Source organism: Siphateles boraxobius, unplaced genomic scaffold (genome assembly GCF_051911475.1).
Source record: "Siphateles boraxobius isolate OS27281-9 unplaced genomic scaffold, OSU_SipBor_1 204, whole genome shotgun sequence".
Classification (NCBI taxonomy): Eukaryota; Metazoa; Chordata; class Actinopteri; order Cypriniformes; family Leuciscidae; genus Siphateles; species Siphateles boraxobius.
Window position 1 is genome coordinate 3137187 of NW_027508816.1, and position 144179 is coordinate 3281365.

Below are 144179 nucleotides of genomic sequence, written 5' to 3' on the forward strand. Positions count from 1 at the left end.
GGCTTGGAGAGTAGTTGCAGGAGGAGTCTTACAAAGGGTGGGTTAAAGTGTAAGGGAAGATTCAACAGCGTAATTACAAATGTAATTACATTAACTAATTATATGCAGGTATTTTTAAATACAAGTACAATGTAAAAACATGTACACAGCAAGTCCATTGTATCAAATTATTAATTTCAATGTAAGTACATAGTACTTAAAGCCACTTGATATACACTTTTGCTCAAAACATACACCACTTAAATGAGCAGCAGCTGAAAAGACTAATTGTTTAAAAGTAGAAAACATCTTTTTCATTAGAGAAACAATTATGAAGCAAAATGCTGTTTAATTGTCATTTTGCCTGTCATGCTGATGTGTCCTTGAATCATCAATGACTCACAGCACACACTGTATCTTATCCTGACAGATGTAATGATTAACTGTAAACATTGTCAGTAGGCAGAAGATCACAATGTGAAAAACACCTGTCTTACAGTATTTTGAAGAATTTAAGTTGTATTTTTTGCATATACATACCCTAACCCTTGTTTGGTATCAATAGTCTTGTATCAGCTTTGAATTTAGACAGGATTTAGTGTGATGTTTTCGCTGTACAACATAAACCTAATCTAATCTATAAAGTAAGAAGGTACAGATAATTATTAATTTATTTAATTGTGTGTGTTGCAACGTTTGTGGATTAAAAATATCCTACATAGATTACATTTAAAAAAAAAATTTAAATAAATGTTTTGGTTAAAGTTTATTTTGATATTCCCCCTGTAGACATTCTTTTGACTATAAATCATTGTTTTCATGTCAACTAACTCTCATTAGAGTATTAGTAGACTTTTAGGGTTAGGAGAATAAGTTTACCTGTTGTTGCAAAGTTACTTACAGTTAGTAGAAAGCCTGTTGGTGGACCATCAAAAGAAAGTGTTTGCAATGTTTTAAATCAAACACATTGGTAGTAATTTCATGATTATAACTATAATATGTTTGTTACATAAGACTTACCATAAGTAGGCATCTTTTGTTTATCTTTCTTTAATGATTTTATAATGGCAGGAAACCCCACCTACAACAACAAAAGCAAGAGAAAAGAAAACGGAAAATAGCTGTTTCCCATTCTGTGTGTGTGTGTGTGTGTGTGTGCGCGTGTGTGTGTGTGTGTGTATGTGTGTGTGTGTGTGTGTGTGTGTGTGTGTGCGTGTGTGTGCGCGTGTGTGTATGTGTGTCTGTGTGTATGTGTGTGTGTGTGTGTGTGTGTGTATGTGTGCGTGTGTGTATGACTGTGTGTGTGTCTGTTTGTGTGGGTGTGAGCAGGTGAATGAGTGTGTGTTTGTGTGTGTGAACGAGTGAGTGAATGAGTGTGTGTGTGTGTGTGTGTGTGTGTGTGTGTGTGTGTGTGTGTGTGTGAACGAGTGAGTGAATGAGTGTGTGTGTGTGTGTGTGTGTGTGTGTGTGTGTGTGTGTGTGTGTGTGTGTTCCCTCCCCCTCCTCACATATACATAACCATGGTGCATCTGGACTTTAGACTGGTGAGTAATGAAAACTGAATAGTAATCTCTGGGCTGTTTCTTTTTCAACAAGTGGGGAAAGGTTAAATCTGTATGCATTTGTTCTGTCACACAGACAGGACGCTCTGAGACGACACTGTCACTCAGTTAGATGAGCAGATGTGGGTGACATCTCTCAGAAGACCAGAGTTCAGGTTAGGAAGAACAGATCAACTCGAGGTTTATGTGACGTTTCCACAAGAATAATAACTTCAGCGCTGAGAGAGTCAGTGTGTTTAGTGGAAGAAAAGCATCATCTGTGTTTGCTGCTGGTCAGTGTGATGGAAGAAACATGTCTGCTGCTTTAGAGAAATACTGCGGCTCAGTTTTCTGGGTGAGTCTCTAAATCTTCAGATTTCTAAGCTCTGAATAATAATACAGTCAGATTCCACAACACAACAGGCTAAAGTCATGAGAAATTCAGAAAATAAGAGACAAAATTAGTCAAATGATGTTGCTCGGACGCATCAGAATATGACCATGCTTTATGCGTTCTACACAAAATGCAGCCCTAAATGGTACGAATTAAACCTTATTTTGTAAAAGATTATTTTGTAAAAGATTATTTTGTTTTCCATGACAGCTGACATTGGTTCTGAGCAGGATTATTATTGTTAACTAAAACTATTCAAAACATTTCAGTTCATTTATTGAAATAAAGCTGAAATAAAATAAAATATAAACATTATTTGAAAAATGTATATGTTAAACGAAAATTAGAAACGTTGCTTTGGAAATAAACTGAAATAAGTTGAAGTTGAAGCACTGAAATTATTAACTGGAAATAAATAAATAAAAATAAAGTTGAAATAAAATAAAATTAAACCTAAATAGCAATATTAAAAATTACTAATAAATAATATAACTATATATTACTAATACATTGACAAAAGCACATAACAAAATGACTAAACTTTAAACTAGAATTAATGTGAAAATTAGAAAGCTAAAAGCTAATTCTTTAGCCTATTAATAAAATGTAAATAAACACTGGTTCTGATCAGTATGTGGATTTGAGTGGATTTAAGTTATTTCAAGAAAATGTAAAATGAATCCAGTCTTAGGCAAAATTATTGTAAATTAAAGTTGTTTTAATGAAAGGGATTTTATTTTATTTTTAAATACAAATTTAATAGACTAATAGACAGAGTCTATTAGATTCAGTCTATAAATCAGAGTCACAAAAGGTAATTAGGTAAAAAAAAAGGTAAAAGGTAATAGGTAAAAGGTAATTTATGAAAAAAAAAACATTATGTTAGATCATGACATTGCATATGATAGTAATAAAAGCACATGAGTCACACAGTGTTTTCTGAGTGTAACTACAATAACAGATTTAATCATTGACAGTTTCACAGACACAGCAACATCAGGATGATTTCTGCTCTGAGTTAAACAACTGCCATTGTGTCTGATTTCACTTACGTTATGCCTTTCATTCACTCTAACGTGTGTGTGTGTGTGTGTGTGTGTGTGTGTGTGTGTGTGTGTGTGTGTGTGTGTGTGTGTGTGTGTGTGTGTGTGTGTGTGTGTGTGTGTTTGCGTGCGTGCGTGTGTGTGTGCGTGCGTGTGTGTGTGTGTCAGAATGCTTCGTACCTGCAGCGCGCGGACCCGGACCTGCCGGTGTGTGTGGAGAGGACGGTTCTGGTCTGGTTCCCCGTGCTCTTCCTCTGGCTCTGCGCTCCGTGGCACTTCACGAGTTTCTGCAAGAAATCGGCCAAAGCTCCGGCATCAAGACTCTACATCTGCAAACAGGTGAAATCATTCATTTCACAAGTTAACACTTTATTTTACTGTGTCCTTGTTACGTGTTACATTTTGCATAAATTATGAATAATCACACGCAACTAACCCTCAACCAAACCCTATCCTATCCAAACTATATAAGTAGCTTACATCATGTGTAGATGTTTAATATTACTCAGCACTTAAATATGTAATAACACTGTAACAATGACACCTTAAAATACAGTCAGTGTAACCCACAACAACCATCTTTTTAAAACACAGTCAAATAAATGTCAAGTGGAAACTTCTTACTTTAGTTACTCAGTTCTGTAGGAACAATATGGCTGGATTCAATTTCAGAACGAATTTGTTTCAGCGGGAACACTGACAGCCAATCAGAATCCATCCTACTTTAACGAGCTCGAGCATTTAAAGAGACAGCGCGCTTATCATAAATAGAACGATATTGTGTGCTGATGTTTATGTTAGCTAGTTATCATTATAGTTGTTCTTAATGTTAACGGGCGTTTACAGTACGTGTCCACTGGCGGGGAAACCTGTTCGATAATAAGAACGGCAACATCCTAACATCCTATCAGGTGCCAGGACATTACTGTACACATACAAATACAACAAATGTTATTACAAAGGGCATTATGTTATATGTTTAAGTGCATCTTTTCAATACATTATCTTAAATTCTTATCATAATTAAAACTATCTTTTTGACCTTTTAAAATAATAGTCAATCAGTTTATATATCAAACCATAAAAACATTTGACATTCATGGACTATTACTCATTTATACTTATGAGATTTTTATTTTATAAAATTTTTTTGGTTGCCACGATGGAATATCATATCTGTGAGCTTTTGCGCACATTTTCGCATGCAGATCCTAGTTTTTGCGGTCGAATGTTTGGGATTGGCGCCCCTGGATGGCTTGTGTATGAACGCCACGCTGTTCGTCACATTGTTATGTATTTTGGTCCATCAGATTGTGTGTGGGCTGCTGTTCCTGACAGCGGTAGCGGAGTTAGCGCTCACTCTGGGAGAGGATTATGGGCCGTCGAGTGAATCCGCCGCGCAGAAACACCCAGCAGTGTTTTACACCAACCCTGTTCTCTTCGCAGTTTCATGGGTACGTTCATCAATCCTGTGGGCAAGCAAAGACACACAGAGCTGAAGACACTGGATGAATGCTCAGAAGTTGTGTGTGTGTGTGTGTGTGTCTGTGTGTGTGTGTGTGTGTATGCAGATAGTGGTGATGTTGTGCCAGGAGTCAATGCGGCGAAGGGTGAAGTCTGTGGACTCCGGGAGCCTGTTCCTCTTCTGGATCCTTCAGGTGCTGTGTGCAGTTTTCCAGTTCCAGACGTTACTGAGGGAAGCGCTGGCACAGGTACACAAAACACTCACAGAGAACACATCAGTGTAGGCCGCTAACACGACACGAACAGAAAACTCAGTTCATTTACACAACAACAGTGTTCAGTGGCTTGAGAACGTAAACCTTGAAATAGGTTTTAAGGTGCATCATTTTTATAGGGGCATAACAATAAACTGTAAACCCGAATAAGTTGGCAAAACTCAAATAATTTGAGGTTATCAATTACATCAAATATTTTTAAGTGAAGAAATTTAACATTTAAGTAAGCAGAACTTGCAGATTTTTATTTTGTAATCATATGTTTTAATTGCTCTTAACTTAATTGCTCTTATTAGTAAGCTCATTCATACATAATTTAGAATTTTCATGTTATCTCAACTTAAATATTTTTAGTAGTGGAAACGTCTCGGTTACGTATGTAACCCTAGTTCCCTGATAGGGAACGAGACGCTGCGTCAAACGCTGCGGGAACGCCCCTGCGTTGTGCGTCATGAAGCACGTATGGAATCAGCCCAATGGAGAGATGAAACGTCATAGGCGGGTGACGTCATCGACCAGGAAACTATAAAGCACCCCAAAAACACAAGCGCATTAGCTTCTGATAGGCTTGAAGGAAGCGCTAACGGGAGTGCCGGGAGTATGGCGGAGCGACGCAGCGTCTCGTTCCCTATCAGGGAACTAGGGTTACATACGTAACCGAGACGTTCCCTTTCAAGGGAACTTCGAGCTGCGTCAAACGCTGCGGGAACGCGAATACCCACGTCGCCATAGGACCAAATGACCGTCATGTGAGACTAGCGCACAGAGGACGAGAGCACCTGTGCCCCAGGGGTAGAGCTTAAGTCTAGGTCATAGAACTTAATAAAAGTATGCGGTGAAGACCATCCAGCCGCATCACAAACATCACTCAGGGAAACCCCCGACAAAAGAGCTTTAGAAGCAGCCATACTCCTGGTAGAGTGAGCTCGGACAACCAAAGGTGAAGGCTGGCCAGCCGACTCATAAGCAAGTGAGATAGCCTCAACCACCCACTTGCTCATTCTCTGTTTAGACGCCGGACACCCTTTCCTGGGTGGCCCGAAACATACAAAAAGTTGTTCTGATTTCCTCCACAGGGCAGCTCTGTGGACATAAGCGTCTAATGCCCTAACAGGGCAGAGTGAATTAAGTTTCTCCTGGTCCGATGACATAAATGGAGGAGGACAGAAAGCCTGCAGAACCGTAGGTCTAACAATATTAGTAGGAACCTTAGGAACGTAACCTGGTCTAGGATGCAGAAAAGCTTTAACCATGCCAGGTGCAAATTCCAGGCACGAGGGTGAAACCGACAGAGCCTGCAAATCTCCGATTCTTTTTAGTGAAGAGATAGCAAGCAAAAAGATAGTCTTAAAAGTGAGAAACTTCTCGGGAACTTCTTCGATAGGTTCAAAAGGAGCTAGGGAAAGACCTTCTAATACAATGGCCAGATCCCAAGTCGGCACCCTCGTACGAACTGCTGGCCTCAGCCTCAAAGTGCCACGGAGGAAACGAGTTACAAGCGGGTGTCTCCCAAGAGAAACTCCACTGAAAGGGACGTGGTAAGCAGCTAGTGCCGCCACATACACCTTTAGTGTGGAGGGGGATAACCCTGTGGAGAAGCGCTCCTGCAGGAATTCCAGCACTGCACCCACTGGGCAGTTAACTGGGCCCTGCAGGTGTTCTCCACACCAAGAAGTGAAAAGTTTCCACTTCAAGGCATAAAGCTTCCTCGTGGATGGAGCTCTGGAGTTAAGAATGGTCTCAACAACCTCGGTTGAGAGACCGGAGTCTATGAGCTGGGCCCCCTCAGAGGCCAAGCCCACAGTTTCCACAATTCTGGGCAGGGGTGAAGTATCGTGCCCCCCGCCTGGGAGAGTAGATCCCTCCTGACCGGGAGCTCCAAAGGAGAACCGTCCAGGAGAGAAATCAGGTCCGCAAACCATACTCGGGCCGGCCAGAACGGGGCTACTAGTAGTAGACTGACCCCGTCCCGGCGGACCCTCTCCAGAACTCCTGGTAACAGAGCAATCGGGGGAAAGGCGTACAGACGTGACCTCGGCCACGGCTGCACCATAGCATCCAACCCCAGGGGGGCTGGAAGAGTGATGGAGAACCACCGATGACAATTAGTGGTCTCCTTGGAAGCGAATAGGTCCACCTCGGCGCGACCGAAACTCAACCAAAGGAGCTCCACCACCTCGGGGTGGAGTCTCCATTCCCCTGGCCTCGGCCCCTGCCTCGACAGGGAGTCTGCTACCACATTCAAATACCCAGGGAGATACATTGCTCTCAGAGATAGTAGCTTCCCTTGGGACCACAGGAGGATCTGACGGGCCAACTTGTAAAGCCGGCGAGACCGCAGGCCCCCCTGATGATTTACATAAGAGACCACCGACGTGTTGTCTGATTGAACTAACACATGATGGCCTCTCAGGTCTGTTAGGAAGTGTTTCAGAGCCTGAAACACAGCCAACATCTCTAGACAATTTATGTGCCACGAAAGATGATGATCCTGCCACAGACCTTGGGCTGGGCGACCACTCATGACCGCCCCCCACCCTGTGAGGGAAGCATCCGTCGTTAGCGTTATGCGACGACAAAGAGCCCCCAGCACAGGACCTTTGGATAGGAACCAAGTTTCTCTCCACATGACCAGAGCACGAAGGCAGCGCCGCGTGACTTTGAACGTGCGGAGCGGATTTCCCCTCGGGGAGAATCCCTTGGTCCTGAGCCACCACTGTAGCGGTCTCATGTACAACAGGCCGCAAGGTATAACGTTGGACGCTGCTGCCATCAGACCCAACAGTCTCTGAAACTGCTTGACAGTGAGTAGCTGGGCTAGCTTCACTTGTTTCACAGCTGAGAGAATCGAAGCGATGCGGGTCGGAGAGAGTCGCGCCCGCATCGATACCGAATCCCAAACGACACCCAGAAAAGTGGTCTTCTGGGAAGGAGATAATACACTTTTCTTTGCGTTCAGCCTCAACCCCAACTTTCTGATATGAGCGAGGACGACATCTCGATGCCGAACCGCCATCTGCTCGGTCTGAGCTAAAATCCACCAATCGTCGATGTAATTGAGAATACGAATGCCCTGAAGCCTCAGAGGCACTAGTGCTGCATCCATGCATTTCGTGAAAGTGCGGGGAGATAAAGCTAGGCCAAACGGAAGAACCCTGTACTGGTACGCCTCGCCCCCGAAGGCGAACCTCAGGAACTTCCTGTGTTGTGGAAGGATGGACACATGGAAGTATGCGTCCTTCAGATCTATCGTGACAAACCAGTCCTCGGACCTGATTTGAGACACGATCTGCTTGATAGTGAGCATCTTGAATTTTAGCTTCCCTACCGAGCGATTCAATATGCGCAGGTCTAAAATTGGACGCAACCCCCCATCCTTCTTTGGAACGATGAAATATCGGCTGTAATAACCTGACTCCAAACTGGGAGGAGGAACCCGTTCTATAGCCTCTTTTTGAAGGAGCGTTTTCACCTCTTGTTCCAATACCAGAGCCTGCTCGGGGCCCACCACTGTGTGCAGAACCCCTCTGAATTTTGGTGGACGACACCTGAACTGGATAGCATAACCCTTTTCTACTGTCTGCAGGACCCAATGAGATATTTTTGGAAGGCTTTTCCACTCTGCCAGAAATTCTACTAAGGGTACCAGCCTCTCGAGACTGGCCTCTGGTGTAACTTGAGCAGCAGACGCAGCGCCCTGTAACGGCGCACCGGCAGGGAACAACTGGTCTGACCGCTCTGAGACCCTCCTCAGAGGGAGCGAGCGTCCCTCGGGAAAGCGCTCGCTGGGATCGTCTGTGCCCCGGCATAAAGGCGGGGTTGGCAGAACGAGCCCCTGAGGGCACCGAGGAGGAATGGGCACCGTAAAAAGAGGTGAACACCTTTCCGCCTCGGTGGGGACCACCCTCAGCATCCTGAACGGCTTGGCGTCAGGACTTCTTCTTAGCCGAAGCCTTCTTAGCCAATATAACTGTCCTCAGATCAGTTCTACTGGGAGAAGGCTTCGGCTGAGAGTGTCGCGGCTGAGCCCACTGTCCAGCAGGGGGAGCACGAGACGCGACACTCTGCCTCTGCTGCGCTCTATGTGATGAGCTCGAAGACGGCCGGGGCTGCTCCCGCCCAGCAGCCCCAGGGACATGAACTTTAAGGGGAAGAAACTTTTTAAAAGCTGCAGTTTGTTTCTTTTCTTCTTGGAATTTATCGATAACTGAATTCACAGCATCACCAAACAACCCCATGGGAGAAAGAGGAGCATCTAAAAGAAAAGCTTTTTCTCTCTCTTTAATATTAGTCTGATTTAACCACAAATGTCTTTCTGCGGCCACCAGAGCTGCCATAGAACGACCCATTAACTTGGCCGATTCTCTGGTGGCACGCAGGGATAAATCAGCAGCCTGACGCAGTTCGTGAACTACGTCAGTACTGACCTCCTCACTCTCACTCATGTCCCTTAGCAGATCAGCCTGGTATGCCTGCAAGATTGACATAGTATGCAGACATGACGCAGCCTGACCTGCTGCCGAATATGCTTTACCCACCAAAGCCGAAGTGTTTCTTAAAGGCTTGGTGGGTAATGCCGGTGCCTTAAAAGATGATGCTGCTTCGGGGGAGAGATGGCTCGCAAGCGTCTCTTCCACACGAGGCAAAGCACCATAACCATGAGCCTTGGCTCCCATAATATTAGCGTATGTTGAAGTCTGGGGACTAAACACTCTATATGACACCGGTTTTCTCCATGATTTCAACACCTCGGTGTGGAGATCATGGAAAAACGGCAGGCACCGGCGTGGAGGCTGCACACGTGACGGCAAAAATCTCTCATCCAACTTTGATTTAGAAACAGACTCCTGTCTAGTCACTGGCCATTCAATATTAAGTTTTTCAACAGCTCTTGTTAACACCTCCATAAGCTCATCACTCTCAGGAGTGTGGGGTGGCGAATCCTCCACATCTCCCTCAACACTAACAACATCAAGTTCCTCAGAACTGGATAGCTGCAGCATTGGTGCCTCAGCCCGAGCGGAAGAAACCGCAGCGCGTGCTTCCGAACCCGGGACTGAGGCACTGGATCTCACAGGTGAAGGGAGAGATAAGGCAGAGCCCGTCTCAAACCCCGCTGTGAGATCCATCTGCGATCCCCACGATAAGCGCCGCCGCTCTGCCTCGGCAGAAGCGGGACCCGAACCGCGGGGAGCGCGCACCGAACCGCTCTCCTCAAAGAGCGATCGGCGGGAGCGGAGCGTCCTTAACGGCAAACGCTCGCAATGCTCACAGTCTGCTCCCTCGAGAGCAAACTGGGCATGCTGAACTCCCAAACAAACAACACAAAGATCATGTGTATCCCCGCTCGTTAAATAACGCGAGCAGGGAGGAACACACTTTCTAAACTGCTGTTCGTCCGCCATAATCTCTCAATATATATATATATAGGGATAAATTGTTTGTGTGGTGCAGGGTATGTAAGACAGACAATATCACACAGGGACAGATTCACATGTAGCGCGACTGAAAGCACAGAAGCTAATGCGCTTGTGTTTTTGGGGTGCTTTATAGTTTCCTGGTCGATGACGTCACCCGCCTATGACGTTTCATCTCTCCATTGGGCTGATTCCATACGTGCTTCATGACGCACAACGCAGGGGCGTTCCCGCAGCGTTTGACGCAGCTCGAAGTTCCCTTGAAAGGGAACTACCTTTAACCAGCTAATTAAAAAAATGCTACTTTGCTAATTTGAGACATAATGCTTAGATAGCATTAGCATAGCATAGCACTCGATGAATGAGTACATTAATAAAGCATTTAACATACACTGTTCTCAAACCAAGCTCACGCTCCGTCACATGATGGAAACCCCCCAAAAACCCAACATAACAGAAACTCTTCTAAACTAGCGTAACAAAACATTAAACGCTACTAAATCTCCCACCTAACATTAATCTGGCACACAAAAAAACATTATATACGTAACACTTAATTTTAGCATTTACTCTCCCTTTTAAGTGTCATGGCAAAGCATGCTGGGAAATAGAAATCCCAGAACAGTTTCAGTTAAATTTAAGTTTGTCTAAACTAAAAGAAACAAGTTCATAGAACTCAAACCATGAAACAATTCAACTTACTGAAAATGTGTCAGTTTTGTGAACTCAAAAACAAAAGAAAGTTCTAAATACTCACAAAAGTTAATTTGATGGAACTAATTTGTATAATTTAAGTTGGCTCTACTCAAACCAATTAATTATTTTTGAGTGTTAGAGTTTACAGTTCAGTTCCACATATACTTATTATAGTGATTAAAATAACTGTCTAATAACTAGGCACTAAACCCTGAACCATGAGCATCAAATATGATCGCCAGGCTTTTTAGGAAGGTTTATTTGTCCATCTCTCAATCATCATTGTATTGCATTGAATTATGTTTTAACACTACAGAGATTTGATCTTTAAACTAAGCATTTAAATATCATCTTACTAAGACATTATTGGCATGATATTTATATGCATTTTATGCAAGTATCTGCTGTACTGTTATAAAGATGGTAATATTGACAAATGCTGTAAAACATTGTTGCTCATTAAAAGTGCATGGCACAATGTGACTAAAGCATCAACGCATGTCAACAAACTGATCATTACTGTAAAGTCTTCCTGAAATGTTTTTCCTCAGGATGAAGTGCCGGATGTCCCACGGTTTTCCCTGTTCTACATCAGTTATGGACTGCAGCTCATCGCTCTGGTTCTATCAGCCATCGCTGACCTTTCACCTGAAGTTAAAAAACTTTCACAAACGGTACAGAAAGCATGCGAGAAATGACAATTGTGATGTCACTTGTAATAAACGTATATTTCTCTAATGTACTTTCTCTAATTCTTCACAGAATCCCGAAGCAAAAGCAACGTTTCTCAGCAGGATCACCTTTAACTGGTTTAACAGGTGGATCTGACTTTATTGTGTTCCTTATCTTGGTTTTTTACTGATTAGACTGTCTGCCGATGACTTTTTGCAAGTCGCTGTTGTGTCTGTATGATACACAGATTATGTCAAGTCAAGTCAAGTCATCCCCATTTATATAGCGCTTTTAACAATGTAGATTGTTTCAAAGCAGCTTTACAGAGATGAACATAATTTAAGGTAACAGAGATTGGTTTGGTTTTATAGTGGCTCTTGAAAAATGTTTTTTCCAGCTAAAGTTTGTTTTGATTGATTCACTTCCGTCTAAATGATAGTTTGTTATTAAATTAGGGGCCGCTAAGACGACACCGTTCTCTCTAAACAGACTTTAAACGTGAACCTGTGATAGACGCTGATGGCGTTCACATGCGCATTAAGAATTGATTCTATAGTTATGTGCGTTTGAATATATGTGCGCAGGTTTTTAACTCCTTACAAACCATGCCTAAACAAACTACTTGTCTATAAATTTTGATGCAGAATTTTTATTTTACCTTATCACTTCGGGTAGGTACGCGAACCGAAAAATTCCACAACTCTTTATCTGTAGAGTGGTATAGGGATCCTCCATAGGGAGAGGCTAGTTGGCACTTCAGCACTGCATTGTCATCGGGTCCAGGCGAAGGTCCTTCGTCAGATCTGGAAACGGCCTGGATCCGGCAGGCTGCGGGAAAACCTCGGGATAAACAAAGACACTAAAATTAGCGTAGATGCCATTCTTCTTATGATGTAACGAGTACATCAGGATATGAGGGAAGTGTTCCCAGTTCCGGCTGACCTAATCTAAGCAGCCTAATATTGAATTATAGAAGTCTATAGAGTGTTATGTGAATGCTAGGTCAAAGAGATGTGTTTTTAGTCTAGCTTTGAACTGACAGACTGTGTCTGCTTCCCGGACAATGTTAGGAAGATTGTTCCAAAGTTTTGGTGCTAAATAGGAAAAGGATCTACCGCCAGCAGTCGATTTATATATTCTAGGTATTATCAACTGGCCAGAGTTTTGAGATCGCAATAGACGTTAAGAGCTCGCTCAAGTACAGGGGAGCTAAACCATTTAGGGCTTTGTAAGTAATCAGTAATATTTTAAAATTTATACGATGTTTAATAGGGAGCCAATGCACTGTTGACAGAACCGGGCTAATATGGTCATACTTCCTGGTTCTGGTAAGAACTCTAGTGGCTGCGTTTTGAACTAGCTGTAGTTTGTTTATTAAGCGTGCAGGGCAACCACCCAGTAGAGCATTACAATAATCTAGCCTTGATGTCATGAACGCATGAACTAGTTGTTCCGCATTTGTCAATGAGAGCATATGACGTAATTTAGATATATTTTTAAGATGGAAAAATGCGGTTCCCTTTCGTTGTCACTCCGAGTTACGTCGGATGACGACGAATGGGGTTTCGCTTAGAAAGCCTATCAACTTCGAGTATTACAAAACGAGCCAATGGCAAGGAAATGCCATGGGTCTGCGGAATTTGCATGGCGTAACTCCGCCCCACCTCGTGGGTATAAAAGGAGGAAGCCGGCAGCAAGCAGATATGTTTTCGCTTCGGAGCCAACAGCCAAGTGTATTCTTCTCTCCACAAGCCATCTCTGAATTGTCAGCTTTACAAACGAGTACCTCGAGTGTTGGTGTGACGGCGATCTACGGCGAGAGCGTGCTTCCTGCTGATCTGTTGCAGTGGTCTGCCAGTCGGTGCGTTTCTCCCCGGGTGCTTCAACACTTGAGTTTTCTCTCACTAAAAGAGCTTACACGTGGCACGTCTTTTTAATGATGTCTCGCCTGTGTACTTCTGGTTGCGGCAGATTGGTATCGGACTCTGATGGGCACGAGCGTTGCATAGTATGTTTGGGCATTGATCATGCTAGAGCAGCGCTCGTGGATGACTCATGTTCTCTCTGTGGGAACATGACCATCGCGTCATTACGGTCGAGACTCCGTGAACTCGCAAGAGTGAGAGTCCCCTCATCCACCCCCCGTCCTGCGGCTGGTGGCCAGGGTGACCTGAGGGTTACGGTCTGGAACAAGGCGCCGACTATGTGTCCGCGACCCCAGCCCCCCTCTTCAATGACGGTGCCCGCTAGTGAACTGCTGATTCCCGCGGGTCTACCCTCTGGTGGCCCGCGTGCTTCAGTTGAAGCTACAGAGGAAGATGCCATGTCTGTTGCAGCATCACTAGGCGGGTTTGACTCTTCTGGAAGTGAGGGCTCGTCACAGCTGCCACCTTCCGGTGTGCATACGGCTGTGCTCGAGTCTGATCCGGAGATGACGGCCATGCTTTCCCGGGTAGCCGCGAGCATCGGACTTGAGTGGAGGCCTCCACCCTGTCCTGAGCGCTCGCGGCTGGACGATTGGTTTTTGGGTAAGGCCGCCGACCCTCGTCCTCGGCAAACCCCAATACCTTTCTTCCCGGATGTGCATGATGAGATCTCGAAGTCCTGGAAGACCCCCCTGTCTTCTCGGGACCGCTCGCTGGTCTCATCCGCCTTTCCTCCCCTCGATGAGGCAGCTGCCCGTGGGTACACTGGGCTTCCCCCGGTTGAACGCTCTGTTGCCATGCAACTATGTCCTCAGAGTGCTTCTTCTCGGGGCGAGCCTAAGCACCCATCCAAAGCCTGTAAATTTTCGTCGACCCTGGTGGCGAAGTCTTACAGAGCGGCGGGACAGGCGGCTGCTTCACTGCATGCTATGCCAACTCTGCAGGTCTACCAGGCCCAGATGCTCAGAGACATGCACGAGGGTAGGACAAACCCAGGGCTCTTTGATGAGCTGCGCGCCGCGACCGACCTTGCTCTCCGGGCGACGAAGGTTACCGCGCGCTCCCTGGGTTTGGTGATGTCCACAGCTGTGGTCCAGGAGCGACATCTGTGGCTGAACCTGGCTGACATGCGGGACGCTGAGCGGACCCGTCTGCTTAACGCCCCCTTGTCCCAGGCCGGCCTCTTCGGCGGTGCAGTTGAAGACTTTGCCCAACAGTTTTCAACTGCCCAGAAACAGACCGAGGCCATCAGACACATTCTGCCCCGCCGGCCCGCTGCTGCCTCCACCTTGCCGGCCGGGCAGACGCCTCGACCTGTTTCCCGCCGAGGGCGCCCTCCTGCGGCTCCCGCCCATCCCGCCCGGACCACGCAGCAGCCTCCACCCAGGGCCGGTCGCGGAGGAAGCCGTAAGAAGGCGCCACAGCCCTCTCCTGCCCCGCCCCCCGCTAAACGCCGGGCCAAGCGGCGCTCCTGAGACGGGCTGCTCAGGGATGATGGTTGTTTCTCAGGAGGTGGTAGCAGGACCACTCCTTCCCCCGGTGGAGGGCCGGGGGAGAATCTTTTGTTCTCCACTCCCCGCTGCTCACCCACGGGTGGGCAGCACCCTAATGTGGTTAAAGTCAGAAACAATCCCCTCTTCCCTGAGCTCACAGAGTTCTCTGGCGACACAGAGCGCCGCCCACAAGCCGTGCTCTCCTCGCCCCCCTCTGTCCCAGAGCCGGTTGACACGGCGTGCTGTCCACGGACCGCTTCGCCCCTGTCCCCCTCTGTCGCCAGACCCCTGGTAGAGCAGGCCCCCGCGGGACGACCAGCCTGGTCCTCCCCTGGCCCCCTCTGCCAGGGCGCGGTTGCTAACTGTGCCCCCTCTCCGGGCCGCTATGCCGTCCACATCTGGGCCAGTTACTCCGCTTCGCTGCCCCTCCGGGGGGACGCCTTTGGCTCGCATGATCCCGTTGGTTCAGTTCCTGGGAGCCTGGCTAGAGCTTCCCCGTCTGTCCCACTGGATCGCGCGTACCATCAGGCTCGGCTATGCGATTCAGTTCGCACGGTCTCCTCCCCGCTTCAGGGGAGTCCGCTCCACTTTGGTCGGTGGCAATGCCCCTATCATGAGAGCAGAGATTGCCACCCTGCTGGCGAAGGGTGCAATCGAGACTGTCCCTCCAGCCGAGATGAGGTCCGGCTTCTACAGCCCCTACTTCATTGTCCCCAAGAAAACCGGTGGGTTACGGCCAATCCTGGACTTGCTCGTGCTGAACCGCTCCCTTCACAGGATGCCGTTCAAGATGCTCACCGCCAAACGCGTTTTCGAATGCATACGGCCCCAGGATTGGTTTGCAGCGATCGACCTGAAGGACGCCTACTTTCATGTCTCCATTCTTCCTCGACACAGACCGTTCCTCCGGTTTGCTTTCGAGGGGCAGGCATACCAGTACGCGGTTCTCCCTTTCGGGCTAGCCCTGTCTCCTCGCATCTTCACGAAGGTCGTCGAGGCGGCCCTTGTTCCCCTTCGAGAACAAGGGGTTCGCATCCTGAGTTATATCGACGACTGGCTGATCCTAGCTCACTCTCGATATCAGGTTTGCGAACACAGGGACCTAGTGCTTCGGCACCTAGCCCGTCTGGGCCTTCGGGTCAACTGGGAGAAGAGCAAACTTTGCCCCGTGCAGAGGATCTTTTTTCTCGGTATGGACATCGACTCGGTCGCCATGTCCGCGCAGCTTACGAGCGAGCGCGCGCAGTCACTGCTGACTTGCCTAAGACAATTCGAGGGCAAGAGTGCGGTTCCACTGAAACTTTTTCAGAGGCTCCTGGGGCATATGGCATCTGCAGCTGCGGTCACGCCGCTCGGATTGCTTCATATGAGACTGCTTCAGCTTTGGCTTCGCGACCGAGTCCCGAGGTGGGCATGGCAACACGGCACGTTCCGAGTACCAGTTACTCCGACCTGCCGTCAGTTCTTCACCCCGTGTGCGAACCTCGGTTTTCTCAGGGCCGGTGTCCCCCTGGCACGAGCTTCCCGGCATGTTGTTGTCTCAACAGATGCCTCCACCACAGGCTGGGGCGCCATGTGCAATGGACATGCTGCTGCGGGCTCCTGGACAGGACCCCAGCGGCTGTGGCATGTCAATTGCCTCGAGTTGTTGGCAGTACGCCTTGCCCTGCACCGCTTCCGGGCTTTGCTCAGGGGTCAACACGTACTAGTCCGTTCAGACAATACCGCCACTGTAGCGTACATCAACCATCAAGGTGGTGTACGCTCCCGCCGTATGTCACAACTCGCTCGCCACCTCCTCCTATGGAGTCAGAAGCATCTGAGGTCGCTTCGAGTCATCTTCATTCCCGGAGCGCTGAACTGTGCAGCCGACGAGCTCTCACGGCTTCAGCCCCTCCCTGGAGAATGGCGACTCCATCCCCAGTCGGTTCAGCTGATTTGGGACCAGTTCGGGGACGCGCAGATAGATCTGTTTGCCTCTCACGACTCGACCCATTGCGCCCAGTTCTATTCCCTGACCGAGGGCACGCTCGGCACGGATGCTCTGGCGCACAGCTGGCCGCAGGGCCGCAAGTATGCGTTTCCCCCAGTGAGCCTTCTTGCGCACACTTTGCGCAAGGTCAGGGAGGACGAGGAGCAGGTCATTCTGGTTGCCCCTTACTGGCCCAACCGGACCTGGTTCCCCGAACTAGTACTCCTCGCGACAGCACCTCCCTGGCCGATCCCTCTGAGGAAGAACCTTCTTTCTCAGGGACGGGGCACCCTATGGCACCCTCGTCCCGATCTTTGGAACCTCCACGTGTGGCTCCTGGATGGGACGAGGCAGGTTTGAGTACCCTACCACCAGCGGTGGTGGCTACCATCACTTCCGCTAGAGCGTCGTCCACGAGACACGTCTATGCGTTGAAGTGGAACCTCTTCGTCAACTGGTGCTCTTCTCACCGAGAAGACCCCCGGAGATGCTCGATCAGTGTTGTGCTTTCCTTCCTTCAACAGGGGCTGGAGCGAAGGCTGTCTCCCTCCACCCTGAAGGTCTATGTTGCCGCCATTGCCGCACATCATGACCTCATCGAAGGTAAGTCGGTGGGGAAGCACGACCTGGTCATCAGGTTCCTGAGAGGAGCGAGGAGACTAAATCCTCCTCGTCCTCCTCTCGTTCCCTCTTGGGACCTCTCAGTGGTTCTAACTGCCCTGAAGAGTGCTCCCTTTGAGCCCCTGCAATCAGTCGAGCTTAAGTTCCTGTCTATGAAGACAGCGCTCCTGGTTGCACTGGCCTCCATCAAGAGGGTTGGGGACCTGCACGCATTCTCCGTTGACGAAGCGTGCCTGGAATTTGGGCCGGCTTCCTCTAACGTGATCCTGAGACCCCGGCCTGGATACGTGCCCAAGGTTCCTACCACTCCCTTTCGGGACCAGGTGGTGAACCTGCAAGCGCTGCCCTCGGAGGAGGCAGACCCAGCCTTGGCACTGCTCTGTCCAGTACGCGCGCTCCGCGCCTATGTAGACAGAACGCAGTGTTTCAGGACCTCAGACCAGCTCTTTGTCTGTTATGGTGGGAAGCTGAAGGGAAAGGCTCTCTCCAAGCAAAGGTTGTCTCACTGGATAGTGGACACCATTGCTTTGGCTTACCAGCAGCAAGGTCGACCGTGCCCCCTTGGTGTGACTGCCCACTCCACCCGGAGTGTGGCGTCCTCTTGGGCTCTAGCGCATGGCGCCTCGCTAACAGACATCTGCAGAGCTGCAGGCTGGGCGACACCTAACACATTCGCCAGATTCTATAATCTCCGAGTGGAGCCTGTGTCCTCTCGTGTACTCGCTTCAACCAGCTAGTACCGGACCCGCTCAGGTGTCTTCGCTTGCTCGCCATTCCACTCCACGGACTGGATACGTGCGATATTTTCCTCAGGTGAGCTTCTCCGAAAGCCCTGAGCTCCTCCAGCACTCCTGACGTCGGCGCCAGTGTCTATTGCCTGCGCGTCGGCTAGGTGCCTCCCGTGTGCATGGTCCCTCCTCTGAGCGACCCCCACATGTGTATTTCCACTGTAAGCCTCTCTGAGCGTGTGTCTTTCCCTTGGCAAGCCACCTTGCCACCCCTGGGGTTGAAATATTCCACCTGCGGCTGGATACCCCAGTGTTTTCCATATGCTTCCTTCGGGTCATATGTGTATTCTCTAAGTCCCCCCCCCCTCCGGGCTGGCATTAATTGCATACTTCCCCTAAGCTTGGGATATGCTTCCCAGTGTACCTTGGTATTCCTGTGATAAATGGAGTCCTTTGTCCAGGCTGACAGGGATCTCGATTTACGCAGGGCACTGGAAGACAGCTGAGAAGGTGGCGTGATTAGACTGGTAACCCCATTCGTCGTCATCCGACGTAACTCGGAGTGACAACGAAAGGGAACGTCTACGGTTACGTATGTAACCCTCGTTCCCTGAGTAGGGAACGGAGACGTTACGTCTGCCTGCCACTTTCCGCTGTACCGCGGGGATCGCCTGAGCTCAGTCTTGGCTCCTCAGCGAAGAAACATATCTGCTTGCTGCCGGCTTCCTCCTTTTATACCCACGAGGTGGGGCGGAGTTACGCCATGCAAATTCCGCAGACCCATGGCATTTCCTTGCCATTGGCTCGTTTTGTAATACTCGAAGTTGATAGGCTTTCTAAGCGAAACCCCATTCGTCGTCATCCGACGTAACGTCTCCGTTCCCTACTCAGGGAACGAGGGTTACATACGTAACCGTAGACGTTTTACAGACACTAGACACGTGACTTTCAAATGAAAGATTGGTATCAAAGAGCACACCAAGGTTCCTAACTGACGACGAAGACTTAACAGAGCAGCCAATTTGTTTTGTTTTTTTTATTTACAAATTTTTCACAATTTTATTTACTAGTGAGTGCAGGACACTATAGTTAATTTATGCAAGTGAGGAGAGCAAGGTGTGTGAATACATTTTGGTTTGACTGTATGTGTGTGTGTGTGGGTTTTTCCTCAGCATGGTCATCAAAGGTTATAAGAGGCCTCTGGTTCAGGAGGACATGTGGGATCTGAACGAGGAAGAGTCCACTCACTCCATCTGTCAGCAGTTTGAGGACGTTATGACGAAAGAGCTGAGAAAGGCTCGCAGCGTCTTACAGAAGAAACGAAACAAACGACCGGCTCGTGATGATGCTCAGAACGGCTTGGCCAAAGGAGTCAGTCACGATGTTCTAGTTATGGTGAGTTTTACAAAAAATTGTGTTCACTGCTAATTTTTAGCGTTGGTTCACACTGCACAGACTGAAAAAAACTTCAAACTTTAGACCAACTTAAAACTTTTTAAACTTTTTAATTGTATGGTTTGGGTTCAAACCTTTAATTCTGATGAAATATCTACTAATATAGATATACAAATATAAACAAATGCAGCTACAATAATATCATTTTAAATTTGGAGAAAATATTTAGTTTAATTCATATAAATAAAGACACATTTTCAAAAGACCTAAATGTTTGTTGTGATATCTTTTTAAAATATGCGTCATATTTTCCGTTAAGTACAAACAACAAAAGAAATATGTAGAAAATCCACAATAATTTCAGCAGAAAGTAAAACTGTGAAAAATACTATTTAATCGAAATTGGGTCTCATTTTTTTCTTTCTGTCATAGTAATTAATTGTTTGATTGTTTAGTGTTTTATGATTACCTGTTTTGTATTGAGATTCTTTGTTGTGTTGATTGTGGTTTACACACTGTTTTGTTCACCTTCATTCACTTTCTAGCTTTGTATTTCATTGCTTTTGTTTGATTTAATGAATGTACGCTGCAATTCGATGGGCTAATCCATCATAACTGTACCATAATCTGTCAAAACAAAGATAATCTAAAGACTAAGTGACAAACTCACAATATTTCTTATTAGGAGGAGACGGGAAAAAAGAAAGACAAAAAGAAAGCGAAGAAGGATTCTGAATCCGACTATCCTCAGTCCTGGCTGATTCCCACCATCGTTAAATCCTTCAAAGGTGTTCTTCTAGAGTCAGCGTTCTTCAAACTCATACAAGATCTGCTGGCGTTTGCTAGTCCACAACTTCTCAAGTGCGTGCTCTGAATTTCTCAATCTTTTCTTGTACCATAAGACTTTATACTTGGACTTTATGGTCTGCAAACATGAAAAGTTCTCTCAAAGTTACGGACAAGTGTTCTTCCAGTAACATTAAGAGAACCTTCCTTTAATTTTTCTGGCCTTTAATAATGTTCTCGAAACGTTTGCACAAAACATTATTTATACATCGTTCAAACATTGTGTTTTTTCTTTCTGACAAGTTTAATTGGGCGTTCGTCTAAAATTTTTAAAAATGTAACTGCTTGTTTCAGAAAGTTCAGAGAACATTTAAAAGTAACATTCCAATAATGTTTGAAGAATGATTCAATGAAATGTTCCTTAACACTCGCCTAAGCAAGACAAACATTTAAAAAACTGGAATTTTTAATGATCAGAGAACAAACTTTTTATAACATAATGGGAACATGACCAAATGTCTTAGAACATATTTTTGTTAACTGGGCAGTTTTTACTAGTTATTAATTCTTTCTGAATCTGGTGGAGAAATATGATGTGTTTTGTCACAGGTTAATGATAGCCTTCGTTCAGGACAAATCGAGTCACGCGTGGAGCGGATACCTGTACGCAGTGCTGCTTCTGCTGGTGGCGTTCTTACAGTCCGTTATTCTGCAACAGTATTTCCAGCGATGTTTTGTCCTGGGCATGAAAGTACGCACAGCCATCATGGCCGCCGTTTATAAGAAGGTACACTGTTAGATCTCTGTTTCGCACCAGTTTATAATCTTCTTTGCAATATTCTGTGTTTGTGGTTTTAGATGTCTGCTGTCATTTTAAAGTGCCCCTATTGTGCTTTTTCTGATATTCTCTTTCATGTAGTGTTAATATAGCAGTTTTTGAGTGTAAAATATCTGCAAAGTGTCAAAGTTAAAAGTGCAGATAAATTGAGTTTTTGTCTCTTAAAAGAAAAAAGTGATTCTGAACTGAAACAAATTGTCAGTAATTCAGTCTCACTTCCGTAATATACCAATGTAGGTTTGTAACTAATTTGCATAATGCCAGCCTCTGGTCCTGATTGGCTGAACAGCATCTCTTAGCTCCGCCCCCAAACAATGTTGTTTGTCTGAGACTAGAAGAGTTCGGTTTGTCTTGTTCGTGTCGAGAAGACGCTGTTTTCCACTTTGATGAGATTGATCCGGTAAAACCCACGGATTGATCTGTGATCAAGAGCTGAGATTCAGATATGATAATGAGCGTTTGCTTTCTGACCAATCACAGCAGACTGAGTCATCTGACCAATCACAGCAGAGCTGCTCTCAGAAAGGTGGGGCTTAGAGAGACTGAATCTTCGAACAAACTGTTTCAGACACTGAGAGAAAAGAGCCGATGCAAAATGGACATTATAAGAAAATTCAAGTGTTTTTGACATTAGATGAATGTAAACTTGTTGTAGGAGACTTTGAAACAACATTAGAATAGCATACAAGGGGCATTTAAGATCCAAGATGGCGCCGCAGACGGCTGCCTCGGTGTGGAGCTCTCCAGCTATTGTGTTGTTTTTGTTCGTTTGTTCTGCGTTTAGTCATTCTTTTCCTATCAGTTTCACCAAAGACGAACTACTGGACATTAGGAAACACACACCAGAGACCTTTACTACAGTTTTTGATTATTCGGACGTTTTGCTGGACATTCTCGTCGGAGGTGCAGCGTTGTTGTTCAAACGCGCGTTCAGACGCAAACGCGGGAAGCGAGCCGGCGCGCTGGTTAAACTCCGCGAGCGCGGCCTGCGCACTGCACTCCCCAGTATTCATCTCGCGAATCTCCGATCCCTTCCTAACAAAACGGATGAACTTCTTCTCCTCACCCACACTAACAAGGATTTTTTAAACTCTGCTGCTTTGTGCTTCACTGAAACCTGGCTGAGTGAAGCCATACCGGACAACGCAATACATCTGCCGGGCTTCCAGCTGTTCCGAGCGGATCGCATCGCGGAGCTAACGGGGAAAACGAGAGGTGGTGGATTGTGTTTCTACATTAACGAAAGTTGGTGTTCAGATGTAACAACACTGAAGAAGATGTGCTCTCCTAATTTAGAGGCACATTTCATAAACTGTAAACCCTTCTACTCGCCTCGGGAATTTTCCTCTTTCATTCTCGTGAATGTTTACATCCCTCCAGACGCGTGCGTGAGCGCGGCGCTACAACAGCTGGCTGAACAAATATCTGAAACGGAACAAAGGTACCCAGACTCTCTTTTAATCATTCTTGGGGATTTTAACAAAGCAAATCTTTCCCGTGAACTACCAAAATACAGACAGCACGTTACATGTCCCACCAGAGACAGTAATATACTGGACCACTGTTACACCACAATAAGAAATGCGTATCACTCCGTCCCACGGGCAGCTTTGGGGCTCTCTGATCACTGTTTGGTTCATCTCATACCGACCTAAAGGCAGAAACTGAAATCAGCTAAACCTGGAATACGGACTGTAAAAAGATGGACTAATGAAGCAGAGCAGAATCTACAGGCCTGCTTTGATTGCACTGATTGGACTGTTTTTGAAGCTGCTACCAATGATCTGGATGAGCTCACAGATACTGTAACATCATATATAAGTTTCTGTGAGAATACATGCATTCCTACCAGGACATTCTTATCATTCACTAATGATAAACCATGGTTTACTGGGAAACTCAAACACCTTCGTCATGCCAAAGAGGATGCTTACAGAAGTGGGGATAAAATCTTGTATAACCAGGCCAGAAACAGATTGACAAAGGAGATCAGAGTTGCTAAAAGGAACTACTCTGATAAACTGAAAAACCAGTTTTCATCCAACGACCCATCATCAGTCTGGAATGGCCTGAGGAACATCACCAACTACAAGTCACCATCCCCTCGATCTGTGGACAATCAACACCTGGCTGACGATTTAAATTCATTTTACTGCCGGTTTGAAAAGCCCTCATTAACACCACACACCCGGTCTGATCTGCACTTCACACTTTCACCATCACCTCCTGCACTCCAATTATCACTCCCCCCTCCTGCCATCCAACCTGAGCTTAAGGTCTGTGTGGAGGACGTGAGCCGAGTCTTCAAAAAACAGAAGACTAGGAAAGCCTCAGGCCCAGACGGCATCTCATCTGCTTGTTTAAAAGCCTGCGCTGACCAACTGGCCCCGGTCTTCACGCAGATCTTCAACAGATCATTGGAGCAGTGTGAAGTTCCCTGCTGCTTCAAACGCTCCACTATCATTCCTGTCCCCAAAAAACCCAAAATCACTGGACTTAATGACTACAGACCTGTCGCTCTCACGTCTGTGGTCATGAAGTCGTTTGAAAGACTGGTGCTGGCCCACCTGAAGGACCTCACTGGACCCTTGCTGGATCCCTTTCAGTTTGCTTACAGAGCAAATAGGTCTGTGGATGATGCAGTCAACATGGGACTGCATTATATCCTGCAACATCTCGACAGACCAGGGACTTATGCAAGGATCCTCTTTGTGGACTTCAGTTCGGCCTTCAATACCATCATGCCTGGTCTTCTCACAGCCAAACTGACCCAGCTCTCCATACCATCCTCGATCTGTCAGTGGATCACCAGCTTCCTGACGGACCGGCAGCAGCGAGTGAGACTGGGGAAACACACATCCAAGACACTCACAATCAGCACCGGAGCCCCCCAAGGGTGCGTTCTCTCCCCACTGCTCTTCTCCCTGTACACTAATGACTGCACTTCTAAAGACCCCACTGTCAAGCTCTTGAAATTTGCAGACGACACCACTGTCATCGGTCTCATCCAAAACGGTGACGAGTCTGCTTACAGACTGGAGGTTGAACAGCTGGCTGCCTGGTGCAGTTATAACAACCTTGAGCTGAACACGCTCAAAACAGTGGAGATGATCGTGGACTTCAGGAGGAACAGCCCAGCACTCCCCCCACTCACCATCATGAACAGCACTGTGGAAGCAGTGGAGTCATTCAGGTTCCTGGGCACTATCATCTCTCAGGACCTGAATTGGGACAATCACATTGACTCCACTGTGAAAAAGGCCCAGCAGAGACTGTACTTCCTTCGCCAGCTGAGGAACTTCAACCTGCCACAGGATCTGCTGATTCAGTTCTACTCAGCCGTCATTGAGTCTGTCTTGTGCGCTTCCATCACTGTCTGGTTTGGTTCAGCTACCAAATCAGACATCAGGAGACTACAACGGACAGTCCGGACTGCGGAGAGGATCATTGGTGCCCCCCTGCCAAACCTCCAGGACCTGTACTCTTCCAGAGTGAGGAAAAAATCATCACAGATTCCACTCACCCTGGACACCTCCTGTTTGAACTGTTACCGTCAAGACGGAGACTCAGATCACTGGCCACAAGAACATCTCGGCACAGGAACAGTTTCTTCCCACAGGCCATTTCCCTCCTGAACAGTTAACACTCCTCCCAAGGCATATGCCTGTAAGTGCAATACTCCCACTGTTTAGTGCAATATCCTACAACTCAGGTGATACTTATATGTAGATTTATTTATTTATAATATTCAAAACACTGTAAATAGGTTCATAATCTGTAAATCTGAAAATGTCTATTCTGACTAAACCAAACTGTGATAGTTTTATTCTCATATATTTATATTTATATTTTTATTTTTTTTATTCTTATAATTTGTAGTATTATGTTTCATGTTTCATGTTGTATTTGTATTTGTATAGTCCACTGGAAGCCTCAGTACCAAAACAAATTCCTTGTGTGTGCAAGCACACTTGGCAATAAAGCTCTTTCTGATTCTGATTCTGATTCTGATTCTGATTCATTTTAGCAGTCTAATCATTTAGTTGCATCATAACCAGTGGATGATTTTGTGATTTCTTCCAGGCATTAGTTGTGTCTAATGACTCTAGGAAAGAGTCGACCGCTGGAGAGATCGTGAACCTGATGTCAGCGGATGCTCAAAGGTTCAACGACGTCACCAACTTTATTCATTTGCTATGGTCGTGTCCACTGCAGATCGCTCTGTCTATAGCGTTCCTCTGGATCGAGCTGGGCCCGTCGGTGTTAGCGGGCCTGTTGGTGATGGTGCTGATGGTTCCCATTAACGGCTGGCTGGCCACCAAATCCAGGGCCTTCCAGGTGATCACGCTTCATAAACCATCACTCTTATGTTATGAAAGACAAAAGAAAACACAGTAACACTTTCTATAAAGCCCATGCTTATAATGAATTATAGCTCCATTTATAGTTATTTCTAAGTAAGTATTACTATATTATAAATATATTTATAAAGACTCAATAAGACCTATACTGCATTATAAGAACAGTTATAGTTACATTTATATTATTTTTTATAATTACTTCTATCTCATGCATTTGCTTTTTCAATGCACATGCTCATAATCCATTATACACTGATTTATAAGTATTAATTAGTCAGTCGTACGGTTCCATGAATGTATTGTAAAGATGCAGCCTGCATTGCTATAATGTTATTATATTATAGTTACAGTGACATTTATAGAAAGTGTTCCATAATTTTCCACTAAGCGCAACATGCTTCTTTTCAGGTGGAAAACATGAAATTTAAAGACTCGCGCATGAAAATTGTGAATGACATATTGAATGGAATCAAAGTAAGTGGTTTCCTACACTCCTCTATCATACAGGACAAATGAAAATGTCTTTTTGATGTGTATTTTCTCATTTCTTTGTCATCTGTGTGGTAGATTCTCAAGTATTACGCCTGGGAATCATCTTTTGAGTCTCAGGTTCAGGCAATTCGAGAAAAGGAGCTGAAGGTGATGAGGAAATTTGCCTACCTCTCATCTGTCTCCACATTCATATTTTCATGTGCTCCTGCTATTGTGAGTATAATAATGTTTTATATACAGTATGATTTTCTATTGTAAGGCACCCCTCAGTTGGTAACACTTTATAATACTGTTCCTTCATTAATGAATAACTACACAGGAACAAATGAGTAACGCAATATTAACACTCTAGTAACTGCTATTAACTAAGAAACTCTGATTAATGAATTAGTAAGTAATAGCGTTCAGATGAATGTGGTAGTTCACTATTAGCTAATCAATAAGTACTATTTGTCATACTTCTCTGAAGACTAAGAATTACTATATACAGGTTCATAATTAATATTAATAATGCATAATGTATAATATAAGGTAATGGTAGCCCAATAGCCATTAGTAATGACTCAAATGTTACTACATCTTTCTAAAGGAACTACTCGTCACGAAACACACAATGGAGAGACAGAGATCCAATAGCAATGACATTTATTTGGGGTAAATCCGTACTCACAACTAGTTCAGGCAGAGGTCAAAAATCCAGAAAAGCAGTCCAAAACATGAAACAAAACAAGAAGCAGACAGAATGCAGACAACCAAAGCGAGGTGACAATAACAAGGACTCCGTAACTAAGGCTATGTTTACACGGAAACGATCTGAAGAGAAAACGCAAAAGTGGCGTTGCATTATCACTTTTTATTCTGCGTTTAGACGAGCGTTATCGGGGGGATATCCGCGTGCATATGGTGACGCAAAAGTGTGTGAAATTCGATGTAGTATGCACTCCAGGCGGCTAGGTGGCAATGTGAAGCACTGCGACACAACAGCACAAATATCTGAGAATATTTTGTACAACTGCTGAAAAGACTATTGTACGTTTATCAGAGCTGCTATGGCAATTTGAAGGTCCGACGTATGGAAATAATCCGACATATTGGGGTTATTTTCCTGTAATGGCGCATGCCTGTGACGTAAACACGTACGCGACGAGAGCCACAGTGAGCAGATTTGCGTTTTTACTGTTTAGATGGGAACGCGACGGTGGATCGTTTTTAAGATTTCCACTCTGGAGGGTGGTTTCACTTTTTTGCGTTTTTAAGCCTCCAAAACGCCGTCGCCGTGTAAACGAAAGGCACATCCGATAAAATATTTTTACGTTTTCACCCAGAATCGTTCTCGTGTAAACAGGGCCTAAAACTAAACAGGCAGGGTATATATAACACAGAACTAACAATGATAATGGAGAACAGCTTAGTGCAATGATACAGTGATGGGTACAGACAAGGATTGTGGGGAATGCAGTTCATAATGTGGATGACACCGTGTGGAATAGGACCTCTAGTGGACACCCGGAAACACAAACCCAACACTGTGACATAACCCCCCCTCTACGGAGCGGCTACCAGATGCTCCAAGACCCACAAAAAACAAACAAAACAAGAGTCCAGGAGGGAGGTGGAACGGTGGAGGATCAGGGGAGGGATGGGGGGCCAGGTCCATGGAAGGGGACAGAAACAGGGGGGTGACGGTTTAGCCGGCGGCCAGGGCGAAGCAGACAGGCCATTGGGCGGCCAGGGCAAAGCAGACGACCCATCGGGCGGCCAGGGCGAAGCAGACGACCCATCGGGCGTCCAGGGCGAAGCAGACGACCCATCGGGGGTCCAGGGCGAAGCAGACGACCCATCGGGCGTCCAGGGCGAAGCAGACGACCCATCGGGCGGCCAGGGCGAAGCAGACGACCCATCGGGCGTCCAGGGCGAAGCAGACGACCCATCGGGCGTCCAGGGCGAAGCAGACGACCCATCGGGCGGCCAGGGCGAAGCAGACGACCCATCGGGCGTCCAGGGCGTAGCAGACGACCCATCGGGCGGCCAGGGCGAAGCAGACGACCCATCGGGCGTCCAGGGCGAAGCAGACGACCCATCGGGTGTCCAGGGCGAAGTAGACGCCCCATCGGGCGGCCAGGGCGAAGCAGACGACCCATCGGGCGGCCAGGGCGGTGAAGACCCCTTGGGCGGCCAGGGCGGTGAAGACCCCTCGGGTGGCCATGGTGGTGACGACCAGGGTGAAGACGACCATGGCACAGGAACAGACACTGGCTCAGGAACAGCAACAGACACCGGCTCAGGAACAGCAGACACTGGCTCCGGCTCAGGAACAGCAGACACTGGCTCCGGCTCAGGAACAGCAACAGACACCGGCTCAGGAACAGCAGACACTGGCTCCGCCTCAGGAACAGCAGACACTGGCTCCGGCTCAGGAACAGCAGACACTGGCTCCGGCTCAGGAACAGCAACCGACACCGGCTCAGGAACAGACACTGGCACCGGCTCAGGAACAGACACTGGCACCGGCTCAGGAACAGCAGACACTGGCACCGGCTCAGGAACAGCAGACACTGGCTCCGGCTCAGGAACAGCAGACACTGGCTCCGGCTCAGGAACAGCAGACACTGGCTCCGGCTCAGGAACAGCAGACACTGGCTCCGGCTCAGGAACAGCAGACACTGGCTCCGGCTCAGGAACAGCAGACACTGGCTCCGGCTCAGGAACAGCAGACACTGGCTCCGGCTCAGGAACAGCATGACAGCAAAAGTAAGACAGCAAAAGGAACAGCAAAAGTATGTCGGTCATCTTCTCCAGACCTGACTGCTGTATCCCACTGGCTCCGATGCTGAAAGTATCTGGTAAAACCCCAAAAATTCAAGATCTCCAGACCCTTCATTTCCCACCCAGGCAATGGGTCATCAAGGCAGGCATTAAAAATCTACTTTAATGCTGCCTCATTGTATCCCATGCCTCTTGAGAGCATCCAAAACGACTGAGCTATGCAACCCACCGGTAGGCCCTGTTGACGTAAGCTCATCAAGGTCTGGACTCGTCCCATCCTCTCCTTCTTCGTGATAGGAGGAAGGATACGGATCCCCATCATGCTGGATCTCTAGTGACGGAGTCCTTCTGTCACGAAACACACACTGTAGAGAGATAGCAATGACATTTATTTGGGGTAAATCCGTACACACAACTAGTTCAGGCAGAGGTCAAAAATCCAGAAAAGCAGTCCAAAACATGAAACAAAACAAGAAGCAGACAGAATGCAGACAACCAAAGCGAGGTGACAATAACAAGTAACTAACACTAAAGCCTGTTTTATGCTTCTGCGTCAAATCGACGGCGTACCCCCCTGTCCCCTCTGCGTCGCCGCGAACCCCTCCGCTGTAGTTCGATGTGCACCTCCAAAAAATTTTAACTACGTGTCGGGGCGACACAGACCACAAGGGCTGTGATTGGTCAGATGCACCGCGATGCAACTCAACCTGACACAGAACCATAAAACGGCCACGACGCCGTAGGAGTGACGGCATAGGTATGCCGTGGAGTTGACGCAGAAGCATAATGAGGCCTTAAACAGGCAGGGTATATATAACACAGAACTAACAATGATAATGGGGAACAGCTGAGTGCAATGATGATGGGGAACAGCTGAGTGCAATGATACAGTGATGGGTACAGACAAGGACTGTGGGGAATGGAGTTCATAATGTGGATGACACCGTGTGGAAGAGGACCTTTAGTGGACACCCGGAAACACAAACCCAACACTGTGACACTACTAATTATTTGGATAATTATTCTAAAGTGAAGATCATGGGAACACACTAGTAATGACTAAAGTGTTACTAAATCCATTGGAAGGAATTACTATTCAAAATCTTACAAAAATCCCAAAAGCTTACAATGACTTCAGTCAATATTAGTTAGTTATTAACTAATTACCGTTACCTTCTATTATAAATTATGCATTATTCATGTTGATTATGAACCTGTCTAAAGTAGTTCCTTGGGAAGTATGAAAAAAAGGCACCCCTAAGTCGGTAACACTTTATAATACTGTTAACGCACTATTAACATTCTAGTAACTGCTATTAACTAACAAGAAACTCTGAAACTCTGAATATGAAAAAATAGTAGTTATTGATTAGCTAATAGTGAACTATCACATTTAACTGAGCGCTATTACTTACTAATTCATTACTCAGGGATTCTTGTTAGTTAATAGAAGTTACTGGTGTTAATATTGGGTTACTCATTTGTTCCTGTGTAGTTATTCATTAATGAAGGAACAGTATTATAAAGTGTTACCCCTCAGTCAACAGTGGATTGACAGCAAAGTTGAAAATCTATTGAAATCCTGAATGCATGAATGTCAGAAAGCAAGCACCCCCTGATAGACACTGAAGTCATGTGGGGTCATCTTCAGGTTTCTCTCGCGACCTTCGCTGTGTTCGTGTCTGTGAGTCCTGATAACATCTTGGATGCAGAGAAAGCTTTTACCTCGATCTCACTCTTCAACATACTGCGCTTCCCACTCGCCATGCTTCCACAGCTGATCTCTTCCATGGTTCAGGTACTGCACACAATCAATGCGTTATTACACTGTAAAAAGTGATCAGTTGACTTAGCTTAAAATGTTTTCGTAAACACGTTGCCTTAAAATTATTAAGTAAATAACTTCATGCTTAATCGAAAAAATTAAGTAATGTGGAATTGTCAATTTGTAGTGTATCTACTTAATAATTTTAAGGCAACGTGTTTACTAATTTTTTTTAAAGTAAACTGAACAGATTTTACAGTGAAAAGTTGCTGCCTTAAATTTTTAAGTACAATCAACTTGAATGTTTAAGTAATTTCAACTTAAAATACATTAAACTGACTTAAAAAAATTAGTAGAATCTTGTATAACATTTGATGAGTTAAAACAATGTAAAAACATATGTTGTCATTATTTATTGATCATATAATTTTTACTGTGTATATATATTTATATTGTTATCTATACGGAAGCATTGGTAACACTTTACAATAAGGTTAACAAAGATTAATAAAATAACAAATGTAATGCTCATTGTTAGTTTGTGTTAGTTATTACATTAATTAATGTTAGCTAATGAACCTTATTGTAAAGTGTTACCGAAACATTTTATTGCTACCTTTCAATAAGCTTTGTTTGCAGTTATAAAAGTATTTTTGACCTTTTAGGTTTGAAATCTCTTCAAAATCTTCGAGTTTGAAATCTAACTCTATACTTTTTCAGACCGCTGTATCTAAAAAAAGACTTGAGAAGTTTCTGAGTGGCAGTGATATGGACATGACGGCAATAAAGCATGACGACAGCAACAGTGAGTCAAGAACTCTTTTCAGTATTCTTAGACAAACTGATTTCTGAAGGTTTTAGAAAAGCTGACTCATTAATGCAGTAATAATGTGTTCTGGAATAGTTCAAGTCCAAGATCCCCGCCAGCATATTACATTCTAAGAATGTTTTGCTAACGTTCACATGGTTATGAAAATGTTATTTCTGAATGTTCTCTAAAATGTTTTTTCTTAAAGGGATAGTTCACCCAAAAATGTAAATTCTGTCAGTATTTACTCTCCCTCATGTTTTTCAACACCGTAAGACCTTCGTTCATCTTCGGAACACGAATTAAGATATTTCTGATTAAATCTGAGAGCTGAATCACTCCTCCATAGGCTTCTAAGGGATTGAAACTTGTTCCCCGAAAAGTTATTAAAGACATCATTAAAATAATCCAAGTGACTACAGTGGCTCAATCTTAAATTTATCAAACGTCGAGAATACTTTTTGTGCGCAAAAAAAACAAAAATAACGACTTTATTTCAACTATTCATTTCCTTCTCTGTGGGCCTCGAGTGAGTTCATTAATGTAATAGCGTAAGCTTCTTTTGATATACAGGTCCTTCTCAAAAAATTAGCATATTGTAATAAAGTTAATTATTTTCCATAATGTAATGATAAAAATTAAACTTTCATATATTTTAGATTCATTGCACACCAACTGAAATATTTCAGGTCTTTTATTGTTTTAATACTGATGATTTTGGCATACAGCTCATGAAAACCCAAAATTCCTATCTCAAAAAATTAGCACATCATGAAAAGGGTCTCTAAACGAGCTATTAACCTAATCATCTGAATCAACTAATTAACTGTAAACACCTGCAAAAGATTCCTGAGGCTTTTAAAAACTCCCAGCCTGTTTCATTACTCAAAACCGCAATCATGGGTAAGACTGCCGACCTGACTTCTGTCCAGAAGGCCATCATTGACACTCTCAAGCAAGAGGGTAAGACACAAAAAGAAATTTCTGAACAAATAGGCTGTTCCCAGAGTGCTGTATCAAGACACCTCAGTGGGAAGTCTGTGGGAAGGAAAAAGTGTGGCAAAAAACGCTGCACAACGAGAAGAGTTGACCGGACCCTGAGGAAGATTGTGGAGAAGGACCGATTCCAGACCTTGGGGGACCTGCGGAAGCAGTGGACTGAGTCTGGAGTAGAAACATCCAGAGCCACCGTGCACAGGCGTGTGCAGGAAATGGGCTACAGGTGCCGCATTCCCCAGGTCAAGACACTTTTGAACCAGAAACAGCGGCAGAAGCGCCTGACCTGGGCTACAGAGAAGCAGCACTGGACTGTTGCTCAGTGGTCCAAAGTACTTTTTTCCGATGAAAGCAAATTTTGTATGTCATTCGGAAATCAAGATGCCAGAGTCTGGAGGAAGACTGGGGAGAAGGAAATGCCAAAATGCCTGAAGTCCAGTGTCAAGTAGCTACAGTCAGTGATGGTCTGGGGTGCCATGTCAGCTGCTGGTGTTGGTCCACTGTGTTTTATCAAGGCCAGGGTCAATGCAGCTAGCTATCAGGAGATTTTGGAGCACTTCATGCTTCCATCTGCTGAAAAGCTATATGGAGATAAAGATTTCATTTTTCAGCACGACCTGGCACCTGCTCACAGTGCCAAAACCACTGGTAAATGGTTTACTGACCATGGAATTACTGTGCTCAATTGGCCTGCCAACTCTCCTGACCTGAACCCCATAGAGAATCTGTGGGATATTGTGAAGAGAAAGTTGAGAGACGCAAGACCCAACACTCTGGATGAGCTTAAGGCCGCTATCGAAGCATCCTGGGCCTCCATAACACCTCAGCAGTGCCACAGGCTGATTGCCTCCATGCCACGCCGCACTGATTGCGGTTTTGAGTAATGAAACAGGCTGGGAGTTTTTAAAAGCCTCAGGAATCTTTTGCAGGTGTTTAGAGTTAATTAGTTGATTCAGATGATTAGGTTAATAGCTTGTTTAGAGACCCTTTTCATGATGTGCTAATTTTTTGAGATAGGAATTTTGGGTTTTCATGAGCTGTATGCCAAAATCATCAGTATTAAAACAATAAAAGACCTGAAATATTTCAGTTGGTGTGCAATGAATCTAAAATATATGAAAGTTTAATTTTTATCATTACATTATGGAAAATAATGAACTTTATCACAATATGCTAATTTTTTTAGAAGGACCTGTACGTCACACGCATCACACACATGACCAGCGTCGGCCAATAGTGAGCCTCCGTGTGACGTAGCTCTATGCAATCATACTACGCTAACTGACTAGAGGCCCACAGAGAAGAAAATGAATAGTTGTTTTTGCGCACAAAAAGTATTCTCGTCGCTTGATAAACTTAAGATTGAGCCACTGTAGTCACTTGGACTATTTTAACGATGTCTTTAATAACTTTTCGGGGCTGGCAAGTTTCAATCCCTGAAGAAGCCTATGGAGGAGTGATCCAGCTCTCAGATAACATATTTTTTGTTATCTGTGATCCAACTAATACATTCAGAAAAAATGCGCCCTGACTGATGTATAGATAATGTTTTTGTGCTGATGTCATTAATTGAAGCTGCGGTGAGCATGACTGACGGCACGTTTGCCTGGGAAAGAGAAACAGAACCAGTGCTGAAACAGTGAGTTTTGCCCTTTCACTCACTATATCTTTACACTATTACAGTATAAAACAGATGCTGCAATGATGATTCAATTGTGATTTAGGATTACTCTGGTGTGTGTGTGTGTGTGTGTGTGTGTGTGTGTGTGTGTGTGTGTGTGTGTGTGTGTGTGTGTGTGTGTGTGTGTGTGTGTGTGTGTGTGTCTGTGTGTGTGTGTGTGTGTGTTAATGTGTGTGTGTGTGTGTGTGTGTGTGTGTGTGTGTGTGTGTGTGTGTGTGTGCGTGTGTATGAGTGTGTGTGTGTGTGTGTTTGCATGACTGTGTTTATGCGTGTGGTTACATGTGTGTATGTATTTGCATGTATGTGTGTGTGTGTGTGTGTTATCGTCCAGCTCAGTTTAGTTCTCATATAATGTTGTCAATGCAGGCATATCGATAATATTATTGAATATTAAATTAAATGTCCCCAACTAAACAAGCCAAAAGACAATGAGGACAAAGGCGAAAAAAGGCGACAGTGGCAAGGAACCAAAACTCCATCAGTGACAAAAAAGTATATGATTATGATTCCGGCAGTATTATAGGCCAGAAGTTTGGAAGAAGATTGGATTGGAACATTCAGAATATTATCCTGTTCCATCTGGTTGAAGATCCGAGACATCACGTCAAAATGGAGACGAGTTTGTTAATGATCAGTGCCGATGGCTATCGAGTCGATGAGGCCTTCACAGGGAGAGTCTAGTTTACACAGTCTCTGCTGACACTTTGTGGTCGTGTCTAGGAGCAGGTCCCCCATCTGATCTGGATACGGCCCGGGTCCGGCTGATTACATTGTGCGTTGTGGTTGTGTCTAGGTGCAGGTCCTCCATCTGGTCTGGATACGGCCCGGATCCGGCTGATTACATCGTGCACTGTGGTCGTGTCTAGGTGCAGGTCCTCCATCTGATCTGGATCCGGCCCGGATCCGGCTGATTACATTGTGCGTTGTGGTCGTGTCTAGGTGCAGGTCCTCCATCTGGTCTGGATACGGCCTGGATCCGGCTGATTACAGTTAACCTTGGAATAAACAGAAAGACTAACATTAGCGTAGATCCCATTCTAAATAGGAAAAGGATCTACCGCCAGCAGTCGATTTAGATATTCTAGGTATTATCAACTGGCCGGAGTTTTGAGATTGCAATAGACGTGAAGGACTATAATGGGTTAAGAGCTCGCTCAAGTACTGGGGAGCTAAACCATTTAGTGCTTTGTAAGTAATCAGCAATATTTTAAAATTTATACGATGTTTAATAGGCAGCCAATGCAGTGTTGACAGAACCGGGCTAATATGGTCGTACTTCCTGGTTCTGTACAAAAAACATAAAATGTGTTTGCGTGTTTGTGTGTGTGTGTGTGTGTGTGTGTGTGTGTGTGTGTGTGTGTGTGTGTGTTTGCATGTGTGTGTGTGTGTTCTATCTAGCGGTTTTCACTCTGGATCTTAACGGATGTGTGTGTTGTTCAGTGTGTCTCTGGATATTGCCCCGGGTCGTCTGGTGGCAGTAGTGGGAGCTGTGGGATCGGGGAAGACTTCACTGATATCGGCTCTGCTAGGAGAACTGCACTGCCTAAAGGGACACATTAATATAAACGTAATCAAACGCATCTTATTATGAAAGATTACTGTAACTCTTCTCTGCCGACTGGCCATTAGTGGTGTGTGTTTCTCTGCCGCTTGACATTAGTTTTGTGTGTGTGTGTGTGTCCCAGGGGTCGGTGGCGTATGTCCCTCAGCAGGCCTGGATCCAGAACGCCTCACTGAAGGATAACGTCCTCTTCGGCTCTGAGCTGGATGAAGAACGGTACCGGTCCGCGGTGGAGGCCTGTGCTCTCGGGCCTGACCTGGACCTGCTGCCCGGAAGAGATCAGACCGAGATCGGAGAGAAGGTGAAGAGCACTGCTTCCCCACCGTCAGTCCTTGAGTCTTTACATATCAGAAAACTGAGACTGGCGAACATTTAGGACCTTATCATACACCCGGTGCAATGCAGCGCCAGGTGCGATGCAAGTGTGTTTTGCTAGTTTCACTTTTAGCCTGACGCAGTTCTCTTTTTATTTCATTCAGAAAGCCCAAAACTCACCCATTTCTCATTAAGAGAATAGGGACAACCCTTTTAGACCATGCGCTGCGTGACAACCATTTTTCCTGACGTTAAACTAGCAAAAGTGGATTTGGACTAAGCTAAGTGCACTTTATACCATGAACTTAGATCCTTCAAATAGGGCCCAAAGTCACAGTTGGCATATTCAGTGGTGGATGTAGGCATGATTATAAGGTTATAAAAATAAAACCGGCAGGGAATGCTCTGTGTAAGTCTGTGAATGTTCTGGGAAGGTTAGCTTTTTTTTACAATAAGAACCAAGAGAGAACGTTTCCCAGAATGTTCCTATTTGGTTCCCCAAAAAATAACCAAACGGGAACCATATGGGAACATTGGGAGAATGTGTTTGCTGGGCTGCACCTGTTCCTGAAGATTGATTTATCTAAGCAGTGAAGTACAGCTATTATGATGAATGTCATTATTTGCATTGAACTTTATATTAGACTGTAGATTGACATAAAAGACTGCTTATGTTATTTACAAATTTTGAAGGTTGTCGTTCAATTCATGGTTATTTCTGGAGAAATCACTCATTTACAGTGGGGGAAATAAGTATTTGACCCCTTGGTGATTTTGCAGGTTTGCCCACTTACAAAGAATGCAACGATCTATAATTTTAATCATATGTACATTCTAACAGTGAAAGACAGAATCCCAAAGAAAATTCCATAAAATCACATCATATGAATTTATAAAAGTTGATAACCATCTGATGAGGAAAAACAAGTATATGACCCCCTACCAAACAGCAAGTATTCTGGCTCCTACAAGCCAGTTAGTCTTTCTTTAAGACACAGCCCCAATCCCAACCAATTATCTACATCAAATACACCTGCCTCACCTCGTTACCTGTATAAAAGACACCTGTCAACACCCAAACAACCAGCATCCAACATCACCACCATGGGCAAGACCAAAGAGCTTTCTACGGACATCAGGGACAAGATTGTTGATCTGCATAAGGCTGGGATGGGCTACAAAAGAATCGGAAAGCAACTTGGAGAGAAAAAATCAACTGTCGGTGCAGTTATCAGGAAATGGAAGAAGCACCACACCAACGCCAACCTCCCTCGGTCTGGGCCTCCACACAAGATCTCGCCTCGTGGGGTGTCCCTGATCATGCGAACGGTGAGGAATCATCCCAAAACCACAAGGGGGGAACTGATGAATCAACTGAAGGCAGCTGGGACCACAGTTACAAAAGAAACGGTTGGTAAATGTTTTTCAGCCAAGGGGACGGGACAACTCCATCGTATTGAGGGGAGGATGGACAGGGCCATGTATCGTGGAATTCTGGACCAACATCTCCTTCCCTCAGTGAGAGAGCTGAAGATGGGTCGAGGATGGATGTTTCAGCACGACAACGACCCTAAGCACACCGCCAAAGCAACAAAAGAGTGGCTGAAGAAGAAGCACATCAAGGTTCTGGAGTGGCCTAGCCAGTCTCCAGACCTGAATCCAATTGAAAATCTTTGGAGGGAGCTTAAAATTCGAGTTGCCAGGCGACAACCTCGGAACCTGAAAGATTTGGAGGCTGTCTGCAGGGAGGAGTGGGCCAACATCCCTGCCGAAATGTGCACAAACCTTGTCACCAACTATAAAAAGCGTTTGACATCTGTGCTGGCCAATAAGGGCTTTTCTACAAAATATTAACATGCTGTTTGTCCAGGGGGTCAAATACTTGTTTTTCCTCATCAGATGGTTATCAATTTAAATAAAATCATATGATGTGATTTTCTGGAATTTTCTTTGGGATTCTGTCTTTCACTGTTAGAATGTACATATGAATAAAATTATAGATCGATGCATTCTTTGTAAGTGGGCAAACCTGCAAAATCAGCAAGGGGTCAAATACTTATTTCCCCCACTGTATATGGAAAGCCAAATCAACAGAGACTGTCTTTGGTTCACTACAGTTTTAAGGAGAAAATTCTCAGCAATGATGTTGACTTATTAATTTACACATGGTTTGTCTTAAAGCATATTAAAAACACCACTTTAGTCGCGTTTCCAACGGAATTACCCGGAACAATTTGCCCAGGAACTTTTTTCCCCCAGACCTTTTGCTGTCTGTGTTTCCTCCGCGGTCTAATGTACCGTGAAGATTAGGCAAATTAGTATGCTGACGCGCACTACTTTACAGTTCCCGCTGGATTTTATCATCTGAATTTAAGCTTAATAAAGCCTGTACCTTGTCGTCCATCGGCTATATTTTTTAAACTCCATTGTTGATTCGAATTGCAAACAACTGTTATTGCATGCACCACAACAGAAGGTGGTTGAAATAAAATGCTGCGTGGAGTCAACCACTCCACCAATTAGGATGTTCAGTGCCCAAGTCCCCCCTCTGAAAGTTCCTGAACTTTGATAAAGTACTACCTTGCAACCAGGGACTTTCTGAGATGGAACTATTTACCCAGAACTTCATTTAGACCCTGCGGTGGAAACACACTGAGTACCAGCCCAAAGTCCTTACTTCCTGCGGTGGAAACACGGCTATAGACATATAAACAATATTAAAAGCTGGATTTTCACCACAGGGGGACTTTAAAAACAGTTACCAATAACACCACTCCAATACTTTACACCACTGGCTGTGGGTCCTGACAATGCAACTGCAATAGTGCATATTCACTGTATTTAGGCATTTCCACGGCTTATTCTCTCGCCCAGGAAGAGTCCACACATGTGCAGAACGGGAACAGGGGTGGGAAACATTGACATTGAATGTTTGATGTTTGATCTGCTGTGCCCCAGGGCATCAATCTGAGCGGCGGACAGAAACAGCGGGTGAGTTTGGCCCGGGCAGTTTACAGCTCCGCTGACGTGTTCCTTCTGGATGACCCGCTGTCTGCTGTCGACTCACATGTGGGAAAACATCTGTTTGAACGGGTCATCGGACCCAAAGGACTGCTCAGAAATAAGGTAGGAGACTAATGTCAATGTCAATGCTAATGCTTTTAGCTAATGCTAAAAAGCTTATAAATTATAGGCTAATTTCACTGTTTTATTTTCTGTCAGATTTTGTTTGGACTAGAACTGTAGTTCTTTAGAAAATTATGAACAAACGTTCTTCCAATAACATTAAATGATTAGTTCACTTCAGAATGAATATTTCTTGATTATTTACTCTCCCGCATGTCATCCAAGATGTTCATGTCAAGAAATGAAGGTTTTTGAGGAAAACATTCCAGGATTTTTCTCCATATAGTTACTTTAATTGAGTCCAAGGGGTCGAAGGTCCAAATGTGAGTTTCAGTGCAGCTTCAAAGTCTCGACACGATCCAGCCGAGGTATAAGAGTCTGATCTAGACAAACCAGCGGACATTTTATAAAAAATATATAATATATACTTTTTAAACCAAAAACTATGAAAGAAAGACATGAACATCTTGGATGATGTGGGTGTGTGTAAATTATCAAGAAATTTTAATTCTGAAGATACCTAATCCTTTAATAGAACTTTTGTTCTAAGTTTTCTGGTCTCAAACATTAGCACAAAAAGTTTTTTATAAATCATACATGGAACGTTTTATTTCAGAAACATTGTAACATTTTTTATGTTACTACTTGTTTCATTCAGAGAACATTCAAAAGTAACATTCACAAAATGTTTGAAGAATGATGAAACGGAATGTTCCCTCAACGTTCAGTTAACCAAGGGAACACGTTTTAAAACATTTTGAATGTTAAAGACAAATAGCTGGGATACTCAGTATATTATTATACATGTCAAAAGCACATTTTCTGCTTGACTTAAATTTAATTTTTTCCCCTTCTCTTTCCTTGTAGACTCGTATCCTGGTGACACACGGGATTAGCTTCTTGGCGTACGTAGATGAGATTGTGGTGTTGGTGAATGGGGTTGTGTCCGAGGTGGGATCATACGAAGCTCTTCGAGCCAGTAAAGGCGCTTTCAATGAATTCATGGAAACTTACGGCAAAGAGGAAAGCAAAGCTAATGGCAATAAAGGTTTGTCTACCATCGAACATTTGCATTTTCTGCTGAGCTTCAGATATTGTCCTAAATTCTAAAATATCCATCTGAACACATTCTGAAAGTTTTTGTACAGGACTTGCAATGTCTACATGATTCATGCTTTATTTCTTGGTGTGAGTTGTCTTTCCTCAGTAACACTTTATTTCGATGGTCCACTTTAGACATTCTACTAGCTAGAAGTAACTTTGCAACTACATGTCAACTTCAGAGTTAGTTGACTCGTAGTTACGAAGTTACTCACAGTTAGTAGAATGTCTAAAGTGGACCATTGAAGTAATTCTTTCCTCATGCTATCCTGATTGTGAATGCCTGAAACTGTCAACCAATGCAAGACCCCAAGACTTGGGTTGGAGATCCACATGCAGCTTGATTGGGACAGTCCAGAATCGCAATCAATATAACGAGCAAAGGCTCAAACAATCCAAATGAGCAACAGGGCAGAAAACACAGACAAAAGGAAATGCTGTAAACAGGGAGAGTATTAAAAAAACAAGACACAGGAAACCAGGAAAAAGCTCAGAAATACAGTGTAACAACATACATGATTTGCAAAGAAGGACTGAAAACCCAGGGCTTCAATAGGCAAGAGTAAACATGATAATAACACACAGGTGGAAATAATCACAACATGATGAGTCCAGGCAATGGGTAATGGGAAATGCAGTCCATGATGTGATTAAGCAGACAGAAGGAGCGCCCTCTGGTGGAGATCATGGGCACTTCAGCTGGTGGTTGTGACAATTTTATTGATTTAGTTTGATTTTAATTCATTTTTAATTAGGCTACATTTTATGAATTAAACATAATTAAACAAACACTTGTAAGCATACTTTATCAGAAGAAAACAAAATTAAATAACCTGTTAAACATGATGGTATTATGCAATCATTTAAGACATTTCTCCTTATATGGAACCTTTTTGTCATAAAGTGTTCTGTAAAATTGAGTCAAGAAACCGAGGGTTCTATACAGAACCCCAGTGTAACTTTTCTGAGCAGTGTATATAATCCTTTATCCAATGTGACGGGTTATGGACAGTATTAGCCAAACTGAAGACCACGTGTGGTCGAGTGTTGCAATATATTAAAGTTTAATGGGAGCAGATAAAGCAGTGTGGGAATTTTCTTCTCCATTTCTTCAATATTAGCCAAAAAGCATGCAGGGATCCACACTATGGAAATTCACTGGAAACAGAATACCAGTTTTAATATCCAATAGCGTACACTAACATTCAAAATTTTGGGAGAATTATGATTTTTAAATGCTTTTGAAAGAAGTCTCTTCTGCTTACCAAGGCTGAATTTTCAATGTTGAACACAGTTGTGCTGCTTCATATTTTTGTGGAAACCGTGACACATCTTATTTTTCAGGATTCTTTGATGAATAGAAAATTGAGAGAAAATAATTTATTTGAAATATAATATTTTGTAATATTATAAATGTATTTACTGCCAGACATTTTATCAATTTAATGTATCCTTGCAAAATAAAAGTATTAAATTCTTTAAAAAATATATTTTTGAAAGGTTGTGTGTGTTCATAGATTTGGGATGCATGAACAATAAGTAATCTCTAAAGCATTACTTAGAAACAAGTATACTTGTACGTTTTTGCACTACTTGCATCAAAACACATGTGCACAAGTCTTTATGCACATAAAGGATGCGACTGATTGTAATTGTGTGGTCAAACAGCAGCAGCTCAGGGGTCCGACTATGAAGAGATCGAAACCCTGCCGGCGGGTATAGAGCCTCAGGCCGACGGCTCTCCAGAGGACATCGTCTCAAACACACTGAAGAGAGAAAACAGCCTGCGTCACTCTCAACGAAACGGAAGGTAAACCAAACACACCATCGAGAAACATGTCAGAACAACAAAAGATTGTATTCTAGACATGCACTATTTCACACAGATAAACTGAATGTTGCCCCACTTGAGCAAGTATAGTCATTTCCATTGCACTAATGCACTCTATAGTCATCATGATCTTCACAAATTCAACTGAAATGCGATAACAGACTTCATTGCAAGAGTGCAGTTTTGTGTTCACCAAGATTTATATTCATATTTTTTGTCTTTAGTGTGAGAGTAAGGAAGAACAGCTCTCTTCGAAGTAAAAAAGACTCCGGCGATAAGAAAGGACAACGACTGATTGAGAAAGAGACAATGGAGACTGGAAGGGTACATAATAGGAACTAAAAGCTATTTTGACTCTCAATGTTTTGTCATCTTTTTTCCCCCTCAGTAATTGTGCAAATTATTTTTTTGATCCATGTACAGGTGAAGTTCTCAGTGTATCTTCAGTATCTGAGGGCGATGGGATGGTGTTGTGTCACCTGGAGTTTCCTCATCTACTTCATCCAGAATGTGGCCATCATTGGTCAAAATCTGTGGCTCAGTGACTGGACTAATGATGCCGAAAATTATTTCAACACAACCTACCCGAATAATATTAGAGACACGAGAATAGGTGTCTTTGGAGCCCTTGGAATTGCACAAGGTTTGAGCAGAAAGAGGTTAAATAAATACTTTTACATACAAAATGAAAAATGATATTTTTGTGATTTAAAGAGGCTAGTTCATTATTTTGGGTGTACTAGAATAGGTTAACATGTTTTTGTTCAAAAAACATAATTGTTTTACATACTTTACATTATTGGAGACCTCTATTCCCAGTCTGTCTGAAACTAGCTGATTTCTACAAAACCCCGCCTTCTGAAATGCTCAGCGTGCTCTGATTGGCCAGCTGACCTAGTGCATTGTGATTGGCCTGGATCAGTGTTCTCTGGTTCTCTGTTCGACAGAATAAATCCCTTTGTGCAAGACTATGAGCTTTGCAACTTTGCATGGCGCTGTGACCATGAACCACAATAGTCATATCCATGTGATCAGCCTCAATTGCCAAACACACATCCCCAGTTTGCTCTAAATCAGATAAAGAACTTAGAAAAGATGAGACTTTTCCTGTTTACATTTTGACAACAATGTTTGAGATATCCAAAATCTGTTCGCAATTAGCATCTCCAATGTATGTGAGAATCGCATGAATCCCCATGAACGAAAAAATTCACATTCAATTCAAAATGGCTGACTTCCTGTTGCTCGGAGCGAATTATTGTAATTTAAAAAGTTTTCTGGCTCGATGAGAACAATTTGTGTACAGAGTTTGGTGGCTGTAGGTAAAACAAACCACAGCACTTTTGTCATGGTGGCGCTACAGACACCCCCATAATTTTTCAGACATTATGTGAACTTTACATTTGAATGTTCTCTGAAACAATTAGTAACATTAAAAAAGCGTCCCTTTAACATTACTAGAAGAACATTTGTTCATAACTTTGGGAGAATGTGCCATAATGTTCCCCTGTTATCTTGGTCTGAGTGTCTCGGCTGAAGAAAACCCGCTTGGAGAGATGGACAGTCTATCACAGGGATATCATTTGGTCATGAATTTTATAGTAAGAATAAAAGTTACCCAAATTTAGTTAACAATTACATATTGTATTACATAAAGTAGATTATATACTTGTTGGTCATGATGATCTACATATTAAATGATCAAAAGCATAATAATACAATTGTGGGTCACAGCCACGGTGTAGAACATGATAAGTGAAGGCAAGTCATATTGGCATCATCATCAAAGCTATTCTCAGTTTAGAGAGTGACCATAGACCATAGAGAGTGATCTGATGTAGGAAAATAGGTCTTGTATAGTTTTATCTCTTAGTGATGACATGGAGAGTTTAAGTCTTTTGTTTCCCAGAGAAAAAAACGGTGGAAGAAGTACATGAATGATCCTTTATGACTTGACGTTATGTTTTTCTCTGCCAGGATTTCTGGTGTTTTTAGGCACTATACTCCTAGCTGATGGATCCATTTGTGCGTCCAGGACTCTACACACAAATCTGCTGTCTAATATTCTGAAAGTACCCATGGTGTTCTTTGATACCACACCTTCAGGACGAGTAGTCAATCGTTTTGCTAAGGTATATATGGGCCCACTTTTAACACTGAACACAATTTTGTTTGTTTGCTATAAAGCCAAAACAAAGATTTACAAATTGCACTGAGTTTTATAATTAGTGGGTCTGTATTGAGACCAGAGACAAGCTCATTAACATTCTATACACTCTCAAAAATAATGGTTCCAAAAGGGTGTTTAAGATGCCAAAGATGAAGCATTTTTGGTTCCACAAAGAACCTTTCAGTGATCAGTTCTTAAAAGGGTCATCATTTAAAAATAAAAGGCATTTTTTCCAAGCCTGATTTTAGCCTCTGATTTGAACACTCTGTTTGAAGAGGCTTGTATGTGTGAGACTTCAGTCTAAACGCCCACTGCTGTGATTGGCTAAGAGACTTTAGTGTAAATACCCACTGCTGTGATTGGTTGTGAGACTTCATTGTAAACGCCCACTGCTGTGATTGGCTGTGAGACATCAGTGTAAATACCCACTACTGGGATTGGCTGTGAGACTTCAGTGTAAACGCCCACTGCTGTGATTGGCTGTGAGACTTCAGTGTCAACGCCCACTGCTGTGATTGGCTGTGAGACTTCAGTATAAACGCCCACTGCTGTGATTGGCTGTGAGACTTCAGTGTAAACGTCCACTGCTGTGATTGGCTGATAGACTTCAGTATAAACGCGCACTGCTGTGATTGGCTGTGAGACATCAGTGTAAACACCCACTGCTGTGATTGGCTGAGATACTTCAGTGTAAACCCCTACTGCTTTGATTGGCTGTGAGACTTCAGGGTAAACGCCCACTGCTGTGATTGGCTGTGAGACTTCAGTGTAAACGCCTACTGCTGTGAATGGCTGAGAGACTTCAGTGTAAACGCCCACTGCTGTGATTGGCTGTGAGACATCAGTGTAAACACCCACTACTGTGATTGGCTGAGATACTTCAGTGTAAACGCCCACTGCTGTGATTGGCTGTAAGACTTCAGTGTAAACGTCCACTGCTGTGATTGGCTGATAGACTTCAGTATAAACGCGCACTGCTGTGATTGGCTGTGAGACATCAGTGTAAACACCCACTGCTGTGATTGGCTGAGATACTTCAGTGTAAACCCCTACTGCTTTGATTGGCTGTGAGACTTCAGTGTAAACGCCCACTGCTGTAATTGGCTGAGATACTTCAGTGTAAACGCCCACTGCTGTGATTGGCTGAGATACTTCAGTGTAAACGCCCACTGCTGTGATTGGCTGTAAGACTTCAGTGTAAACGCCCACTGCTGTGATTGGCTGAGATACTTCAGTGTAAACGCCCACTGCTGTGATTGGCTGAGATACTTCAGTGTAAACACCCACTGCTGTGATTGGCTGACAGCGTTGCAGGTGAAATAGCTAGTATTACAAGTGGAACTCTCTGGAAATCTTTTACTACGTTTTTACTTTTACAGCTATCGAGATTAACGAATCGTGAAAAGTACTACACAAATATTTATATCTATTCCCATCACATGAAAGGCAGCAGTGATGAGCATTGAGCAGAGGACAGACAATCTGTTGATTTCGTGAATTAAGACATGTCAATACAGTAAGAGCTTCGTTTTGCACTGTAACAGCGTCATTGATTTCATAACGAGTTTTGGCAAGTGTCCAGAAAAACTCGCGCTGTGTGATTGACAGCTTGGGAGATTGGAAAGGAAGCGTTCTTTGATTGCTTTCTGTATATAATTTAATCACAGTTCAAATAAGATTATTTCCATCCTAATGTTAGGTAACGTGGTTTAACAGGAATCACTAGGAAGACGATGAGGAACAGGAAACAGGATTTTAATTAAACAAAACTCAGGAGTCACAACACACGTCTTAATACAAACGAGAATGGACCAAGACTGAAAGAACTGAGGAAAACTAAATACAGAGACTGATGAGTATAATGAATAGGAGACAGGTGACACGGATGAAGATAATTAACTAAACACAGGTGAAACAACTGGAGACAAACGAGGAGCGGGAAAACTGAACAGGACTAAACCAAAATACTAGAAAAAAGGGGGAAACACAGAGTCACACTGTTACAGTACGCCGTATAACATCAATGGGGTAGGGGGGCGGGCGCCCTGGAGGCTGAGGAGGGCTGTGAAGCAGGCCATGGTGGAGCAGGCTGTGAAGTAGGCCAGGGCGGAGCAGGCTGTGAAGGAGGCCATGGCGGATAGGACCCTTTGGGTGGCCATGGCGGAGAAGACCCTTACGGTGGCAATGGCGGATAGGACCCTTTGGGCGGCCATGGCGGAGAAGACCCTTACGGCGGCAATGGCGGAGACGGGTTTAGGAATGACCTCCGGGCACTGTGGGACGCAGGAAGTCCTCGTCCTCCTCCTCCGTTTCCGAGAGCGTGAGGGCGCTGGGCAGGACGGGACCAGCGGTAAGGGCGCTGGGCTGGACGGGACCAGCAGTGAGGGATCTGGGATGGACGAGGCCAGAGGCGAGGGCACGGGGCTGGACAGGACCAGCGATGAAGGCTCGGCTCTGAATGGGACCAGCGGCGAAGGCTCTGGGCTGGACGGGACCAGCGGTGAAGGCTCTGGGCTGGACGGCACCAGCGGTGAAGGCTCTTCGCTGGACGGCACCAGCGGTGAAGGCTCTTGGCTGGACGGGACCAGCGGTGAGGGCTCTGGGCTGGACGGCACCAGCGGTGAAGGCTCTGGGCTGGACGGCACCTGCGGTGAAGGCTCTGGGCTGGACGGGACCAGCGGTGAGGGCTCTGGGCTGGACGGCACCAGCGGTGAAGGCTCTGGGCTGGACGGCACCAGCGGTGAAGGCTCTGTGCTGGACGGGACCAGCGGTGAAGGCTCTAAAACGAAGTCTATTAAATCAATTCCCTTTGGGTCCGGGACGACGATCTGAACGGAGGTTTTAGGAGGGGCGACCTCGGCGGGTCGAGATCCAGGAAGTGTGGTCTCGGCGGAACGAGACTTTGGACGCAGAGGGGAGACCCGGACAGAAGGGAGATCGGGAACTACTTCCTCGACGGTGTAGGACGATCTACTCACCCACAGGATGTTGGCTATGTATTCCCTCAAGGAACAGAAGGTGGCAGTAGCTGGGACTTGCCCAAAGAGTGGATCGTCCAGACCAATCCAAAGGGAGTGCTTGAGGGCTCCCTTTTTCCAGGACACCTGTTGGGCGAGGTGGAGGAATTCCTCAATATAGTCCTCGATGGGGCGATGATTTGGGGGGATGGTGAGGAGGAGATCGATGGGATTCGTAGTGCAGCAATTGGGTCCGTTCTTCTGTTATGTAACGTGGTTTACTAGGAATCTCTAGGAAGACGATGAGGAACAGGAAAGAGGATTTTAATTAAACAAAACTCAGGAGTCACAACACACGTCTTAATACAAACGAGAATGGACCAAGACTGAAAGAACTGAGGAAAACTAAATACAGAGACTGATGAGTATAATGAATAGGAGACAGGTGACACGGATGAAGATAATTAACTAAACACAGGTGAAACAACTGGAGACAAACGAGGAGCGGGAAAACTGAACAGGACTAAACCAAAATACTAGAAAAAAGGGGAAAACACAGAGTCACACTGTTACAGTACGCCGTATAACATCAATGGGGTAGGGGGGCGGGCGCCCTGGAGGCTGAGGAGGGCTGTGAAGGAGGCCATGATGGAGCAGGCTGTGAAGGAGGCCAGGGCGGAGCAGGCTGTGAAGGAGGCCATGGCGGAGAAGACCCTTAGGGCGGCAATGGCGGAGACGGGTTTAGGAATGACCTCCGGGCACTGTGGGACGCAGGAAGTCCTCGTCCTCCTCCTCCGTTTCCGAGAGCGTGAGGGCGCTGGGCTGGACGGGAAAAGCGGTAAGGGCGCTGGGCTGGACGCGACCAGCAGTGAGGGATCTGGGATGGACGAGGCCAGATGCGATGGCACGGGGCTCGACGGGACCAGCGATGAAGGCTCGGCTCTGAATGGGACCAGCGGCGAAGGCTCTGGGCTGGACGGGACCAGCGGTGAAGGCTCTGGGCTGGACGGCACCAGCGGTGAAGGCTCTTCGCTGGACGGCACCAGCGGTGAAGGCTCTTGGCTGGACGGGACCAGCGGTGAGGGCTCTGGGCTGGACGGCACCAGCGGTGAAGGCTCTGGGCTGGACGGCACCAGTGGTGAAGGCTCTGGGCTGGACGGGACCAGCGGTGAGGGCTCTGGGCTGGACGGGACCAGCGGTGAGGGCTCTGGGCTGGACGGGACCAGCGGTGAGGGCTCTGGGATGGACGGCACCAGCGGTGAAGGCTCTGGGCTGGACGGCACCAGCGGTGAAGGCTCTGTGCTGGACGGGACCAGCGGTGAAGGCTCTGAAACGAAGTCTATTAAAGACCCGGACAGAAGGGAGATCGGGAACTACTTCCTCGACGGTGTAGGATGATCTACTCACCCACAGGATGTTGGCTATGTATTCCCTCAAGGAACACAAGGTGGCAGTAGCTGGGACTTGCCCAAAGAGTGGATTGTCCAGACCAATCCAAAGGGAGTGCTTGAGGGCTCCCTTTTTCCAGGACACCTGTTGGGCGAGGTGGAGGAATTCCTCAATATAGTCCTCGATGGGGCGATGATTTTGGGGGATGGTGAGGAGGAGATCGATGGGATTCGTAGCGCAGCAATTGGGTCCGTTCTTCTGTTAGGTAACGTGGTTTACTAGGAAACTCTAGGAAGACGATGACGAACAGGAAACAGGATTTTAATTAAACAAAACTCAGGAGTCACAACACACATCTTAATACAAACAAGAACGGAACTAGACTGAAAGAACTGAGAGAAACTAAATGTGACCAGTCACGGAAACTAGGGACACAAGTCGGTTCTGGGGCATTTTGAGTTATTCATAGATTCTGAGAGTGTAATATCCAAGCTTTCCAACGATGTGTAACATGTGGAAATCTGATAATATTTGGAGAAGTTGTGGCCATTTTAAAGTAGGCACTTAAAAAAGCTCAAAGAGGAGAAAACGAGCTAAAGATTGTGCAGTTCTCACCTGTCTCTGCTGCTGGGGGTGACAATAGGGCTCATTTACATCTCATTTAGATAAGCCATACCCCCTGTAAAGCTCCTCCATGTGCTTTACAGCTTTTTTTACACTTCGAATGAGTGCACTTCTGCCGCACTAGGCGAAAAACAATTGTGCTGCCCCTCTATTTGCAACGTACCAGCAACAACACACAAAGACCAATAATGCCATATAGCCTGCATATAACGCGAAACCAGCAACAACACATAAAGACCAATATGCCATATACATATAACGCAAAACCAGCAACAACACACAAAGACCAATATGCCATATAGCCTGCATATAACGCAAAACCAGCAACAACACACAAAGGCCAATATGCCATATACATACAGTATAACGCAAAACCAGCAACAACACACAAAGACCAATATGCCATATACATATAACGCAAAACCAACAACAACAAACAAAGACCAATAAGCCATAGGCCTACATATAGCGCAAATAGTACGCAACGCTCGTGTGCCCAAAATGTCAACAATATTAAAGTTTATGTAGGAGGCAAATGCCTGCTGGCATTTTTCTTTAAGCAGTCATTTCTGCAATTTTCCAAATAATCACATTTCACCTCCTCAAATTACTGTTGCAAATCTCTTTACACCACTTTCTTATGTGCGTATACACACACAAATGAAATGTCCGCAAGCACATTATATCATCAGCAGGTTCAGCATCTTAAATAACGACTAAAGAGCAAATGAAGCTTAACTTACATTTCAGAAACACGCACGGCAGGCCTTCATCGCAGCAGCAAAGGTCTTAACTGCATCCTCTATTTCGATTCTCCGTCACATATGAAACAGCCAGCCACCGCTGTCAGCGAGCCGAGCCGCCGTATTGAAGCACTGAGGGCGAGCGCGCTGCGCCCATACCTCCGGTTCAGTTTCCCGAGCCCACGAAGTGCGGCGAAAACATTTTCGGTGTAACTGCCAGACGGTTCATCTCGTCTGCGACAATCTTTGCGGCATCCATCTTCATTGAATTTTGATATCAGAGAGAGCTGGCCAGAGCACAGCATAATAAGTAGCCATGTGGTTGACTTGGAGGGCGGGGGCAAAAGCGCCGGGTTATTCAGTATGGAAATACACACAGACAATGACACGCCACGCCCCTACTGCATGCTAGAATCTCCGAAAACAAGCCGATTTCAACCTCAAAATGTAAGCTTTTAAATATACCAATACTGCTATCTCAAACATGGAGAGGCTTCTTCGTGATTTCAATTAACAGATTCTCCAAAAAATTGAAAATCACCAATTTTGAAAAAAAACTCTTCTTTCTCATTTTGCTCGAAAGTTGTGCTGCCGACTTGTGTCCCTGGTTTCTGTGACGGGTCACAAATACAGAGACTGTTGAGTATAATGAATAGGAGACAGGTGACACAGATGAAGATAATTAACTAAACACAGGTGAAATAACTGGAGTCAAACGAGGAGCGGGAAAACTGAACAGGACTAAACCAAAATACTAGAAAAAAGGGGGAAACACAGAGTCACACTGTTACACCTACTAAGAGAAACAATGTGAAGTTGATTGTTTAGTCACTGGCTTGATTTACTAATGCATAAACAGTATTGAACGATTTTGAGAGATAATCTGTCTGAACTTGAATACATGATATTTGATACATCAGAAATCACTGATCACAGATCAGGCATTAGAATAAACACGATTACTTGTTTGTGCATGTTTGTGGTGTTGCTGGCAGATCCATATTGTAAAAGTCTGTTTGCAAAGCCTGTGCCGAAATTTACCAAATAATCCACAGTGAAATGTAGTGAATACAAACAAATAATGCAATGCTGAGACATTCACATTGTTGAGAAAACCCCACTATCCTAGCATTAGGATCGTTTGGAAGGTAATGGGATTGATCCTGTGTCGATCTTTTCTCGTTCTCATGTCACTCTTCACTAACGCTCCAGTGGGCAGGGCCAAAGACGAGGGGATGTAGACGTAGGCGTTGATATTCTTCTATGAAGGCGGTCTTTCACTGCCCTGTGACGTCACAAATCTCCACTTTTGAGATCCTGTCGTTTTCTGGCCTTGGTTTCAATTAAAGCAGTTTTTGGAATAACAAGGAAGTTTTGAGTTTTGAAACTTACAGGGTATTTTTTTATAGTATAAGAAACTCTCAACTGTCAAAAGATCATGGAAAATTTGAATTCTCAGTCCATGACCCCTTTGAAAGAACCATTATTTCTTAGTGCGAAGAACATGAATAATTGAAAGAACTAGGGCTGGGAAAAGATTAATCGTGATTTATCGCATCCAAAATAAAAGTTTGTGTTTACATAATATATGTGTGTGCACTGTGTATAATTATTTTGTATATATATAAATACACACACATGCATTTAAGAAATATTTGCATGTATATACTGTATATATTTATTTATAATTTATATTATATATAAATATACATTTTTTATATATAAATATATTTTTTTTCTTATATGTATACATGCATGTGTGTTTATTTATATATACAAAATAATTATACACAGTGCACACACATATATTATGTAAACACAAACTTTTATTTTGGATGCGATTAATCGCAATTAATCTTTTCTCAGCCCTAGAAAGAACCTTTTGTACAATTGAATTATTTTGTACAATGGATTCTGTGGATGTTAAATGGAACCTTCAATGATAATAAAAAAAAAAACTTAATTTGATCATTTTTGATTGAAAAATTTTACATTTTGTTTTTTTAGATTTTTTTTCAGAATGGTATGAAATTTGGTAAAGGTTTTGACTCTTTCTATGTGAGCACACACACACACACACACACAGAAAAAAAATCATGGACATGATTCAAGAAGTGTAAATGGTCTAAAAAAATAGTCACACTTGTGCTCCTCATGGTAAAAAATTAGCACATTAAAAATCAAACTAATCTAATAGAAACGTTCTGCGCCCAAATCTGACTGAAAGCTATTTTTTTTTTGAGCATTTTTTCTCAAAATTGGAACACAGCTAATTTAGATGTTCTCACAGTTTTAGAGTTAAACATGTTTTGGAAAATATTTATTAAATATAAAATTTAAAAAAGTATTTTTGTGTATTTTACATATCAATAAACTTACTTTACTTCAGCAATAATCTGACAAGTGTCATCTTTAAAAAGAGACCAAACTGTGTTCCAAAGCATTCAAGATTTAGGACAGTTTAAGTTGGAAATTTAATTTTCTATGCTCAAAAAGTATTTTATTCATATAAACACAGCAATCTAATTGGAATGTAAACGCACCCCAAGACTATGAAAATGACGAAATCTAATAAAAACCCCAAATATATATTAAATAGATTTTTTTCCCCCTATGATGGCTGTACTTTCTGTTCTTAAAGTACAGATGTTCTTAAACTGAAATATTCTTTTTCGATTTGGCTTATATTAAGGATATCTTTACTGTGGATGAGTTGATCCCGATGTCCTTCAGATCCTGGATTCTCTGTCTTCTCGGAGTTCTAGGGACCTTGTTTGTCATCTGTCTGGCTACTCCAATCTTCACTGCAGTTGTTGTACCAATGGCTGTTATCTACTACTTTGTGCAGGTAAGACAGCTAACAGTAATGCTAAAACAAATAAACTGTATTCTTTGGAAACTGGGTTTTTAAAAACTTGGCAACATGTTTTTCTCACATATATTAAGTAAAATAATAAAAAAATTGTCTAAACCCGCTTCCTGTATTTCAGAGGTTCTATGTTGCTACATCCAGGCAACTCAGACGACTGGATTCTGTGTCTCGATCTCCCATTTACTCTCACTTTGGAGAAACGGTATCAGGCCTCTCTGTGATAAGGGCGTATGGGCATCAGCAGCGTTTCCTAAAGCAAAATGAGGACACCATTGATCAGAATCTCAAAAGCGTCTATCCTTGGATTGTTTCTAATAGGTCAGAATTGGTAGTATATACTGAGCTTTTCGTCAAGAGATAAATCTGTGTTTGCTCCTTAAGCATCTAATGTTGCTTGTTGGATTTCAGGTGGTTGGCCATGCGGTTGGAGTCCCTGGGGAATCTGGTGGTGTTTTTCTCAGCGTTGTTTGCTGTAATCTCTCGAGACTCTTTGAATAGTGGATTGGTTGGACTGTCCATCTCATACGCCTTAAATGTAATTTTTTTTTTGATTTTGAGGTGCTTGTGAGTCAAACAACATTGCCATTAAGTAGCACTGCTTCTTATTAGGTGACGCAAACTTTGAACTGGCTTGTGAGAATGACATCAGAATTGGAGACCAACATCGTTGCTGTGGAAAGAGTGAGCGAATACACAGAGATCAAAAACGAGGTAGAGAATTAAATCATTTTCATGTGTCAGTTCCTGGATTAATGTCCTAATATTGTTTTTTTAATCTCCCAAACATTATGAACTATAAACGAGCCAAAAACTACATACTACAACTACAATATTTGTGTCTCCAGGCTCCGTGGATCACCAGTAATCGTCCTCCTGACGACTGGCCCTCCGCCGGGAAAATTCGCTTTGAAAACTACAAAGTTCGATACCGGCCTGAATTGGAGCTCATTCTCCATGGAATCACATGTGACATTGAAACCACAGAGAAGGTTAGACACATCAGATTCTTAATATTTTTATATTGAAAATGCCAAAGTGGAGTGATAAATGTTATTATACACTGATCATTATTATACAAGACTTAAAGGGCTCTAGTTCTGTATCTACCTTGGTTGTGTTTGACACAGTTGTGTTTTTGGAAGAAGCGATGACTCAAATGCAAAGTTAAAGGTGAAGTAAGCGATTTCTGAGAAACACTGTTGACTGTTTTAAAATCAACCCAAACAAACACGCCTCTCCCTTCATTGCTCCACCCCCAAAGAGTGTCTCTTTATCGTAGCTGAAGTGAAGCAAAATAATGCTTTGTGAAAAAAGCAAAGATGGCGAACGAACAATACGGAAGAACAAAATCTGAACATACAGTACACAAACCAATGTTATCATGTATGGAACAGAAACAACGTAACCTCGATGTCTTTTTTCAGGCCTTCCCGCTTAGGTCTCTCAGTCTTTCTTTAAATCTCCTCTTGCTCACTCTCTCTCGTCCCCCATCATGATTGGACACTCCCCCTACTGCTGATTGGTTCTGTATCTCCTCCCCCATCATGAGTGGACACACCCCCTACTGCTGATTTGTTCACTCTCTCCCCCCTCATCATGAGTGGACAACGCCCCCTACTGTTGATTGGCTCTCTCTCCTCCCCATCATGAGTGGACATTCTACTCCTGATTGGTTCACTCTCCCCCACATCATGAGTGGACATGCCCCCTACTCCTGATTGGTTCACTCTCTCCTCCCTCATCATGAGTGGACATGCCCCCTCCCAGTTTTTGAAAACGGTCTCTGTGTAAACATTTTACATTACATTTATTCATTTAGCTGACGCTTTTATCCAAAGCGACTTACAATTGCTATATTTAAGAGGTCGCACGCCTCTGGAGAAACTAGGGGTTAAGTGTCTTGCTCAGGGACACATTGGTGTCTCACAGTGGATTCGAACCCGAGTCTCTCACACCAAAGGCATGTGTCTTATCCACTGCGCCATCACCACCCCAACAAAACAACAAAAACGCAAATCTCTGAAGACGATGACGTCATGCACAGCGTATTACGTGTTCAGTCTATAGTGTTTCATCGCCATCTACTGGCCTGGCAGCAGAATACAGCCGTTTTAGTCGTTTTCGTGGATCCGAGTAAATGGGGATCGTTTTGACAATGGTATCGTCTGTACGCGAAAAACTCAAAGAAAAAACTTCTCCATCTTAAGCATATCGTTGTTGTGTAAATGTACCCTGAGTTTCAGAATAGGTCAAGCAACTGCAACTCAGTTTGTCATCTCTAGAATTTATCTGCAGTGAACAGTTGCACATTAAACAATTTAACACAAGATGAAACAATTAAAGGGATAGTTCACCCAAAAATGAAATTTCTGTCATAATTTACTCACCCTCAAGTTGTTCCAAACCTGTATGATATTCTTTCTTCTGTTAAACACAAAACAAGATATTTCAAAGAATGTTGGTAACATTCTTTAACATTACATTAACATTCTAATAACATTCTTTGGTATTTTTTTCCTGTTTCCCTACTTTTCCCAGATTGGCATTGTTGGTCGAACTGGTGCGGGCAAATCTAGTCTGACGAACTGTTTGTTTCGCATCATTGAAGCTAGTGAAGGTCGAATCATCATCGACGGTATTGACATCTCCACCCTGGGGCTTCATGACCTCAGGAGTAGACTTACCATCATTCCACAGGTGCGTTGAGTACACAACATGTTTGTGAATGAGGGTGTCGAGTTACATTCAAGATATTTTAAGGCATGAAGATTTTTTTTCAAGGAAATATTTTTTAAATATGTCATTTTGGTGATCAAAGATATGTTTAAAGCGATACAATTATTGACGAAAGGGGGCCTTAATTCTGTATTCTGAATTTAATTCCCTAAATTCTGAAGCGTGAAACAAATATTGTGTGACACATCATGACACGTGATGGACATTTTAAAAAAAACAACGTTATTTTTATATTTCAGCATAAACTGGTAGTAAACAATCTAGCTAACATTTATAATTAATTTACAGCTGAAATATTGAAGGGAGATGTAACGATAAAAGTATCTATCATAATGTACTTTATTAGCATTACAAAAATATCATATCTGCTGTTGTTCATAAATGTTATCTTGGCTTAAATTTGCAAAATTGTTGTTGAATCGAATCGATTTGCTGTCTACTCAAAGTTTCACTGCACTTGTATCTACGTTTACATGCACACCTTTTGTTTCAATCAGAATTAAATCATTCCGATTGGTGAATCCAAACGTAATGTAGACATGAATGCTAAATAAAGCGATCGGATTGATATGTGTATTTATATGTGACAAACATGCTAAGCATCATGAACAAATACATTTATTGGAAAGCAGCATCTGAGATTGTCCTGCAATGCTAATAAACGAACGCTTTATTCTAGGACCCAGTTCTCTTCTCCGGAACTCTGCGGATGAACCTGGACCCTTTCCTGATGTTTAGTGATGAGGAAATATGGAACGTTCTGGAGTTGGCTCATCTGAAAGATTATGTGCAGGGTTTGCCGACAGGACTTCAGCACGAGGTCTCGGAGGGGGGAGAGAACTTAAGGTTCGTGAGCTGTATAAACAGGAACATGTTCATATGCATTGAACACACGTGCTTTGAATGTACATAATTCAAATTAGTAATCTAATTCAAATCTTCAGGTAATTCAAAATTGTGGTGATTGATCGTAATACTGATACTTTTCAGTTTGTTTAGATTTTAGGAATTGTAGCACAATAATAATGAGAGTTAGCTACAGCTAATCCTCTCATAGTGTATCTTCTTTGGTCAGGGCATCCTATAATAGATAGGCACATTTTAGTGTGTAATGTTGGTGTTTGAGCATGAAAAAGGGAGTTCCCTTTCGTAGTCACTCCGAGTTACGTCGGATGACGACGAATGGGGGTTTCGCCTAGAAAGCCAATCATCTTTGTGTATTATAAAACGAGCCAATGGCGATGAAATGCCATGGGTCTGCGAGATTTGCATAGCGTATCTCCGCCCCACCGCGTGGGTATAAAAGGAGAGACGCCGGCAAAGGCATATCATGTTTTCGCTTCGGAGCAAAGAGCTTCTCTTCACTTCCACAAGCCAAATCCTGAGTTTTCTGTGACATCATCTTCTTCGAGACGAGCGAACTCTCCGGTGTTGGTGTGACGGCGGTACCCAGCGAGTTTCACATTGCCTGCGATCTGAGCAGTGATCTGCCAGTCTGTGTGCTTCTCCCTGGTTGCCTCAGCATCAATGAGTTTTTCCTCTCTAAAAGAGCTGCACGTGGCACGTCTTTTTAAAGATGTCTCGCCCGTGTTCTTCTGGGTGCGGTCGATTCCTGTCTTCCTTTGATGGGCACAATCGCTGCTTTGCGTGTTTGGGCTTAGAGCACGCTAAAGCAGCGCTTGTAGATGACTCATGTTCCTTCTGTGGGAACATGGCCATCACAACACTAAGGTCGAGACTCAATGATCACATTCGAGAGAGAGTCCCCTCATCCACACCCCGATCTACACCCTCCACGAGAGGTGGTACTTCGGCTGGTGGACAGGGTGACTTGAGGTCGACGGTGTGGAACAATCCGACGATGCGTCCTCGGACCACGCCCCCCTCTACAGTGTTGCAACCCGCGAGCTCTGCTGTGATTCTACCGGGTCCATCTACTGATGCCCCGCGTGTTTCATTCGGAGCTCCAGAGGAGGACTCGATGTCGATCGCGGCATCACAAGGCGGGCAGGAGTCATCTGGAAGTGACGATGCGGCTGCGTTGCCTCCTTCTGGAGTACCAGCGTTGCGCGTATCAGATCCCGAGAGGACGGCCATGCTCTCCCGGGCCGCCGCGAGCATCGGGCTTGAGTGGAACCCTCCACCCTGCCCTGAGCGCTCGCGGTTGGATGACTGGTTTTTGGGTGCGGCTGCCGCCTCACGGCCACAGCCAACCCTAATACCAATCTTCCCGGAAGGGCATGAGGAACTGGCGAAGTCATGGAAGGCTCCCTTGACCTCCCGTGTACGTTCGTCAGCTTTCTCTGCCTTTCCCGTCGTCTGCTCGACGCCCCCGTATCCCAGGCCGGCCTCTTCGGCGTAGCGGTTGAGGACTTTGCCCAGCAGTTCTCAACCGCACAGAAGCAGTCTGAGGCGATCAAACATATTCTGCCCCGACGGCCTGCTGCTGCCTCCACCCAGCTGTCGGTACAGACGCCTCAGCCTGCTCGCTGCCGAGGGCGCCCTCCGGTGGCTCCCTCCCCTCCCGCACGGCCCCAGCAGCAGCCTTCACCCGGGCCGCATCGCGGAGGAGGCCGCAGGAAGGCGCCACAGCCCTCTCCAGCCCCGCGCCCTGCTAAACGCCAGGCTAAGCGGCGCTCCTGAGACGGGCTGCTCAGTGATGGTGTCGGTTTTTCCCCAGGAGGTGGTTGCAGGCCTCCGCCGGGGGAGAATCTTTTGTTCTCCCGCTGGTCACTCACGGGTGGGCAGTACCCTATCATGGTTAAAGAAAGAACCGATACACCTATCACTGAGCACACAGAGCCGCTTGACAGTGCGCGACGCCCCCGGGCCTCGCCGCTCTCATCCCTCTCTGTCACAGAGTTCTCGGACCGCAGTGTGCGCTGCCCCCGGGCCTCGCCACTCCCGTCTCCTCTGTCTCAGAGGGTGCGGATGACAGTGCGTGCCGTCTCCGGACCTCACCACTCTTGTCCCCCTCTGGCGCCAGACCCCTGGCAGAGCAGACCCCCGTGGAACGCTGGTCCTTCCCTGGTCTCCTCTGTCAGGACGCGGAGCATGACCGCGCCCCCGCACCGGGCCGCTATGCCACCCACGCCTGGGCCGGTCACTCCGCTTCGCTGCCCCTCCGGGGGGGACGTCTGTGGTTCGCATGACACCGCTGGTTCAGTTCTTGGCAGCTTGGTTAAAGCTCCCCAGCCTGTCCCGCTGGGTCGCCCAAACTATCAGGCTCGGCTATGCGGTCTCCTCCCCGCTTCAGGGGAGTTCGCTTCACTATGGTCGGTGGCAATGCCCCTATCATGAGAGCGGAGGTTGCCACCCTGCTGGCGAAGGGTGCAATCGAGACTGTCCCTCCAGCCGAAATGAAGTCAGGGTTCTACAGCCCGTACTTCATTGTCCCCAAGAAGACCGGTGGGTTACGGCCGATCCTGGATCTGCGCGTCTTGAACCGCTCCCTTCACAGGCTGCCTACAGATGCTTACAGCCAAACGCATTTTCGAATGCGTGCGGCCACAGGATTGGTTTGCAGCGATAGACCTGAAGGACGCCTACTTTCATGTCTCCATTTTACCTCGACACAGACCGTTTCTCCGGTTTGCTTTCGAGGGGCAGGCATACCAGTACACGGTTCTCCCGTTCGGGTTGGCTCTGTCTCCTCGCGTCTTTACGAAGGTCATCGAGGCAGCCCTTGTTCCCCTACGCGAACACGGGCTTCGCATCCCGAATTACCTCGACAACTGGCTAATATTAGCTCACTCTCGAGATCAGGTTTGCGAACACAGAGACTTGGTGCTCCGGCACCTAGCCCGTCTGGGCCTTCGGGTCAACTGGAAGAAGAGCACACTCTTTTCTCGGTATGGAGATCGACTCGGTCGCCATGTCTGCGCAGCTTACGAGCGAGCGCGCACACTTACTGCTGACTTGTCTTCGACAGTTCCCAGTGACTCCGACCTGCCGTCAGACCTTCACCCCGTGGAGGAACCTCAGTTTTCTACGGGCCGGAGTTCCCCTAGAACGAGTTTCCAGGCATGTTGTTGTCTCCACAGATGCCTCTTCCACGGGCTGGGGCGCCATGTGCAACGGACATGCTGCCGCGGGCTCCTGGACAGGACCCCAGCGCCTTCTGCATGTCAATTGCCTCGAGTTGCTGGCAGTACGCCTTGCCCTGCACCGTTTTCGCACGTTGCTCTTGGGTCAACACGTACTAGTCCGTTCAGACAATTCCGCGACAGTAGCGTACATCAACCGTCAGGGTGGTCTACGCTCCCGCCGTATGTCGCAACACGCATGCCACCTCCTCTTATGGAGTCAGAAGCACCTGAGGTCCCTTGGTGCTATCCACATTCCGGGAGATCGGAACTTTGCAGCCGACGAGCTGTCACGGTTTCGGCCTATATCCAGCGAATGGCGACTCCATCCCCAGTCGGTCCAGCTGATTTGGGACCAGTCCTGGGACGCACAGATAGACCTGTTTGCTTCCCACGACTCGTCCCATTGCGCCCTGTATTACTCCCTGTCTGAGGGCACCCTCGGCACGGATGCACTGACGCACAGCTGGCCGCGGGGCCTACGCAAATATGCGTTTCCCCCAGTGAGCCTTCTCGCACAGACCTTGTGCAAGATCAAGGAGGACGAGGAGCAGGTCATTCTGGTTGCGCCGTACTGGCCCACCCGGACCTGGTTCTCCGAACTGATACTCCTCACGACAGCACCTCCTTGGCCAATCCTCTGAGGGAGGATCTCCTTTCTCAGAGACGGGGCACCCTCTGGCACCCTCGACCCGATCTTTGGAGGCTCCACGTGTGGAGCGAGACATGTCTATGCGTTGAAATGGAACCTCTTCGTCAACTGATGCTCTTCTTGCCGAGAAGACCCCAAGAGATGCTCGGTCAGTGTCGTGCTTTCCTTCCTGCAAGATGGGCTGGAGCCAAGGCTGTCTCCCTCCACCCTGAAGGTGTATGTAGCCGCTATCGCCGCATATCACGAAGCAGTGGAAGGTAAGTCTCTGGGGAAGCACGACCTGATCGTCAGGTTCCTGAGAGGAGCGAGGAGACTGAATCCTCCTCGTCCTCCTCTCGTTCCCTCTTGGGACCTCTCAGTGGTGTTAAATGCCTTGCAGAGGGCTCCCTTTGAGCCTCTGCAATCAGTTGAGCTCAAGTTCCTGTCTATGAAGACAGCGCTCCTGGTTGCATTGGCCTCTATCAAGAGGGTAGGGGACTTGCACGCATTCTCCGTTGACGAAGCGTGCCTGGAATTCGGGCCGGGTCACTCTCACATGATCCTGAGACCCCGGCCTGGATATGTGCCCAAGGTTCCCACCACTCCCTTCCGGGACCAGGTGGTGAACCTGCAAGCGCTGCCCCTGGAGGAGGCAGACCCAGCCTTGGCACTGATCTGTCCAGTACGCGCTCTCCGTGCTTACGTAGACAGGACGCAGTGTTTCAGGACCTCAGACCAGCTCTTTGTCTGTTTTGGTGGGAGACTGAAGGGAAAGGCTCTCTCAAAGCAGAGGTTGTCCCACTGGATAGTGGACGCCATTGCTTTGGCTTACCAACAGCAAGGTCGACCGTGCCCCCTTGGTGTGACAGCCCACTCCACCCGGAGTGTGGCTTCCTCTTGGGCTCTAGCGCATGGCGCCTCGCTGGCAGACAACTGTAGAGCTGCAGGCTGGGCGACACCCAACACATTCGCCAGATTTTATAATCTCGGAGTGGAGCCTATGTCCTCTCGTGTACTCGCTCCAGTCAGCTAGTACCGGACCCGCTCAGGTGTCTTCGCTTGCTCGCCACTCCACTCCACGGACTGGATACGTGCGATTATTCCTCAGGTGAGCCTCCTCTCTGAAGCCCTGAGTTCCTCCAGCACTGTTGACGCTGGCGCCAGTGTCTATTGCCTGTGCGTCGGCTAGGTGCCTCCGTGTGCATGGTTCCTCCCCTGAGTAACCCCCACATGTGTTTTCCCACTGTAAGCCTTCTTGAGCATGTCTTTCCCTTGGCAAGCCACCTTGCCTCTCCTGGAGTTGAAAGTTGCCACCCCACGGGCTGGTCACTCCAGCGTTCCTCCATATGTAGCCCTCCGGCCATATGTGTATCCTAAGTCCTCCCTACGGGTAGGCATGCTGCGGCATATTTCCTCTGAGATATGCTTCCCAGTGTACCTTGGTATTCCTGTGTTAAGTAGGACTCCTTCGTCCTTGCCAGTATCAGGACAGGGGGATCAGACTTTCGCAGGGCACTGGAAGACAGCTGTGAAGGTGGCGTGATTTCACAGGGACCCCCATTCGTCGTCATCCGACGTAACTCGGAGTGACTACGAAAGGGAACGTCTCGGTTACGTATGTAACCCTCGTTCCCTGAGTAGGGAACGGAGACGTTACGTCTCCCTGCCACTTCCGCTGTACCGCTGGGTAGACGCCTGAGTTCAGTCTCGGCTCCTCAGCGAAGACATGATCTGCCTTTGCCGGCGTCTCTCCTTTTACACCCACGCGGTGGGGCGGAGATACGCTATGCAAATTCCGCAGACCCATGGCATTTCATCGCCATTGGCTCGTTTTATAATACACGAAGATGATTGGCTTTCTAGGCGAAACTCCCATTCGTCGTCATCCGACGTAACGTCTCCGTTGCCTACTCAGGGAACGAGGGTTACATACGTAACCGAGACATTATTCTCCATATCAGTGTCAGTGTTTCTGAATTCCCTGAAACGCCTACATTGTAGTCTTGAGTTTCTTCCGGGAACGAACACGTCACAAGATTCCTCATTATAATAATTAATATGCAGAATAAAGGGGCGGGCCTGGTTAAGTTAGTTAGTAGTGTGTTAATCTGCTGGTTATGGTAAGGGCCGGGAATTTCCCAAACACACTCGAAGCACTCGACCAATCACAGCACACTGCTCCAGCCGACCAATCAGAGCACAGTGTGCTTTTCAGAAGGAGGGGCTTCATAGAGACAGGAAGTAAACAGAGCGTTACTGAGAGACTGGGAAGAGAGGAGCCGCAACAATGGAGAATATGAGGAAAATAATCAACATTCAAGCAGGAAAACGTGTAAGTCTAGTTTCTGATCTTGACATGTTTATGTGTTTCCACTAGTCTTGGTCAGAGACAGCTGCTGTGTTTAGCCCGAGCCTTGCTCAGGAAATCCCGTATCCTCATCCTGGATGAAGCCACAGCAGCCGTGGATCTGGAGACGGACGATCTCATCCAGAGCACCATCCGCAGGGAGTTTTCCCACTGTACTGTGCTCACCATCGCACACCGGCTCAACACCATTCTGGACAGTTCACGGTGAGCCAAGTCCATTTTATTTAGATTGATTCATTGAATCATTCATTCAAGAGATTTGTTCAAAAACACTTCAGCAAAACAAGGTCAGCTCAAAGTGTCTGAATAAGTTTTGGTCCCACATTTTTTTTCTGTATAATATCTCACGGTTTACTTTATTTTGCTCTCCTCACTTACATTAATTAACTACAATGTCCTGCACACACTAGTAAAAAAAATATTACAAATTATATCTGGTGTCTCAATAATTTTTGGTTTCATTGTATATGATATAAATGGATTATATCTGCATATTTTAAAATGAACTCAAACGCATGTAAAAACGAAGGTAAAGCCGCATGTTCTTCTGCTATCCGTGATCTGAGCTCTCCTCTGGTCTGTGTTTTAGGGTGATGGTCCTGGATTCTGGGAAGATCGTGGAGTTTGATTCGCCCAGTACTTTGCTTCACAAACAGGGACATTTCTATTCAATGGCGAAGGATGCTGGAATCTGAACAAGCGTGTTCTGATGTTCAACGTCTGTATTTCTCTTCCAGGACCAGGAGGACCAGACCTCTGAAAATGTTAAAGATTTATATACTGTTTGTGTGTTATCCTGTTGTTTTTTTGCTGATGTGTTGTTGTGTTGTGGCAATAAAGTTTATTAGATTTTGCATTTTGTGTACGCCTGTATATTTATATATGGGTGGTGATGGCGCAGTGGATAAGACACATGCCTTTGGTGTCTGAGACCCGGGTTCGAATCCACTGTGAGACACCAATGTGTCCCTGAGCAAGACACTTAACCCCTAGTTGCTCCAGAGGCGAGCGACCTCTGAAATATAGCAATTATAAGTCGCTTTGGATAAAAGCGTCAGCTAAATGAATGAATGAATTAAATAATGAAATGAAATTTATATAAAGCCCATGTCAGTTTTGCTCTTTTCAAATAAAAATAGAGTGCATGTATCAGATTAGGAGCTGTGTATATAAATCCTTTTAAGGGTTCCCATCATGGGATCATTTTATGGATTTAGTTTTAATTAATTTTTATGATATGATATATGAATGTTATGAATTAAGCGTTTTATTTTTTTATGTATAGAATGTTTTTGGCATAAAAGGTTCTTTAAAATTGAGTCAAGAACCCTTATAAGCACATTTAACCTTTATTCCAATAGTGTTTGTGTGAAGTTACAGTGGAATGATTGAGGAAGTTTCTCCATAAACCACACTATCAAAACAGGAACTTTATTTGTAGGGAAAATACAAGGAAGAAAAACAAGTTTGAGAGGAGAACAGAAAACAACAACAGAGCTGGTTAAAACAAAGGGGATACTAGCTGATTAACACACACACACACACACACACACACACACACACACACACACACACACACACACACACACACACACACACACACACACACACACACACACACACACACACACACAAACTCTATCTCACACACACACACACACAATAAAAATACCTTACATTTCCACAGTGCTGAAGATGTAGTTCTTTATGCAATGATAAAAACAGTCCATAACATAAGTCATAAACAAAGCCCTCCTGGTTCCTTCAGTGATAAACTACAGGGTGAAATGAATGCATGACCCCCGAGATACAGGACAGATGAGCCTCTGGGACACAATTTCATAGCATATGTAAAGTTAGTCTGCTCTCCAGAGTTTTATTCATACTAAATTCATTTAAAAGCATAATATTAAAAGTTTAAATTAGATCTTTTAAAATTAAAAGACCGTTTAAATCAAATCTTTAACGTTTTATTAGAATCGTATCTTCTATTTATCTTCTTAGAAAACATCTGTATGATATAAATGATTTCGCATAAATCTAACCTAAGGTATTATTTTTACTAAACAGTTTAAAGCAATTTTAAAATTGTACAGCAAAAACTGCTTTGGCATCTTAGATCTTATACAAAATTATTTCAAACAGTATTTTTGTCCATGCCGCATGAAACATGTTGTCAAAGTTTGTCACAATGTTTTTTGTAGTTGTTGTTCCCTTTCGTAGTCACTCTGAGTTACGTCGGATGACGGAGAATGGGGGTTTCGCCTAGAAAGCCAATCATCTTCGTGTATTATAAAACGAGCCAATGGCGATGAAATGCCATGGGTCTGCGGAATTTGCATAGCGTATCTCCGCCCCACCTCGTGGGTATAAAAGGAGGACGCCGGCAACATGCAGATATGTTTTCGCTTCGGAGCCAAGAGCTTCTCTTCACTCCACAAGCCAAATCCTGTGACATCATCTACTTCGAGACGAGCGAACTCTCGGGTGTTGGTGTGACGGCGGTACCCAGCGAGTTCACATTGCCTGCGATCTGAGCAGTGATCTGCCAGTCTGTGTGTTTCTCCCTGGTCGCCTCAGCATCGCTGAGTTTTTCTCTAAAAGAGCTGCACGTGGCACGTCTTTTTAAAGATGTCTCGCCTGTGTTCTTCTGGGTGCGGTCGTTTCCTGTCTTCCTTTGATGGGCACAATCGCTGCTTTGCGTGTTTGGGCTTAGAACACGCTAAAGCAGCGCTTGTGGATGACTCATGTTCCTTCTGTGGGAACATGGCCATCGCAACGCTAAGGTCTAGACTCAATGATCTCATTCGAGAGAGAGTCCCCTCATCCACACCCCGATCTACATCCTCCACGAGAGGCTGTACTTCGGCTGGTGGACAGGGTGACTTGAGGGTGACGGTGTGGGACAATCCGACGATGCGTCCTCGGACCACGCCCCCCTCTACAGTGTTGCAACCCGCGCGTGCTGCTGTGATTCTACCCGGGTTCATCTTCTGATGCCCCGCGTGTTTCATTCGGCGCTCCAGAGGAAGACTCGATGTCGATCGCGGCATCACAAGGCGGGCAAGAGTCATCGGGAAGTGACGATGCGGCTGCGTTGCCTCCTTCTGGAGTTCCAGCGTTGCCCGTATCAGATCCCGAGATGACGGCCATGCTCTCCCGGGCCGCCGCGAGCATCGGGCTTGAGTGGAACCCTCCGCCCTGCCCTGAGCGCTCGCGGTTGGATGATTGGTTTTTGGGTGGGGCTGCCGCCTCACGGCCACAGCCAACCCCAATGCCATTCTTCCCGGAGGTGCATGAGGAGTTGGTGAAATCATGGAAGGCTCCCTTGACCTCCCGTGTACGTTCGTCAGCTTTCTCCGCCTTTCCTCCCCTCGATGGGGCGGCCGCCCATGGGTACACTGGGATTTCCCCGGTTGAACGCTCTGTTGCCATGCAACTATGTCCTCAGAGTGCTTCATCTCGTGGTAATCCTAAGAACCCGTCCAAGGCCTGTAGATTTTCATCCACCCTAGTGGCGAGATCTCACAGAGCTGCAGGACAGGCGGCTGCCGCTCTGCATGCGATGAGCACCTTGCAGGTCTACCAGGCCCAGCTGCTCAGAGATATGCACGAGGCGGGGACTGACCCAGGGCTCTTCAATGAGCTGCGTGCCGCCACTGACCTCGCTCTCCGAGCGACGAAAGTGGCCTCACGTTCTCTGGGTCAGGTGATGGCCACCTCTGTGGTCCAGGAGCGTCACCTGTGGCTGAACCTGGCTGATATGCGGGACGCCGAGCGAACCCGTCTGCTCGACGCCCCCATATCCCAGGCCGGCCTCTTCGGCGGAGCGGTTGAGGACTTTGCCCAGCAGTTCTCAACCGCACAGAAGCAGTCTGAGGCGATTAAACATATTCTGCCCCGACGGCCTGCTGCTGCCTCCACCCAGCCGTCGGTACAGACACCTCAGACTGCTCGTCGCCGAGGGCGCCCTCCTGTGGCTCCCTCCCCTCCCGCACGGCCCCAGCAGCAGCCTTCACCCGGGCCGCGTCGTGGAGGAGGTCGCAGGAAGGCGCCGCAGCCCTCTCCAGCCCCGTGCCCCGCTAAACGCCAGGCTAAGCGGCGCTCCTGAGACGGGCTGCTCAGTGATGGTGTCGGTTTTTTCCCAGGAGGTGGTTGCAGGCCCCCTCCTTCCCCCGGCGGTGGGCCGGGGGAGAATCTTTTGTTCTCCCGCTGCTCACCCACGGGTGGGCAGTACCGTATTATGGTCAAAGAAAGAACCAATACACCCATCACTGAGCACACAGAGCCGGTTGACATTGCGCGACGCCCCCGGGCCTCGCCGCTCTCATCCCTCTCTGTCACAGAGTTCTCGGACCGCAGTGTGTGCCGCCTCCGGGCCTCGCCACTCCCGTCCCCCTCTGTCCCAGAGGGTGCGGACGACAGTGTGTGCCGTCTCCGGACCTCACCACTCTCGTCCCCCTCTATCGCCAGACCCCTGGCAGAGCAGACCCCCGTGGAACGCTGCTCCTTCCCTAGTCTCCTCTGTCAGGGCGCGGAGCATGACCGCGCCCCCGCACCGGGCCGCTTTGCCACCCTCGCCTGGGCCGGTCACTCCGCTTCGCTGCCCCTCCGGGGGGACGCCTGTGGTTCGTATGACCCCGCTGGTTCAGTATCTGACAGCTTGGTTGCAGCTTCCCAGCCTTTCTCGCTGGGTCGCCCGAACTATCAGGCTCGGCTATGCGATTCAGTTCGCACGGTCTCCTCCCCGCTTCAGGGGAGTTCGCTTCACTATGGTCGGTGGCAATGCCCCTATCATGAGAGCGGAGGTTGCCACCCTGCTGGCGAAGGGTGCAATCGAGACTGTCCCTCCAGCCGAGATGAAGTCAGGGTTTTACAGCCCGTACTTCATTGTCCCCAAGAAGACCGGTGGGTTACGGCCAATCCTGGATCTACGCGTCTTGAACCGCTCCCTTCACAGGCTGCCGTTCAAGATGCTCACGGCCAAACGCATTTTCGAATGTGTGCGGCCACAGGATTGGTTTGCAGCGATAGACCTGAAGGACGCCTACTTTCATGTCTCCATTTTACCTCGACACAGACCGTTCCTACGGTTTGCTTTCGAGGGGCAGGCATACCAGTACGCGGTTCTCCCCTTCGGGCTAGCCCTGTCTCCGCGCGTCTTCACGAAGGTCATCGAGGCTGCCCTTGTTTCCCTTCGGGAACACGGGGTTCGCATCGTGAACTATCTCGACGACTGGCTGATCCTAGCTCACTCTCGAGACCAGGTTTGCGAACACAGGGATCTAGTGCTCCGGCACCTAGCCCGTCTGGGCCTTCGGGTCAACTGGGAGAAGAGCAAACTCTGCCCCGTGCAGAGGATCTCTTTTCTCGGTATGGAGATCGACTCAGTCGCCATGTCCGCGCAGCTTACGAGCGAGCGCGTACACTCGCTGCTGACTTGTCTTCGACAGTTCGATGGCAAGAGTGCGGTCCCACTGAAATTGTTTTAGAGGCTCCTGGGGCATATGGCATCTGCAGCCGCGGCAACGCCGCTCAGATTGCTTCATATGAGACCGCTTCAGCTGTGGCTTCGCGATCGAGTCCCGAGGTGGGCATGGCATCATGGCACGTTCCGAGTCCCAGTGACTCCGACCTGCCGTCAGACCTTCACTCCGTGGAGGAACCTCAGTTTTCTACGGGCCGGAGTTCCCCTAGAACGAGTTTCTAGGCATGTTGTTGTCTCCACAGATGCCTCTTCCACGGGCTGGGGCGCCATGTGCAACGGACATGCTGCCGCGGGCTCCTGGACAGGACCCCAGCGCCTTTTGCATGTCAATTGCCTCGAGTTGCTGGCAGTACGCCTTGCCCTGCACCGCTTTCTCACGTTGCTCAGGGGTCAACACGTACTAGTCCGTTCAGACAATACCGCGACTGTAGCGTACATCAACCGTCAGGGTGGTCTACGCTCCCGCCGTATGTCGCAACTCGCACTCCACCTCCTCTTATGGAGTCAGACGCACCTGAGGTCCATTCGTGCTATCTACATTATCTACAGTCGGTTCAGCTGATTTGGGACCAGTTCGGGGACGCACAGATAGATCTGTTTGCCTCTCACGATTCGACCCATTGCGCCCTGTTCTATTCCCTGACCGAGGGCACCCTCGGCACGGATGCACTGGCGCACAGCTGGCCGCGGGGCCTACGCAAATATGCGTTTCCCCCAGTGAGCCTTCTCGCACAGACCTTGTGCAAGATCAAGGAGTACGAGGAGCAGGTCATTCTGGTTGCGCTGTATTGGCCCACCCGGACCTGGTTCTCCGAACTGATACTCCTCGCGACAGCACCTCCTTGGCCAATTCCTCTGAGGAAGGATCTCCTTTCTCAGAGACGGGGCACCCTATGGCACCCTCGACCCGATCTTTGGAGGCTCCACGTGTGGCTCCTGGACGGGACGAGGCAGGTTTGAGTACCCTGCCACCAGCGGTGGCGGCTACCATCACTTCCGCTAGAGCATCGTCCACGAGACATGTCTATGCGTTGAAGTGGAACCTCTTCGTCAACTGGTGCTCTTCTCGTCGAAAAGACCCCAGGAGATGCTCGATCTCTGTCGTGCTTTCCTTCCTGCAAGATGGGCTGGAGCGAAGGCTGTCTCCCTTCACCCTGAAGGTGTATGTGGCCGCTATCGCCGCATATCACGAAGCAGTGGAAGGTAAGTCTCTGGGGAAGCACGACCTGATCGTCAGGTTCCTGAGAGGAGTGAGGAGACTGAATCCTCCTCGCCCTCCTCTCGTTCCCTCTGGGGACCTCTCAGTGGTCTTAAATGCCCTGCAGAGGGCTCCCTTTGAGCCTCTGCATTCAGTTGAGCTTAAGTTCCTGTCTATGAAGACAGCGCTCCTGGTTGCTTTGGCCTCTATCAAGAGGGTAGGGGACCTGCACGCATTCTCCGTTGACGAAGCGTGCCTGGAGTTCAGGCCCGGTCACTCTCATGTGATCCTGAGACCCCAGCCTGGATATGTGCCCAAGGTTCCCACCACTCCCTTCCGGGACCAGGTGGTGAACCTGCAAGCGCTGCCCCTGGAGGAGGCAGACCCAGCCTTGGCACTGCTCTGTCCAGTACGCGCTCTCTGTGCTTACGTAGACAGAACGCAGTGTTTCAGGACCTCAGACCAGCTCTTTGTCTGTTATGGTGGGAGACTGAAGGGAAAGGCTCTCTCAAAGCAGAGGTTGTCTCACTGTATAGTGGACGCCATTGCTTTGGCTTACCAACAGCAAGGCCGACCGTGCCCCCTTGGTGTGACAGCCCACTCCACCCGGAGTGTGGCTTCCTCTTGGGCTCTAGCGCATGGCGCCTCGCTGGCAGACATCTGTAGAGCTGCAGGCTGGGCGACACCCAACACATTCGCCAGATTTTATAATCTCCAAGTGGAGCCTGTGTCCTCTCGTGTACTCGCTTCAGTCAGCTAGTACTGGACCCGCTCAGGTGTCTTCGCTTGCTCGCCATTCCACTCCACGGACTGGATACGTGCGATTATTCCTCAGGTGAGCCTTCCTCTCTGAAGCCCTGAGTTCCTCAAGCACTGTTGACGCTGGCGCCAGTGTCTATTGCCTGTGCGTCGGCTAGGTGCCTCCTTGTGCTTGGTTCCTCCCCTGAGTAACCCCCACATGTGTATTTCCACTGTAAGCCTCCTTGAGCATGTGTCTTCCCTCGGCAAGTCACCTTGCCTCTCCTGGAGTTGAAAGTTGCCACCCCACGGGCTGGTCACTCCAGTGTTCCTCCATATGTAGCCCTCCAGCCATATGTGTATTCTTAAGTCGTCCCTACGGGTAGGCATGCTGCGGCATATTCCTTCTGAAATATGCTTCCCAGTGTACCTTGGTATTCCTGTGCTAAGTAGGACTCCTTCGTCCGTGCCAGTATCACGACAGGGGGATCAGACTTTCGCAGGGCACTGGAAGACAGCTGTGAAGGTGGCGTGATTACACGGGGACCCCCATTCTCCGTCATCCGACGTAACTCGAAGTGACTACGAAAGGGAACGTCTCGGTTACGTATGTAACCCTCGTTCCCTGAGTAGGGAACGGAGACGTTACGTCTCCCTGCCACTTCCGCTGTACCGCTGGGTAGACGCCTGAGTTCAGTCTCGGCTCCTCAGCGAAGACATATCTGCATGTTGCCGGCGTCCTCCTTTTATACCCACGAGGTGGGGCGGAGATATGCTATGCAAATTCCGCAGACCCATGGCATTTCATCGCCATTGGCTCGTTTTATAATACACGAAGATGATTGGCTTTCTAGGCGAAACCCCCATTCTCCGTCATCCGACGTAACTGAGTAGGGAACGAGGGTTACATACGTAACCGAGACGTTTTTGTTTTTAAGAAATCCCAGGACTCTACATTGTTCTTATTTAGATTAAGTTGTATCATTTAGAAAACCACCGCACATTTTCAGAGACGTGATGTACCTTTTTGGTCCATCACACACCATATTTAATTTTACTCATCTTAATTCTAAGCATGATCTTACTTTTTCTACGGTAGCTATGATCTATTGCACGTATAAGGTGTATATCATTTTTTACTTATCTTGTATCTCCCGAACTATCCTTAATCAGTGTGGAAACATACAGGGTGAAACCCTTTACTGAGAATATACTATCGGTTATCTACTCAAAATATATATCTAGAACTTTAAAATGTTATCATTTGTTGATGCGACAGTTTGTCTGCTGGAACAGCCTTTGGGAGAGCTGATGATACTATAGCAGGAAACATGCCCTTTGACCTCCTCCATTTTGGAGGCTTACAGCTTAGTCCTTAAGCGGCTATAGTAATTTATTGCCATGTGTAACCTGAAAAAACAAGAGGTGATAAAAAATGTCAACGATGACCTACGTGGACCTCATGGCTACAGCTGTGAGAGGACTCCATTCATAAAGAACATTGTGGACACACAGCTCTGACGTTCTCCAAGAGTATTTTGCCCAGCCTCTTCTGTATAAATAGTCAAGACAAATCATTTCTGGACCAAAAACTTTTGCACCCTCACTCCTCTTACCACCTCATCAAAAGACATGTCTAAAAGTGAGTATTGTCTCTATAATTCATTGCTACGGTGTTTTATTTAAAAAGATTGTTTACACATAAGGAAAAGACGGTATAATTCATTAGTGTTTTAAACATGCTATTGTTGTTATAGCATGATTTGTTGCTCTTACACATTGTTATATGTTCTATATCAAATGTTTTTGACATCATATACGTTTCAGAAAATATATATATACTATATATATATTTCCCCCCATCCAATCACAGTTTACTGTAGTTGGCCGCTGCGGGGTTTCCATAAAGGACTTTAAAATAAATGTTTTGTTTTTTATTCAGTTTTAAATCTTATTTAGATTATTTTAGTCAGACATGGCTATATCTGCATAGGCCTATTTAATTATTTAATCTGTATTTTATTCCTCTTCAGTTACTTACTTTTTAAATTTCGGTTAGCAACTTTTTAATTCTTCTTTTACTTAATCTTTGATTTTAAATTGTAAAACTTTGCATGATAAAATTGTTTAAAATGTAAGCTATAAATATGAATGGCACAATGTGATAACCAAAATATATAAAAGTTAAGTCAAACCTATTTATATAGCCTAGCGTTTTTCACAATACACATTCTCATAATTTAGTTATACATTCTGATGCTGGACACCGTCCAGCGTCTTCTTTCAGATGGTTCAATATTTATGATATTATGCGCCCCTGAATGTAAAAGAACTGTAAACTTCATCATTGTACTGTAATGAACTGCGTTACTGCCTATAGGATGATTGCATGATTTTATTCCATTTAAAATAACATGGTCTTTCCTTTTCTCTCTCTCTCTCTCTCTAGAGACAGCAAACACTGCAGGACGACCGGACATCCAAGTAACATGTTAGTGTGGTTTATATTTATTTTTAATGAGAAACATTATAGAGTGCAACAGGCGTTTTCTGGAAGTAAAAACACTTCCGGTAACCAGCGACTGTGAAAAAGGGGGCAGGTACTCTATTGGGTGTATAATGAACAATTGACAGATGAACTGACAGATATTTTATGTAAACAGGCAAAATCTCTGCATCTGATGTTGGCCATTTGTTTTCGCCTATCAAAACTGGTTTAACTCATGGCTCCTCCGTTGACATCAACATGACTTCTGCCGAATCCGAATCAAATGAACTGGCAAATTGTAAGTGTAATAAAACAGTTTCGCCTATGTGATGTATTAAATTAATCTTAATTAAGCAGTCCGAGTTAACTATTTGGGACCAATTGGAAATTTACATTCTGACCTAACAGCGTCATGTACAAATTTGTCATGCTCCTGGATTATTTTACTATACTACATTACTATAGCCTTTTATTTACTGCTGATTTTATCAAAGCCACGAATTAACTCAATTCATGGTTCCAATAATAAAATAAATGAACAATTGACAGATGAACTGACAGATATTTTATGTAAACAGGCAAAATCTCTGCATCTGATGGTGACCATGTGTTTTCGCCTATCATAACTGGTTTAACTCATGGCTCCCCCTTTGAGATCAACATGACTTCTGCCAAATCAAATGTAGAAGCAAATTGTAAGTGTGATCCATGAGAAACTATTAAAACAGTTTTTCGCCTATGTAATGTATAAAATTAATCTTAATTAAGCAGTCGGAGTTAACTATTTGGGACCAATTTTAAGGAAAGTTACATTCTGATCTAACAGCGTCATGTACAAATTTGAAATATTTTTGGTACTATTGAATCAGGTTTTGTAGAATAAGCCATGATGAATTTATCTTATCTGGTGTCATGCTCCTGGATTATTCAGAATTGTAACTATAGTCTTTTATTTTACGGCACTTGTTTATTTTACAACAGATTTTATCAAAGCCAAATACTGTCCAAAAGGGGCGACTGGGAAAGAAGAGAAACAGGTCAATACAAGGTTAGATTCAATCTTTATATTCTTCCCCATTTTGCCTTCATTTTCCTTTTCCTGTTTTAATTTTTACATTTTTATATTCTCAGATCATCAAGGGTTTCTGAAAGCAAACACCAGTCAGTTGGTTGAAAAAATGAAGAACATTGATCAAATCATTGACGATCTTGACTTGCACAATGAATCAGCTGCAAATGTGCGAGCGAATCCAACACGCCGGATGAAGATGAGGGAACTGCTGGACTGTGTGATGAAGATGAGGGAACTGCTTGACTGTGTGAATTGTGAAAGCATTGCCAAGGACCTGGTCAATGCTCTGTGCAAGCCCATCATCAAAATGTTTTAACATATCGTAAATTTCAAATGTTTGATAAATTATCTAACGATGATACCTAACTATCAACAGTTATATGTGAAACGAGCTCAGTCGCATTAGAGATGGATTCTTGTTTATATTGAACATTGTTATTGAACCGCATGTTTAACAGCTCTAGGGTTCTTAATTTATTTACCACGGTTTCATTTTGAACAACACTATCTAACACTAATCGTATCGCCGGGTGTGATTGTAATGTTTTGTATGGTGTTTTTCTTTACACTTTCCCCCTGGATATCTGGTTCCTACAGTTAGCGGTAATGTTAGTCAACTCTATGTCTTCTCTTTGTTCATATACGACAGTATTCGCATGAATTGGCGTGATTTAATAAAATGACTGTTTAAACCATCATCTTCGCTTGAGACATTTACATTATATTATACCATCCTAGTTTTAAATAGCGCTTGAATGTATATTTTACCCCTTTATGCGGCTACAGAATACCACACAAGGATCTCTGAAATATTTTTTGTGTAAAACATCTATGTAGATCTATCTATGTTTTTAAAAATACACTAAAACAAAGAATGAAGACATCTTTCTATAAGTGACCCTCAAAACACAGTGCATCCATGTACGATGATTTATCAGAATAATTTTCTGAATAATCTCACCAAGTGCGGGTGCTTGATAACTATTGAACAACCCTGAATTCGGTTACTCAATAAAAAACTCAATAATGCGCTAAAGGTCTATAACTGAACTTTAACATCTTAATAGTTGGTAAAAGTTCACTTAAAGTCTGCGCAAAATAAAATACATCCTAGCTACTTTCTAAACGCTTGTTGTGGAGCTTATCGCGATCCATTCACCCATCCATATGTTTTGAACTTTTAATGTTTAATCAACATTTTGTTGGAAAACATATGGTGGATTTACTCAACTTTTTATGTCAACAGGTTCTGCATAGCGGGGTAATGTCGCATTTAATTAACATTGTTTATTTCAGTAAACTTAAGTTTATTACATAAGATTAATTCAATGCCATTTAGTTGAAACAGGTTAACATTCTTAATTTAGTCCAAAACTATTAAGTTCAAATAATCCAATTGTTTCGTTTATTTAGGAATTGTGTTCAACAACCTTTACAAATATATCTAATAAGATAACCTTTTACAAAATCTTTACTCGGTAAAGACTTTTATTGGTTTTGTTGCATCCAATCCATCCCCAAAGTAGTTGTTTTTATAATGATTAAAACCGCTTTAATTATTATTATCATGGTCTACACTTTATGGTAAAACCCTAACATATCAGAAACTCTTTTAAATATAACATTAACAATTTTTTATCTTGCTGTTAAAACACATAAATAACGTTTTATTTCAAATGTACACCCCTATACAGCATGATGGGAAGGGGAAATCCATAGGATCTCTGAAATATTTCATCTCTTAAATATTCTCTAGTATTTATTCATTAAATTATTAATGTGCAAGAATCATGACTTATAATACCATTTTTAGTTCCGACATGGTCGCAAAGAATGAGTTAAGTGGTACAATCTTTTATTTCAACAGTATTTTTCTTCACAAAATTATGATAGACCGGCATTACATATACATAAAGTAGACAATAACTCCATTTATTTATGATCCAACCAGAATAGAAAGTCTCTGCATGCTACGATGTCTTTGTCTAGGGTATAGTTGACGAGGCCTTAAACTATTTCGCCAAGATCTGTTTTGGCATTTTTTTACGCCAGTGACACACAGAGATCTGTTACAAACGTACACATAACGAGTAGTTCGTCGACTGCGAATTCGTGACTAGATGCACACATCACATCCAGAACTTTTCTGAGGATTACACCGGTCGGCTCTATGGTGTTAAAAAACATGGGCGTCACATCGGTCCATGTCCCCACCAACCCTCTTATGACATCCATTTCTTTTTTGAGATTTGTGACACGTTTGGTGTTCCGCTCACAATCGGTTTTCTTATCACACGCAGCATTGATGATCCTGTCCATCAAGTAAACCATCTGGTCTCTAAAATGATCTTTAAACATACAGTCTAGTGTGGCCCTTAAACGACAATCTTTCCCCGTGGAGCACTCACACGCCAGATGATACTTGTGTCCTGCATCGCCGGAACTCGACGGGCAGTTGTTCTCCCTCAGCTTTTGCGTCGCCATTTAAGAGGTTTCTAGATTTTCAAATAGGAAACTGTTTGATGGTGAAAGTCCCCGGAATCTCTTGAGCGAGTCCTTGCAGCACAATCGTCCAGGCCTTGTGCTTTAACGTTCGGAAGCTTGTGTTTTTGGGTCAGAAGCGTGAGTCGAAGAAGCGTAGTTTGCGTCAGGCTCAGACAAACAGGAACTTCTGATCAATTCTTTGCACTTTTGATCAATGAGATGTTGTAGTAACCCCGCAGTTGCGTTTTTTACGATTTCGAATCCGACGTCAAGCATCCGTCCGTAGCGTCGAAACGGGGTTTAGCAGCGTTACTGGCATACACAGCGGTTAGGAAAAATGGCTTTTGTGCGATAACTGAGGCTGGTCTCTGTGTAGAGTTTACTAGCCCTGCGATTGTGGGCCTGTCCTCGCACCCCTGGTGTGTACGGTGGGGGTCGTCATCAGAACGCCATAAATAACCATCTTCTGCATGTCGTCCGAGAGAATTCAGTCGAAAATTATTTTAAGATACTGTTCAATTTAAAAAATATTTTTCATTCAACACCGTTGTATTTGGTTTCTCATTCAAAGTCATGTTGAAAGAACCTGTTTCAGTTAAGTAAACCAAAAAAAAATTACTTAAGTAAATGGAGTTAAATCAACACAATACTTTTCAAACATTTTACTTTATCCATTTGAGTCGAGATTACACAAATGAGTTTAATTAAAATAGCAATATAGAAAACTAGGAACAGTAAAATTTGAAATAAAACTTTATTTATGTGTTTTAACAGCAAGATAAAAAATTGTTAATGTTATATTTAAAAGAGTTTCTGATATGTTAGTGTTTTACCATAAAATGTAGACCATGATAATAATAATTAAAGCGGGTTTAATCATTATAAAAACAACTACTTTGGGGATGCATTGGATGCAACAAAACCAATAAGAGTCTTTACCGAGTAAAGATTTTGTAAAAGGTTATCTTATTAGATATATTTGTTAAGGTTGTTGAACACAATCCCTAAATAAACGAAACAATTGGATTATTTGAACTTAATTGTTTTGGACTAAATTAAGAATGTTAACCTGATTCAACTAAATGGCATTGAATTAATCTTATGTAATAAACTTAAGTTTAGACTTAAGAGTAAATCCACCATATGTTTTCCAACAAAATGTTGATTAAACATTAAAAGTTCAAAACATATGGATGGGTGAATGGATCGCGATAAGCTCCGTAACAAGCGTTTAGAAAGTAGCTAGGATGTATTTTATTTTTGCGCAGACTTTAAGTGAACTTTTACCAACTATTAAGATGTTAAAGTTCAGTTATAGACCTTTAGCTCATTATTGAGTTTTTTATTGAGTAACCGAATTCAGGGTTGTTCAATAGTTATCAAGCACCCGCACTTGGTGAGATTATTCAGAAAAAGCGACAAAAGTAATTTTCTGATAAATCATCGTACATGGATGCACTGTGTTTTGAGGGTCACTTATAGAAAAATGTCATCATTCTTTGTTTTGGTGTATTTTTAAAAACATAGATAGATCTACATAGATGTTTTACACAAAAAATATTTCAGAGATCCTTGTGTGGTATTCTGTAGCCGCATAAAGGGGTAAAATATACATTTAAGCGCAATTTAAAACTAGGATGGTATAATATAATGTAAATGTCTCAAACGAAGATGATGGTTTAAACCGTCATTTTATTAAATCACGCCAATTCATGCGAATACTGTCGTATATGAACAAAGAGAAGACATAGAGTTGACTAACATTACCGCTAACTGTAGGAACCAGATATCCAGGGGGAAAGTGTAAAGAAAAACACCATACAAAACATTACAATCACACCCGGCGATACGATAAGTGATACGATAAGTGTTGTTCAAAATGAAACCGCGGTAAACAATTTAAGAACCCTAGAGCTGTTAAACATGCGCTTCAATAACAATGTTCAATATAAACAAGAATCCATCTCTAATGCGACTGAGCTCGTTTCACATATAACTGTTGATAGTTAGGTATCATCGTTAGATAATTTATCAAACAATTGAAATTTACGATATTTTAAAACATTTTGATGATGGGCTTGCACAAAGCATTGACCAGGTCCTTGGCAATGCTTTCACAATTCACACAGTCAAGCAGTTCCCTCATCTTCATCACACAGTCCAGCTGTTCCCTCATCTTCATCCGGCGTGTTGGATTCGCTCGCACATTTGCAACTGATTCATTGTGCAAGTCAAGATCGTCAATGATTTGATCAATGTTCTTCATTTTTTCAACCAACTGACTGGTGTTTGCTTTCAGAAACCCTTGATGATCTGAGAATATAAAAATGTAAAAATTAAAACAGGAAAAGGAAAATGAAGGCAAAATGGGGAAGAATATAAAGATTGAATCTAACCTTGTATTGACCTGTTTCTCTTCTTTCGCAGTCGCCCCTTTTGGACAGTATTTGGCTTTGATAAAATCTGTAGTAAAATAAATAAGTGCCGAAAAATAAAAGGTTATAGTTACAATTCTGAATAATCCAGGAGCATGACACCAGATAAGATAAATTCATCATGGCTTATTCTACAAAACCTGATTCATTAGTACCAAATATTTTTCAAATTTGTACATGACGCTGTTAGATCAGAATGTAACTTTCCTTAAAATTGGTCCCAAATAGTTAACTCCGACTGCTTAATTTAGATTAATTTTATACATTACATAGGCAAAAAACTGTTTTAATAGTTCCCTTTCGTTGTCACTCCGAGTTACGTCGGATGACGACGAATGGGGTTTCGCTTAGAAAGCCTATCAACTTCGAGTATTACAAAACGAGCCAATGGCAAAATGGCAAAGAAATTTGCATGGCGTAACTCCGCCCCACCTCGTGGGTATAAAAGGAGGAAGCCGGCAACATGCAGATATGTTTTCGCTTCGGAGCCAAGTGTAATTCTTTACTCCCTAAGCTATCTCTGATTGTCAGCTTCTTACGAGACGAGCAACTCTCCAGTGTTGGTGTGACGGCGATCTCCCGGCGAGTGCACACTTCCTGCTTATCTGAGCGTGGTTTGCCAGCGAGTGTGTTCTCCGCGGGCGCTTCAGCACTGAGTTTCTCTCACAAAAAGAGCTTGCACGCGGCACGTCTTTTTAAAGATGCCTCGCCCGTGCACTTCTGGTAGCGGTCGGCTGGTGTCTGACTCTGATGGGCACGAGTGCTGCTTGGTGTGTTTGGGCTTTAATCACGCTAGAGCAGCGCTCGTGGATGAGTCATGTTCTTTCTGTGGGAACATGACCATCGCAAAACTTAGATCGAGACTCAATGATCTCGCAAGAGTGAGAGTCCCCTCATCCACACCCCGATCTAGCGCCTCCTTGAGAGGCCCTACTTCGGCTGGTGGCCAGGGTGATCTGAGGGTGACTGTGTGGAACAAAGCGCCGACTATTCGTCCGTGCCCTGCAGCACCTTGCAACCCGCGAGCGTTCAGGGGATCCCCGCGGGACCGTCCTTTGAGGTCCCACGGGTGTCCTTTGGCGCTCCAGAGGAAGATGCGATGTCAATCGCAGCATCACAAGGCGGGTTTGATTCCTCTGGAAGTGACGACTCGTCACAGCTGCCAACCTCGGGTGTGAATACAGCTGTGGCTCAGTCCGATCCAGAGATGACGGCCATGCTTTCCCGGGCGGCCGCGAGCATTGGTTTGGAGTGCGGCTGGACGATTGGTTTTTGGGTGCAGCTGCGGCTTCCCGTCCTCAGCCTGCCCCAATACCTTTCTTCCCGGACGTGCATGATGAAATCTCGAAGTCCTGGAAGACTCCCATGTCTTCCCGCGACCGCTCGTTGGTTTCATCCGCCTTTCCTCCCCTCGATGGGGCAGCCGCCCGTGGGTACACTGGGCTCTCCCCGGTTGAGCACCCTGTTGCGATGCAGCTGTGTCCTCAGAGTGCTTTTTCTCGCGGCGAGCCTAAGCACCCATCCAAAGCCTGTAGGTTCTCGTCTACCCTAGTGGCAAAGTCCTACAGAGCGGCGGGACAGGCGGCTGCCTCTTTGCATGCCATGGCCACTCTGCAAGTCTATCAGGCCCAGATGCTAAGGGACATGCACGACGGTAGGACGGACCCAGGGCTCTTCGATGAGCTGCGCGCCGCCACCGACCTCGCCCTCCGGGCGACGAAGGTGACCGCACGCTCCTTGGGTCTGGTGATGTCCACAGCTATGGTCCAGGAGAGACAATTATGGCTGAACCTGGCTGACATGCGGGATGCTGAGCGTTCTCGCCTGCTCGACTCCCCCATGTCCCAGGCCGGCCTATTCGGCGGTGCGGTGGAGGACTTCGCCAAACAGTTCTCCACCGCCCAGAAACAGACTGAGGCCATCAAGCACATTCTGCCCCGACGGCCCGCTGCTGCCTCCACCCAGCCGACCGGGCAGATCCCTCAGTCTGTTCGCCGCCGAGGGCGCTCTCCTGCGGCTCCCGCCCCTCCCAGGCCCGGTCGCAGAGGAAGCCGTAAGAAGGCGCCCCAGCCCTCTCCAGCCCCGCCCCCCGCTAAACGCCGGGCCAAGCGGCGCTCCTGAGACGGGCTGCTCAGGGACGTTGAAGGTACCTTTCAGGAGATGGTAGCAGGACCACTCCTTCCCCCGGTGGAGGGCCGGGGGAGAATCTTTTGTTCTCCACTCCCCGCTGCTCACCCACGGGTGGGCAGCACCCTAATGTGGTTAAAGAAAGAAGTAACATTTCCATCCCTGAGCACACAGAGTTCTCGGACGACACGGTGCGCCGCCCCCGAGCCGTGCACCCCTCGTCCCCCTCTGTCCCAGAGCCGGTTGACAGTGCGCGCCGTCCCCGGACCGTGCCGCTCTCTTCCGCCTCTGTCGCCAGCCCCCTGGCAGAGCAGACCCCCGTGGAACGTTCTTCCTTCCCTGGTCTCCTCTGTCAGGGCGGGGTTAATGACTGTGCCCCCACTCCGGGCCGCTATGCCATCCACGTCCAGGTCAGTCATTCCGCCCTGCTGCACCATCGGTGGGAAGTCTGTGGTCCGTATGACCCCACTGGTACAGTTCTTGGGAGCCTGGCTAGAGCTTCCCCTCCTGTCCCGCTGGGTCGCGCGGACGATCAGGCTCGGCTACACGATTCAGTTCGCGCGGTCTCCTCCCCGCTTCAGGGGAGTCCGCTCCACTTTGGTCGGTGGCAACGCCCCTATCATGAGAGCAGAGATCGCCACCCTGCTGGCGAAGGGTGCGATCGAGACCGTCCCTCCGGCCGAGATGAGGACCGGCTTCTACAGCCCGTACTTCATGGTCCCCAAGAAAACCGGTGGGTTACGGCCAATCCTGGACTTGCGCGTGCTGAACCGTTCCCTTCACAGGCTGCCGTTCAAGATGCTCACTGCCAAACGCATTTTCGAATGTGTGCGGCCCCAGGATTGGTTTGCAGCAATCGACCTGAAGGACGCCTACTTTCATGTCTCCATTCTCCCTCGACACAGACCGTTCCTTCGGTTTGCCTTCGAGGGGCAGGCATACCAGTACGCGGTTCTCCTTTTCGGGCTAGCCCTGTCTCCTCGCGTCTTCACGAAGGTCGTCGAGGCAGCCCTTGTTCCCCTTCGGGAACACGGGGTTCGCATCCTGAACTACATCGACGACTGGCTGATCCTAGCTCACTCTCGAGACCAGGTATGCGAACACAGGGACCTAGTGCTCCGGCACCTAGCTCGTCTGGGCCTTCGCGTCAACTGGAAAAAGAGCAAACTTTGCCCCGTGCAGAGGATCTCTTTTCTCGGTATGGATATCGACTCGGTCGCCATGTCCGCGCAGCTTACGAGCGAGCGCGCGCAGTCACTGCTGACTTGCCTGAGACAGTTCGAGGGCAAGAGTACGGTTCCACTGAAACTCTTTCAGAGGCTCCTGGGGCATATGGCATCTGCAGCCGCGGCAACGCCGCTCGGATTGCTTCATATGAGACCGCTTCAGCTTTGGCTTCGCGACCGAGTCCCGAGGTGGGCATGGCAACACGGCACCTTCCGTGTAACAGTTACTCCGTCCTGCCGTCAGACCTTCACCCCGTGGTCGGACCTCAGTTTTCTACGGGCCAGAGTGCCCCTGGAACGAGCTTCGCGGCACGTTGTTGTAACGACAGATGCCTCCTCCACGGGCTGGGGTGTCATGTGCAATGGACGTGCTGCCGCGGGCTCCTGGACAGGACCCCGCCGCCTCTGGCACGTCAATTGCCTCGAGTTGCTGGCCGTACGTCTTGCTTTGCGCCGCTTCCGGGCCGTGCTCAAGAACCAACACGTACTAGTCCGTTCAGACAATACCGCCACTGTAGCGTACATCAACCATCAAGGTGGTCTACGCTCCCGCCGTATGTCGCAACTCGCCCGCCACCTCCTCATATGGAGTCAGAAGCATCTGAGGTCGCTTCATGCCATTTATATCCCCGGAGCCCTGAACTTTGCAGCCGACGAGCTCTCACGGCTTCAGCCCCTCCCGGGAGATTGGCGACTCCATCCCCAGTCGGTTCAGCTGATTTGGGACCAGTTCGGGGACGCACAGATAGATCTGTTTGCCTCTCACGACTCGAACCATTGCGACCTGTATTATTCCCTGACCGAGGGCACGCTCGGCACGGATGCTCTGGCGCACAGCTGGCCGCGGGGCCGCAAATATGCGTTTCCCCCAGTGAGCCTTCTTGCGCAGACCCTGCGCAAGGTCAGGGAGGACGAGGAGCAGGTCATTCTGGCCTGAGTAGGGAACGGAGACGTTACGTCTGCCTGCCACTTTCCGCTGTACCGCGGGGATCGCCTGAGCTCAGTCTTGGCTCCTCAGCGAAGAAACATATCTGCTTGTTGCCAGCTTCCTCCTTTTATACCCACGAGGTGGGGCGGAGTTACGCCATGCAAATTCCGCAGACCCATGGCATTTCTTTGCCATTGGCTCGTTTTGTAATACACGAAGTTGATAGGCTTTCTAAGCGAAACCCCATTCGTCGTCATCCGACGTGACGTCTCCGTTCCCTACTCAGGGAACGAGGGTTACATACGTAACCGAGACGTTTCTCATGCATCACACTTACAATTTGCCGCTACATTTGATTTGGCAGAAGTCATGTTGATCTCAAAGGGGGAGCCATGAGTTAAACCAGTTATGATAGGCGAAAACACATGGTCACCATCAGATGCAGAGATTTTGCCTGTTTACATAAAATATCTGTCAGTTCATCTGTCAATTGTTCATTTATTTTATTATAGGAACCATGAATTGAGTTAATTCGTGGCTTTGATAAAATCAGCAGTAAATAAAAGGCTATAGTAATGTAGTATAGTAAAATAATCCAGGAGCATTACAAATTTGTACATGACGCTGTTAGGTCAGAATGTAAATTTCCAATTGGTCCCAAATAGTTAACTCGGACTGCTTAATTAAGATTAATTTAATACATCACATAGGCGAAACTGTTTTATTACACTTACAATTTGCCGGTACATTTGATTCGGATTCGGCAGAAGTCATGTTGATGTCGATGGAGGAGCCATGAGTTAAACCAGTTATGATAGGCGAAAACACATGGCCACCATCAGATGAAGAGATTTTGCCTGTTTACATAAAATATCTGTCAGTTCATCTGTCAATTGTTCATTATACACCCAATAGAGTACCTGCCCCCTTTTTCACAGTCGCTGGTTACCGGAAGTGTTTTTACTTCCAGAAAACGCCTGTTGCACTCTATAATGTCTCTCATTAAAAATAAAAATAAACCACACTAACATGTTACTTGGATGTCCGGTCGTCCTGCAGTGTTTGCTGTCTCTAGAGAGAGAGAGAGAGAGAAAAGGAAAGACCATGTTATTTTAAATGGAATAAAATCATGCAATCATCCTATAGGCAGTAACGCAGTTCATTACAGTACAATGATGAAGTTTACAGTTCTTTTCCATAATATCATAAATATTGAACCATCTGAAAGAAGACGCTGGACGGTGCCCAGCGTCAGAATGTATAACTAAATTATGAGAATGTGTATTGTGAAAAACACTAGGCTATATAAATAGCTTTGACTTAACTTTTATATATTTTGGTTATCACATTCATATTTATAGCTTACATTTTAAACAATTTTATCATGCGAAGTGCTAAAAGTTAAAATCAAAGACAAAGTAAAAGAAGAATTAAAAAGTAGCCTACCGAAATTTAAAAAGTAAGTAACTGAAGAGGAATAAAATACAGATTAAATAATTAAATAGGCCTATGCAGATATAACGTCTCAGGTTACTATTGTAACCATAGTTCCCTGAGAACAGGGAACGAGACGATGCGTCCATCGACGCCATGGGAACGCCCCCAGCGTGACTGCGTCTAAGCATCTATGTCAACTAGTCCAATGGAAAGAATGAGCGTCACGGGCGGGTGACGTCATGACCAGGAATTGATAAAAGCACATCCGGTGCAAACCGGCATTAGCTTCGAAAATTGCCGAAGCAAGCCGATCACAGGGATGCAGGAAGTATGGCAGGGTGACGCATCGTCTCGTTCCCTGTTCTCAGGGAACTATGGTTACAATAGTAACCTGAGACGTTCCCTTACGAAGGGAACTCAACGATGCGTCCATCGACGCCATGGGAACGAGAATACCCAAAGCGCCAGAATTCCAAGTACCTGAGTGTCAGTCTGTTGTAACTAAGCACTAAGCACCTGAGAACCTGGCGCAGCATCCAGGTCCAAACTGTAAAACCTGACGAATGTGAGCGGTGAGGACCAGCCTGCCGCATCACAAACGTCTTGGAGGGAAACCCCAAATAACAAGGCTTTAGAGGCCGCCATACCCCTCGTTGAGTGAGCTCTGACCACCAAGGGACACGGATGGTCAGAGTACTCGTATGCAAGTGAAATAGCCTCGACTATCCACTTGCTAACCGTCTGTTTAGAAGCAGGAAGACCCTTCTTAGGTGATCCAAAGCAAATAAATAACTGGTCGGACTTCCTCATAGAAGATGTCCGATGAACATAAGTATCCAGTGCTCGCACTGGACACAAGAGGTTCAGCCTTTCCTGGTCCGCGGATGTAAAAGGAGGAGGACAGAAAGCCTGCAGCACGATAGGCCTCGGAATCAAGGTCGGCACCTTAGGGACGTATCCCTGTTTTGGATATAAGAATGCCTTGACCATCCCCGGTGCAAACTCAAGGCAAGTGGGGGAAACCGAAAGGGCCTGAAGGTCTCCAACTCTCTTAAGGGACGAAATAGCTAGCAGAAAGATAGTCTTAAGGGTAAGAAATTTCTCTGAAACCGAATCTAAGGGCTCGAATGGAGCCCTAGACAGGCCTTCTAGTACTAATGCCAAATCCCAAGCTGGCACCCTAGTGCGAGTTGCAGGCCTCAGCCTCAGTGTGCCACGAAGGAAACGTGTAATCAGGGGGTCTCGACCCAACGATGTACCCCCAACCAGGGCGTGGTAAGCCGCAATGGCCGCCACGTAAACCTTAAGTGTGGAAGGACATAAACCTGACGTAAAGCGCTCCTGCAAGAACTCGAGTACTGTGTTCACAGAACAGTTAACCGGATCCCACTGATGTCGGTGACACCATACAGAAAAAACTTTCCATTTCAGCGCATATAGTTTCCTAGTAGCTGGAGCTCTGGAGCTTAGGATGGTCTCAGCAGCCTCAGCTGAGAGACCACTCTCTATGAGTTGGGCCCCCTCAGAGGCCAAACCCACAGGTTCCAAATCTCTGGCCGAGGGTGAAATATTGTGCCCCCGGCCTGAGACAGAAGGTCTCTCCTGATCGGGATCTCCAAGGGAGGACCGTCTAAGAGATGGATCAGGTCCGCAAACCAGATCCGACTCGGCCAGCGTGGTGCTACAAGCAGTAGGCTTATTCCGTACTGGCGGACTCGTTCCAGAACTCCTGGGAGCAGAGCAACAGGGGGAAATGCGTACAGACGTAGCCTCGGCCACGTCTGCACCATAGCATCCAGCCCCAGGGGGGCTGGGTGAGTAAGGGAGAACCAAAATGGACAGTGCGTCGTGTGCTGAGACGCAAACAGATCCACCTCTGCTTGGCCGTAAAACTCCCAAATTTTCTCCACCGCCTCGGGGTGGAGTCTCCAATCCCCTGGCCTCAGCTCCTGCCTCGACAGGATGTCTGCCCCCACATTCTGGTCCCCAGGAATATACACTGCCCTCAGGGAGAGTACCTTCCCCAGAGACCACAGGAGGATCTGGTGCGCCAGTTTGCAGAGCGGACGCGACCGCAGACCCCCCTGACGGTTCAGATAAGAGACCACTGATGTGTTGTCTGTTCGTACAAGCACATGATGGCCCCTCAGGTCTGGGAGAAACTGTCTCAACGCATTGAAGACAGCCATCATCTCCAGGCAATTGATGTGCCACGAAAGATGATGACTTTTCCACAGACCCTGAACCGAGCGGCCTTCCATTACCGCTCCCCAGCCGGTGAGGGAAGCATCTGTCGAGATCGTAACACGATGGCAAAGAGCTCCCAATACCGGACCCTGGGTTAAGAACCAATGTTTCCTCCATATAATTAAGGCACGAAGGCACCGCCGCGTGACCTTGATCATACGAAGTGGGTTTCCCCTCGGGGAGAACCCTCTGGTCCTTAGCCACCACTGTAAAGGTCTCATGTACAGCAGGCCAAAAGGAATCACGTTGGACGCTGCCGCCAAGAGACCCAACAGTCTCTCGAACTGTTTTACAGTGCGTGACTGGCCTAGCTTTAGCTCTTTGGTGGCTGTCAGGATAGCAGCTACACGAACGGGCGATAGAGTGGCCCGCATCGTCACTGAATCCCATACCACACCAAGGAAAGTGGTTCTCTGTACTGGAGAAAGAACACTCTTCTTGGCGTTGAGCCTCAACCCCAACATCTGCATATGAGCGAGAACGACACCTCGGTGCCGAACCGCCAACTGCTCTGACTCCGCCAGAACCAGCCAGTCGTCGATGTAGTTCAGAATACGTATGCCCTGAAGCCTGAGAGGGGCTAGAGCTGCATCCACGCATTTCGTGAACGTGCGGGGTGATAAAGCTAGACCGAAAGGAAGAACCCGATATTGGTATTCTTTGCCCCCGAAAGAAAACCTTAGGAACTTCCTGTGCTGAGGGAGGATGGAGATATGGAAGTAGGCGTCCTTCAGATCTATCGTGACAAACCAGTCCTCGGATCTGATTTGAGTCGCGATCTGTTTAAGTGTCAGCATCTTGAACTTGAGTTTCTGTACTGAACGATTCAACAGACGAAGATCTAAAATGGGACGCAACCCCCCATCCTTTTTTGGAACAATGAAATAACGGCTGTAAAAACCCGACTCTCTGTCGGGTGAGTACACCTGTTCTATAGCTTCCTTTGCTAACAGGGCCTTTACCTCTTGCTCCATTACCAGAGCCTGCTCGGGATGCACCACTGTGGGCAGCACCCCGTTGTAACGAGGAGGACGAGAACCAAACTGGATTCTGTATCCTTTCTCTACAATCTGCAGGACCCAATGAGAAATATTCGGCAGAAGCTTCCACGCTGCCAGAAAATTTACTAAGGGAACCAGCCTCTCGAGGCTGGTCTCTGGTGTTATCGAGACAGCCAATTCCGGAGCCTGAAACATAATGGCAGGAACTACCTGAACTGGCCGCTCTAAGGCCCCCCTCAGAGGGCGCGAAACCGATGCTTTGCCGCAGCATAGCATCAGCGACTCGCTGGAGACCGCTGCGCCCTGAAGCACCGAGGGTGGCAGGGTTGGCAGAACGGTCTCGTGAGGACCCCAAAATGGAACGGGCACCGTAAAATGAGGTGTACACCGCTCCACTTCGGTCGGGGCTGTCCTCACAGGCCTGATGCGTGAACATCAGGACCTTTTTTTTTGAACCGAAGTCTTCTTCGCCTGAAGAACGGTCCTCAGATCCGGCTTCGACTTAGAAGACTTCGGTTGAGAGGGTTGCGTCTGTCTCCAGTCTCTACGTGGAGGTGCACGAGATGCAACACTCTCTTTCTGATGCACACGATATGATGAGCTCGACGGCTGGGGCTGCTCACGCCCAGCAGCCCCAGGGGGCTGGACACGGCGAGGGATAAACTTTTTAAAAGCGTCAGCTTGTTTTTTAGACTCCTGAAATCTCTCGACGACCGCGTGGACTGCGTCGCCGAAGAGACCAGAAGGTTCAAGCGGAGCATCTAATAAAAAAGCTCGATCTTTTTCTTTAATCTCTGACAAATTTAACCATAAATGTCTCTCAGTAGCTACCAAGGCTGCCATAGACCGCCCAATTGCTCTGGCGGTCTCCTTAGTAGCCCTGAGAGAAAGATCGGTAGCCCGACGAAGTTCTCGAATATCGTCATGAGAAATTCCCTCACTACTATCCAGATCCCCCAGCAGGTCAGCTTGATAAGCCTGAAGCACTGCCATTGTGTGCAGACATGCTCCAGCTTGACCTGCTGCCGTATAAGCTTTGCCCACTAAAACTGAGGTGGCTTTAAGCGATCTAGTGGGCAAAGCCGAGGCTTTCAGGGACGATGCGGGACCAGGCGAAAGATAGCTGGCTAAATTCTGTTCCGCCTGGGGCATCGCCTCATAACCATACTCTTTTAGCCCTCTTATTCTCGAATAAGTGTTAACTTGAGGGCTAAAAAGTCGTGAAGAGTAAGGTTTATTCCACGATTTCGATATTTCATTATGAAGATCGGGAAAAAAGGGAAGCCCTCGTGGTGGAGATAATGTCGTGGAAGATAAAAAGCGCTCATCTAATTTACTTTTAGGACGAGCGCCTTTATTCTCAGATGGCCATTCAATATTTAATTTCTCTACAGCCCGTGACATAACATCCACCAGCTCATCATATGCTGGGGAAATAAATTGTGAATCTCTTTCCCCCATGTGTGTGCTTTCACTCTCCATACTCATAACATCGACCTCCTCGGAGGAAGAGCATTGAAGTAATGGAGGGCTCTCTCCCCGGGCGGAAGAAACCGCAGTGCGTGCTTCCGACACCGGGGGGAGAGCGCTGGATCTTCCGGGTAAGGAAGGAGAAAAGGCCCGCGGACCCGTCTCCAACCCCTCCGAAAGATCCTTTTGCGATCCCCAGGAATGCATTCTCCGCGCCGCCTCGGCAGACGCGGGTCCTGATCCCTGAGGATCGCGAGCCTGCCCACTCTTTACATCAAAGAGTGACAGGCGAGAGCGGAGCATGCGGAGCGGTAGCATTTCACAGTGTTGACACTCAGCCCCCTCGAAGGCTGAGACCGCATGCTCCACTCCCAAACAAATGACACAAAGCTCGTGTGTGTCCCCACCCGTTAAATAACGCTGGCAGGGAGGAACACACTGCTTGTACACTTGTTTCGCCATAACGTTTCCGAATAAATTGCAACAGACAACAATAAATAGACAGAGACAGTATAACACAGATCGCTTGCTGAGGCAACAGAAGCTAATGCCGGTTTGCACCGGATGTGCTTTTATCAATTCCTGGTCATGACGTCACCCGCCCGTGACGCTCATTCTTTCCATTGGACTAGTTGACATAGATGCTTCAGACGCAGTCACGCTGGGGGCGTTCCCATGGCGTCGATGGACGCATCGTTGAGTTCCCTTCGTAAGGGAACCATGTTTGACTAAAATAATCTAAATAAGATTTAAAGTCCTTTATGGAAACCCGCAGCGGCCAACTACAGTAAACTGTGATTGGATGGGGGGGAAATATATATATAGTATATATATATTTTCTGAAACGTATATGACGTCAAAAACATTTGATATAGAACATATAACAATGTGTAAGAGCAACAAAGCATGCTATAACAACAATAGCATGTTTAAAACACTAATGAATTATACCGTCTTTTCCTTATGTGTAAACAATCTTTTTAAATAAAACACCGTAGCAATGAATTATAGAGACAATACTCACTTTTAGACATGTCTTTTGATGAGGTGGTAAGAGGAGTGAGGGTGCAAAAGTTTTTGGTCCAGAAATGATTTGTCTTGACTATTTATACAGAAGAGACTGGGCAAAATACTCTTGGAAAACGTCAGAACTGTGTGTCCACAATGTTCTTTATGAATGGAGTCCTCTCACAGCTGTTGCCATGAGGTCCACGTAGGTCATCGTTGACATTTTTTATCACCTCTTGTTTTTTCAGGTTACACATGGCAATAAATTACTATAGCCGCTTAAGGACTAAGCTGTAAGCCTCCAAAATGGAGGAGGTCAAAGGGCATGTTTCCTGCTATAGTATCATCAGCTCTCCCAAAGGCTGTTCCAGCAGACAAACTGTCGCATCAACAAATGATAACATTTTAAAGTTCTACATATATATTTTGAGTAGATAACCGATAGTATATTCTCAGTAAAGGGTTTCATTCTGTATGTTTCCACACTGATTAAGGATAGTTCGGGAGATACAAGAAAAGTAAAAAATGATATACACCTTATCCGTGCAATAGATCATAGCTACCGTAGAAAAAGTAAGATCATGCTTTGAATTAAGATAAATAAAATTAAATATGCTGTGTGATGGACCAAAAAGGTACATCAAGTCTCTGAAAATGTGCGATGGTTTTCTAAATGATACAACTTAATCTAAATAAGAGCAATGTAGAGTCCTGGGATTTCTTAAAAACAAAAACTACAAAAAACATTGTGACAAACTTTGACAACATGTTTCATGCGGCATGGACAAAAATACTGTTTGAAATAATTTTGTATAAGATCTAAGATGCCAAAGCAGTTTTTGCTGTACAATTTTAAAATTGCTTTAAACTGTTTAGTAAAAATAATACCTTAGGTTAAATTTATGCGAAATCATTTATATCATACAGATGTTTTCTAAGAAGATAAATAGAAGACACGATTTTAATAAAACATTAAAGATTTGATTTAAACGGTCTTTTAATTTTAAAAGATCTAATTTAAACTTTTTAAATTATGCTTTTAAATGAATTTAGTATGAATAAAACTCTGGAGAGGAGACTAACTTTACATATGCTATGAAATTGTGTCCCAGAGGCTCATCTGTCCTGTATCTCGGGGGTCATGCATTCATTTCACCCTGTAGTTTATCACTGAAGGAACCAGGAGGGCTTTGTTTATGACTTATGTTATGGACTGTTTTTATCATTGCATAAAGAACTACATCTTCAGCACTGTGGAAATGTAAGGTATTTTTATATTTATATACTTTTTTATTTATATATAAATAATTTAGCTAAAACTATGTTTAAATTGTTTGAATTCATTTTAGTAACATACTTGTTATTATTCATTGAGTTATATACTTTATTTATAATCATTTAATTTAAAAATAGAGATTAGTTAATTTTATGGAGCCGGGTTAGAGTGTGTGTGTGAGTGCAAAACAGTATGTAAAAACAATGTAAAGATGCAGTTTTCTGTGATGGTCGTGTTTAGGTGTACGGGATAGAATATGCTGTTACAGTACAAAAATCATTATGGCTATGACTATATTAATAAACATTATACTTTAGAGCACCATTAAACAAAATCATTACAGTAATCTTCTAAAAGATAAATAGAAGATACGAATGTATTAAAACTTTAAAGATTTTAATTTAAACAATCTTTTCATTATAAAAGATTTAATTTAAACTTTTAAGATTATACTTTGAAATAATTACTAGAAAAACATTCACAATGTCACATCCTGAACACTGAACACTCACCCCTCCCCTCTGAATCAGAGACTGTGTGAGAGAGAGAAACGCATGCAGGATCTTTTTTCATCCCGGTGAAATAGTTGAAAAAGTTGATTTTATTTCTGATCATCCGTTCATAACTGTATAGCTTCTTCAACAGTCTAAAATGTAAGATGATTTTATTTTTGTTTTTAAAAGATTTTTTTTTATAATCATTTATATACTTTTTAAAAGATCAATGTGTTTCAACTTTAGTGTAAGATATTTGTAAATGACTAAATGTACATTTCATTTATATACTTTTAAAGATCAATGCTTTTTCAACTTTAGTGTAAGATATTTGTAAATGACTAAAATTTATAACCATTTTAAAGGAGCAGCATGTTTTTCAACTTTAGTGTGAGATATGTAGCATTATTAGAAAAAAACATTCTCACTATCCCCATTTATATAGCGTGCTCACGAATGCCAGGATATCGGGTGTCCCGCACACACTCACAGACACACACAGTGCGGAGACTGTCAAAATGCAAAAGGCCGGTGAGAGAGAATCACTCGGAGGAACTCTTTTCAACTTTTTCAAAAGATCCTCAACTCTTTTCAACTTAAACCCAATTCTCTGAAACGGTAAGATGATTTTATTTTTGTTTTGAAAAGATTATTCTAATCTATATGCGGCATTAGAAAAATTATTTTCTCACTAACCCCGACACGGCTGGCATGGAGGGGATTTCCCACAGCAAGAAGTTATTTCCCCTGGGGGTCAATAGGCCAAAATCAATGGGTAAAACTAAATGGCAAAATGATCCATCATAATACAGATCAAAGACAACTGTCATACCCAGGATCAAAGACAACTGTCAACTTGATCGATCGATAGGTCAAAGGTTAACCCCTAGATCAAAGGGACCTCCGGAACACCCTCCGGAAGATCAAAGGTTAGCCCCGCCCACCTGTCAATCATAGGGTCATAAATCATCTTGACAGAAGGTGAATCCTAATACTACTCAAGGGTTATTACACCAAAAATTCAATTATAATAGATGTATGAATTTCTGATGCTCGGGAGGAGAAGAAGAAATTCTAAACTGGGGCTTCTGAACTGGGATGGAGTTCAGGGCTGGCGCTAAACTGCAGGAAAGTGGACCTTGGGGACCAGAGCTGACAATCCCTCATGAGCATCAGAAAATCATACATCTATTATAATTGCCCTTCTTTTTGGTCAGAAGTTACCATGTTATTCCTTTGTTGTAACGAATTTAAAAAATATATAATTTGAAAATAATAAATTGATAAAACATACAAACTAAGCATGTTTGCTCAGAATACCTTGTTCTCCACGTCATCAAATGTTGAAGAAAATGTTAAATGACTTAAAGAGAATTAAGGTGAGATCACTAAAAAACAAGAAAAAAAATAGGCTCTAAGGGCCTTTGATGTTCAAAACATGTTAATTTTTTTACACACTAACGTAACAGTCAATATATTTACACTACCGGTTTTTGAACATTAAGATTTTGAAATGTTTTTAAAAGAAGTCTCTTCTGCTCACCAATGCTTAAATTATTTTATTCAAAATACAGCAAACATAGTAATATTGTGAAATATTTATACAATTTAAACTGTTTCACAATTTATACAATTTAAACTTTTCTATTTGAATATATTTTAAAATGCAATTTATTTCTGTGCTGGAATATTTCAGATAAATGCTGTTCACAATGTTATTCACAATTGAATGAACTTATATTTATAATGCGCCAGTTGCCGTTTTGGGGAAATAAGTTTAATTACTGTATTACTATTTGTATTCCTGTAATACTGTTTAATTACTAATTACTGTAAAAGCAACAGTGTTGGGAGTAACTCGTTACAAAAGTAATGCATTACAGTAACATATTAAGTTTTGCTGTAACGCAGTAGTGTAAGGCATTACTAATCAATTTTCAGTAATATTTTACTCGGTACATGTTCGGTAAGGCTTGCGTTACAACAGACTTTTAGTTTTAATTGTAAAACAAAAAAACAAAAACAAAAAAACAGCAAGACCGAATGAAAGATGCAAGTAGGCTAAATTACCTGTTCGTGGTCAGTCAATAGCCGCTTGTGGTGTCCAAGTCTGTAGTTAAAGTCTAAATGGCAGCGTCTGATATATTTGTATAGCGATTTATTTTTTTACAGGAGTGCCGTGTGGTATGATTTCGGCCTCTCTGCTCGTGCTGGCCAGTGAAAAAGCGGCTAATGGTGAAGATGGCATGAAGAAGACTACATTCGCGAGATGAACGTATGCGCAATTAGGCTATTCGTTCTGTTTTTTCTTTCTAAACAGTTAGGCTATGTGTATGTGGTATTTTTCATGTTTTCATCACGCAATCATGTTTTTGATGCGGTGGTGACGCGTTCATGTAAGGGCGGCGGCGCTGCCGATAAAGCACCTAAAAGCTGTCACAAATAACCGGCAAAAGCAATGATTATGATTATGTCAAATATAGCAAGGAGACATGTTGATTGTTTATTAATAAAGTCAAGATGAAGTTGACGATGCTGACTCGCGATCTTCGCAGTAGGCTAGTGAATGCACCAGAGAGAAATGCACATTTCATTTCATAAGCAGAGAGCTGTCTGTTTTCTTTCGTTTTGAATTGTTCTGTTTACAAGTAGACATTTCAATATAGATATATTTTTCAGGTCCGTACAATTAATACAAAACGAAATTCACTTTAAAGAAAGGCTTCGTGTCTTCTGTGTAAGGTGTCTGTGTAAGTTTTAAAGCAGTCTGTCAGGTGAGTGAACAGAGAACCCAAACGCAAAGGTGAGCTGATATTCTTTTAATCTCAGTTCAGGAGAAACAACACAGGTGGCCGCTTGGCAAAACTTGAACAGAAGAAAGTCCTTGGTAAATGTAACAAAAAATCTCTGAATTAATGAAACAGAAATTCTTGGCAACAGCCGAAACAGGAATCCCAGATGATAGAGACAGGCTGGGTCCGTAGAGAGGGTGCGGGAAGGCCAAACCGAAGACCACTCACGTTTACCGAGGCCTTGGATAAGCAGAGGCGAAGCACAAAGTCATCTGAATAATTCTGACTGCAGGCGAGACCAGACAAGACAGGCCAGGACAGGATACAAAACCACTGGATCAATGAACAGGTAGATACACAGCATTTGGCAATAATCTGACAAAGAACAAAGGAAAAGGAAAGCCTAGAAATAGGGAGTAGAATTAGAGAATGTGGGAAACAGGTGCGGAGAAGAGGAACAGATGGGAAAATGAGAAACGGCTGGAGATGAATGAGATAATGAGTGTGAATGAGTGTGTGTACGAGGATGCAATAACAAATATGACCAGCAGAGGGAGGTAGAGTAAAGGAGAAGGATACCAGGATCATGACAGTACCCCCCCCCCCTCAAGGAGCGCCCCCTGGCGCAGATGAGGAGGAAGACTGGCGGGAGCGGTAGAAGTCATCAATCAGCGAGCGGTCCAGGACGTCCCGGGATGGAATCCAACTTCTCTCTTCAGGGCCGTAACCCTCCCAATCCACCAGATACTGATGGCCACGACCTCGAGGGCGGACGTCAAGAATCTTGCGAACCCTATAGACGGGAGTACCCTCAACTCGGATAGGAGAAGTGACAGGACGAGGAGGGGTGCGAATAACGGGCTTTATGAGGAGAATAGCGGGGGCTGGTAACCAAGGCAACACTGAAACGGGGATAACCCTGTAGCGGAGGACAGTGCGGAATTAAAGGCATACTCAGCCCAGGGAAGCTGTTCAGACCAGGAGGCAGGTTTACGCAACGTGAGGCTGCGGAGAATACGACCGATAGTCTGGTTAGCTCGTTCGGCCTGGCCATTGGTCTGAGGGTGAAAACCGGAGGAGAGACTCGCCGACGCACCAATCAAACGACAAAACTCCTTCCAAAATAAGGAGGCAAATTGGGGATCCCTATCGGAAACAACATCCGTGGGAAGACCATGGATCTTAAAAATCTTGTCGACGACAATTTGGGCCGTCTCCTTTGCAGAGGGGAGTTTGGGTAACGGAACGAAACGAGCGGTCTTAGAAAAATGGTCAACAACAGTAAGTATCACGGTGTTCCCCTCAGAAGGAGGAAGACCCGTGATAAAATCCATAGCGATGTGCGACCACGGGCGAAAGGGCAACGGGAGAGGACGTAGCAGACCGGCTGGAGGAGAATTACGAGACTTAGTCTGAGCGCAGACTGTACACGAGGCAATGAAACGACGAACATCACGCTCATAAGAGGGCCACCAAAACCTCTGGCGAACGGCGTCGACGGTGCCCCGGACGCCGGGATGGGCGAAGAGTTTGGAGGAGTGCCCCCACTGGAGGACAGCTAGACGAGCAGAGGGCGGAACGAATAAAAGTCCCTTGGGACAAAGACGAGGAGTAATGGCTTTGGTAAGAGCGCGCTTAACCAAACGTTCTATTCCCCAGACAGCTGCACCCACCACCATGCCCTGAGGAAGGATCTCCTCCTTACTGGGAACAGCCTCGGGGGAAGAAAACAGTCGTGAGAGAGCATCCGGCTTGAGGTTCTTAGAGCCGGGACGGTATGAGATAGAGAAATTGAAGCGCGTAAAGAAAAGTGCCCAACGGGCCTGACAAGCGCACAGTCTCTTTGCAGAGCGAATGTACTCTAAATTTCTATGGTCCGTCCAGACAATGAATGGAACAGCGGTACCCTCAAGCCAGTGACGCCACTCACCGAGAGCTAAACGAATGGCCAATAATTCACGATTGCCCACGTCATAATTTCGTTCGGCAGGTGAGAGACGGTGCGAGAAATACGCGCAGGGGTGAATCTTGCCATCAGAGTGTGAGCGTTGGGAGAGGACAGCTCCCACGCCCACCTCAGACGCGTCAACCTCAACTATGAATTGTCTGGAGACATCGGGAGTTCGTAAAATCGGGGCGGACGAAAAAAGCGATTTCAGACGATCAAATGCAGCTTGCGCATCCTCCGTCCAGGAAAATCAGATCTTGGAAGACGTAAGGGCAGAAAGAGGCGCGGCAATCTGGCTAAAGTTGCGGATAAACCGACGATAAAAATTTGCGAAACCTAAAAAGCGCTGAAGGGCGATGCGCGACTCGGGAACTGGCCATTCTGTAACGGCACGTACCTTGGAAACGTCCATATTAATACCCTCAGCAGAAATCACAGATCCGAGAAAAGGAATAGACTGCGCGTGAAATTCACATTTCTCGGCCTTAACGAACAGCCGATTCTCGAGGAGACGTTGGAGAACCTGACGAACGTGTTTAGTGTGCACTTGGAGAGAGGGAGAGAAAATCAAAATATCGTCAAGATAGACAAATACGAAAATGTTTAACATGTCTCTGAGAACGTCATTAATCAACGCCTGGAACACGGCAGGAGCGTTGACCAAACCGAAAGGGAGAACCCGGTATTCAAAGTGCCCTAAGGGGGTGTTAAACGCCGTCTTCCACTCGTCCCCTTCCCTGATGCGGATCAGATGGTACGCATTACGAAGATCTAGTTTAGTAAAGACCTTGGCCCCCTGCAAGATCTCGAAGGCAGATGACATGAGCGGCAAGGGATACCGATTCTTGACTGTGATGTCATTTAAACCTCGATAATCTATGCAGGGACGTAATGAACCATCTTTCTTTTTAACGAAAAAAACCCCCGCACCGGCAGGGGAGGAGGAAGGAACAATAGTGCCAGCGTCGAGCGAGTCGGACAGATACTTCTCGAGGGCCTCGCGTTCTGGGACAGAGAGAGAATAGAGTCTCCCGCGAGGGGGAGTAGTACCAGGAAGGAGGTCGATGCCACAGTCATACGGCCGATGGGGAGGGAGAGATGTGGCCCTGGAACGACTAAAGACCGCTCGAAGATCATGGTACTCCTCCGGGACCCCTGACAAATCACCTGGCTCCTCCTGAAAAACAGAAACAGAAGAGACAGGAGGAACAGCTGACAGCAAACATTTAACATGACACGACAAACTCCAAGAAAGAATAGAGCCATTAGACCAATTAATCTGAGGATTATGTTCAACTAACCAGGGATGGCCTAAAACAATATGATTAAAAGGTGAATGTAGAACTAGAAAAGAAATTGTCTCTTGATGATTGCCTGAGACGGTGAGACTCACCGGGGCAGTAGAATATCGCACTCGAGAGAGAATACTACCATCGAGGGCATGGACAGGGGAGGATTCCTTAGGAATAATGAGGGGAATCCCCTGCTCTCGAGCCCAGGTCTCATCAATGAAATTGCCTTCGGCGCCAGAGTCGATTAGGACCAAACATGAGACAGAAACTCCTTGACAGCGGAGACGGGCCGGAAAAGTAGTGCGAGTGCGTAGCGGAGGGTCTAGGGTAGAAGCGCTCACCAGTAACCCTCTCTCTACTGGTGAGCCCTGGCTTTTACCGGGCAGGTGGCGACAAGATGGGAGGTAGAACCACAGTACATACACAACCCGGCCACAATACGGCGTTGGCGCTCAGCAGCGGAGATACGCAGCCCTCCCAGTTGCATGAGATGAATGAGATAATGAGTGTGAATGAGTGTGTGTACGAGGATGCAATAACAAATATGACCAGCAGAGGGAGGTAGAGTAAAGGAGAAGGATACCAGGATCATGACACAGTCTTTTAGTGCCGCTTCAGAGCGGTCGCGTCCGTAACGGAGAACTGTCACGTCTGTAACATTGTTTTTTCCTCATAAATGCGAACACGAAAAATAAAATAAAATGAATATTTTATGTTCTGTGGAGAGCCAACCCTTCTTCATTAGATTTGCGCAGTGTAATTCACAGAATTACAACAAAAAAAAAATCGTTGCCTCCTAAAAGTTAAAGATTTTTTTTTGTTGCACATGACTGTCGATTTCCCTAATATTAAATATAAAACGCATGTGTAGACTGATATTTTTCTAATGTCTGGACTCCTTTCTGGGAGGAGCCTATGGATAAACAGACGTTTTAATATTTTGGTATTAATGCATTTTCTGAGAATTTATATAATTATATAAGTTTTGACTGCAAGTCTGCAAATGTCATGTCCATTACGCTGGAATTCCCAAATTTTAAATAATTTATCCTCAACTAGTTTGGTGGTGTAGGTCTACATATTTTATAATGTTAAGTTAACTTCAAATAATACTAATAGTAATTTAAAGATGTGGTAGCATTGGATCTGGATGGTATGGATAACGCTGGGAGTTGGAAGGGGTGTGTCGCCATTCTGCAGGTTCGTGGATCTGAGTGTCACGATTTCGGTTTCATATCGCAAATCGTTACAGCCCTGGTCATTTTAGAATGTTAAGTTCTACTTCTGTATAGTTATTTTGGTGAAAGTAACTCAAAAGTAATACAGGAGTAATGTAACGCATTACAATTCTGAGACAGTAATATTGTAAGGTAATGAATTACTTTTAAATAACAGTAACAAGTAATATATAATGTATTACAGTTTGGAAGTAACTTGCACAACACTGAAAAGCAATAGCCTATAACAAGTATATCTACTAATGCAAACTTTGAAATGTTTTAAAGGCGACATACATGGGAACGACGTGCGTTTTAGGCGTCTTATTAGGCAATGTGCCTGTTCAGACGTCATGTTTTTTATGCATTTCTCAAATACGACGTCGCATCGTCGCCCTCAGGTGTACGTTCCTACTGTGGCGTCGCTGCCGGTCTGTCGTCTGCCCAATGTTGCCAGGGTAGCAGTTTTCCTGCACAATTGGGCTATTTTAAAAAAGGAGTCGCTGGAAAAATGACGGAGTCACGGGTTGTGTTTTTTTGGACTATATTTATTATGTACTGCGGCCGCAAAAAAAAAAAAAAAAAAAAAATGCAGACAGAAAAAATTAAAAGGGAACCGTTTATTATTGGTTATTGATTCCTGGGAATGAATACTTGACAAAAACCGCTTCAATGGTCGAGTAGACATGAGACATGTGTTTTTGACGTAAAATCTAAATCAAGCATCATCACGTCACATGAGAGCTCATAGAGGTTGTAGAAGCGTCGGTTCGGTTGTCCGTGGATGAACAAGGAGCATTCTAAAATGTCAGGTAAATGGGGAAAATATGGAAATTATTAGAGCTGCACGATTAATCGTTAAAAGATCACAATCTTGATTCAAACACCCACACAATCTTATTCCTAAATGAAATCGATTCGCCTGTCTATTAAACATTTAACAAGTAAGATCACAGTGAACATTGAAATCTTGTGTTTGCACTGCTGCTCATCCAGAGAAAGCAGCTGTTCACACACAGTATCATTATTTCTGCCTTACAATAATACAAATTATCACAAAAGTACTGTGATTAAAGTTTATAGTTCAGACATACACACTGATGTCTATGGTAGCGATCAAAATAGAGCAAATCACCTTTTGGAAGTAACGTCACGCATCAAATAATGATTACATCGTTACATCAGTAGGTGGCGACAAGTGACTGTTAAAAAATGTATTTTTCATTGAATCATTCATTCAAAAGAATATTTCAAAAATGTTGATTCAAATTAATTAAATACTTTTAAATAGACTGCAGCAATTAACATTTTGTCTGAACATCTAGTAAATTACGTGTTATTTGGTTTAGTTGTTCAGAATTGTGGGAGTATCGCAATCTCTATTCTAAAAAATCGTGATTTTCAATTTATACAAAATTGTGCAGCTCTAGAAAGTAGTATCGCAAAGAATGGGAGACAGAGAAAGGATTAAAGGAGTGGATTCGAAGTGTTCCAAATGATGATAGAAAAGCGTTCTGCAAATATTGCAAATGTGAAATCAGAGCTCACCACGGTGATCTGGTAGCTCATACTGTGACTGAAAAACATAAAAAAATGCGTCTCCTTTCTCAAATGCCAGAACTTTATTTGACACAGGCAGTTCCTTTCTAACTAAGAACTGATGTTACTGTGAAAGAGGCAGAGTTGAAGCTGGCTGCCCACGTTGCTTGTCACTCAAGCACTTCAACTGTTGATCATTTAGGAAGTGTTGTGGAAGCAATTTCCAAGAAAGGTATTAGTTTACATCGAGCGAAATGCACAGCACTAATTCATTGATAGGACCAGTAGTGCATGAAGACCTTCTGGAGGATATAGGAAGTGGACCATACTCTCTTCTTGTTGATGAGAGCACTGATGTCACAACCAGAAAACAACTATGCATAGTCATCAGATATTAAAGCAAGAAGCTCTCACGAATCATTAACACTTTTGCAGGAATGATAAATATAGTAGCCGATGATTCACTGACTATAGCAAATGCTTTGTTCAAATTCCTCGATGACAACAAATTGTCCATACTGAATTGTATGGGTCTTGCAACTGATGGCTGTAACACAATGTGTGGGCAACATAACTCAGTGCTACAGAAATTCTGTGACCGCAATCCTCATATTGCCTACATAAAGTGTGTGTGCCATTCTCTTCAGCTCTGTGGATCAAAAGCCGTCAATGTCCTCCCCATAAATGTTGAGTACATGATTTCTCAGACCTTTCAAATACCACCCAGCGTCTCCAAAAATATTCTGAATTGTACGAAACCATAAATGTAGGTGAAAGCCCGCTGAAGATTCTGACACTAGGTGGCTCGCTATTAGTGAGTGCATCAACCAGATCCTTTCACTGTAGGTGGAGCTTAAGTTGCATTTTCAGTTGACAAAAGACAGTGAGAGGAACTATGCTGCGGAACTGCTGTACCAAATGTATAGTGACAATATTTACCTGATATACCTGAAATTCCTCCAACCAATTGTGTCAGAGTTAAACAGACTTAATAAAATCATTCAGCTTGACAAACCCGATCCTTCAAAACTTCTAACGGAACTTTTACCATTTTACCGGTCCCTGCTTGAGCGCATAGGTTTGCCGAAGAAATTCCAGAGCTGACAAGACATCATGGAGTTTAACCTTTCTGATGAGAATATTTTGCCACTTGATGCTGTGGACTTTGGGCTGCAGTTCCGTCTTGCTTTGTTTGAAGCCAATGGAATAAGTGACCTAGCTGAACAGGACATGAAACGCAGGTGCAGGGACTACAAGCTAGAGTTATCTAAGGAAATTAGGAAGAGACTTTCAGATAACATTAAACAGTTAGAGGCTCTCAAATTCCTGTCACCGAGTCATGCTCTGTCGTCAAGTAAGCCAAGGATTGATGATCTTCCCTTTTCAAGGGAGATGTAGGAAAAACAAAGCAACAGTGGAGAGTAATTCACACTCTGGAATGGAACAATGCAGAAGATGGCAAAACAGAGGTTCCCTTTCGAGGGAACTCGCGATGCGTCGATGGCGCTTTGGGAACGCCTTAGCATGACTGAGTCTGAAGCACTACTGTCAACTAGTCCAATGGAATGAATGAAGCGTCACAGGCGGGTGACGTCATGACCAGGAAGATATAAAAGCACATCCGGTGCAATGCTCGCGTTACATTTTGTGCCTCAGCAAAGCGCTCTGTGTCAAAACTGTCTGTTATATTTATTGTTGCCTGTCTCTCATTATATTGTATTATGGCGAAACAACTATTCAAAGCCTGTGCTTCTCCTTGCCCTCGTTATATCACGGGTGGAGATACACATGAGCTTTGTGTAGTTTGTTTGGGAGTGGAGCATGCTATGTCAGCCTTCGAGGGGGCTGACTGTCAGCATTGTGAGCGTCTCCTGCTCCGCATGCTCCGCTCCCATCTGTACACATTTGAGGATGATGGACAGGCTCGCGAACCTCGGGGTTCTGGACCCGCGGCTGCCGAGGCAGCTCGGAGAAGGCTCACTTGGGGTTCGCAAATGGATCTTTCGGCGGGGTTGGGGATGGGCTCTGCCTTATCTCCTCCTTTACCCAAAGGATCCATTGCTCTCTTGCCGGTGTCGGAAGCCCGCACTGGGGCTTCTTCCGCCCGGGAAGAGAGCCCGTTGCTTCAGTGCTCTAGCTCTGAGGAGGTAGAGTTACTGAGCATCGGTGAGAGTGACACAAACACAAATAAAGATTCAATAAGGGGAGAGGATTCGCCATCCCTCTCCCCAGCACATGAGGAGCTTATTGAGGTGATAACTCGTGCTGTAGATAAGTTGAGTATTGACTGGCCAGCAGAAAAGATAGATTCTCGTCCTAAAAGCAAATTAGACGAACGTTTTCTCACTTCTAATGTTTCATCTCAATAACGGGCCCCTCCGTTCTTTCCTGATCTACATAGTGAGCTATGTAGATCATGGAATAAACCATATTCGTCACGTCTTTTTAGTCCCCATGTTAAAACGTATTCAAATATAAAGGGGCTGAAAGATTTTGTTTATGGGTCGATGCCCCCAGCGGAACAGACGCTCACGAGCTATCTGTCTCCTGGGTCAGCATCGTCCCATGTTGCCGAATAAACCACTAAAGACCACATCTAATTTAGTGGGTAAGGCTTATACGGCAGCAGGTCAAGCTGGAGCCTGTCTGCACACGAGGGCAGTGCTCCAAGCCTATCAGGCAGATCTGCTGGGGGATATAGATAGGAGTGAGGGAGTTAGTCCCGACGAAATTCAAAAACTTCGTAGGCCTACAGATCTTTCTCTCAGAGCTACGAAGGAGACCGCCCGTGCTATTGGGCGGTCTATGGCAGCCCTCGTTGCTACTGAGAGACATCTTTGGTTAAATCTGACAGATATGAAAGATAAAGATCGGTCTTTTCTTTTAGATGCCCCTATTTCTCCCTCTGGTCTTTTTGGTGACTCGGTGAATTCGGTTGTTGAAAGATTTCAAGAAAATAAAAAACAATCTGAGGCTTTTAAAAAATTCCTTCCTCGCCGAGTCCATCCCCCTGGGGATGCTGGGCGTGAGCATCCCCAGCCAAGCTCCTCGCACCGTGTGCAACAAAAAATAAGTGTTGCGTCTCGTGCTCCCCCGAATAAATCTTGGGGACCGAGCCAACATTCTCAGCCGAAGTCGGCTAAGTCTAAGCCGGATCTGAAGACCGTACTTATGGCTAGGAAGGCTTCGGCTCAGAAAAGGTCCTGACGCTATGTACGTCAGACCATCGAGGACAGCCCCAACCGGGGTGGAGCGGTGTACACCTCAGAATACGGTGCCCGCTCCACTTCGGGGTCGTCATGGGACCGGTCTGCCAACCCCGCCACCCTTGGTGCTTCGGGGCGCAGTGGTATCCAGCGAAAGTTCGGCTCAGTGTCGACTCGACATTGCGTCGGACGTGAGCCCTCTGAGGGGGGTTCAAAAACAGTCAGTTCGGTTGTTTGCTGCCAATATGCTTCTGGTCGCCGAAGTGGCTGTTCCTTTAACACCAGAGGCCAGTCTCGAGAGACTGGTACCCTTAGTAGATTTTCTAACAGAGTGGAAGAATCTGTCGAATATATCTCCTTGGGTCCTGCAGATAATAGAGAAAGGTTACAGAATCCAATTCAGTTCTCCTCCGCCTCGTTACAACGGGGTGTTACTCACGGTATTACATCCCGAGCAGGCTCTGGTAATGGAGCAAGAAGTTCATTCTCTCTTAGCAAAGGGAGCCATAGAACAGGTGTACTCCCCCGACAGAGAATGGGGGTTTTACAGCCGATGCTTCATTGTTCCAAAAAAAGGATGGGGGGTTGCGTCCAATTTTAGATCTTCGTTTGCTGAATCATGCTGTCATGAAATTGAAATTCAAGATGCTCACACTCAAACAGATAGCGACTCAAATCAGATCCGAGGACTGGTTTGTCACGATAGATATGAAGGACGCTTACTTCCATATCTCCATCCTCCCTCAACACAGGAAGTTCCTGAGGTTTTCTTTCAGGGGCAAAGAATACCAATATCGGGTGCTTCCATTCGGTCTAGCTCTGTCACCCCGCACGTTCACGAAGTGCGTAGATGCAGCTCTGGCCCCGCTCAGGCTGCAGGGCATACGCATTCTGAACTACATCGACGACTGGCTGATTCTGGCGGAATCAGAACAGTCAGCGGTTCGGCATCGAGATGTCGTTCTCGCTCATATGAAGAAATTGGGGTTTAGACTCAATGCCAAGAAGAGTGTGCTTTCTCCACTACAGAGAACCACTTTCCTGGGTGTGGTATGGGATTCAGTCACGATGCGGGCCACACTATCGCCCGTTCGTGTAGCTGCAATCATCACAGCCACAAAAGAGTTGAAGCTAGGCCAGTCACGCACTGCAAAACAGTTTGAGAGACTGTTAGGCCTCATGGCAGCGGCGTCCAATGTGATCCCCTTTGGGCTGCTGTACATGAGACCTTTGCAGTGGTGGCTCAGGACCAGAGGGTTCTCCCCGAGGGGAAACCCACTTCGTATGATCAAGATCACGCGGCGGTGCATCCGCGCCTTGATTATATGGAGGTAACTTTGGTTCCTCTTGGCACATAAATTGCCTGGAGATGATGGCCGTCTTCAATGCGTTGAGACATTTCTTCCCAGACCTGAGGGGCCATCATGTGCTCGTCCGTACAGACAACACTTCGGTGGTCTCTTATTTAAATCGACAGGGGGGTCTGCGTTCGCGTCCCCTCTGCAAACTGGCGCACCAGATCCTCTTGTGGTCCCTAGGGAAGATACTCTCCCTGAGGGAAGTGTTTATCCCAGGGTACCAGAATATAGGAGCAGACACCCTGTCGAGGCAGGGGCTGAGGCCAGGGGAATGGAGACTCCACCCCGAGGCGGTGGAGCTCATTTGGGAATTTTACGGCCAAGCAGAAGTGGATCTGTTTGCGTCTCAGCATACGACGCACTATCCACTTTGATTCTCCCTCACGCAACCAGCCCCCTTGGGGTTGGACGCTATGGTACAGACGTGGCCGAGGCTACGTCTGTACGCATTTCCCCCTGTTGCTCTGCTCCCAGGAGTTCTGGAGAGAGTCCGCCAGGACGGAGTAAGTCTATTATTAGTAGCTCCATGCTGGCCGAGTCGTTTTTGGTTTGCGGCAGGGGCGGAGCCAGACGATGTAAACATTCGGGGCTTAGCCCAAACCTAGGGGCGGTCCAGGCAGGGGCATACTCCCTTGGAGATTTTTTCCCCATTTACGTCAGCTAAATGCACTATTTTTCAGGCTGTTTGAGATATTAGAAAGCCTAAAAATCTATACACTACCTGGGAAAATTATGATAGTTAGGCCTACTCAGTAAAAAAAAAAAAAAAATCACAGAGTAGAGCCTACAACCTATTTTGTATGTAATTGTTCTCCAGCTGTAGTGAATCCAAAACACCAAAAATGTTAAGGATGACTCATTTTCACCCCTGGCAACTAAAAAGAGGCAACCATTATCTGACTATTTTTAAGTTTGCCTAAATAGGTAAAACACAGTGGTATCTGGTGGCGTGTAAAACTTATATAGCAGCCCTTTTAGACTGGGGCCAAAACGCCACCATAACTCGCTCAGAATAATTTAAGTCTCATGTGTGCAATAAATGTTCCAAAGACCTGTGTCTTATTATTAAATATGTATACTTTTTGTTCAGAATTGCTGCATTAAATATTGATGATATTGTGCAATATGTTACAGTAAATTAATGATGCGTTGCCCAAAAAGCTTACATATAAAATTGTGGACAGTGATATTCATTTAATTAGCAATACTCTGCTGCTACCATTTATTCATTATCACTGTTCACCATAACAATTCCTTTAATTATGTAAATACTAATATGTTTATTACATTATTACAGGCGCATCTCAAAAAAATGTAATATTGTGGAAAAGGTCATTGTGCTGCACCACCAGAACAAAACTGACAGATTGAATTCTCAGGAAACCTTTGCAGGTGTTTTGAGTTGATTAGCTGATTAGAGATCTTGTCAGGTCGTATAAAAAATTCTTTTTTCTAAAATTCTAATACATTTTGAGATAGGCGTACTGGAGTTTTGATTTCCATGAGCTGTAAGCCCATCATCATGATTAAAACAATAAAAGGCTTGAAATATTTAACTTTTTATGTAATGAATCTAGAATATATTAAAGATTTACTTTTTAAATTAAAGTATGGGGGGAAAAATAACTTATTGACGATATTGATGCATCTGTACTTGGAATTGTTGTCATCACTTAACTCAAGTGTTAGGCCTACAACAGCAGATTCACATGTAACACTTGTCCGCGGTTCATCTGACGCTGCTTCTGAATCTCTCTCCGGCCGGTGAGGTTTACTGTTAGTGTTCCGTATAAAAAAACTTTATGATGTCCATAATAACTTCAGCCGGTTAGCCAGTAAGCTCGCTACGACGCCGGTTTAAACATACAACAGCCCGCAAGCGGCCAACCCCTGATGACAACGGCGAAGAAGATTAATTTATATTCTTCTTCGTTCGTTTTTATTGGCAGTTGGCAAACAAGCTGAGTGATGCGCGATGCATTACCGTCCGCCACCACGCACATTGTTTAATTTTTTGCCGCTCCATCAGAAATTCTGAGAGGAAATTAAACAAAGTTGAAGTTATTTTAAAAAACCTAAAAGATTCAGGGCTTTTGACAAACCATTCGGGGCTTAAGCCCAATTAGCCACCCCCCCGCTCCGCCCCTGGTTTGCGGACCTAATTCATCTCCTAGACGGCCCTCCTTTCGAGATTACTGTCAGGAGAGACCTTCTGTCTCAGGCAGGGGGCACAATATTTCACCCCCGACCGGAGATTTGGAACCTTTGGGTTTGGCCTCTGAGGAAATTATATATACTTAAGTGGAAAGTTTTCACGTCTTGGTGTCACCAACAGTAGCGAGATCCAGTTAACTGTTCAGTCAACACAGTACTTGAGTTTCTCCAGTCTCGTTTCACGTCAGGTTTATGTCATTCTACCTTAAAGGTTTACATGGCGGCCATTGCGGCTTTCCACGCCCCTGTGGGTATTACATCTTTGGGTCGAGACCCCCTGATTATTTGTTTCCTTCGTGGCAACTTGAGGTTGAGGCCTGCAGTTCGAACTAGGGTGCCGGCATGGGATCTGGCCATAGTTTTGGAAGGCTTGTCTGGGGCTCCCTTCTAGCCCCTAGATTTAGTTTCAGAAAAATTTCTGACTTTCAAGACTATCTTTCTGTTAGCCATTTCATCCCTAAAAAGAGTCGGAGAACTTCAGGCTCTTTCTGTGTCTCCCACCTGTTTGGAATTTGCACCGGGTATGGTTAAGGCGTTCTTATAACCTAAGCAGGGTTACGTCCCTAAGGTGCCAACCAATATTCCAAGGCCTATTGTACTGCAGGCATTCTGTCCTCCTCCGTTTACATCTTCGGACCAGGAAAAACTGAATCTCTTGTGTGACACTTATGTCCACAGGGCTGCCCCGTGGAGGAGATCTGATCAGTTGTTTGTCTGTTTTGGTTCACCTTAGAAAGGTCTTCCTGCTTCAAAACAGACAATCAGTAAGTGGATAGTCGAGGCTATTTCTCTTGCATATGAGTCCTCTGGCCAGCCATGTCCTTTGGTGGTCAGAGCTCACTCTACCCGAAGTATGGCGGCCTCTAAAGCCCTCTTATCAGGAGTTTCCCTTCAGGAGGTTTGTGATGCGGCAGGTTGGTCCTCGCCGCTAACATTTCTGAGGTTTTATAGCCTGGACCTGGAAGCTGCCCCAGGATCCCAGGTGCTTTTTACTTAACTTGCCGACAGTTTTATCATCTGGCATTTTGTAATTATGGCGTATTGGGTATTATCGTTCCCAAAGCGTCATTGACGCATCACGAGTTCCCTCGAAAGGGAACGTCTCAGGTTACGACTATAACCCTAGTTCCCTTACGAAGGGAACTCAACGATGCGTCCATCGACGCCATGGGAACGCCCCCAGCGTGACTGCGTCTGAAGCATCTATGTCAACTAGTCCAATAGAAAGAATGAGCGTCACGGGCGGGTGACGTCATGACCAGGATATGATAAAAGCACATCCGGTGCAAACCGGCATTAGCTTCTGTTGCCTCAGCAAGCGATCTGTGTCAAACTGTCTGTTATATTTACTGTTGTCTGTCTGATATATATATTTATGGAAACTAAACAATTGCACAAACTCTGTGTTCTCCCTGCTCGCGCTATTTAACGAGTAGGGACACACACGAGCTTTGTGTGATGGGTTTGGGAGTAGAGCATGCGGTATCAGCCTCCGAGGGGGCTGATTGCCAACATTGTGAGAAGCTTTCGGTTCGCATGCTCCGCTCCCGCCTGTCACTTTTCGAGGAAAGTGGCCGGGCTCGCAATTCTCAGGGTGACAGGTCCCGCGTCTGCCGAGGCAGCGCGGAGAATGCATTCCTGTGGATCGCGGATAGGATCTCTTTACGGGGTTGGAGACGGGTCCGCGGATCTTATCTCCTCCCTTTCCACGAGGGATCCAGTGCTCTCTCGCCGGTCTCGGAAGCCCGCGCTGCGGTCTCTTCCGCCCGGGGAGAGAGAGAAATCAATGCTTCAGTGCTCTACCTCCGAGGAGGTAGATGTGCTGGGCATTGAAAGTGACACAATCATGGGGGAAGTGAATTTGCCATCTCTTTCCCCAGCGTATGAGAAATATATATAGCCTATATATATATATATATATATATGATAGTTTATATATTATATATAAAATAAAGTGAATATATATAAAAAATATATATAAAAAATAATAAGCTGGTGGAAGTGTTTACTAAGGCTGTAGATAAATTAAATATTTATGGCCAGCAGAAATAAGGGGGCACTCGTCCTAAAAATAAAATAGATTAAACGAGTTTCCTTCCCTCTATTTTTCCACCTCCATCACGGGGCCTTCCATTTTTCCCGATCTGCACAGCGAGCTGTCTAGATCATGGAAAAAGCCTTACTCCTCTTGTCTTTTAGCCCCCACATTCATGTATATTCAGATATTTGGGGGTTAAGAGGGTATGGCTATGGGGCAATACCCCGGGTAGAACAGACGCTTGCGAGCTATCTGTCTCCCGGTTCAGTATCGTACCTGAAGGCGTCGGCTTCTCTCACTAAACCATTAAAGAAAACTATTTTTTAATCTAGTGGGAAAAGCATATATGGCAGTGGGTCTAGCATGGGCCTGCTTGCACACCATAGCAGTGCTACAAGCATATCAGGCTGACCTGCTGCGGTATTTGGACAGAAGTGAGGGAGTTTGGCCCGATGGGGTTTGAGAACTCCGTCGGGCCACAGATTTATCTCTCAGGGATGGCAGCCCTTGTGGTCACTGAGAGACACCTCTGGCTCAATTTGATGGGAATCATAGAGAAAGATACAAGATAATCTCTCCCTCGCTATGTCCAACCCCCTGGGGCTGCTGGGCGTGAGCAGCTCCAGCCGTCTAGTTTCTCATACACAACACAGCAGCCAAAGCCTTCAAAGCAGAAGCCGGATCCGAGGACCGTTCTTCACGCTGAGAAGGCTGCGGCTCAAAAGAAAAGGTCTGGCGCCACCGGCGTCAGACCGGTGAGGGCAGCCCCAACCGGGGTGGAATGGTGTACACCTCATTATACGGTGCCCTTTCCATCTCGGTGCCCTCAGGGGACCGTTCTGCCAACCCCGCCACCCTTGGTGCTTCGGGGCGCAGCGGTCTCCAGCGAGCTTCTGGCGCAGCGTCAACTCGACATTGCGTCGGAATGCGCCCTCTGAGGGGGGTTCGAAAACAGTCAGTTCGGGTGGTTCCTGCCAGTATGCTTCAGGTCCCCGAACTCTTTATTACACCAGAGGCCAGCCTCGAGGGGCTGGTTCCCTTGGTAGATTTTCTGGCAGCGCGGAAGCTACTGCCAAATATATCTCTATGGGTCCTGCAGTTAGTAGTAAGAGGCAGATTTGGTTCTCGTCCTCCAGGCTACAACGGGGTGTTGCTCACGTTAGTGCATTCCGAGCAGGCTCTGGTAATGGAGCAAGAGGTAAAGGCCCTGTTAGCAAAGAAAGCTATAGAGCAGGTGTACTCACCCGACATTGCGTCGGGTCTTTACAGTCGTTATCTCATTGTTCCAAAAAAGGATGGAGAGCTGCGTCACATACTAGATCTTCGTCTGTTGGAGTGTTTGGTGCTGGAACTCAAGTCCAAAATGCTGACACTCAAACAGATCGTGACTCAAATCAGATCCGAGGACTGGTTTGTCACGATAGATCTAAAAGACGCATACTTCCATATCTCCATCCTTCCTCAGCACAGGAGGTTCCTGAGGTTTTCTTTGGGGCAAAGAACACCAGTATCAGGCACTTCCTTTCGGTCTAGCTCTATCACCCCGCACATTCACGAAGCGTGTAGACGCAGCTCTGGCCCCGCCAGGCTGCAGTGCATATGCATTCTGAATTGCATAGATGACTGGCTGATTCTAGCGGAATCAGAACAGTTAGCGGTTCGGCACCGAGGTGTCGTTCTCGCTCCTATGCAGATGTTGGGGTTGAGGCTCAATGCCAAGAAGAGTGTGCTTTCTCCAGTACAGAGAACCACTTTCCTTGGTGTGGTATGGGATTCAGTGACGATGCGGGCCACTCTGTCGCCCGTTCGTGTAGCTGCTATCCTAACAGCCACAAAAGAGCTGAGGCTAGGCCAGTCACGCACTGTAAAACAGTTAGAGAGACTGTTGGGTCTTGTGACAGCAGCGTTCAACGGGATAACTTTTGGCCTGCTGTACATGAGACCTTTACAGTGGTGGCTCAGGACCAGAGGGTTCTCCCCGAGGGGAAACCCACTTCGTATGATCAAGATCACGCGGCGGTGTCTCCGCACCTTGGTTATATGGAGGAAACACTGGTTCTTAACCCAGGGTCCGGTGTTGGGAGCTCTTTGCCATCGAGTTGTGATCTCGACAGATGCTTCCCTCACCGGCTGGGGAGCGGTATTGGAAGGCCGCTCAGCTCAGGGCTTGTGGAGGAGTCATCATCTCTCTTGGCACATGAATTGCCTAGAGATGATGGTCGTCTTCAATGCGTTGAGACATCTCCTCCCAGACCTGAGGGGCCATCATGTGTTGTTCTGGAACAGTGACTGTTAGGCCTCCGGGCAGCAGCGTCCAATGTGATACCCTTTGACCTGCTGTACGTGAGACCTTTACAGAGGTGGCTCAGGACCAGAGGTTTCTCCCTGAGGGGAAACCCACTCCTTACGATCAAGATCACGCGGCAGTATCCCCGCGCCTTGGTTATATGGAGGAAACTCTGGTTCTTGACCCACAGACAACACGTTGGTGGCCTCTTATTTTGGTCCCTCAAGAAATTACGCTGTCTGAGGGCAGTGTATATTCCGGGGGGGGGCCAGAATATTGGAGCAGACACCCTGTCGAGGCAGGGGCTGAGGCCAGGGGACTCCACCCCGAGGCGGTGGAGCAAATATGGGAGTTTTACGGCCAGGCAGAAGTGGATTTGTTCTCGTCTCAGCATACGACGCACTGTCCACTCTGGTTATCCCTCACTCAACCAGTCCCCTCGGGGCTGGATGCTATGGTGCAGACGTGGCCGAGGCTACGTCTGTACGCATTTCCCTCCGTTGCTCTGCTCCCAGGAGTTCTGGAGTGAATCCGCCAGGATGGAATAAGCCTATTTAGTAGCACCACCCTGGCCGAGCTGAATTTGGTTTGCGGACCTAATTTTTCTCCTCGACGGACCTCCCTTGGAGGTCCCGATCAGGAGAGACCTTCTATCTCAGGCAGGGGATGCAATATTGCACCCCCGGCAGGGGATTTGGGAACTGTGGGTTTGGCCTCTGAGGGGGCCCAACTCATAGAGAGTGGTCTCTCAACCGAGATTGTTTAGACCATTCTAAGCTCCAGAGCTCCCGCTACGAGGAAACTATATTCACTATTTCGAGAGTATTTCACTTCTTGGTGTTACCAGCGTCAGTGGGATCCGGTTAACTGTTCAGTAAGCACAGTATTCGAGTTTCTGCAAGAACGCTTTGTATCAGGTCTATGTCCTTCCACGCTTAAGGTATAATATGTGTGGCGGCCATTGCGGCTTTCCACGCCCTGGTGGGTAGTACATTTTTGGGTCGAGACCCCCTGATCACTCGTTTCCTTCGTGGCACTTTGAGGCTGAGGCATGCAACTTGCACTAAGGTGCTGGCTTGGGACCTTGCAATAGTTCTAGAAGGCCTATCTGGGGCTCCCTTCGAGCCCTTAGATTTGGTCTCAGAGAAGTTCCTTTCTTTTAAGACTATTTTCTGCTAGCTATTTCGTCCCTATAAGAGTCAGACCTTCAGGCCCTTTCGGTCCCCACCTGCCTTGAGTGCACCGGGATGGCCAAGGCAATCTTACCCGAAACATGGATATGTTCCAAAGGTGCCTACCATTATTCCGAGGCCTATTGTGCTGCAGGTTTCTGTCCTCCCCCATTTTTCGGACCAGGAAAAGCTGAACCTCTTGTGCCAGTGCGAGCACTGGACACTTATGTTCATCGGACTTCTCTGTCGAGAAAATCCAACCTATTGAGCATATAGATAGTCGAGACTATTCTTCTTGCTTGTGAGTCTTCTGGCCAACCATTTGGTGGTCAGGGCTCATTCCACTAGGAGTATGGCTTCTAAGCGTATTATCTGGAGTTCTCTCCAAGACGTTTGTGATGCGGCGGGCTGGTCCTCACCGCTCACATTCATGAGGTTTTACAGCTTGGACCTGGATGCTGCCCCAGGATCCCAGGTGCTTGGTGCAGTGTGACAACAGGCTGACACTCAGGCATTTGAAAGTCTGGCGCTTTGGGTATTCTCGTTCCCATGGCGTCGATGGACGCATCGTTGAGTTCCCTTCGTAAGGGAACGTCTCAGGTTACTATTGTAACCATAGTTCCCTGAGAACAGGGAACGAGACGATGCGTCACCCTGCCATACTTCCTGCATCCCTGTGATCGGCTTGCTTCGGCAATTTTCGAAGCTAATGCCGGTTTGCACCGGATGTGCTTTTATCATATCCTGGTCATGACGTCACCCGCCCGTGACGCTCATTCTTTCCATTGGACTAGTTGACATAGATGCTTCAGACGCAGTCACGCTGGGGGCGTTCCCATGGCGTCGATGGACGCATCGTCTCGTTCCCTGTTCTCAGGGAACTATGGTTACAATAGTAACCTGAGACGTTCCCTGAGAAGGGAACGAGACGATGCGTCTCCCTGCCATACTTCCTGCATCCCTGCGATCGACTTTGCTTCGGCTCTATAAGCTAACGCGAGCATTGCACCGGATGTGGTTTTATATCTTCCTGGTCATGACGTCCCCCGCCCGTGACGCTTCATTCATTCCATTGGACTAGTTGACAGTAGTGCTTCAGACTCAGTCACGCAAAGGCGTTCCCAAAGCGTCATCGACGCATCGTCTCGTTCCCTTCTCAGGGAACTAGGGTTACAGTCGTAACTTGAGACGACTTCTGGGTAGAATTTTCTGCATACACAGACACTGCAGGTGATAGAAACTTTGAAGATCAAGAACAATGCTTGAAGATTGAACAGTTAGGATTAAAGAACAAGCTACGCCTTTGGTGTGAGAGACCTGGATTCGAATCCACTGTGAGACACCAATGTGTCCCTGAGCAAGACACTTAACCCCTAGTTGCTCCAGAGGCGTGCGACCTCTGAAATATAGCAATTGTAAGTCGCTTTGGATAAAAGCGTCAGCTAAATGAATAAATGTAAATGTAAGCTACGAAAAAGGCTAGAGCAGTTCTTTGCTAAATATAATGAGGATTCAAACTTACATGCAAAGAAGAAACATATGCTGCTATGAATTTAAACCATCTCCACGGATGCCTTCTCTCTTTACTGCTGAAATCTATTCAGCACCACCTGAGAAGGGTGGGGAAGAAGGCACAAATATCTAAAATAATACAGCCCTGAGTCTGTATAAAGTTCTGTTCAAAGCTGTAATTAAAATGAGGCTGCGCAGTTAGACCATCTAAGAACAAAAATGTTGTGAAGAGTTCTGGAAAAAGATCAAACAAAAAACAACAAAAACAAAGGGACAAGTTTACCCAGTTAGCATATTGGTAATAACATTGATAAAAGCCAGTGTATGTTAATTTAATAAACAGTGTGTTAATTTTAATATTGATGCTTGTATGTAAACAGAACAACAGCAGATCTGGAGAGAAGAGCATCAGAGAGAAGTGCTGAGAAGAGAAAAAGTAAGCAAGTTATTACTTCTGACTAGGGTCAGAAAATATCAGAGAGGACAAGTTCTTGTTTGACATTTATTGTATGAGATTGTGTAAAAAAAACACAGTGTGTGATATTAAGAATTTGGGTAAGACAAAAGGCCTAAACTTTAAACTTAACATATATATATATATATATATATATATATATATAATGGCGCTTTTTCACTGCATGGTACGGTCCGGTTCGTTTCGGTAAGGCGCGCTTTGGCGCTTTTCCACTGCATGGTACGGTACGGTACGGCTCGCATCAACTCGTTTTAAATGGTACCACCTCTGTTGAGGTTCCAAGCGTACCGTACCGATACTAAAATGTGACGTGTAAACACTGCAGATCACTGATTGGTCAGACAGACAGAATCGTCACTACCAGCGTCATTGTATTTGCGTGACATTAAACCCGCTAGTTTTAAATAGCCAGTAACAGCTACCATTGTAGCACCTGTTTTAAAACTCCTTCCTCTCGTTGGTTGCCGAGGAGCGGATAAACTATAATGATCAGTTTCTAATCCCACCCACTTTGAAGCGGTACTTACTGCAGTGTAAAAGCAAACCGAGCTAAAGCGAACTGAGCCGAGCCGTGCCGAGCCGAGTCGTACCACGCAGTGGAAAAGCAAAGCGAGCCGAACCGTGCTGAGCCGAAACGAACCGTACTGAGCCGTACCGAGACGTACCATGCAGTGGAAAAGCGACATACGTTTATTTCAAGGCAATTTTTGGGAATCCAGACGTAATTTGATTGGACACTGGAAAATTGGATAGTTTTCATTCCATTTGCGTGGGTTTTGAGTTGTCATTGGGTTTGAAATGTTTCTGGGACCTGGCAACCCTGCGTTTGCCGTCTTTATCAATCCCATTCAAAAATAGACACGGACTGATGGCGACGGAAGGGTAGACTGCTCCTTCTCCTTCTTCAGGGTAATCTTAGAAATTGCAATATCCACTCGTTATAGTTATCACATTACACAAACTTTTTGTAACCATCGTTGCCAAACCACAACACGAGCAGGCAGCTGCTTTTTCATGTCTTACTCACCTGAACTCTCTCTGTGGCACAAACGATCCCTGGTGCCTGAGTGTGCTTATCCATCCTTTCACCCATGTTCTTTTTTTTTTTCAGGGTTCTAAGCTGATCATTGTGCAAACCAAATTTTTTTTTTTTGCACCGCCAAATTTGTCCCGACGTCCATTTTCAAATAGACAACTCCAATTTCGCTTAATTTCCCATTCCACTTCTTGCGTGTGTTTTCGTGACAAAACGTGGTTTGGGGACCGGATAGAGTCGTTGGGTGACAGAGTTGTTTGTTGTCAGCTCGTGTAGTGTGTAACCCCCTGTTGCAGATCATTTACGTAGTGTCACATAGTGTGAACACCACAACAACTTCAAAACTCCAGAGCAAGTCATGTTGTCTGAACAGCACAGCGATCTGCCAACATTTAAAGTTGGGTAGTGTGAACTAGGCATTAAGGCACAACAGGCGCTGCTCACTCTGAGAATTTCACAGGCTCTATAATATGGTCTTTAATCAAGCGATCAAGTTCGGCTTCAACTTTCTCTCTCATAGCAAAAGGCAGTGACCTTGATTTAAAAAAATTAGGCTTTGCATCCCTTGGTACATGAATCTTAGCAGTGGCTCCTTTTAATGTTCCAAGTTCATCTTCGAAAAAGGTTTCATGTTTCCTTAAGATGTCTTGCAACAACTCTGAGGTGTCTTTAATTTTACTCACTCTTTCCCAGCTGAGTTCCAGGTCTATAAGCCATGATCGTCCTAATAAATTAGGCCCAGCTCCTGCCACCACTACTGCTGTGAGTTCTTTGATAAGCCCTTTGTGGTTGACTTTAACCTTGGTGGTACCTAGAAGATGCACTGACTGTCCTGTGTATGTTTTTAGACTAAGAGAGCTTGTTTTGAGTTCAGCCAAGTTCTTTTTAGCTTCCATTTTTCCATACTCCATCTGTGATAAGATAGTCACACTACATCTAGTGTCAATCTCAAACTTCACAGGGCATTTTTTTACAATCAGTGTCTGTGTAATAGGGGGTACATGGGGCTGTGGGGTCTCTAAACTATACATGGTGAACACTTCTTCAGATGCATCTTCCTCCTCTTCTTGAAGATAATTTGCCCTCTTTGATTGGTTTCCTTTCCCCCATTTCCAAAATTTCCTGTCTACAATTCTACATACTCTTTTCACATGTCCAATTTTACCACAATTATAACACTTTTCGTTGGCAAATCTACAGTCTTTTGGTCCATGGTTACTTCCACCACATCGATAGCACATTCCTGTAACACTCGATTTACTTTTTTCTCCTGTGTCCATCTTGAATACAGTGGTACCCATTCAATTCCCTTTATCTTTATGCAAATCAGCCATATCCTTATTACCAGCTTCAATAGCCTGAGCTTTTCTTACCCCTAAAATCAACTGGATCCCTCTACGGCGCGGAACGTCAGCGTCACGGATGCCGGAGCTAAGCGCGGCCATTATAGTCAATGCTCTTAAGTCCACCAGCTGCGGGCGCAGCGCGTCTCAGAAATGTCCCAGAAGCGTCTCTCCGCTCCGCTCCGCAGAGAATAGGTAGCAGGTCTATTTTCGCCGCTTGCCGCATCAAGCAGCACAGAGTACATCGTACCGGGCAGGAAGTCAGACACAGAACGGCATTGGGGATCCGGTCGATTTTCAAAATAAAACACCCTGTGTAGACCAACGCTCCGCAGCTAAAACGCGTCTGAGGCGCTTCCAGTGGACTTTGACGGCGAGCTAGGGACTCATCAAAAACGTGGCGCTTACGTTCCGTGCCATAGACGGATTTAAGTGGATTTTAGGGGTTAGAGCTGTCTCAAACGTCAGTCCATCCACAGCCAGTAATCTCCGTTGTATGCTGTCATCATTAACACCACACACTAATCTGTCTCTCAGCATAACTGTAAGCTTGTCTCCAGAATTACAATCTTGTGCTAGCTTCCTCAGTTTGGCCACATATTCTACTATGCTTTCATCAAATCGCCTGTTACGTGAATTAAACTTTCACCTTTGAACTATTTCACTACGCTTCGGATTAAAGTGATTTTTCAGCAAACTCACCAAGTCAAGTGAAGTCATCCTCATTTATATAGCGCTTTTAACAATGTAGATTGTTTCAAAGCAGCTTTACAGAGATAAACATAATTTAAGGTAATAGAGATTGGTTTAGTTTTATAGTGGTTCTTGAAAAATGTTTTTTCCAGCTAAAGTTAGTTTTGATTGATTCACTTCCGTCTAAATGATCATTTGTTATTAAATTAGGGGCCGCTAAGACGACACCGTTCTCTCTAAACAGACTTTAAACGTGAACCTGTGATAGACGCTGATGGTGTTCACATGCGCATTAAGAATTGATTCTATAGTTATGTGCGTTTGATTATATGTGCGCAGGTTTGTAATTCTTACAAACCATGCCTAAACAAACTACTTGTCATGTCTATAAATTTTGATGCAGAATTTTATTTTATCTTATCACTTCGGGTAGGTATGCGAACCAAAAAATTCCACAACGCTTTATCTGTAGAGTGGTATAGGGATCCTCCATAGGGAGAGGCTAGTTTGCACTTCAGCACTGCATTGTCATCGGGTCCAGGCGAAAGTCCTTCGTCAGATCTGGAAACGGCCTGGATCCGGCAGGCTGCGGGAAAACCTCGGGATAAACAAAGACACTTAAATTAGCGTAGATGCCATTCTTCTTATGATGTAACGAGTACATCAGGATTTAAGGGAAGTGTTCCCAGTTCCGGCTGACCTAATCTAAGCAGCCTAATATTGAATTATAGAAGTCTATAGAGTGTTATGTGAATGCTAGGTCAAAGAGATGTGTTTTTAGTCTAGCTTTGAACTGGCAGAGTGTGTCTGCTTCCCGGACAATGTTAGGAAGATTGTTCCAAAGTTTTGGTGCTCAATAGGAAAAGGATCTACCGCCAGCTGTCGATTTAGATATTCTAGGTATTATCAACTGGCCAGAACTTTGAGATCGCAATAGACGTGAAGGACTATAATGCGTTAAGAGCTCGCTCAAGTACTGGGGAGCTAAACCATTTAGTGCTTTGTAAGTAATCAGCAATATTTTAAAATGTATACGATGTTTAATAGGGAGCCAATGCAGTGTTGACAGAACCGGGTCTAATATGGTCGTACTCCCTGGTTCTGGTAAGAACTCTAGCGGCTGCGTTTTGAACTAGCTGTAGTTTGTTTATTAAGCGTGCAGGGCAACCACCCAGTAGAGCATTACAATAATCTAGCCTTGATGTCATGAACGCATGAACTAGTTGTTCCGCATTTGTCAATGAGAGCATATGACGTAATTTAGATATATTTTTAAGATGGAAAAATGCGGTTTTACAGACACTAGACACGTGACTTTCAAATGAAAGATTGGTATCAAAGAGCACACCTTGGTTCCTAACTGACGACGAAGACTTAACAGAGCAGCCATCAAGTGTTAGACGGTATTCTAGGTTATTACGTGTGGAAGTTTTTGTCCAATAATTAGAATCTCTGTTTTTTCAGAATTTAGTAGTAGGAAATCCAATTCATTTTAATCATCCAATTTTTTATATCAACAATGCATTCCGATAATTTTGTGAATTGGTGAGTTTCGTTAAGTTTGGAAGAAATATAGAGCTGAGTATCATCAGCAAAACAGTGAAAGCTAATTCCATGTTTCCTAATGATATCGCCTAAAGGTAGCATGTACAGAGTGAAATGCAGCGGTCCGATAACTGAGCCTTGTGGTACGCCATACTGAACTTGTGATCGATAAGATATCTCTTCATTTACTGCTACAAACCGATAGCGGTCAGTTAAATATGATTTAAATCATGCTAGTGCAATTCCACTAATGCCTACATAGTTTTCTAGTCTATTTAAGAGAATGTTGTGGTCAATGGTGTCAAATGCAGCAGTAAGATCGAGTAGCACTAATAGAGAGATACAACCACGATCGGATGATAAAAGCAAATCATTTGTGACTCTAATGAGAGCTGTCTCAGTGCTATGGTGCGGTCTAAATCCTGACTGGAAATCCTCGCAGATATCATTTCCTTCAAGAAAGGAACACAGTTGTGAGGATACTGCTTTTTCTAATATCTTTGATAGAAAAAGTAGATTTGAGATCGGCCTGTAATTGACTAATTCTGTAGGATCAAGTTGCGTTTTTTTAACAAGTGGTTTAATCATAGCCAGCTTAAAGGTTTTTGGTATGTATCCTAGAGACAAAGACAAATTAATGATGTTAAGAAGAGGATCTATGACTTCTGGAAGCATCTTTTTCAATAGTTTAGTCGGTATAGGCCAGGGTCTAACATACATGTTGTCGATTTAGATGAATTAACGAGATTGCAAAATTCTTCCTCTATGGCAATGAATGAATCAAATTTTACCTCAGGGAGACTATAATGGACTCCCTGATGCGATGCTGTAGTAGACGGTTGCATAGTTATAATTTTGTCCCTAATATTATCAATCTTATAAGTGAAGAAGTTCATAAAGTCATTACTGCTGTGTTTCTTGGAAACTTCTGGGCTTGAAGCTTTCTTTTTCGTTAGTTTAGCCACTTTTTCAAATAAATACCTTGGATTATGTTTATTTTCTTCTAATAGGGTTGAAAAATAAGCAGATCTAGCAGCTTTTAAAGCCTCTCTGTAAGCAATCGAGTTCTCCTTCAATGAAATCCAAAATACCTCTAGTTTTGTTTTCTTCCAGTTGCGTTCCATTTTTCTGGCTGCCCTCTTAAGGGCCCTGGTGTGCTCGTTGTACCACGGCGTTGGACTATTTTCTTTAATCTTCTTTAAGCGCAACGGAGCAACTTTGTCTAAAGTGCTGGAAAGGAGAGAGTTAAAAGTTTCTGTTGCAATATCAAGTTCTTCTAAGCTATCTGGGATGCTGAGACGATGAAACTGATTAGGAAGATTATTGATAAAGCAATCTTTAGTGGCAGAAGTGATAGGTCTAACATACTTGTAACACGGAGTTGGCTTTGCAGCCTTGGCTAAATGTAATTTACATGAGACTAGATAATGATCTGAGATGTCGTCGTTCTGCTGCAGAATTTCAACAGCATCAACATTGATTCCATGTGATAATATTAGATCTAGAGTATGATTACGACAATGAGTAGGTCCTGACACGTGTTGTCTAACTCCAATAGAGTTAAGAATGTCTTTAATTGGGATGCCAATCCCAATGCATCTTTTTCATTATCTACATGTATATTAAAATCACCAACAATTAGGACTTTATCTGCAGTCAAAACTAATTCTGATAGAAAGTCAGCAAATTCTTTGATAAAATCTTTATGGCTGTATACAGTTGCCAGCAGAATTCTCAAACTTGATTTATCGTTTACATTATATATTTTTACATTAAAGGTGCAAAAAGTCTCTGAGTTTTTGCAGAACTACGCCCCCTCTGGCGACAAAGCGAAACTGCAATCAGAGTTGTGCACGCTCATGGACCACACGCACATACACGCATTCACGAGCTGTTCATAACTAAAGGAGCATCTGCCGCACAGATCTTTGGTGTACAGCCAAAATGTCTTCAGAGGTAATAAAGTTATAAATCTGCAAGTCATTTCAAATATATGGAAGGAAAGACATTTGAGTAAATTACTCTTATGTGTGAGGGGAAAACGGGGATAGTAGAAAACTTTGTTTATGTGTTTACTGTATCCACCTATGATTGTATTGTTATGAAAACACATTCATGAAAAATCTAATTGATTACTTCGCAAAAGCTCAAAATAATAATCATACCATACACGGTTGGTCAACAACGTTCACTCAAATGTCTCAAGGTAATAAACAATCAAATGTCACCATGACGTTTTCATAAAAGCCAAACAGGTTGCGGGGTTCAGCCTGTTATTGATCTGCTAAGTAGAATATTCCAATAACAATACATCCTTTCTCTGTTATAATTTACTCAATTTATTACAGGTAATAATGATTATTACATCAGAGTAATATCTAAAATATGATTAAATCAGAGCTAAACCAGGTCCAGACCCAGTAAAGTTAGCCTCTGAAGAAAGGTATTGTTTTACATAGAGTATAATACATTGTTGCCCCCACCCACATACCTCATATATATTACATACAAAATGTACCACACTCACGGGAAAATTTACTATTTTTACCGAAAAATACAATATAGCCAATGCAACGGCGTTCTTCCTTGTTGGTCAATAACATGAACACCTTAGCATGTTAGCAATGGACACAAGGCTAAAGTTACCGGTAGGCCATACACAAAAACATAGTTAGCATCTTTTTTTTGAATGTTTAATCTTTCATGTTGTACTATTCTTCCGAACACAATTCCTAGTTTATGAAACGTTTCTCTAACAATGGTAGTAAAACCAATTCTGATTGTACATGTATCTAGCTTACGCTAAAGCATTACACATTTTACGCATCGTCATTTGTTGTCATAACGTACATAGATTGGCCATATCTAACATTAGAGAAGATATATCTTACCGTTTTATCAAGAAAAAAGCCAACTGAGGATCCCGTTTGAGACCAAGAGCAGACCGGAGATCTTTCGATTTGTTGAATGCCTTCCCGAGGTTGACTCTCGTCTTACTCCGACGCCTGTCTGACTCCAATTTGGACCTTTTGGTGGCACTAGACAAAATATTTATTTTCTTTACTTTACGTGGAGTTTGCGGTTTACATGTTTATAACAGTAATCATGGGGGGTGAACATATTTAAAGTAATGTAATCGTCTGGTTTTAGCCAGGTTTCTGTCATACACAGCACATCTAGGTTATAATCTGAAATCATTTCATTAACTATGAGCGCCTTTGAAGTAAGGGATCGGATATTCAGTAACCCAAGCTTTATCGTTTGTTCATCTGTATTATATCTATTTTTTATTGTTTAATATCAATTACATTTTTAACCTTAGACTTCCAGGTTTTTAACTTCGAGGTTTGGAAGTTTTTTGGATTTCCAAATTCGGGGAACAGACACAGTCTCTATATGATGATATCTAGGTGAAAGAGGCTCTATGTGATGGGATTTATCTGACCTTGGTGACGCAAGGCCGCTAGCAGACAGTCGGTTTAGCCAGTTTGTCTGCTTCCTGACCTGAGCCCCAGATTGTCATGTTTTGTCTCTAAGACTATGAGCCAAATTACTAGAGAGAAGAGCAGCACCATCCCAGGAGGGATGAATACCATCTCTTTTCAAAAGGCCAGGATTGCCCCAAAAACTTTTCCAATTGTCTATGAATTCTATATTATTTTGCGGACACCACTTAGACAGCCAGCCATTGAGTGATGACAATCTACTAACTATCTCATCACTCCTTCGAACAGGAAGGGGACCAGAGCAAATTACAGTGCCTGACATCGTACTTGTGAGTTCAAACACCTCTTTAATATTAATTTTGGTGATCTCCGACTGGCCAAGTCGAACATCATTAGTGCCGACGTGAATAACAAACTTAGAGAATTTACGATTAGGATTAGCCAGCACTTTTAAATTTGCTCTGATGTCAGGCACCTTGGCTCCCGGCAAACATGCGACTATGTTGGCTGGTGTCCCTATTTTCACGTTCCGTGTAATAGAATCACCAATTACCAGGGCACAATCAACAGAATTCTCAGTGTGTGTTTCACTGAGTGGGGCAAATCGATTTGTTGTGGTAATCGGAACGGAAGAGTGGTTTTTTGATGCGCGACTAGAGCGATCCCTCACTGTCACCCATCTGCCTGGCTGCACAGGCAATAATTCAGCCGGAACCGAATCATGTAAAGAGTTCACTATGCTAGGCGCATCCAAAATAATATCTAAAGCTCTAGCACACTTACTATCCTCAATTAAAGTTTGGATGCGTGTTTCTAATTCTGAAATCTTCTCCGTCAGCCTGACTGTCTCCTTGCATTTATCACATATAAACCCTATATTGATAATACGAGACTTAGACTGAGCTTACAGCCTCGAAGCAAACAAAACACAGCAGGCAGCTAGGCAGACAGGAGCAATCGATCAGGACCAGATCCTCATAACTTTTTGATCCCGGTCTCTCAGGACTCAGTAAATTCCTCATTAGTGTGTACGTCTGAGCTCCAACACAGCTCAACAATATGGCTCGTTTTTTCTCTGGTTCTTCAACATAATTTGCCACGAAAAAATGATTCAATATCTCACAATACTTCTCCCATGATTGTGACTTATTATCAAATGTTGTCACCGATCCCAGCATGCCAGCCATAGTTGAATTCAGTCGGTACTTCAGATGGTAGGTATTAACTTTCATCAGCTCACCCAGTTGGCGTCCTGCTTTTTATATGCCCTCAGGAAACAGCTGCTCCAAAGTTATGACTTTCATCCTCGTCGCCATATGTTGTTTCTTAGATACCGAGGAAAAACTCAGAGACAACGGCAACTTCAGGATGGTCTCGTTTTATTAGGACTCATCTCTGTATCTAGCAATACACACACAAGCACCCCACACTGCACGTTCTTCTCTGCTTTTAACAGTGCTACAGCCCACAAAGACAGAGCGCCACCGGCCCCTACTGGACAAACCCAATACCACCCTTAACATAAAACAGTAACTCTGCAGATCCTACTTGCACTAACAGCTACATAACACACAAAAGAAAAAGGAAAACAAGAAATCGCATTATATGACCCCTTTAAAATGTGAAATGTGAACGCAACTTGGACTTAGGGTTGCCAACCATTCCGTATAATACGGAATCGTCCCGTATTTGACACATAAAAGTCTTGTTCCGTATTGAACTGATACGGAACGCACTTTGTTATCGTATTTTTGAGAATCAATTCAGTGCAAATCCATGACAGACACATATCTTCTAATATATGTCAGACAGACTATGAACGAAGACATTTGTAGGCTATGATAAGAAAAAAAAAAACGAATGTGCGGTAGATGCTAATTTCTCCCCCTGTTTGTCTATGATCAGCCGCGTAGCGTTTTTAACATCTTGAAACATCATCAGAGAATGCCCTTTTAATTGGTTGTTAGTCATTGTGAGTCACGTATCATAGCAACGATGACGACAAGTACACAGCAGGATACCTCCGAGTCCGAGCAGCCGGCGAAAAGAAAGTTAACTATATGGAAGTATATAAAGATATTTGCACTACACTTCCTTAAAATGTTGTCTAATTAAATTAAAAATATTATTTTTTGCACTGGAAAGAACATTCTAGAAGTCTAATTCTATTGAATAAGTTCGCACAAGGTTACAGAAAACTGTTGTGTTTATTTTTCTTCAAATGCAGTCTAAGCCGATGAGTTTTGAATGTTATATGTTGTATTTGTTTAAGTAAAAAATAAAACGTATTAACATCCAAGTGGATGCTGCACACTGGTGCTGGTTGAGGAGAGAATCCCTGATATGATTCTAAAGCGCTTTGGGTGTACAGTAGTACATATGAAAGCGCTATATAAATGCCTCATTCATTCATTCATACACCCGACCTCAACCGGGAATAGCCAGGTCTGCCACCCTTTGGCCCTGCACTGCTCAACGAGGTCCTGATACTTAGTGGCTTTCCAATCATAGGCCTCTTTGCACCCGTCTTCCCACGGGGCCGTCAGTTCAATCAAGATTATCTTCCTTAACACCTCAGACCATAGGACCATGTCCGGCCTCAGTGATGTTTGCACAACCTGGGGGAAGACTAGTTTCCTTCCCAGGTCCACCCTCATCTCCCAGGATTGTGCTACATACAAGAGGCTCTTTTCCCTCCTCTTGGGGGCTGGTGGTTTCTCCCCTTCTCTGATAAACTGAATGAATGTTGCCGGCCTTGCACTGGTCTGGCGCTTTTTCTGCCTCTCCCGCTCCAAGATGTCAGCCAGTTCACAGAGAACCTTGTCATGGCGCAACCTGTATCTTCCTTGGCTAAGAGCTGTTTTGCATCCTGCCAGTATCTGCTCCATTGTTCCCCTCCCTCAGCATAGCCTACACAATGGGTCATCCCTCACTCCCCACCTGTGGAGGTTTGTTGGTGATGGAAGGGTGTCGTACACTGAACGGAGCAGAAAGGAGATGCGAAAGGGCTCCAGTCTCCAGATCTCAGGCCACGTGATCTTCCGCTTCGGCAGGTCCCGCTTTGTCCAGGCACCTTGTGCTCCAAGTTCGACAGCCCTAGACCTGCGCCTTTCTTCCTCCGGGTGTCGGACCTCGGCTTGAATCATGTCCCTCCTCTGCCTTGGGTCTGCTTTACCCCACTGCTGGAAGTGGGTGGACCCGAGTCCTTGCCTCCCTACGCATGGGTTGCCGATGATGTCCTTCAGCTTCAATGCTTTAGATATATATGCCTAATAAGTTGTATTATATTATGCTATAATGTATGATAGCATACAATATTCACCATATCCCCCCCCCCCCTCCATTTCAGAAAGTTGGCAATCCTACTAAAGACATCTAAACTAACCAAAAACTTGCGCCTTTAATCTACACTGGCAGCGTCCAAAATCACATACTCCTTTAAGTAAGTGCTTATTTTGAAAAGGTAATTAATAACCACTAAAAAATATGTTCTATATAGTATGAGTGTGTGTAGTATGAATGTAATTCCTACATACTACATTCCCCATGTTGTCATTATATGTGACCTACCAGCATCAGTTGCGTCACTTCACTTCCATTCACAAATCCTCTCCCGTGGCCTCATGAGATAGTAAAGTGTCCATTGTATGCACAATTTAGAATCTCACCGGAAGTAGTAGGTCATCCGGGGTAGGTCTACTTTTTGTCTACTGTTTTAGGATTACTATGAATACTGACATACTATTTTTCACCTACTGTATAGTAGGGGAGTATGCGGTTTCGGATGCAGCCCTAGCGTTTCCTGTGTTTATTGTCAGATCCTTTTTATTTATTTATTAGGCATAAACAAAAGTAAAAACACAAGAATATAACTCACAAAAGTTAAAATATAATCATAGGATATCACCGTACCCCTGCTTATTGAGCAAACAGGTCTGTGGATCATGCGGTCAACATGGGACTGCTCTACATCCTCCAACATCTGGACAAACAAAGACTTGAGCAAGGATCGTGTCTGTGGTTCAGCTCCGCTTTCAACACCATCACCCCGGATATCCTCCTAAATAAACTGACACAGCTCTTTGTCCTGACAGACTCCGTGCTCTTCTGCCTCTACACAAATGACTGCACCTCAAAAAACCAAAGAGTATTTTGCCAGGATATTCAGAGTGCAGTGTAGAGGAACAACAAGTCTGCAGTTGAGACTGTAACCAACACTGGGACAGAAGCTCCACAAGATCCATTGATAATCTTAAAACTTAAAGAATTAGATATCAAGATAAAGAAACAGGAATGTGAACAAGAACGTGTTGTCGAAGCTGAAGCGGACCGAGATATTAAATTGTGCAGATCAGTCCTGGAAGCTCAGCGATTGGATAAAAAGCCTGTGTCAATGCTTCTGTAGCAAATTAGCTCTAAAGAAATATTTAATAATAACTCGTTATAATTGATTATGAATATTTGGATCAGTTAATAGAATTAACTTAATGCTGTAAATTAACATTACAATCAAATAACCTGTTTGTGCCGTGAACACTCAGTTTTAATTGTTTATTAATTCTAAGAAAGGTACATTTACGGAGTATAGAAAAAGTCTTTCTTACTATACAGTATTATTCAGAGCCTGTAGCCAAAAATCTGCATGATTAGCGACTCCAGTATATGAGCTCGAGACACGTGAGAACTTTACGAGTGACTAGAACAAGATTTTATTAACTAGACTAAACACTTTAACTACTCTAACATCAGTGTTGTGAGTAACGCGTTACAAAAGTAATTCATTACAGTAACATATTACTTTTTGCTGTAACGCAGTAGTGTAAGGCATTTAGTAATCAATTTTCAGTAATATTTTACTCGGTACATGTTCAGTTACGCTTGCGTTACAACACACTTTTAGTTTTAATTCTAAAAAAACGAACAAAACAAAAAACACCATGGCCGCGAGACATTAACGAATGAAAAATGCAAGTCCCCTTGCCACTACCGCTGGACGTCCGCTGGACGTCAACTGAATTGGGATCACCCTTTGAACACGCCACTAACGCTGCCACCTTCCAGTGCCTAAACCAAACCCTCCTGATGCCCCCGCAAATTTAAGGCGGGGAAGGACAGGGGTTAGGCCAGGGAAGTCACTGCTGTTCCTACAGGACCACTGGGAAAGCGTTCCCCGTACATTGGAAGGAAGGGACGCTGCGGAAGCCACGTCCAACCCAGAGGGAGGTAACGTGGAAAATACACATATGAACTGGGCGGAAACCGGGCAGTCTAACATATGGAATGACACTGGGGTGGCTCCAGCCTAAGACGGGGGGAGACACACCGGACAGTGACGGCAGAGAGACTCTGCCGAGGGAAGACACGGGCTCACCGCAGGGAGCCGTATCGTGGAAGAATACCCATATGGGGTCGCCGAAGGGACCGCAACATATGGACCCAGCCTAACACAGGTTCCACACTGCTTACGAGTGGTAGGCCTAACACCAGACGTTCCGCACGTCCGACGTCGGAGGGGTGTGGAGGAACTCAACAGGGTTCAATTTTAAGGGAACTCAACTGGAGTAGAAAGGCGCACGTATCCAGTCCATAGGAGGGGAATGGCGCAGCAAGCCGACACTTGAACCAGGCTCACGGTGAAACTGGCTTCATGAGAAGGGAGCCCACAGGAAGCAGCGGTTCAACTAGGTGTCGTCCAGCCCCCAACTCTATAATCTGTTTTACCAAAGCATATCGTCAACGCCCAGGCGGAGCACTTTACGCTCATCACAGAGGCTCAACACCTAAGTGGACATGTTGCATCTCGGATCTTTACCGAAATGAAGGCAAGCACTAAGTGCAACTTGCATGGAAACAGCCTTCCCTCTCTGCTGAATTCCAACAGATATTTGTAGAGCTGGTCTGAGGTCTATGACTTGCATTCTGTACTCGTCCAAGCGAACGGACAGAGAAGCCAGGGCTGGATCTGCCTCCTCCAGGGCAGCGCTTGCAGGCTCACCACCTGCTCCTATTACGGGAGAGGTAGGAACCTTGGGCACAATCCGAGCCGGGGTCTCAGCTTGTGAGAGTTAGCCGGCCCAGACTCCAGGCACAATACGTTGACCGAAAGCGAGCAAGTCCCTACCCTCTAGTAGAGACCACGCGAGCAGGAGAACTGATATAACAGATTTTTTAACTCACTGCCTGCAGTGGCTCAGGGGCGGTCTCTGCAGTGCAGTTGCACCAGGGATAAGGCCCAAGAGGATAAAGAGGGACACAAGGATTACAAGACCTTGCTCCTGAGGAACCTGACGATCAGAACGTGCTTCTGCATACTTCTGCAACACGATGAGCGTCGTTTAAACACCGAGGCAACATCATTTTGAGGGTGAAGGAAAACAGCCTACTGCAACCCATTTTGCAGGAAAGAGAGCACTGAAGTGATCGAAAGCTTTTAGGATCTCCTCTGGAGAGAAGACGCACTCAACGACTAGGTTCCACTTCTAACGGCGTAAGCACGCTACCCAATTCTAGGGGGTGCTCGCCGAAGTGATGGTAACTATCACATGTTCTTGTGATAGCCACCTGAACCTCCGCGTTCAGATGTAAGACCGCCCGGAATCTCCGGGGGAAGAACGCGGGTGCCATCGTTCCCCGTCCCCGAAAGAGTTTTCAGGGGAAGTCAGGAAGGCTGTTGATGGGAACCAGGTCTAGTTGGGCCAATAAGGGGCAACTATGAAGACCTGTTCCTCTCCTGACTTGGCACGTAGGTGCAAGCGACGGGCGCAAAAGACAGGAGCATTGCTCAACACAACATGTGAAGATCACTGGGCTTCTGGAGCATTTTCTGCTCAGCACTTGGGTGTGATAAGTTCACTGAGCTTCAGGAGCATTCCTGCTCAACACCTGAGTGTGATAAACTCACCGAGCTTCAGGAGCATTTCTGCTCAACACTTGAGTGCGAAGAACTTCACTGAGCGACAGGAGCATTTCTGCTCAGCACTTGAGTGTGACAGGTTCACTGAGCTTCAGGAGCATTCCTGCTCAACACCTGAGTGTGATAAACTCACTGAGCTTCAGGAGCATTTCTGCTCAACACTTGAGTGCGAAGCACTTCACTGAGCACCAGGAGCATTTCTGCTCAGCACTGCGTGTGACGAATTCACTGAGCTACATGTGATGAACTCACTGAGCTACAGGAGCATTGCTGCTCAACACCTGAGTGCGATGAACTTCACTGAGTTTCAGGAGCAATTCTGCTCAACATGAAGAGTGATGATTTCACTGACTTGTGCAGGCGCAAGGCGACCCTGAGTCGCAGTCACTTTTAGAAGGCTCACTGGGGTTAAACGCATTTCTGCGGGCCCCTCGGTTTACACAAACACTGGCGGAAAAATGAAACCGTGGGCGACTGAGCGGCCCCGGAATGGTCATGACCCACCGGACCCAGGGGACGGAGTCTCCACTTGCCCTGGCTATAACTGTCGTGAGGCTCGATGGCGGCACGATTGAGTAAGTGGGAGGAGTGGAACGAGGCGCCCTCAGAAGCGTCTGACTCCAAGGAGGAGGTGACGGGTGAGTTGTGACATGCAGGGGAAGCTTGCGCAACGGTCGCAATGTCTAACAACTCGAGGCACGAATGCCCGTGTAGTCGGGGGTCGCCCAGGCCCCCGTTAAAACACGCCCTTTGTACATGGCCCCTCTGTTGAAGAGGGTTTGGCAGCAGACCGGGATGAACTATAGTCACACAGGGTGAGCTGCTCTGCTACGGTCACCTCGGGACTCGATCGTGAAGCTAGCGCTGAAGCGGTCACATATGGAGGAAGCCAAAGGCTGCGACTACGATATACCCCAGGAGCCTCTTTCAGTGGTTCTTTCAGTGGGACCCTTTCTCACTTCAACACCAGCTGAACACATTCTCACTGGAGAGACGTGTTAGACCGAGTACCTCTCCAAAACTGAAAAAGAGATACTCAGCCCGTGGGCGAGATTACTCTCTTCCAGTTGACCTGAAGACCCAACGGGCTCTGGAGCACTCGAGGGGAAGGACACTGTACTGATACTCCACCCTTAGACGCAACCCACAGGATGGCCTGCGGTGCGGGAGGTAGAGATCTGAAGCACATGTCTTTCAGGTCAAAGCTGCAGACCAATCTTGTGCCAAGATGGTCACGACTCACCACCTAGTAGCACGAAGGCGAGTTTGCGACTGGCCTTCGTACCGGCTGGAGGAGCGGCTATATCAAATCCTTCGCCAGCAGGATAAGATAAACACGCACAAGTCAGGAGCACTTTTGCTCCACACTCGGTGTGATGAATATCACTGAATTTTCAGGAGCACGTCTGCTCAACGCCTAATGTGATGATTATCACTGACTTGAGCGGGGTAGCCGAGCCTGAGGTGGGGCAGCAAAGTAGAGATAGTGGTGTTGGTGTGCAGTGCAACACTTACCTGTCTCCACTAGCGGCAGTGGACGTGAGAAGGCGGATGACCGGGTCCTCGAACGCCCCAAGCTGCCTGCTGGCGACCAAGGGAAGCTGGGGGATGTAAGGCTAATACAGGGTCACACCCGCCAGACTAGTCAACTTGGGACTCAGGAATAGAAAATTTGCTCTTTTTCTGAATATGTGGGTACCGCTGACCCCGTTTTTATAGGGGCCAGCGGCGGAACAGACACACACATAACAAAAAACTCCAGCCGGCCCTCCAACCAGCCAGAGGGAGTGGATCGGCGACCACTCCACGAGCAACTCCTCCATCCCTGAGAGCCCGTCCAGGTTCAGCGTTTTCTTTTGCACTGATGCTTACCACCTGGCTTGGCAGCGCCTGGAGCAGGCTGGGCGCCCCTTCCGCGGCCGGCTCCACGCCGGAACCTGGGTGAAGGCTGCTGCGATGGTCCGGCGGGAGCTGAGGCGGCTGCGGGCGGACGCCCTCGTCGACGAGCAGGCGGAGGATCTGACCTCGGTGGGCGGGTGTAGGCAGCAGCGTCCCTCCGAGGCAGGATGTGCCGGATGGCCTCCGTCTGTTTCTGAGCTGTAGAGAACTGTTGGGCAAAGTTCTCCACAGCGTCGCCGAATAACCCAACCTGGGAAATGGGAGAGTCCAGGAACCGAACCTTGTCCGCTTCTCTCATATCGGCCAGGTTGAGCCAGAGATGGCGCTCCTGGACCACCAGTGTGGACATCGCCGAACCGACCGCGCAAGCTGCAACCTTCGCCGCCCGGAGGGCGAGGTCAGTTGCAGTGCGGAGCTCACCCATGAGCTCACGGTCCGAACTACCCTCGTGCATGTTCATGAGTGCCTGGGCCTGGTGGACCTGGAGCAACGCCATGGCATGCAAGGAGGAAGCAGCTTGCCCACAAGCTTTGTAGGCCTTGCCCGTAAGAGCGGACGAGAACTTACAGGCTCTAGAGGGGTAACGAGGATCACCCCTCCAGGAAGCGGCCGCCGTTGGGCATAACTGCATCGCAACGGCCCGCTCCACCGGAGGGATAGCCTCGCAACCCTTCACCGCTCCCCCATCAAGGGTAGTGAGGGGGGAGGAGCTACTCAGGCGGTTTCTGGCAGAGAAAGGTGCCATCCATGCCCTCGTCAGCTCCTCATGCACTTCAGGAAAGAAAGGAACCGGGGCGGCGGACTGAGAACCAGTACGGCCCGCCCCGATATACCAATCATCCAACCGAGACGGCTCGGGACACGGTGGAGGGTTCCACACGAGCCCTACCGCCTCGGCGGCCTTTTTCAGCATAGCTGACATCTCTGGATCTGGCTGGGGCATCACTGGTCTCCCGGAGGGAGGCAGTGCAGCCGGGTCATCATCTCCAGAGTTCAGCTCCCCCTCCGATGCTGCGATTGACATCGTATCCCCTGGAGGGGCCCCAAATGACACGGCTGGCCTGTCCATTACAGAGGGACCAGCGGGACCAATGGGGAGCTCCACCGGTTGCGGTGTGAAAGTGGAGTGAGGGACCCACGGGGCCTGGCCGGGCGGATTACCCCTCACTGTGATCCTCAGATCACCCAGCTTGGACGGCGCCCCAGTCCTCCTCTGGGAAGGTAACCCAGAGGAAGAACAAGGGCGGGGCCCAGAGGTGTGGACTGCACCAACGCTTTTGACGAAGGCGAGTCTAGATCTCAACACAGAGATGGTCATGTTCCCGCAGTGTGAACATGACTCATCCACGAAAGCTGCCTCAGCATGCTGTAAGCCCAAACATGCGACACAACTTTCGTGACCGTCAGATGGGGATAGTGCCAGACCGCACCCAGAAACGCACGGATGGAATGGCATCTTGAAAAAGACGCACTCACACCCGTCTTGCTCTTTTAGGAAATGGGATCGTCACCAGTGCCGGAGCACACAGGGAAAGACCGCGGCAAACACTGAATAGTCTTTCAACTAACAGTGAAGCACTCACTTCTCGCCCTCTAACCAACCGTCAACACACAAACAAACAATAGAAATTTGATGCTGTTAAAACAGCAGTTAAGAGCTGAGAAGCTCGCGATCACCGCTGCACCACGCTGTAGAACACCAACACTGGAGAGGTCTTCCCGTAAGAACACCGACACACTCGCTCGTTGAACACAACAGCACTCTTCAGAGACATCAAAGACGAACGGCTCCGAAGCGAAAGGCAACTAGTGCGTGCATCCACTTCCGTATTTATACCCGCGCCGCGGGGGTGGAGTGTGTGATGCAAATCACGCACGCCAAATTCCATTGGCTCGTTCAATAGTAATCGGAGATGATAGGCTCCCTAGCGTGATCCCAATTAAGTCGACGTCGACTACGTCCGACGTTATCGACTGAAAGGGAACCGGTGTTACGGATCAACTGGGCATCATGTTAAGAGGGGATGTGCACGTGCACGCAGATAGTTTTACCTGGATTTCCAGCAGATGTTAACAGCGACAGATTCATGCCCTATTTTACGGATCACCGATTAAAAACGAATAGTTGTATACATGGTATGCGAATAAAGCGCTTTGTTTTTGCAGTGTTGATATTCCTTTGTATTTGACGCATTTTCAAAGAAGTTTAACATACTTTAGTGTCAAGCACAGAAACCACGCCCCAGTTGACAAGGGTCATTCGGTTTCATTGGATGAACAGACTTGTCAGCGCACTTGTGTTGTCATGAGTTCTAATCACAAATAACAACAGATGTAGATTAAGTTAAAGTAGGCTACCTAAAAGAAACATAAATTGCAAAGTCATTTACATGTTTTCAACAAGTTGCATTTATCAATCTGCATATAGCCTAATTTTATAAAGGATAAATTATTTTTTATATAAAAATACTTATCAGCTTATTTTACTCTTCTATGATATTTAGATCTCTTTTTTGAACAACCAGCTGTGACGCGTCCGTATCATTTTCCCTGGATATAAAGCAGCAATGCTTATAGGTTCATGAAGTTAATTATCTCATGAACTTGTAACATTTTCAAAAGATTTATAAAATAAAAAAGATTTTCTTTGTTTCTTTCAGAACAATTCTGTATTTACTGCTGCATCTTCTTAGAAGCATATAATAATTTGATCAACCAAGTGATCAAACCATTGTATCAAGCATTCCTGTAGCTCAAACAGTAGAGCCCAAAGTCATGGGTTCGATTCCCAGGGAAAGCAAGAACTGATAAGACTTTAAAATGTGTACCTTGAAATGCAATGTAAGTCAAACATTGTACATTATGCTCAGTAGCATGAACTTGAATGTTGTGTATCTAATGTCTTGTATTGGACATTTAGAGAACACTTTGTCTTTAGTGATTTAAGTCCTGTGAAAAACAGAGTGGAAAGTGCAACCACAAATTGTATTACTGAAATAAACAGAACATATGATATAGTGATGATGAATTATTACAAATATATAGGCCTACTGATATTCTCTGTCTAATTTTCACCTACATCACTAACCTCTTAATCATTTGTCACCTCACATGAATAGCATGACCCTCTCTAAAACAATAGGAAATGCTTTATTGTTTACTTTTTTGCTGACCTCTTTAACAAAAGAAATATGACACAATGGTCTATGAGTTTTATAAATAAAATGTACTGTGTTTGGGCCTCTATTTATGTAATATAAATTATGCCAGTTCTCTTCATTTGACTAGTACCATGAAACTCATTAAAGGATTAGTTCACTTTCAAACTATTTTTTGCTAATAATTTACTCACTCAGGAATGTTTTCCTCAAAAACCTTAATTTCTTTTCGACTGAAGAAAGAAAGACATGGATATCTTGGATGACATGGGGGTGAGTAAATTATCAGCAATTTTTTTTTGAAAGTGGACTAATCCTTGAACATATTCTCTTTACTTGTTATTCATCACATCATGTGCATTTATTGTTGTCATCTGCTATCTGTTAGGAACAGATTAAAAAAAGGTCTATAAATTAAGTGTCATTATTACTGGTGTCGTTGTTAGGCCATAGACTACCACAGCAAATTGATGCAATTAAAGTTAGACAAATCAAAAACTTTGTAGGATAACCAATATCCTGGCAGCTGCTCACTAAAGGAACACTATTATATTAAGAGGAGATGTGAAAATTTCACAATGAAGGGTGATTACTATAAAAAGGTAATACATATACATACATAAGGTAATAACTTATTCTATAGTTTGTTCGTCCTTCCTTAGATTGAATGTTCAGAAGGTGAGACTGTGTGGTCAGACCTTCACAGTTGGCGAATACAGCTGTCCTGCATGCATGCACATTTGCTTATTTGTTTTTCTTTTGTTGCTTTCTTACCTGTAAGCTAATAACTATGTTCGTTGAACATTTTGACCACTCTTTATGAACATTTATGGAGTGTACTGTATGCTTTATGCTTTAACTCATTCCTCAGCAACATTAAAATACATAAATAATAAATAAATAAATAAATGCTTGACATGTCCCTTTAACCACAGCAGTATTGCTGCTCAATTTAAATTAAGCCACAAATTGGCATCATAACAATAATCTGCGAATACACACGCACTGCAAATACACAATGTCAATAGTATAATTTATTTAATATATTTACAGTTGTCATCAGATACAAATTTTATTAAAATTAATGTAACAAAATAATGTGGGCGTGGTCTGTGTCGCGAAATTAAAGCACATTAAAACTTCCCTTAAAGGCGTCTGAAACATACAGCGGAGCAGCGCAGAGTAAACAACAGTCCTAATATGATACAAACATTTAACAATAACGTGGAGAGCTTTTAAATCTGCTCAGTGAAAAATTAGCTGTGACGAATCTGTCACTGTTTCACATCTGCTGGAAATCCAGGTAAAACTGTCTGCGTGCACGCGCACTTCCCCAGTTAACATGATCCCCAGTTGATCCGTAACACCGGCAAAAGCAATGATTATGAATATGTCAAATATAGCAAGGAGACATTTTAATTGTTTATTAATAAAGATGAAGTTGACGTTGCTGACTCGCGATCTTTGCAGTAGTGAATGCGTCAGAGAGAAATGCACATTTCATTAGCAGAGAGCAGTCCGCTTCCTTTCGTTTTGAATTGTTCTGTTTACAAGTAGACATTTCAATATAGATATATTTTCAGGTCTGTACAGTAGGCTACCTTATACGCTGAGTTTCCGTTAATTTATGAGACGCGCTCGCAACGCGCATGCGCCTATCCGTGTAGTGATTAGCCTCTATTGTCTGCTATATTTACTTCTTATTTATTAAATCCAGGCAATTGGTTGATGAAACATTGATTAAAATTAAGATACAATTAATACAAATCGAAATTCACTTTAAAGAAGGCTTTGTGTCTTCTGTTTGAGGTCTCTGTGAAAGTTTTAAAACAGTCTTTTAGTGCTGCTTCGCCTCCAAATATAGGTTATATATTATAAGAGTAACCAGATCAGTGGGTGAGGCCATAAACAGAGGGGCGTGAGTATCCATCCCTCCCCCTCCTCACATGTACATAACCATGCACACAGACAGGACGCTCTGAGACGACACTGTCACTCAGTTAGATGAGCAGATGTGGGTGACATCTCTCAGAAGACCAGAGTTCAGGTTAGGAAGAACAGATCAACTCGAGGTTTATGTGACATTTCCACAAGAATAATAACTTCAGCGCTGAGAGAGTCAGTGTGTTTAGTGGAAGAAAAGCATCATCTGTGTTTGCTGCTGGTCAGTGTGATGGAAGAAACATGTCTGCTGCTTTAGAGAAATACTGCGGCTCAGTTTTCTGGGTGAGTTTTGTGTCTCTAAATCTTGTTGCTAAAAAATGTTGCTGGGACGCATCAGAATATGGCCTTGCTTTATGCGTTCAACACAAAATACAGCCCTAAATAGTACGAATTAAACCTTTTTAATCTATGATTATTTTGTAAAATATTATTTTGTTTTCCATGACAGCTGACATTGGTTCTGAGCAGGATTATTATTGTTAACTAAAACTATTCAAAACATTTCAGTTTAACTTTTTGAAATAAAGCGGAAACAAAATAAAATATAAACATTATTTGAAAAACTTACAAACCAAACGAAAATTAGAAATGTTGCCTTGGAAATAAACTGAAATAAGTTGAAGTTGAAGCACTCAAAATATTAACTGGAAATAAATAAAAAGAAAGTTGAAATAAAAAGAAATTAAACATTCGTTGTACAGATACGCACTTTCATGACATCGGGCTCTTTATGAGCCATTCCACCGAAAGGGTGACATTTCTGTCCCCAGGACATTATATGTATAAAATTGCATGAAAATTAACTCTAAAATACATTTTATTATTAAGCAAAATGTCCGGCACATTAAGCTAACTACAAATTTAAAATGTATAATTAAAAACATTAATAAAAACTACATAGAACACTAAAAAATAGCATTTTCTGCATGTCCCCACTCTCTATCTCTAAACTTTACCATGATATATGATGATTAAAATCCTGAATTTTTTTTTTCACGAGAAAAAAATATTTTATCTAATATTTTAGATAAAATACACATTTTAGTCGTGTCCCAGGGTTTTCACACAGTCCTGTGACACTGATCGCCAAGGTGACGAGCGCTCAGCTTGAGTTCAAAAACAACACATTTTAGCGCTAGACCTCTTATTTAATAGCGAACTAAATGATTGCTCTGCTAGTTACCTGGAGATGTTTTATTTATTTGTATTAGGTTCATCCATGCCTCAGTGTTTCAAAAAGTGTTGGGGGACAATACCGATCCTGAGAAAAAGTGGTGGGACACGACTTCACTGGATCTAAACAAATCAATCTAACCATAGATGTGATAGTGGTGGCTTTCTTAATTTATTTAAAATAATTTTGCAAGGGTTCTTGCAAAAAAAAAAAATAGGTCCCACTTCGCCCCTGGTAAATGTTTACCCGGCAAAGCTTTAAAGTACGAGCAAATAATGAACTTTTGTGATTGCGAATGTGCAGTGTCCTGTAAGTGTAACTCTACCGCTGCATTAACATGTGATGTGGTGAGAAGTAAGGTACACATGTGAATGTTTATTTTACACTTCACTAAAACAGCACTAGAAAAGGATTGTGTAAAGCAGTAAACCTTGAGATTATTAGGCTACTTCTTACATTAGAACTAAATAAATGAATCTGAGAACATAGCCTATACAAAATAATTAACGATAACTTACATATTTTCTACTTTTCATTTAGTTTCAAGAATGTTTTTTATAAAGCATGGACTATAATTAAAATGGCTTATGTCTGGTATTGTAGGCTCATTTTGTAAATTTAAGCAACTACTAGACGTACAAACTGTGCCGGTGTGATGAGACCAAGGGTGTAATCCATCAGCCGGAAGTTGAAGCCTCGCGGGAGCCGCCATTGTAGCAGAACTTCACCTGCTGTTAGCATTGCATTGACTTCCATTCATTTTGGCGTCACTTTGACAGCGAATAACTTTACATCAGAGGCGTCCAAAGACTTCATTTGTCCATTATATATTTCTAAATAAACACGACAATGTATAAAAGGCTCCATTACTTTGTGTCTTACGTTACGGCCCCTTAGAAGCCGTTTTTGTTAAAAAAAGGCTAACGATTGCGTCATAACCACGCGACTTTTTGTCGCACAATAGAGACATTACCGTATAGACAGGAGGAGAAGCTCGCAGGCAATCGGGGGTACGTCCCGTCAAGGGAGAAGCCCATAGATAATGAGTCCATAAAAGCAACGGGACAAAATATTTCAACAACGTTTTTGGGGAATTGGAAATAATTCGGTATGTGGCAAGTGAATACATATGAAGTGATTAACGTTGGAAATTTTCACGCACAGCTACTAGAAGATTTACGTCTGTCAGACAGGTTGCTCACGTCATCAAACTTATTTTGAGTCGGTTTGAGTCTGCGCGTCAGGAACGAAAGTGCTAAAAAATCTCTAAAAATGGGCTTCAACTGTCTCAGCTGAGTTCCAATGAGATGGCTCTGTCCACTTCTTATATTATCTATGGATGAGACGTATATGCTCGGCCAGATTCGGCTCGAAGTCGTCCATCTTCGGATGCGGAGCCGCGAGCGCAGTTACAAAATCTGCCGTGCACGCGCCAAACAACATAGGCCCTTCACCTTCGCGCTCGCGCGGACGCAGCGAGTATAAACAAGCTCGAGGCGCACTGTGCAACCCTGTACAGGACCCTTTTTATTGAACGTTTGGTGTAGGTCTATATGCATAGAGATATCTGAACATATTTGCAAAGGGCAAACCAGTACAGAAGTAATGAATAAATTATTGGGGAGGGTCATGCCTTTTTTCACAATCATTTTGGAGGGTCATAGAAAAATGTATTGCTGGCGAAGGGAGGGTCAAGTCTATTTTGACTATAGATCTCAAAACTCATCCGGTAGCCCCTTAAATAAAACAGGCGTGAGTAGAGTCCTCTGTTTTGTTGATTTAATACTGTAAATATTAGTTGAACATTAGCATTAGTTGTATAATGTGAACATCATACTTCCAGGAAGCCTGTCCACCACGAGGTGACTTAAACGTTTTGTCTTTGTCTTTCTTATATTTTGAAGAAGTTGGAGAAACCCATGCTGGTGCCAGAAACACACACCTATGGCATATTGCAATGGAAGGAGCGAAACACACACGCAAACCCTCTCTTTTCCCCCTTTTTTGTCTTAATTTCCCTCTTTCTCCCTCCTTCTCTTCTTCTCTCTCTCCTTCTTTCTCTTTCCACCTCATTCGCTGTGAAGTACTACTAGCACATAGTACATCACTTCAACACAGAAATCTTATGAACACACAGTCATGTGTGACTCAGATTCTCTCTCATACACACACATATAGACACTCATTCATGTTACCCAATGTTCATTCCTGTTACCAAGTGTTCATTCCTGTTACTATTTTTTTTCTTTTTCTAAAAAAATACTGTTTTTAGCAGTTTTGTTTGGTCCATCATTTATACAATTGTTTAATAAATTAAATTATAAAAAAACTTGAGGGTTGGGTTCGGTCTTCTTTAAAATGAAAAAATGGCTCAAAAACTGTTCACATCACCTGCAAAACTCATTCCAAGCAACACACAACTCTTAACACATGCTCAAAACAGGCTTAGTGCAGCCAAACACTACACAACCCTCACTGAGATAACACACACTGTCACTCAGAACACTCTGAGAGTAACAACACTGCACAACCCTCACTGAGATAACACACACTGTCACTCAGAACACACTGAGAGTAAAACACTACACAACCCTCACTGAGATAACACACACTGTCACTCAGAACACACTGAGAGTAAAAACACTAGCATCAAACACCAATACAGAAAATACAAACTTTTCATCTTTACAGTTTGAACAATTTCAGTGACGTCATACAAAGTAATATTTTCTTCAAAGAAAAGAGTGACATTCTTTCACATGATTTATTTTAAATTTTTAGAACATAACAATTCTTTAAGGTAAATGAAAATTAGCAGTTTGCTTCAATTGTCTGTAGCAATTTACGGAATTACAGTAATGAGAAAAAAAGGTAGAAACTAAAAGTACATACTGTAATTTGAACAAATAACAAACAAGAACAGCTTATCCTTTCAGCTGAAATGGCAATCAGCAGTGTTTGAAAGGCACAAAGCTGAAATCTATTCTGTTTTGAATGTGTGGTTCACAGTTTTGATAGCAGTGTGTTAGGATTTGAACAAAGTGCTGTAAATCCACGGTGTTGTGCAGGTTGTGGTTAAAGTCATGGGATAAGTGTGTAGAGTTTTGAAAACTGTGTTCAAGCAATGAAAAACGAACTAGAGTTTGGTCCACATGAACTGCTGCTGTGCAGACTGTAGTTAGAGTTTGGCACATGTGGCTCCAGTTGTGCTCACTGTCGTTTAGCAATAGAAAAAAACCTACTCGTTTACTAACGTAACCTCGGTTCTCTCTAGAGAGGGAACGAGTACTGCGTAATATCTTACGCTATCGGAAAAAACTCTTTTCCACGAGATATGGAAGCCAAAAATTATCCTTAATTTTGAATTAATGTAAAACACACTGCGGCAGCATGCAGACATTGGCAAGGCGGCTTGCGTGCCTATTGGCTGACCTGCAGCAACAGCAGCAGCCTATCGAGAGAGGCCCTGCGTGACGCCATATCCAATGGGGGAGCTTCGCGCCACTACGTCACGTCCCGCCGAAATAGGCGTGGCCTTGACCTATAAATATAGCTCGACAGGCTGATACAAACTGGTTTTCATCGCCGAAGTGAACCAGAGCATGTTGTAAGCACGGCAAGATATGCGGTACTCGTTCCCTCTCTAAAGAGATCCGAGGTTACGTTAGTAACAGAGTATGTTCTCTTACGAGAGTTTCTCTCGTACTGTGTAATATCTTATGCTATGGGGAACACAGTGTAAAACGCCGTGCATACTGGGATCCGACACCAACGTCCCAAGGGCAGTAGCCCGGGGCTCATATAGTGCATAATCACCATAGACTCACAGAGAGTCGGAGAAGAGAGGCTGTAAGCATCATTCCTCATTAAATAGCATCCACAGGAGCTAATTATGTTTTAATTGTGTTAAATGGCAGTGTTCCACGCAGACAGGGTGAACAGCGTTCAGCCTGAACTGGGAAGCAGTAAGGGTCATTCAACACCCATGGGGCTGTTCTATCGATCAGTGAACGATGCACAGGCAAAATTCAGCCTTCTGAGCCGGAACAACGGGGTTGACAGAGCTGATTACTAGACCGACAGAAGCTTAGCCTGTAAGGCGGCAACCTCTAGGTTATAAAACCTTATAAATGTAGACGGCCACAAGAATAAACTGTTTTGTGCAGAAACTGCACAAGAGCCACAAGAAACACTGATTTGAAAGACAAATGTTTCATGTCTGACAAATGGATTGGCTCGAATGGGGCACCTTTCATGGCTTCCAGAACCGTAGAAAGGTCCCACACAGGGACTGAAGGAGGTCTAGGAGGGTTCAGCCTCCTAGCTCCTTTGAGGAATCGTACGATCAGATCGTTCCTCCCCAGTGACTGGCCAGACGCTGATTTATTAAATGCTGCTATGGCCGCCACATAAACTTTGAGCGTGGATGGGGTTCTGCCCTTATCCAATAGCTCTTGAAGGAAGGAAAGAACTTCCGTAACCCCGCAGTCTAGGGGTGAAAAGCCCTGAGCTTGACACCAGCCAGAGAACACAGACCATTTTGAGGAATAGAGCCGTCTAGTAGACGGGGCTCTAGCCTGTGTGATCGTGTTTAACTCTCCCTCCGGGAGGCTAGCGGGTACCCGTTGATGGCCCATGCATGCAGGGACCATAGCTCCGGGCGAGGATGCCAGATCGAGCCCTTGTCCTGAGAAAGGAGGTCTTTACTCATTGGTATTGGCCACGGGGCAGTGCTGGTCAGCTGCATCAGGACTGGGAACCAAGCCTGGTTCGTCCAGAGCGTTTTTCCTGGGACGCGAACAGGTCCACCTGCGCTCTGCCGAATGTCTCCCACAGCAGTCTGATCGTCAGCGGGTGCAGCGTCCATTCTCCTGCTGGAACATTGTTTCTGGACAGTCTGTCTGGTCCCAGATTCAGGTGATCAGGCACATGTGCTGCTTTCAACGAAGCTGCTTTCCTGGTTGTGCTCCTGGCAGCAACCAGGAGGCGTTCCGTCAGCCTGTAAAGGTTTCGGGACCTGACGCCACCCTGGTGATTTATGTAGGCCACCACTGACATGTTGTCCGATCGGACCAGGACGTGGTAACCTTTTATTCAGGGACAAAAACGCAGCAGCGCGTTGTCGACTGCCATCATTTCCAGACAGTTTATGTGTAGAAGCTTCTCCCGTTCTGACCACTGGCCAAAGAATGGTCTGCCCTCGAGCAGCGCTCCCCACCCTGAGGTGGGGGCGTCCATGGACACCACTATCACACTCGAGGAAGTCCCCAGACTCACGCCTGACTGATACCAGTCGATCGCCTTCCAGGGTTCCAGAGCTGAGACGCATTTCAGATCGACCTTGAGGCGAAATAGAACGGAGGCCCACGTCCGAGGTGGAACTCGCGCTTTCAGCCATGACTGCAGTGGGCGCATGCGAAGCAGACCTAGCTGAAGTACCGAAGATGCTGAGACCATAAGGCCCAGCATTTTCTGAAACTGAGTCCAGTACTGTGTCTAGAAAAGAAATTTTCTGACTGGGAGACAGCGAACCTTTCGCCCAATTGACTGTTAGACCCAGGTTCTCGAGATGCTCGAGTAATATGGTCCTGTGTTCTATGAGCTCGGAGCGTGATCGAGCTAGAATCAGCCAATCGTCCAAGTAGTTCAAAACTCTCATGCCCCGAAGTCTCAGGGGTGCGAGAGCCGCGTCCATGCACATCGTAAATGTACGGGGTGCCAGGGACAGGCCGAACAGCAGGACTGTGTATTGATATGCCTGGCCCTCGATGGCGAATCTCAAGAAACGCCTGTGACGTGACACTATTTGTATTTGGAAATAGGCGTCTTTCAGATCTATTGACATAAACCAGTCCCCCTGGCGAACTTGCGCGAGGATTTTCCTGGTTGTAAGCATTCTGAACTGGCGCTTCACCAGCACTCTGTTCAGTTGCCGCAGATCTAGAATGGGTCTGAGACCCCCGTCTTTTTTCGGTACCAGAAAATATCTTCTGTATACACCCCCTTCGCTCTGAGCCTGAGATAAAGTTTCTATGGCCCCTTTGCCCAGTAGTTTCGCTATTTCGGCTCGAAGTAGATGAGCTACCTCGTTTTTTACCGTAGTTTCGACGCGCGCCGGGTAACGGCGGGGACGTCGAGCGAACTGCAGCGAATAGCCTCTTTTTATAATGGTCAGTACCCATTCTGACACCCCGGGAAGCTTTGCCCACGCATTTGCATGAATAGCTAGAGGTAGAATGAGATC

General features: G+C 45.2%; 1 protein-coding gene across 6 annotated transcripts; it reads left to right on the forward strand.

Moving 5' to 3' along the window:
• The first annotated feature begins 1238 nt into the window (after positions 1-1238).
• On the forward strand, positions 1239-63473 carry LOC143745488 (ATP-binding cassette sub-family C member 2-like). Of its 6 annotated transcripts, XM_077237614.1 has the most exons (33): positions 1239-1523; positions 1618-1875; positions 3126-3296; positions 4268-4411; positions 4529-4669; positions 11361-11483; positions 11572-11627; positions 19393-19615; positions 20301-20476; positions 21011-21188; positions 25323-25577; positions 26009-26074; positions 26168-26305; positions 30510-30656; positions 31344-31428; positions 34003-34066; positions 35549-35675; positions 35794-35970; positions 38943-39110; positions 39978-40158; positions 41880-42021; positions 42267-42366; positions 42466-42685; positions 44020-44174; positions 52618-52773; positions 52916-53115; positions 53206-53332; positions 53407-53508; positions 53643-53786; positions 55336-55494; positions 56213-56379; positions 62627-62821; positions 63207-63473. In XM_077237614.1, exons 2-33 carry the CDS (start codon positions 1834-1836, stop codon positions 63310-63312), a joined length of 4635 nt encoding a protein of 1544 aa, XP_077093729.1. In that variant the 5' UTR covers positions 1239-1523; positions 1618-1833; the 3' UTR covers positions 63313-63473. The 6 variants fall into 6 exon arrangements, with proteins under 6 accessions (XP_077093729.1, XP_077093728.1, XP_077093731.1 ...); XM_077237613.1 differs by having other exon boundaries at positions 1517-1875; XM_077237616.1 differs by having other exon boundaries at positions 1518-1875; positions 41883-42021.
• The last annotated feature ends 80706 nt before the right edge of the window (positions 63474-144179 follow it).

What these genes read in the sequence shown, in the direction of transcription:
- LOC143745488 (XM_077237612.1), top strand. Translation starts at nt 1,834, where the DNA reads ATGTCTGCTGCTTTAGAGAAATACTGCGGCTCAGTTTTCTGG. An exon ending in AGACCGAGATCGGAGAGAAG is followed by an intron (nt 35,971 to 38,942) that starts GTGAAGAGCACT and finishes GCTGTGCCCCAG; the next exon opens with GGCATCAATCTGAGCGGCGG. An exon ending in GACTTACCATCATTCCACAG is followed by an intron (nt 55,495 to 56,212) that starts GTGCGTTGAGTA and finishes GCTTTATTCTAG; the next exon opens with GACCCAGTTCTCTTCTCCGG.